Genomic DNA, 144,179 nt, shown 5'->3' with positions numbered 1-144,179 from the left:
TGGCCTACCATGGATTACTGTTTTGGTCAGCATGTCATATTCACTGACCATGTCTTGTACCACAACTAGGAATTTATCCAAGTCCAGCTAATTCTCTCCCTGGTCTGTGTTTGCTCTTGACATTCTTCTTGCTTCCCGCTCCACAAGGTTGTCGATCAGTCCGAGTAGCTCTGGTAGGACTTTGCCCTCAATCTTGTTGTTCTTTTTGTCGTGCCGCCATCTTGAAAGGTCTTATCAATGGGGCTTTGAGGCACCCGACTATGTTTTGGGATCTCCTCCTATTGGTGGGCTCCTTCGAGTTATTAAGTCTGACTATATTCCTTGTTATTGAAAACAATCCTCAACTTATGTACACTCAGTGCTGGTGGGTGCTCTATTGTGCACAGTGCAAAATCAGGCTTTCCATTCTTTTGGTGCACTCATGTGAAAGAAATCACTATGGGGGTGCACCTGCAAAATGATTATGCAATTCTAGTTATCCCCCTTTCTTGTCTATGACCTAATATGGCTCTAAGCATGGTATCTAGTCACTCTTAAGGATTTTCCGGGGTCTATGTTGTTCCCTCTATGCTATATCAAGGCTGGGTTACCACATAAAGGTCAATTTCCAGCTCTAAATCAAGTCAATCCCGTGGCTAGGCTGCTAAGACCGCTTCTAGACTATACAGTTATGGTTTCCTATGGTTTTTGGCTTCAATAAGCCAGATCGGGTTTCTAGGGGTGTTCAAGAATGTGTCCAAATTGGTCCTACCCTGATGAGGTGGTCTTATTCCTAGTTATTTTTTGTCTTCTGCCTAACTGGTCCGATTCCCAGAATTGAACTATCTGATTTTGGCTGGTCCGACTATGGGAGTTGAACGGTCCAATTGGTGCATCTGATCGGATGGTCCGATTGGACCGGGCTGGGTCTGACTCAAAGTTTAGTCTAATTTTTCATGTGGTCCAATCAAGCTATAGAGTTGGTCCGACTAGAAATTGGTGTCCAATTGGATGGGTGATCTGACCGAGGTGGGTGTCGGATTAGATGCAGGGTGTGGGTCTGCTGATTGGACCACGTGGTCTGATTGGACTAGTTGGATGGTCCGACTCTCCGATTCTGGGAGTCAGACTAGGACATAGTGGTATGATTACGAACTCAACAACGCGTCACGATGCGTTTTGGCAGATTTCTCCACTTAGTGATTGCGACTGCCTACAAGACTTTCCAGACCAAGCAAATACACAATAAGGAAAGTTTGTGTCTACCTGGGGTGGTCAGAAAACTTTGAATCAACAGGCGTGATCTCTTCTTTGACCTACAACTCTCTCTCTCTCTCTCTCTCTCTCTCTCTCTCTCTCTCTCTCTCTCTCTCTCTCTCTCTCTCTCTCTCTCTCTCTCTCTCTCTCTCTCTCTCTCTCTCTCTCTCTCTCTCTCTCTCAAGCTCTCTCTCTCTTTCACTCTCAGTGTGCAGAAATGAGTCTTTCCCCCTATCCTTGGGTGTTTTAGGGTCATGCCTTACTCAGTCCTTACCTTCCAACTCACCCTCCTTAGTTATTAGGCCTGGAAGCCCATCTTTTTCCAGCTCTTTCCTAGTTGTGCCCTATTTACAACAGCAAAACCCTACTATTTTCTCACAATCTTTTGGCCCTATCCTACCTTAATGAAAACAAAAATCACATGACATAGCTTGCTGAAGCAACCTACTCATCTACACATCACAAACCCAAAAATACTTACTTGTTTTCGATGATTAACACTCCTAAATCTCCTATCTACCTCAAGCACCGGTTTGGGGATGAAACCCTACTTCCATGCTCGATTCAAAGCACACAGCGCTCAAGGCTCAAATCCGTTGGTCCCGTCAATGGAACCAAAAGGAAGGAAGCTCTCTTGCTCAACCCCCGAGACCTACGGACCGCTTATTGGTAAATTGTTTCAAACCAAGTAGCCATGGATACCTCTCACATAACCAATGCACTCTCCCTACCCATGGGGTGTAGTGAGCTTGCCTTGATGCCCGATCGAGTACCCTCCTCTCCCGTTCACACCGGTAGCTCCATGATCCCCAATGCAAGCTTGAGCAACCTCAATCCCTCTTCCTCAAGCTCCATCCTCCATAGCCGCGCAAGACAAGAGAAGAGAAGAGGAGAGAAGAAGATGAAGAGTGAAGATGGGGAGCTTCTTCTCCTCGATCCCTCACTCTCACACACTCACTCCCTCACTCAAGCACACACAAGAAGGGAAGAAGAAGAGAGGAAGAAGAAGTAACTTTTTGCCACACAACAAGAATGAGCTTCCTTCCTACTACCCATCTACCTTTACAATTTGCATTGGAGGAATCTTAGTGCTCTTTTACAACAGTTTCAGGGGCATCTTGTATTTAAAAATGCACTTTTGCCTTTGACTTGATTTTTTAGGCCACCCTTGTGTTTTTAGTCATTCTCCTTCCTGTCTTTTTCGTTGTGTCTGATTTCCTCATGGGCCATCTCTTTTAGGTCTGGAGTTGCACTTTCCCAACTTTTCCTCTTTCTTCTTGTGCAAAGGTTAACAAGGTACTAGATATAGAATGTACAGAGACATATTAAGCAATGCTTTTATGAACTCCATATGATTTTTTCAATTTGTACCATAATGAGAAATGTCATCCAAACTCTTCACTATGGTATAGGGTAATAAACAAATATAAAGAAATTATTGAAAAAGAAAGAAAAGGGACATGTGTGATATCACAACAATAACATGGGGAGGTTAAGAAAAGTGGGGATGCAATTGAAGAAATATGTTTAAATAATAGAAAGAGAGATTATTCCTCTCCCCTTCTCACAACTAATGCATCTTTCCCTCTTGCACATCCTCTCCTTTATTTTGACAATCTAACCATTGTTTTGTGTGTGTGTGTGTGTGTGTGTGTGTGTGTGTGTGTGTGTGTGTGTGTGTGTCTCTCACTCGTCTTTCTCACGCCCAATCTTATCTCTTCTTACCACTCTCTTCTCAACCATCACGAACTCCCACAATAGATCTCCTAGTGAGTTGTGAACCTCTAATGGAGGATATTTGCTAATACCTCTTGAACTTGAGCACATGCATCATCCTAAAGGATCTCCTTCTCTCATGACCTATGGAGAATTTCTCCTTCTTTACGCGATCCCTTCCTCTCTCTCTCTCTCTCTCTCTCTCTCTCTCTCTCTCTCTCTCTCTCTCTCTCTCTCTCTCTCTCTCTCTCTCTCTCTCTCTCTCTCTCTCTCTCTCTCTCTCTCTCTCTCTCTCTCTCTCTCTCTGGGAGCTATGAAGCTCTACCCCGAGACCTACAGACCGCTTATTGATCAAGCGTTTCAAGCCGAGCAGCCATGGCTACCTCTCACATAGCCAACGTGCAATGCCTACCTTACAGGTGTAGTGAGCTTACCTTGATGCTTGATCGAGTTCCCTCCTCTCTCTTGCACTCCCGTAGCTTCACGATCCTTGTGGCAAGCTCAAGCAACCTCAAGCCCCCTCTGTCAAGCTCCATCCTCCATAGCCGCACAAGATAAGAGAAGAGAAGATGGGGAGCTTCTTCTCCACGATCCCTCACTCTCACACACTCACTCCCTCACACCCCCTCAATCCCTTACTCAAGCACAAGCAAGAAGGCAAGAAACAAGAGAAGAAGAAGAAGAAGCTTTGGCCACACACAAGAATGAGCTTCTCATTCACTTTTCAACTTTATATACAAAACCCTAAATCTCTTTTGGGCGGTCATCCCCTTATCCCCTTTTTTACATGGTCGGCCATGGCCTAGTAGGCCCTTTTTCCCATTGTCCTTCTATCTTCCTAGCTTCCTTTCCACCGCCTGTCTACATTTACAAATTGCACGGGTGGGTGAGAGCCCGGCATTCCTTAGATTAAATCATGATGTGCTTGCGCTCTTTTACAAAAGTATTGACTTGTGCTTTTCCTTGTGCGTCTTTTTCTTTTATTTAGGACTTTTCTGCATTTCTTATGCTTCCATATTTTTATTAGCGCGCCTTCGTCTTCTGTTTCACTTTTGCATTGGCCTTTTTCCTGCGGTTTAGATTTTCCAAATTTTCCACCTTGTTTGTCTGACGGTTAACATTACCCCCCTCCTAGATGAGTGCCAGTCCCATGGCACTCACCGTCATAGGTAGCAAGCTTTAGCATGCACCGAAGATGTGGGTGGCAAGGACGTCTGTGGTTGCCATGGAGGAATGTTGGTAGTGGTGGGGAGGAAGGTCGATGGGGGCACATTGGTAGCCTAGGTGGCTGGTGGTAGGGCCATTAGAGTTAGTTGTAGGGTTGTTCTTTGTGGGGATTGCACTGATGGAGTACAAGTAGCAGTTTGTTGGGGATTCTGCAAATGACGTTTCTTGGCGGGCTTGCAAGATGATAAAGGATAGGAATTCAGAGTTGAGTGTCGATGAAGAGCGAACAACACTTTCGTTGGAGTCTTCAATACCTGCAATTGAAAACCTCTCATAGGTGGTCTCTCCTTGGGGGTAATGCTAGTCTTCTCTATCGTGCACAAGACATAGTTCAATTAGTTTGGGAGACAGGTCGAACTCTAAGCAAGCTGAGAGTATTGTCCTACACTTAAGGACCCAAACTGTGTGTATATATTTTGGTGCAGATATTGTGAGAAATGTGGGATCTAGAGCATGACAAAGGCGGAAGCTATGGAGGATGGAAGGAGAAGTGTGGACTCATGATGGAAAAGACACTGTTTGTTACACAAGTGAATTAGGTTCCAAGATTGAGACTTGGACTCATAAACACAATCTTGTGTATGTAGACAATGACATTGACACTTCACTGAAAAGAAAAGAGTACTATCATTGCATTAAGAAAAGGAAGCAAGTACAATGTTTTATAGGAAAGTAGGAAACTGCAGTAGGCACCATTGTGCATATGGGATAGGTTAGCCTGCATATCCTTGACCCTAAAGCTCCATACAAAGAGGCTGTTTTAGTGAGTGTGATTGCTGATTCTCAACACCCCTCCTCAATCACAACTAAAAAGGCACAAAGTGTGTAGAGACTGTAATGAGAACCACCTGCAAAGTGTGGGCACACCGCAAACATGGTAGACACCAGAGGCTGTTGCAGAAAAGGCTAAGTGTGGGCACCAAAACATGATGGACGTCCAGAGGCTGTAACAGGGGCCTCACAAAGTGTACAGGGACTGTAATGCCAAGTTACATGAGGAGTTTACAAAGCTTATGGCAAGAAGCATTAGGGCAAGGAAGTACAAGGCTTTTAAAACAATCTATCAGAGTTATGAGAGTAGAAGGACTGATGAGTCTTGCCCTTCCGATCCTAGTGGTCTTCATCTTCATCTTCTTCTTCATCTTTTGGTCCATGGTCTTCTTCTTCTTTCACAGCTACAAGATAGGCCTTTTGGGACCTCTTACTAGCATGACAGAACTTCTCAGTGTGTCCGGTCCTTTTGCAGAAGAGCTGATCCTTCTTGCCTTTATACCTGTTGTTGCCAACATATAATGCATACTCATCTCTAGAAGTACTTGGTTCTTCCTTAGTTTTTAGCTTCTTTTCCTCTTCTAACAGTGATGCCTGGATATCAACAAGTTCAGGATTTGGCATGTTGATTAAAGTTGTTGATACATTATTATATTCAGGAGGCAAACTCTTAAGTAGAACACCGATGCAAACATCTTCATCCATTTTAATGTTGATTCCTGCAAGTTGGTTTAGGAGTCCTTCCATGTAATTGAGATGTGTGGCAAGTGATGTGCTGGACTTCATTTCAAGCCTGAAGAACTCAATCAGGAGACCATACTTTGATGATTTAGATTGTGCACTGAACAGGGTGTCAAGTCTTTTCCATGTATCCTATGAGGTCTCACAGTTATCCACATGGTGGATATAACTGTCGTCTAGCTCCAGTTTGATAATGGCCTGGGCTCTGTCATCATTCTTTTGCCAAGTAGTTGCAAGGACCGCGTCCCGAGGTTTCTTCTCTTTGCCATTTGTGATGGCCCAAAGACCCTTCTTCATCAGGATGAGCTTGATGCGGGTTTGCCAAGTGTGGAACCCGACTCCTTTGAATCAAGCATTTGGAGAGTCTTTGCCCATGTTAGACTTATGGGAACAGTAGCAAATCAACTTCAAACTTATTAGATTTGAGCAACAGAAGAATTGGTTGAGAGACACAAGTGCTAAAAAGCACTAACTGAGTGTCAATGAACACCAAATCTACAAAGTCCTTTACTCTTTTTAAATCCAAGTCTAATCTTCCCCTTCTTCATTTGATGTTGATACCTTCAAATCTGAGTGACAGTACTTTAATGAACTTCAAAAAGTATTGCTCAGTGATTAAAATCACTGTTGATAACTTCCGTGAGAGAAACAGTGAAAAATGTCAAAATTATGAAGCTTTGGCTATGGTGGAATTAGGGTTTCTGAGACAGGGGCCTGGTTTTTCTCAGATTGCAGGAGCTATACTTGATCATTTTCAAAAAAATTTACATGTCCAGGAAGCTTATGTCAAGGGCTATCAAAGCCCTATGGAAATCGTCGAGATCGTGGACAGCACGATGTAGGCAAAGGGAGCGAACAGCCACTGCGCAGTTTGGGGCAACGATGTCGAATTTGTGTAATGCCAGGGCTGTAGATCACCAATGTGGTTGTTTGTTCTGCCAGGAGGGAGCGCTCTGAGTGAAGGAAGATATTTCTAGAAGAAAGTTCCTGAAGATATGCTCTATAGAGAGAGATATGAAGGCTCCATGGAGGGTATGTCCTGCAGGTCACAGTTGAAGACTATGGCAATGACTGGGAATTTTCACAATGCTGAGCTTCAGATGGTCAAATGTCCTAGATTGATGTGATACAGGGAAGCTTTGTAAGTTGGGGAATACTTTTCCAGAAGGAAGCTCCAAGAGATTTGACCTGTGGAGTGAGATATAAGCAGCTCAATCTGACAGGGTGCTATTGGCTATGGCTGCCATGGAAGCTTCAGTGAGAGTAGAGTTGGGAGATGAAGTCATGAGCTGACATTGAGCTAGATTGAGGTTGAGAGGAATTAAGAGAGGCTGGAGAAGCAATGCCATGCCCAACTGGGCTCTGATACCATGTGAGAAATGTGGGATCTAGAGCATGACAAAGGCGGAAGCTATGGAGGATGGAAGGAGAAGTGTGGACTCATGATGGAAAAGACACTGTTTGTTACACAAGTGAATTAGGTTCCAAGATTGAGACTTGGACTCATAAACACAATCTTGTGTATATAGACAATGACATTGACACTTCACTGAAAAGAAAAGAGTACTATCATTGCATTAAGAAAAGGAAGCAAGTACAATGCTTTATAGGAAAGTAGGAAACTGCAGTAGGCACCATTGTGCATATGGGATAGGTTAGCCTGCATATCCTTGACCCTGAAGCTCCATACAAAGAGGCTGTTTTAGTGAGTGTGATTGCTGATTTTCAATAGATATTATGTGAGTGCTCGTGCATACTTAGATATTACGTGAAGACCGTGGCTGGTTTCTCGTAACAATGTGTGGATGAAGCAAAGTTGTCCATGTTGAGAAGAAGTACACGTGAAGGTGTATGAGACATCCTTTGTGTTGTGACTGCACGACGTAACATAATTGAACACAGGGACGCTACACTGTCGGTAGAGCTGGTAGCTATTGGACGTACGTGATGAGGATAGTGTAGTTTTCATGGCCATTCGTGCGGTGCTTACCACAATTGATTGCAATGGTATTAAGACAGAGTGCAAGAGGGAATCGTGCGAATGGGTCAAGGTGACAAGTCTAACCATAGGCGAGACAAGATCCCTAGGTATGTCCTGCCCTTGATGTGCCCTAAACAATCATGGGGGTGATGCTAAGGGGCTAGGGGACTAGGGATGGAGCTAGCTGACCAAGGTCACTGGACGTACCTAATTTGAGGACCCCTAGGTACTGTGCTATGATCGTGTCAATGGGTTGGGAAATGTCAAGCTTCGAAGGCTCAAGAAATGGATATTATAATGATGATTGTGTCCTAGCCTCGTTGTTAGAGTAGTTGTTGAGATGGGGAGATACACTTTAGATATTGCAAACCTCTTTGTGACACGCGATATTGGTACAATTGAGGTAACAACTACCGTGAGCCAACTATAGATCTTGACCGAGAAAGAGAGCGTAGCCAATGACTATGCTTTGGGCCATGCGATGTGGGCACTCCCACGGGTGATTTTTGCTTTCAGCAACGTGGCTTTGTCGCAGCTCTTTGTGGGATCGGTGGTCTTGGGGTGACTTGGACATTGAACACTTTTGCACAAAGACCTGCGTCATCCTGCATCCACTTGTCACTTCATGAGAGTACATGCATGGCATATGCCGCAACTATAATAAACCAGTGCAATGCAAGGAGACATCACTTATCTGAATTCCATGGTGTTGACTTAGATACTTATCACCTGCACTTAATTAGCTTTTTCATTTGCTAAAGACGTGAAACATAGTAAACGCAAATATGAAAAGTTTGTACAATTGGGAAACATGTCAGCACTTAACCATTTTAAAGACAAAAAGTCATAGTCAGGGAGCATTTGATAAGCCTTTTATACAACATGGGACTACTCTATTTGTACGAGGCGGGGCGAGTCTGGGTGGTCGAGCGACTGAGGCTGTGCTCGTGAGGGGCTTCTGTGAGGCTGGGCGGGGAAAATATCAGCTGCTGGGACCCGGATGGTGTAGTCCCTGGCTGCAACTGTTTCCAGAATGCTTTTGAACAATGTGTCAAATTCCTACTTGTCCTGAGCTGCCCTCTCCTCTTTCGAGCACCTCGTGCCCGAGCGTCTGGTGGGAGCCTGTACGGCTGGTGTTGCCACACCTCGTGTGCTCCCTTGAGCTTCTATTCCCTTGGCCTAGGGATTTTTTGGCCTACATCCGGGGCGGTGTTGTTTAGGGCCTCGTTTCTTTGCATACCTTTTAAGGGTAGGTATATAACGTTCTAGCGGAGGAGCTTGTGCTACATGCTCCCTTCGACGGTGGATAGCATCCTTGCAAGCCAGCTACACTGGGTGCTCCATGTTGACTACCGTAGGGGGACTTGCAAAATGCAAACCAAGGATTAGGCCTGGAGGCAGGGTAAAACTATTTGCATGGAAGGGATTATGCAGTGGGTTATCAAGCACATATGATGAGGAGGGGAGAGGTGAGACATGCAGTGTTTGTTGTAGAGGGATGGCCCCCATGATGATGTTCGTTTTGCCTCTAGCCATTAGCAGATCTTGGCTTATGCTAAGTTGCATGGACTGGTTGTCATGGAGTGGAGCAGGGCTCATCCTTGGAAGGATAGACTGAAAAAGGGAAAAGGTGTATAGAAAGGGGCCGTGCCCCATCTACACCATCAAAATTGTTGGTCAAGGCTTCCTATGCCAGTAATGAGGGTTGCATGCCCTCCATCTGAGGTGGGAATGGTCACACATCTTCTAAATGTGTGGTGAGAGGAGGACCTGAGGAGCTTAGCTAGTTGAACCCAACTCTTCTCCCTGCGCTTGACTATCATTGCTTGTGTAAGTTGATATTGTCTACACGAGTCACAAAATTCATTGTTTATTTATGTACATATTTTTGAATCCATGTCACTTCACGAGGACAAAAGCCAATTGTAGAACTCTAGATTGTACTGGAGTGTGGCACATGCATCTAGTACTCGTGGTAGCTTACTCAATACCAATAGATATTTTGCAACATCGAGTAGCATGGAACCTTGTCCAAGTCTACTAGTAACATGTAACTCCTCCTCAATGAGAACCTTATCAGATAGAGAGTTCTCTTGGCTAGTTTCAACTAAGTCCGTACCCCGAATGGCAGTCAGCACTTCAAAGGAAGTTGGTGCCACATAGGTTGGGTCTCTTTGAGACCACCATTTGGCCAATTGCTCCTTTGAGACTGTCATGATCTGGGCTCCTAGTTCGGCCATTACAACATGGTTTTCAAATTAATGTTGTTCGAATTGACTTTGACCCTCTGATTGTCGCTTTAGTTGCTCTATCTCTAAGAGATTTGGTTGGCAGAGCACATCATTGAATGTTACAATTAAGCATAGTTCGTCAGCTTCCTTGTCAGAGAGATGAGTCGCATACGTTCATTTCGAATTGACTTTGACCCTCTGATTGTCGCTTTAGTTGCTCTATCTCTAAGAGATTTGGTTGGCAGAGCACATCATTGAATGTTACAATTAAGCATAGTTCGTCAGCTTCCTTGTCAGAGAGATGAGTCGCATACGTTCATACAGGAGCCTGTTATAGTGCTCGTCAAGATGTTCTTGCTCTTCCCAGGACAAGGGAAATGGCAAGTATTCTTCAAGTTGCTCTTTAGGGAATGTGCCCATGTTTGCCAGGACATAGACACATGCGAACACTTTGAGCTTAGCATCCAACTCGGTTAAGCATTCTGCGACACTTCTATGTTCAACGAGGGCTTGCTCGGTTGCTATCTCATGCAAGGTTCTAGGAGTTTGCCTAGGCTTTAGCATAGTTGGGGGCTCAAGCCTAGACGAGCAAGATTGGTCAATCCTAGGATTTCTTATGCTCTTGGGGTTTCCATGTTTCTCCTAAGGCTTTGTAATTGCGTCATGGTTCTCCTTGGATGTGACTGGTATAAATTTGTCACCCTGTTGTGACAGCGTTGTATCCACTCTTGATTGGTCAATGCGAGTTCTGTTGTCAGTGGATTGAGTGTTGCAAGCAGCCGTTGATGGTAACCACTGCTTTGATTTTTCAGAGCACACGGATGTGTCTGAGGTTTCACCGCTATTAGGAGAGGCATCAATGGGGTCATTGGTGGATGGACTTGATGCTTTATTCCTCATCTCTCCAGCGCTCTTGGTGTCAATGTTCTTGGGGTCCACAACCACCCATAAACTTCTGTTGTTTCCATTGTTTTCTCCTATTTTTCTTGGTCAGTGAAGGTGCATCTCTCAACGACTTGGGACCCTAGACTAGGTCAACCGTTGATGTGCTTGGTTGGGCCTCAACATTCCCTTTCTCTAGTGTTTCCTTATGGGATATAGCCATGGCCTACTAAATAGCCTCGCTAGGTTGTGAGGGTACAACTGCCTCCCTTTTTGGAGAGTCTAGCTCTTCCCTTCTATTTAACTCCTCCGGCCTAGACTTTAGGAGCTTTGGAAGTGCTGGATTTGTCAATGAAGTTGGTTGTGACACCTCCTCCACATGTAAACTACTAAGGATACGTTCCGTAAGGGGCATTATCACAGCCAAGGGTTGTGACTGCTGTGATCCCTAATTGGAAGTAGTAGCAGCTAGTTTAGTGGACTTGCTACTATTGGTGGATTGCGGTGTCAAGTCCTTAGGTCGATTGGAAGTGGTCCTGTCTTTTGTTCCCCATAGAGCATTCACTTGCATAGATCGAGTGTCAGTTGAGCTAGCCACGGTGGATTGCACAGGCATATCCTTAGGTTGAGAGCTAAGGTAGTGTTGTGTCCTGCCTCTTGGACATTTGGAAGCTCTGATATAGGTAGAGATTGGGATTGAGTAGCCGCACTTGACAACTGTTGTGCTTCCTATGTCCGTTTAGGCGAAGAGGGTATAGGGGACTTGGGACTCCTAAGTGGCTTTGACACTAGCTGGGAGATTTGCTCATGACTGTTAGATGATTTTGCTATTTGCTTTGTTGAGCATTTAACCTTGCCATGAGCAATGTTGTGCCTATGATGCCTGCTATCCTCTTAGGGAATCAAAGGCTCCTTGGGCACTAGTGGCTTTTACGTATCTTCAACAATTACATCTGATATCTGCTTGTCAAGCACGCTAGGCTGAGAATCTACTGTTAACTCCAAGTCGACATGGCAGAAAAAGGAAGGAAAAAGCAGAAAAAACATGGAAAAAGAGCAAAAACACGTAGGCGACCTCCAAAGCTAAGCCGGGGCAAAAAGCGCAATTTTAAATGAAAGACACCTCAAAAAAACTTGGAAAACTCTTGTAAAAGAGCGCTAGGCTCCCTCCTGTGCCAATTGTAAAATATTAGATGGGTGTAGGCTAGAGGCATAAGGCTAGAAGAGGGAAATGGAAAAAGGACCTTACCACAATGGCCGGTCATGTAAAAAAGGGATGGGTGCCCATGGGGTTTTTAGGGTTTGTATATATAAAGTTCAAAAAGTGAATGGAAGCTCATTCTTTGGTATGTGGCTAACAAGAGCTCTCTTCTTCTTCTCTTCTCCTCATCTTCTTGCTTGTGTGTGCTCTTGAGAGAGGGAGTGTGAGAGTGTGAGGGAGTGAGTGTGTGAGAGTGAGGGATCAAGAGGGTGAAGCTCTTCACCATCTTCTCTTCTCTTCTTCTCTTCTCTTCTCTTTTCTCGCGTGCATGGCTATGGAGGATGGAGCTTGGAGATGGAGGAGGCTTGAGGATGCTTGAGCTCACATCTAGGATTGTGGAGCTACCGGGGTGTGTGAGAGAGGAGGCAACCCATATCGGCATCAAGGTAAGCTCACTACACTCATAGGATCTCGACGGCGCATCGGCTAGGTGAGAGATAGCCATTAGAGCTCACTTGAAACGCTTGAAGCAATAAGCGATCCGTGGGTCTTGGTGGTTGAGCGTGAGCTCCCACTACATTTTGGTTCTGTTACTAGGACCAACGGATTCAAGCTTGAGCACTTGCGCGCCTCATATTGAGCATCGAAGTAAGGGATTCATTCCCGAAACGGAGCTTGAGATAGGTAGAAAGTTTGGGTGTTTTTTATCTTCAAAACAAGTAAGTATTTTGAGATATTTTGTTTGTTTGATGATTGGAAAATATGGAGAAATTATTTCCGTTTTTTGCTTTCGATTCTTGTTGCATTTAGCGTAGGTTAGGATTAGGAAATCACACTGGAGAAGGGTAGGGTTTACTGTTGCAAAATAGGGCAAAACAAGGCAAAAATTGTGCAAAAATTGTAAAAAGCCCGCTTTTGATGCCTAAGATCGACAAGTGAGTGATTGGGGGTATCAACATCATACCTGGGAAGGGGTATAAGAGCCAAGAGGCCAAGGGAGAGCTCATTTGTGACCATTTCTGTGTGTGTGTGTGTGTGTGTGTGTGTGTGTGTGTGTGTGAGAGACTATTTCGGCCCTCAATGGCCCATGTACCTCAACCCGTCCGAGTGACCCACTCAGACCTTGCAATTCGGACCAGCTGGGCCGAGTGTAAATTTTTATCAAATTCTCAAAAATTTGACCTGAACTGGCTAGAGCTCAGCAGCGCAAACTATCAAAAGTCCTTCTGACGCTCAGAACTTGATTCTAGCACATGGAATAGACGAAATCGTAGGGAGCAGCCGCTTAGCAGCTTGAAGTAGGTAGCAGTGAGACCCAGAGACCTAAATGCAAAGCGCTGAGCAGTTAAAACCTGATTGGCCAAAAACAAACGAGGCAACAAATTAGAAAAACCCTGAACCCTGTCAAGGCGGCCAGAAAATTGACCAACAAGCCTATCACGCTCGAAACAAAGCGAGAGTGCGTAAGACACTTCGAGATTGTTTGTTGCACTCACCTTGAATTTTTGCACTCGAATGCACTTAAGGAAATTGAAAGCATGATTGAGCACAAGTGCACGAGAAGCGACACGCACACTAAGTGACCATAAATTGAGGATTGTATTTAATAACTAAAGGAACTCGCTCAGATAAACCACTCATGGAACCCACCAGTAGGAGAGGACCCAAGACGTAGACAAACCATCAACGCACGAGGTAGGACCAAGCAGGTGGCGTCAACGACGTGGATTTGACAAATCTACTCAACATGATCGACAGCTTGGTGGAGCACGACAACGCGACTATGGCAGAAGGAGGCTCAGACCATAGGTCTAATGAGGAACTCGACTTGAATGTCTTCCAGGAGGCTATTCAGCAAAACAGCTGGTCAACAGCTACGATACACATGCCCGGTACAAGAACCACGGCAAAATAGCAAACGCTATCATCGCAAACCTAGAGGAAGAGAGAAAACTAGCCCACAAGGCTTTGTAAAGCATAGTCGAATACAATAGGGACCAGCATGCTAGGAGCCAAAGGCAAAGCACGGAGTTGCGTGAGGTACAGCGAGTGCTCAACTTAGCAGGTAGAAACCGAACAGATCACGAGAGAGCCCTAGAAGGAGACTTGACGTTAAGTGAGCTTATCATGAAGCAACTGCTAGATAACACGGCAGTAGAGCAAAGTGCCGCGGCACTAGCGATATTGTTGCTCGCAGGATTAGGAGCGAACCAAGGCTCAAAGAGCCAGTCTAAAATCCCTATTGTTGCCAAGCAACTCAACAAATACCAACCCCACGACGATCCATACAGCTTTGTGGAGCAGTTCGAGCAAGTCTGCGAAGCCAATGACTTCAACAGCCTAACTCAATGCTCTCAAGCGTTCGGACTCTACTTAGGTGACAAGGGAAGGACTTGGTATACAAGCCTAGATGCCATAGAACGAGCCAACTTCAATGGCCTCAAGGATCTCTTCATTAAGAGATTTGCCAAGCCTCGATACTCCGATAATCTACTAGTATGCTTGATGAACATCAAGCAGAAAGAGAAGGAGGACATTCGCGACTACATAACCCACGTGAGGAGTCTCTTCAAGAGAATCCCTATGGGGGAGCGACCGATTGAAAGAGCAGTTTCGACTGTATTCATCAGCAGAATTTGAGATGAGGAGTTATATAAGTCTTTGGCAGGCAATTCGAGCTTGCAGCGAGGTGCACTAGCTAAAGTGTTTGAGGAAGCCATCAGAGTTGATGATCGGCTGAAAGAGCGAAGCTCCAGGAGCTCGAACCTAGAAGAGACCAACTCGCGAAGCTCAGAGAGAGCGTCAACCTCTAGTGAGCGATCAGTCCCATCATCCCAAGATAAGGGGAAGGCCACCAAGACAAACCAAGACTTGCCTGATGTAAAGATGGAGTTAGCCAAGTTGCAAGCCATGTTGAGACGACCAACGTGCCCACATGTCCAATGCATGTATTGTGGTGGAAACCACTTGTCAGCCGAGTGTTAAGACCCTAGGTCAAGACATTGTGCTAATTGCGGTAGGTTTGGTCATGACATCACGCATTGTAGATTACCAAGAAGACTTCCGTACTCGCAACCCTACGGCTAGCCTTACCTAGCAAACAGGCCACAGCCATTCTTCGGAAGGGGAGCCCCATCGGCCCTTCCTGCGCCTAACAACATTAAGCCAGTTATTCCTAGGATGGACATAAACCCTACTGGCATACCCAGACCACCTGTTCCTTACGTGACCCATCCACCAAGCGATGCTCCAATCCACTACGTGGAAGAACCAAATGAGGAAGAAACTTACATATGCCCTTACGTCTCGCATGGCGATGAGGGCAATGCTATCCTCATGGATTATCGCCCCATGCCAGTGATGGCGTTAGAAAGAGGACGAGGTAGAGGCCTAGGAGGGTAGATGCAGGATCTAATCACCTGTTGGACTTGTGGTCACCCAGATCATGTCTCATCACGCTGCCCTGAAAGGGAGCAGCAAAACAAAGACAAGGCTGACCAAAGGTGTCCTGAGTGCAGAATCACTCATCTCTTCGTCGATTGCCCAAAGCGAAAGTCGTCTTCTAGCTCAGCCAACGTACCATCTGTCCCATTGGGGCTGTTTGGTGTCAAGAACCTCGATGGGAGGCTACACCTATCCCATTGTGGGTCATGACCCGTGCCCAGACAAAGCAGGCCGGCATATCAGTGCCAGGACCTAGCAACCTTGACGTAGCTTCGATAGGGAAGAAAAGTCGCGGGCGGAAGAAGAAGAGGTCGGAAGCTAAAATCGCACTAAAAATGGAGAGTGCTACAACTCTGTTTGTTGGAAAGAAGGTCTCTAACGCAGAGGCAGAGACTTCAACCCCTAAGATGACTGAAAAGGGAAGTGCTAAGGTAGGGGAATACCCACATCCAAAGTGACAGCTAGAGGCCATAGAAAAAAAGAAGGAATGGGTGAAGGAGGTTCAAGAGCATCTAAAAGACACTGAGCCCATCATAGAGGACGAGATCGATGATCTCTCCAGCATAAGCATGCCAATCTCACCTCCTCAACCAAGGTCAGGAGAAGCAATTGCACCACAAGCAGTGCCGCTAAGGCCAAGCCTTGATGCTATAGGGCCGCAGATCAGTCACAGCCATTGGCCAAGACAATCCAAGTTAGGAGAAAGACGAGCACCCAACGATCTTCTGACCATGTTGGTGACTACCCCTGTAACACTTAGCTTGGGAGATCTACTTAGGCAGCATCCCACCCTATGGCAAGATCTTAAGCAATGGGTTGAAGGGTCACAAGAGCAAGTCACGGCAGACCTTCATGACCATGATGCAGAGACGCAAATGCCGAGTTTGACGGTGCACTCTATCCCTAAATCCTTACACGTCAATGCCTTCTGGGAAGGTTTCGAGATGCATGCGGTCTTACCGGTTCTAGCCCTAGGCAATACAACGAGAAAGGGAATCGTGGACACGAGAGCTGGGTTTAGTGTGCTTAGCCACGCGGTGCTTCAGACTTGGGAAAACCCGCCTGTCGAAACTACTAGGTTTAATGTCACATTAGCAAATGGTATGAGAATCAAGCCATTTGGAGTGCTTAAGAATTGGCCAATGAAGATCGCAGGTGTCCAATTCTCTATGGACTTTATAGTCATAAAAGGAGTGGACTACGATATCCTATTAGACCAACCCTGGATGCGCAACGCTAGAGTCATCGAAGATTGGGGTAACGGCTTCATCTTCCTTGGCAATAGAATGGATGCCGTGAGAATAGAAATGGACACTTGGAAGACCTTACAAGTTGACTTAGATTCCATCTCTGCTATGCTCAAGGGTAACACCCAGGTCAAGAAGTCCAATGGGCCCTTGACCAAGTATATCCCATGCCCAGAGGACGAGTGGGATTGGATGCACATCCTTGCTACAATCGACCTGCTGTTCTCAAATCATGAGGCGTATGAGCAAGCCATCAAAACAATTGGCAAGTCTAACGACACACCCTCTATACCAATCTGCATGATGGCAGGAACTCTTCGTGGGAAACCTGAGCCTGTCAACTTCCAAGTCCCAACCAACAAAAGGGAACACCAGGAGATACTGGAATACTTAACAGACAAGCTAGCTGGCAATCCAACTGCAAACTTCAAACCACTCCAGGATCTCTTAGATGAATCCAAGTGGCAATGGACCAGAGTGCATGACTTAAACCTCATGTATAACTGGGCCCTAGTTCCTGACCAACGACAAGAGATATACTAAGCCCTAGGAGATGATGAGCAGTCTGACGAAGAGGATTCTAATGACGAATACGAAGACTGCCAATCCTTTAGTGACAAAAGTGAGGGTGAGGTAAATACCATGGAATACGACACTAAAGGACAAGAAATAGAGCAAATACGAGCAGACTCCAAGCCGCAGAAAAAGAGTATCTTCAAGATAGAGCAAGGAGTCATGCACATGGAATATGATCATGCGTGGTTGGAACACGTAGGAGCCATAGACCTTGAGCAAGCAGGCCTAGCCTAGCCAGGAACGACATCAGTGCTTAGAACAGAGTCACAGTCCGAATTGTGCCCACCAGGGGAGACCACCTCTTCCAGCGACAAGGATGGGGAGTTCAACTCTAAGTCAGAGGTTAGTTCGGATAGTGATCCAGAAATCCCTAGGCCGCCCACGGCCAGATGTACCAAGGGGGACCTACCCATCCACTTGAGGCGCAGACGATTAAGGTAGAAAAAGGCAAAACAACACAGGGATACACGAACAGAAGAACAGTGAAAACCGAAGGACCTCCCTAAACGATTTACGAAATTCAAAAAAGGGGATAGGGTAGTAGTTGTGTTAGGTGCCAAGCGTCAAGGGCAAATGAGTGAACTGATCAAGGGACCAGCCAAGATCAAGGAGGTGAACCTAGCCTAGGAAGGGAAAACACCCCGATCAGTCTTCATTGCCGATGACTTGACTGAGGAAGAAGAAATGAGTCTTATCACTCTCTTGCAAGAGTACATAGACGTGATCGCCTGGTCCTTAGAAGGGCTTAAGGGGGTAGATCCGAGTGTCGTGACTCACAAAATACCCATGACGCCGCCAGATGTAACGCCGACCGTACCCTATGAATCCAAAACACGCTCATGTTGTCAAAGAGGAGATTGATAAGCTGATGAGAGCGGGATTCATTTATGAAATTGAACACACAGACTGGGTATCGCCCATAGTCATCGTGATGAAGAAGAATGGAAAAATCCGAGTGTGCATCAATTACACGAAGGTGAACGCTGCTACTAAGAGGAACAACTATCCATTGCCGTACACCGAGCACATGCTTGAGAGAGTGGTAGGCAAGGAAGCCTACAATTTTCTGGATGGCTTCTCAGGGTACAACCAGGTGCTAGTGCATCCTGTGAACGGCCTTTGCCACTGAGTGGGGCATCTTTGCTTACATAGTCATGCCCTTCGGGTTGACTAATGCCCCTGCCACCTTCCAATGCCTCATGTGCACCATCTTTAAAGACATGCTTCGCAAGGAGTTGGAAATCTTTGTCAACGACCTCTGTGTCCACTCGAACACTTAGACAAACTCCACGCAGTCTTTGAGCGGTGTCGCTTATATCGTCTCTCCTTGAACCCCTTAAAGTGCCAGTTTTGGGTAAAGCATGGATGCGTCTTAGGGCACGTGGTGTCGAAGAACGACATTGCCACTGACTTCTCCAAAGTCAGGGTTATTGTTGACCTTCCACCCCCAATCAACTACAAGGGAGTTCAATGCTTCCTAGGCCATACGGGTACTATCGGCGGTTTGTACTGAACTATGCATTGATCGCCAGACCTTTGTACAAGCTGTTGATCATCTTCGAATGGACCGAGGCATGCCAACGAGCATATGAAGAGCTAAAAAAGGGCTCTAACCACAGCACCAATTCTACAAGCCCCAAATTGGACCATTACTTTCCATGTGCATATCGATGCTTCTAAGTTTGCCGTGGGGGCAGTGTTGTGCCAACCTGGCGAACACAACTTAGACTATCCAGTGAGCTTTGTTAGCAGACAACTCACTGAGACGAAAATGAACTACTCGACGACAGAAAGATAAGGATTAGCCATGGTGTTTGCTGTGAAGAAATTCCGGCACTATCTATTGGCCACACCTTTTACCTTTTTTGTGGGCCATCAAGCCCTGCTCTATCTAGTAAACAAACCTTGCGCTACATGACGCGTAGCTTAGTGGCTCCTTCTGCTCTTGGGATTCGACTTCTCCGTGGTTGTATGAAAAGGAAAACAGAACTACATGGCTGACCATATGTCATCACGCATTCCCACGGGAGGAGCCGCTGGACAAGGCATTGTTGATGAATTACCCGATGCCCATCTATTTAACCTGTCCAGCGAGAAGATTTATTCAAGGCTGATCTAACGCCATATTGGGCGGATGACATAGTCCAAGTACTTGAACACGGACTGCCTGATCGACCAATAGAAAAAGCCCGACTTAGGCGATTAATCCTTAAGATCCAGCCATATCAGCTAATCACAAGCCAACTCTATAGGCTAGGGTAAGACGGATTGCTGCGCAAATGCGTATGCGAACATGAGATGCACGATGTGCTCTCAGAGGCACATAGCGACATTGCTGGAGGGCACTTTAGCAGAGATACGACAGCACGAAAGGTGTTGCAATCTCAACTGTGGTAGCCCACGCTTTTCTACGATGCAACGCGATTCGTCAAGCATTATGACGAGTGCCAACGGACAAAAGTCCCGATTCGCAAGAATCATATGGAGTTGACCCCAGTTATTGCACGACAACCCTTCGAAAAATGGGAAATTGACTTCATAGGACCTATCAGTCCTGCGGCACAGTATTCACAGGCCAAGTACATCATTGTGGCCACGAACTACCCCATGAAATGGATAGAGCCAAGTGCGACACGAAAAAATGATGCTAGGACGACTGCCAAGTTCTTATGGGAGCAAGTGATCTCGCGATTTGGCTACCCCATTGAATTGGTCAGTGACTAAGGCATGCACTTTATCAATGAAGTGATAATGCATCTCCTGTCCACCTTTCTCATCATCCATCGCAAATCCTCGCCATACTACCCTTAAGCAAACGGTCACGCAGAATCCACGAATAAAATTCTTGTCAATGTCCTGACCAAGGTGGTCTTAGCCTCACGTAGCGAGTGGGACAACAAGCTGATGGCAGCTTTGTGGGCTTACCACACAGCTTATAAAACGACTGTCAGTCAAACCCCCTTCAAGCTGACCTATGGAACTGAAGCAGTTCTACCATTAGAATTCTTCGTTCCTAGCCTGAGAATAGCACTTCAAGAACGATGGGAAGGGAAGGAGGCATGGATGCAATGCGTGGTTGAACTCGAATGCCTCTCAGAGACTCGCCTTCTAGCCACCCATGCGCTTATATGTGAGAAGGCCCAACGCAAGAGTTGGTTTGACAAGCATGTCAAGCAGCGCGACTTTGAACAGGGCGACTTAGTGCTCCTCTACTCAATTAAGGGGCATAAGTAGAAAATGAAATTTAGAGGTCTTGGACCTTTCAAAGTTCATGCGATCAGTCGCACAGGCAATGTCGAGCTCGAGACCTTAGACGGTGAGGGCATAGGCTTCTTCAATGGCAGTCGTGTCAAGAAGTACTACCCTCCCACCTATCCTTTGCTGCGCGACCTCATCACTATCCACAACGCCACTGGTACAAATATACGTAATCAAGTCCAAGGAGGGGGGTAGTGCGCGGCCGCCACCTTCCAGATTTCATGAATCACAAATATAAAATCTGGAAGTGCTCCTATCCTTATAAAATCTGGAAGTCCAAGGAGGGGGGTAGTGCTCCTATCCTTATAAAATCAAAAACTCTAAACCTAGGAGGCCAAGATGCAGTCACAGAAAGCGCCGCATGATCAAGCAAAGATGGGTCCGTAAAGCCCTCTTGCATGCGCAAGGCTACTACGTGGGCAACACGTGGCTGTGGATCCTTAAGGCCTACACGGCCAAAGGCACTACTCATACGCCCCCCTCAAGCTTGATCAACCCAAGTTCCATAAACCCTCCAAACCATAAGCCGCAGTGCTCTCCAAAACCACAGCCATCCCACTCATCCACGCCTAAACCCAAGAGAGTCACACAAGTCTATCGGCCCAAACAACAGACTTCGTCACAAGAGTCATCACCCGACCAAGTCAATCCGACTCCCCAAATCCAACCTGAATGCAGCAGTCCATCCATTGTGGCTGCTCCTAATCCACCCATAATCCAAGCAGCCCAACTACAGACTCAAGAACACTCCCAACCGCAACTCTTCATTGTCACAGGCTCTAGTTCTAGCAAACCTCGACCACCCGTTGGCCTTACGCCCTCCTATGAATGCAAATCCTTTTTAGTGCTGGCCTGCCGACCTCGCTGAGAACACCGGGGATGACGTGGTGGAATGCATTAAACGACTAGACACCACCTTCATGTCAGTAGCACTAAGCTACGACCACTTGGACTTAGGACTATTGGAAGAACCCTTTGCAACTAAAGTTAAAACGATGCCATGCTCCTGGGAGACCTTTGAATTTGCATTCGTAAAAGCTTCTCGCTCCGCTGTTGAATTGCTCAACAGCGAGATCTCCAAGGAGCAAGCCATCAAACAATGCCTCATCATGTCATACGATTAGCGAACCACTTCTGCTATCACTAATCAAGAAATCACAGCGTTATTAAAGCTCGTTGATAGTGACTCCCCGTTCTTGAGGCATTGGTACACTCTTAGGCTGCAATGGAAAGTTGAAGGGTGCCGCATAATGACCAACGCTGAGTAGCACCATGCTATCAAAATAGCGGAATACGACCCCACATATGTCGCACCAACCTCGTATAGACTATTAACCACTCTTCGGGGCCAACCCATGGAAAAACACATCATAGGACACCCCTACCTCGATCGCTTGTTGACTGAGAAAGAGTTACACATTGCTAGCTGTGTTAACTCTAGTGACTTCCTAAAAGATGTTCTCACATACATCACACAAGTGGGGATTCGACCCTTTGATCTGGACCGCGAAGCTCACTTAGAATACAACCCCCAGTTCTATAATTGGCTCCTTCACAAGTAACTCCTACACCACCATGCTGAACACCATTGCCCTTCTGACCCTAAATCCTAGGAAGGATTCTTCTCAAGCTGGAAGCGGAGGGGGTAAGGTGAATCAAATCAGGCCAATCAAATCAAAATTAGTGAAACACATAAACATATATTATGAAAAATGGATGGGGTAAGAAAAAGGGCATGGAAACTTTGAAGTAAAGGGCAAAAAGTCAAAGTCTAAAAAGAAAAATCTACATTGGTTCTTAATGAATTCATTCAAAAAGCATGGAGTTTTTCATTTTTAGCAATCAGCAAATTACTATGTGGAAAGCACTAATGAAAATTACGGTTTATGACAGGAACATAAAATATCGCAACAAGACCGTGCCCACCGACTCCCGTTCACGAAGGAGAAAAGAGCGCAGTATGGCATATCCCTAGAAAACCGCACCTACAATAGACTGAAGTTTCGGACCATCTGGAACATCGAAGAAGTAGTGTCAAAGGAGGAAGCAGCCAAGAGAGTCGTCGAACAGTGCAACCTCACCAAGTACCTGGAGTTTCTCAGGACATATGACCCCAACCAGGAGTGCGACACCATGACGGTGGAAAAGTGAGAAAATGCTAAACAGGTACATGTGCACTTAAACCCAGCCTTGGTGGAGAAGGCATTGGAATTGGAACCGAAGATAGAGAAAAAACAAAAAAGGGATATCTACACCATGCTGAAAATTAAAAGAGAGGAGGTGCTAACCAATGACGGTATCAGCATCCACAACATCCCTGATGTTGAAGCCAAGCTACAGGCAAAGCTAGTGCACGCGCTCTTCTCCAGCCACAGCGCTACAATGCCTTAATGCATCGAATTAGTGTGCCTGTGCTAGAGAATGTAGCAGCCCACACCTTAGATGAAGTCGACTGGAATGGGTATGTCTACAAAACCATTGACCAAGCGGCTAAAGCATTGGCTTTGGGAAGTACGCTAGCAGGTGGAGAGTCTCCAGCTTCCAAGGCCATAGAAAGAAAGAAGGCCTCGTCCAAGGCCACATTTATCAACTACGAAAGCATTTTGACTGTGCTCATCCAGGAGGCAGTAAAGAAGACACAGAATGCAGAAGAAGGAGAAGGAGAAACACCGAATAGATCGCCCCCTCACCAGGACAAAGATGTCAAGATTGTGGGAGAAAAGGAAGGAGTCTCACTTGTAGCTTTCTTGCTTGCACAATGGGGAAATACACACAAAGATGGAGGCTGAAAACAATTTTCCTCTTCTTAGTTGTGTAAGCCAAAAGAACTCAAGTACATAGAAATAGAAGAACCCTATATATGGGTCTCAAACCAAACTCAACTAACTAAGGTGGCATACTAACTGAGCCACGAACTAGAGTAGATAAGGATAGCTATCATCTAGCTATTATTCATGGGCGGTATACTAACCACATCTGCAAACTGACAAGTCGATGACATAAATGCACAACGATCACCCTGGCATATCACGAGTGGAGCTCAATATCTCAACACTCCCCCTCGAGCTCAATCCCAATTCCTGCACACCAAGCAGGTCTTTGAACTTGCGCAGCTTCTCTACGCCCAATGCCTTCGTAAATATGTCAGCTACCTGATCCTCTGTGCTGACATAAACTAGATCAATAAGACCTAGTAAAACTCTCTCTCGCACATAGTGATAATGCACCTCCATCTGCTTTGTTCTAGCATGATAGACTGGGTTATTTGCCAAGTGTATACTACTCACGTTGTCACAATAAATAACAACTGGCCCATCTGTAGGCTAAAGCATGTCATAAAGTAGCTTATGCAACCAAGCTACCTCACATGTAGCCATTGCTGCGCCCCTATACGCAGCCTCTATGCTCGACAAGGCAACTGTAGGCTGTTTCTTGCTGCTCCAAGTGACTGCAGCACTCCCAAAAGAGAACACATATCCACTGGTAGATTGTCTATCAGAAATACTACCAGCCCAATCAGCATCAGTATATCCATGCAACTGTATCTGAACCCCAGTCTCATAAAATAGTCCATACTGCAATGTGGACTTCACATACCTGAGTATGCGTCTAGCCGCATCCAAATGTGGTTTCCTTGGAGCCTGCATAAACTGACTTACCAATCCAACAGCATAGCTCAAATCTGGCCTGGTAATAGTCATATAAATCAAACTTTCTACTATGCGTCTGTACATAGTAGGGTCTTTGAGAAGCTCACCTGCATCTGTGCTTATTGCCTCTGCAGGAGCCGTATCCCACTTGGTGATCTAATCACCTCAATGCCTAAGAAATAACGCAGCTCTCCCAAATCCTTCATCTCAAACTTCTGCTTCAATGGCATTTTCACATGAAGGATATCTTCATCACTATCACCTGTGATAATCAAATCATCAACATAAATGACAAGCAGCATAATACATTTCTCTGTTTTTCTCACATAAAGTGAGAAATCTGCCTTGGAAATCTGAAAGCCAATAGTGACAAGATACTGTCCTATCTTGTCAGACCATGCTCTAGGTGCTTGTTTCAAGCCATACAAGGCTTTCTTCAACCTGCAAACAAACTCAGGATGAACAACATGCACATAACCTGGTGGCTGCTCCATATAGACCTCTTCTTGCAAATCACCATGCAAGAAGGCATTCTTTACATCCATCTGATGTAAAGACCTTCCCTTTGATGCAGCCATAGCAGTGGCTGCTCTTACGATTGCCATCCTTGCAACCGGACTGAATGTTTCTTCATAATCAATGCCATATGTTTGTGCATACCCCTTGACTACTAATCTTGCCTTGTATCTATTCATAGAACCATCTGCATTGTGTTTCACCTTATAAACCTACTTACAACCAATTGCATTCTTATCTTTAGGCAAAGGTACCAATTCCCATGTAGCATTTGCTTCCAAGGCATCCATTTCTTCATCCATGGCTGTCTCCCATTTTTCTTTTCCCATGGCTTACTCAAAAGAAGTGGGTTCTGGTTCCTGTATCACTTTGACCATATATGCATAGTGAATGGTTGTAAATCCATCATATTTCAGCCTATCCACAGGATACCTAGCTCTGGTAGACCTGCGGAAAGTAGGTTCACTCCCAAGTGCTCTCAAAACATCCCTAGTCTTCCTTACTTCAGGTGTAACAATAGAAGGAATACCCAACTCATCATCAATGCTATGTTCTGAGCCACTGGATTCACCATCCACATAAGAGTGACCTGCATTCACATGAAACATGGGCTGATCTACCTTCTCTTTTCCTTTTCGTGATGCCTGCATATCACTATCTGCATTGCTTTGAGAAGATTCTCCTGATCTTAATATGCCTGTCCATGGCGAGGAATGTGAACCACTGCTAGAGGACGCTCCAGGTCCACTAATATCTTGTGAGACTGCTGTTGTGAATTCTATGTAGCATTACCATTTTGTGCATCTACATTATCAATCACATTTACTAGTTTATACCAGCTACTCATCTCATCAAAAACAACATCCCTACTCACTATAAACTTGCGAGTAGAAGGGTTATAGCATATATACACACCTGGTAGACTCGCATCAAACTCATCATGATGAAGAAGGGCCTTTGGGCCATTACCACTGGAAAAGAAAAGAAGCCTCGTGATGCGGATCTTGCTGTCACTTGGCAAAGAACAATGATAAGGCTTAGGCCATTATCAAACTCGAGCTAGACGACAGCTATATCCACCATGTGGATAACTGTGAGACCTCACAGGATACATGGAAGACACTTGACACTTTGTTCAGTGCGCAATCTAAATTATCAAAGTATGGTCTCCTGATTGAGTTTCTCACGCTTGAAATGAAGTCCAGCGACCAAGAACAAAGGGTCACAACCCTGGCTCTAAGGTAAGGAGAGAGTCTAGAAGAGATAAACAAGAGAGCAGAGGAGTGGGCCATGCAGAATGAAAGAATGGTGAAGACACTGGCACTGCGCCTTGCTCTGGTGGAAAAAGAGAAGATCATTGCAGAGAACAAGTCAGAAGCCACCCAGGTGGCCTTCGGTGCCCAAAAAAAGGCCTTCCTCAACACAATCATGGACACCACACGCCCAGAGGACAGAGAATCATTGGAGATGGCACAAAAGAAGCTTAACATTGCACGCAAAGCCCTACATGCAAGACTGCAAATGCCACCCCAACCTGTGGAGGTTAGACTGAGCCTTGAAGAGCAAAGGAAATACCTACTGCTGGCCGGCCTAACCCCCCAGGAAATAGATGCCATAGGATTTGAAGAGGGAGCACAACAAGGAGACCGGCAGGGGGAGGAAGCAGAACTCGAATTCAACATGGGCAAATTTAGAGAGGATGTGATCCCACAACCCCCCTTGCCGCAGTCTCAAGAGCAACAACAGGAGGACCCATCTGCGGAGAGACAAGCCGCACTTAAAGAGAGATGTAGGAAGTTAATCGAAGAAGCCAGGAAGCAGTTAAGGGCCAAGCCGGCCGTGCAGCCATCCGCACCTCTCCCACCTTACCCTGATGACATCCCAGCTGGATTCCAGGCAGAGCTAGTGGTTTGGGAGAGACAAGAAAAAGAAAAGAATCCATTCACCTTTAGCTTTGCCCTGCCCAACAGCCTATGGAGGATCTTGCCACTTAAGGTGATGGAGAAGGTGATCGCGATTGGTGGCCAACTAGGGCAAAAGTGGCTAGAAGAGAGAGAGAAGACCCCCACCTCTTAGAGAACTAAAGAGGCTGACTACTAGCAAAACAAAGTTTTTGACGTTCCACATACAGTATAGGGCTATAAAAGCCAACCCCTATGGAGGAGGCGAGTATGCGACATTAGTATGCTCGCCTAGATGGCGTTTTGTAACACGCTGCCCTTCGAGAGGAACAACCCCATATACATGGCATACCCTCGAAGGGTAGATGTGGATTTTGATGCCACCCTCCACAGGCGTTACGACTTTCCCAGTATCTATAACTCCAATGTAGTATCCTTCGAACATGCCCTCCTCTTTAACTCAGAAAGCCTAGATGACTCTATGACGCGCTTCCTCGCAGATTTCTCTTCATGCCCCGATCTAGCTTTTGTAACTACATGTAACTACCTTAGATTACTTAAGCTATTACTTAAGTAGGACCCGACTCCACAAGAGCGCGGCCTGCCTCCCCTCTTCTTCGACCCTAACGCCATTGACAGTTGTGCCGTGGCTCGTCTAATTATGAGGGCTAGTCTCCTCCCCTCTTTTTGCCTAGCCTTCCTAGAAGACATGAATGACAGCCAGTTTACTAGATGCAATCACCCTTTCCTCTCCACCACCTCTCTCCACATCCGCATGAATCTGAAAGGATACATGCAAAGCTACCAATTTTTTAGCAAATCCATCTAACCCCCTTTCCCTCCTCATTTAGATGAAGAGAATTAGGCCCTGGCTGTCATTCCACTATTGTAACTTCAAAAAAATAAAAATAAAAATAAAAATAAAAGTGAAGAAAAGAACAACATGAAAGGAAAAGCACAAAAAACACTCTCCACTGACTGGACAACATAGCCCACTTGCAGAAACACTTACCACCACATAAAGCACAATCATTGTACCTAGGGGTTCTCAAGTTAGGCATGCCCGGTGGCTTCGGTCGGCCAGCTCCACTCCTAACCCCCTAGCCCTTTTACTCCCCCACTTTACGCTTAGGGCATATCAAGGGCAGGACATACCTAGGGAGGTAACACTCACCTATGGTTAGACCTGTCACCCTAAGCCACTTGCACCGCACCTCCCTTGGCACAAATGGGGTCCTCAAGTGTGGGACATCGCCCAAGCTTGCCTGCGGTTAGACCCACCTCCCCATTCCACTAGCATGAGCACAATGCACTAATACAATTGTTAAATATGATCAATGTCCCACCCTCATTAGGTGCCACCAACGATCCATGGTGCTCAAAGTTGTAAGGCCCCCATTATAACGAGAAGCCAAATGTGAGCGTAGACATTGGTTGAGTCCTGACTTGTATATCAGATGAGGTCTATGTGATCGGATGGCAAAAAGGTGACCGTTGTGGGTCTAATCTTTGGGTTAGATGGAGTGGTTAAGCTGGTAGCAACTTGAGGCACATTGCATCGAGTTGAGGGGTAAGGGAGTTAAAAGGGGCCCCTATTTTGGGGTCTGGGGGCAGTGCCCCCGTCCTGATGGTAAAGGAAATATTATCTGGAATATTCCCTGACCGACTAGTGGAGGCTCATATGGTAGGTCGGTCAGGCCGACCTAACGACCTTCGCGGGCTATAAAAGCTAAACCCCTTCACAGCCATCGATCATTCATCTTTCACCCAGTCAGAGTTGTTGTTCAAGCTAGCCTTAAGCTCTTCACCTATCTTCTGTCTAGATCGCCATCTAAGCTTCACACAGTGGAAGCGCACGGGTGGACAGAGCCATCTTTGTATCAGTTGTTTGGAGCTAAAGAATTTACTGATTCTACTCTTATCTGTTGTGTACTCTCTATCTCTTTCTCAGATTCTGTTCGCTACGTCGTGTAATTTTTACAACAATGAGGTAGGCACTCCCCTTAGGAACAGCACCACACCTTCTCCTTTCAGACATTACAAAAAGCAACAAACCACCAACTTCGGAGGTCCCCCGTCAACCACGCAATATCCATTTGGCTTCTCTGACAAAAATCATTTCACAGCTTCCACAAGTACTTGAGTCTCCAAGTGGCCCTCACCTTTACACCACTTGGCCAATTGCCTGCCAACCTACAACAACACAGAAGTACCATGGGACTGGCACCTAGGAGGGGGTAATGTTAACCCCAAGTCGAGATTGCGGAAAAAGGAAGGAAAAAGAAGAAAAAAACATGGAAAAAGAGCAAAGACACGTAGGTGACCTCCAAAGCTAAGCCGGGGTAAAAAGTGCAATTTTAAATGAAAGGCACCTCAAAAAACTTGGAAAACTCTTATAAAAGAGCGCCATGCTCCCTCCTGTGCCAATTGTAAAATATTAGACGGGTGTAGGCTAAAGGCTTAAGGCTAGAAGAGGGAAATGGAAAAAGGACCTTGCCACAATGGCCGGTCATGTAAAAAAGAGATGGTCGTCCATGGGTTTTTTAGGGTTTGTATATATAAAGTTCAAAAAGTGAATGGAAGCTCATTCTTCGGTGTGTGGCTAACAAGAGCTCTCTTCTTCTTCTCTTCTCCTCATCTTCTTGCTTCTGTGTGCTCTTGAGAGAGGGAGTGTGAGAGTGTGAGGGAGTGAGTGTGTGAGAGTGAGGGATCAAGAGGGTGAAGCTCTTCACCATCTCCTCTTCTCTTCCTCTCTTCTCTTCTCTTTTCTCGCGCGTGCGGCTATGGAGGATGGAGCTTGGAGATGGAGGAGGCTTGAGAATGCTTGAGCTCACATCTAGGATCGTGGAGCTACCGGGGTGTGCGAGAGAGGAGGCAACCCTTATTGGCATCAAGGTAAGCTCACTACACTCATAGGATCAACAGCACATCGGCTAGGTGAGAGATAGCCATTAGAGCTCGCTTGAAACACTTGAAGCAATAAGCAGTCCGTGGGTCTTGGCAGTTGAGCGTGAGCTCCCACTACATCTACCCTCCGACTAGTCCCATTTGGTTTCTTGATTTCGACCATGAGGGGCTCGGTCACTCCACTGTTGTTGACTCAAGACTTGGTTTTTCGTTTAGATCTCCTCCTACGCTTCCTTGCTCTTGATACGATCTGGCCTTCAGTTTGGCAAGGGAGGTTTAGCAAGGGTTTTGAGCACCCAAATCCATCGGTTACCTGCGTAATGCCCTTGAGCACGTAGCAATGCTTTGGATATCCATCATGGCGTTGTGCTGACCCTCCATTGATGCCTTCGTCTATAAGGCTTGGGCTTCTTCTGGGGTCTTCTATGATATTTGTAAGTCCAAAGCCCGTCCTTGGCATTGTCTCTTGACCTTCTTGTTTCAGGCATGGTCTCACTCACTAGTTCTCGTTGTTCGACCTGTGCTTGTATCAACTCTTCCAATAAGTCCTTGCTCTCGTTAGCAGGCTTGATTGTTATGTCAGCACCCTCCTTGCCTTTCCCTCAAGGTTCGATGAGGTCACCCTTGCTAAAGGTTGTGACTATTCTCACACCCGGTAGCGTCAGGTGTATCATCTATGCTACATAGTCAACCTCACACTTGGTCGCCCTTTTGAAGGGTCTTCCTAGGAGGGTTTCCTTCTCGTAATTAGCACTATTTGGAGAAACATGAAATAGGATAGGCAAGCTTTCAGTTTCAATTGTCGCAAGGATTTTGCACTTCCCTATGAGTGCTTGTGGGTGTCCCCCGTAAGGGCTAAGAGTTGCGTTAGTTGATGTGAGCTTTGGTTGGCCTAATAGGGTCCATGATTCATAGGTTAAGATATTAAAATCTGCTCCTTTATCAATCAGAGCATCAATAGCGTGCTCTCTTTTCGCGGTGAGTTTGACCCTAAGTTAAGCAGGTGGTACTATGACTTCATCTTCTAGGTCCTGGCTCGTAAATTTAAGCCTTCTGAAAAATGCCCTTGAGTCCCCAACTGCATGACCAGATGTGGATTCCCCACTGATGTCTTGGATCATCAGTGAAGTGTTATTCAAGGAGCGTCTATTGTCAGGACTGTCATATCTAGTCATTCCCGTTGTTGTAGCTTGATGTTGTTGCTTTCCGCTTTGACTAGATGCAGTCCGAATGCAACACGTATGTGTTTTTGCAGTGTGGCCTTTTTGCCCTTATTGGCTATATTGGCCCATTGATGTTCTAGGGTCTCTGTTTCTCTCTGTTCGGGTATGGGCTTTTGGTTGCTCTTTTGCAAGTGAGAATCCATGCTCGTGTAGAGCCATTACTACACTAGGGTCCAATTTGGAGGACCTGTCACATGACGCGCGTTTTCTCTCCAACCTACTTGGGGGAGGTGCGGAGGGGGCAGAGGGGGCAGAGCCCCCTCTGCCCCCTCTGCGGGGGTCTAAGGGGGGCCGTCCACCCCAGCCCGTAGGGCCGTTACAGTAAACACCATGTGCAATTTGGAGGACCGTTTATAGCCAAATTTTGAACTACTTGCTCTAAGTTTCAACCCAGTGTGATTGATCTATGATATGGTTTTGGTTCTATATGGTCTCTCGATCAATTTCAGGTCTATGGGTTAAAATTTGAAAAAATCCAAATTCGGCCCAACAAGCTCGAGTTGCAGGGGCCAAATCCCGTATTCAGCCCATTCGAGGGCTGAGTAGAAAGGGCCGAATATAACTGGTCCGAATGTCAAATTCGACCAGTCCAGGTCTGGTTGTCCGAGGGTCGAGTGGCCAAGTGGGCCGAGGGCTGATTCTAGGACTCGGCCAAGGTGGTCCGATCCCGGATAAGACGGGGGCTGGTCCGATAGTGAAAATCAGACAGGGTGGTTTGATTTTGGCACTGGGTCCGATTTTCCTAGTCGGACAAGGTCGTCCGACTCCTGCGATAGGACATGTGGTCCAATTTTGCCACTAGGTCCGATTCTCGCAGTCGGATGGGATGGTCTGGTTCTAGCAGTCGGACAGTCTGACTCCAAATATTGGGTGGTCTGTCAATGCCTACTCCATGGAATCATCCCATGCCTTCCAAATAGATGCAAAACAATACAAGGAACTGCTAGGCATACATGGAATCAATGTGGTGCTCGAATCGATCAGCGCTTCATCGAAGATCTCCCTGCAGCTCTCTCTCTCTCTCTCTCTCTCCCCCTGGCTCTCAAGCTCACTCTCTTCTCACAAGGCAGAATGTCAAATGTGGTCTTTCTTGGTTCCCTGGGCCTCTCATTACCCCATCCCAGCCTGCTATAACCCCAAAAATTAATCCCTCACACTCTTCCAGCTAGAAATCTGAATCTGTGCCCCTATTTCCCTGTTTCCAGCAGCAGCATAACCTTTTTGTTTTCCTTCTTTTTCCTATCCTAATCTTAACCTAATGCAACAAAAATCCAAACCAGAGATGGAGATGGATGGTCCTACTCTAATATTCAACAACAAATCAAAATACTTACTTGCTCCAAGGATTAAAACCTCCTAAATCTCCTAACTATCTCGAGCACCGGTTCGGGCTGCAAACCCTACTTCTATGCTCGATTCGATGCACGTGGCGCTCAAAGCTCGATTCTGTCTGTCCCGAAAACGGAACCAAAATGAAGGGGAGCTATGGAGCTCTACCCCGAGACCTATGGACCGCTTATTAAACAAGCGTTTCAAGTCAAGCGGCCATGACTACCTCTCACATAGCCGATGCGCAATGCCTACCTTACGGGTGTAGTGAGCTTACCTTGATGCTCGATGGAGTTTCCTCCTCTCTCTTGCACTCCGGTAGCTCCACGATCCTTGTGGCAAGCTCAAGCCCCCTCCGTCAAGCTCCATTCTCCATAGCCGCAGAAGAGAAGAGAAGAGAAGAGAAGAAGAGAAGATGAAGAGAGAAGCTAGGGAGCTTCTTCTTCACAATCTCTCACTCTCACTCCCTCACTCCCTCAATCCCTCACTCAAGCACAAGCAAGAAGGAAAGAAACAAGAGAAGAAGAAGAAGAAGCTTTGGCCACACACAAGAATGAGCTTGTCATTCACTTTTCAACTTTATATACAAAACCCTAAATCCCTTTTGGGCGGTCATCCCCTTATCCCCTTTTTTACATGGCCGGCCATGGCCTAGGCTCTTTTTCCCATTGTCCTTCTATCTTCCTAGCTTCATTTCCACTGCCCATCTACATTTACAAATTGCATAGCTGAGAGCCCGTCGCTCCTTAAATTAAATCATGATGCGCTTGCGCTCTTTTACAAAAGTATTGACTTGCGCTTTTCCTTTATTTAGGACTTTTCTGCATTTCTTGTGCTTCCATATTTTTCTTGGCGCACCTTTGTCTTCCGTTTCACTTTTGCATTGGCCTTTGTCCTCCGCTTTAGATTTTCCAAATTTTCCACCTTGTTTGTCTGACGGTTAATACACACACACACACACACACACATCTCTCTCTCTCTCTCTCTCTCTCTCTCTCTCTCTCTCTCTCTCTCTCTCTCTCTCTCTCTCTCTCTCTCTCTCTCTCTCTCTCTCTCAATGTGGTATGGTGTGTGTGGTAGGAGAGACCTATTGATTGGCATGCACTATAAAATTAACATATGCATGCCATGAGATAGTCCTCTTTTGCCACTTAGTGTGCATGTATGTGTGTATGTGTGCGTGTGCGCATGTGAATATGCGCAAATACACATATGTGCATGATACGAGGGGCTATTCGAATGGCATGCATCATGAACTTGATATATGCATGTCATGAGGCACGTGTTATGCATGTCATGTGGCAGTTCTCACACATTATTTATATGTTGGAATTTTTGTGTGTATGTGTATTGTGTTATGGGACATGTGGATTGACATGTGTCATTATCTGACATATACATGTCATGATGTGTGTGTGTGTGTGTGAAAGGTGCTTGTCAAATAGGCATTCGTGCATGAATTCGGCAAGTCATTATCTTTTGGCAAGTGCGTCATAGTTAACTTGGCATTGTGTTATAAACTTGACATAGAGGTTTCATTTTGGTTGTGACATCTTCCATTTCTCCTTGGATATGGATGGAAACTTGGCTGTGAGTTTGGCTCGATAATGTTCTGACAAGCTACACATGAATAAATAAATGATGGGTATTTGGTTGTGTATTTGACCAAACAATGTCCTAATACACTAATTGTTTTGTATTATTTGATGGGATTGGCATTTAGGTCATATATTCAACCAAAAGATGTGATGTATACTTCTATTAAAACCTGGTAATAGTTCTACATTTTTAACTTAAGGACTAATGACTTCATGCAATTTGTGTTACATTTTTTAGTGACTTTTATATCATCCTATTGCATTTTTTATTGAAAATTTTATGTATAATACCAATTTAACTTAAAATTGATGTTATGCAATTGCGTTTTTAGACCGTAAATTATGTGCAGTAGTAATTTAATCTAAAAATCATGTAATTGCAACTTTGGTTAAAGTTAGAACTCTGACTCTCTCTCTCTCTCTCTCTCTCTCTCTCTCTCTCTCTCTCTCTCTCTCTCTCTCTCTCTCTCTCTCTCTAACTTAATGACCAATGACTTGATGCAATTTATGTTATGTTTCCAATGTTTTTGATATCATCCAATTGTGTATTTCCATTGAAGATCATATAAAACACCAATATCAAAATTAGTATAATACAATTGTATTTTTAAATTGAAGATTATATGCAATACCAATACGACTTAAAAATTGATATCACACAATTGCGCTTTTAAATTGAAGATTATATGTATCTCTAATTTGACTTAAAATTAACATGCATATTTTAACTAAATATAGAATTGAAGAGCAGTCATAAAATAATTAGTAGTTTTGAATATATACATTAATTGTGAGTTTTAAGAAATTGCTTTCATAGGGTGTAATTTAAGCCTTCACCACCTTGTAAGATTATATAGTGACCTAACTTGACTTGTTAGTTTAAGCCTTAGCCACCATGCTTATATGCTTGTTTTTCCTTCTTATAAAGGGTTTGCCATTCATGAAGATGATCCTTAACTTTGCAAAAGTACTCTGCATATGCTTAATAGAAGCCATCTCATTGAGCATAGACAAGCAAATATACACATCAATAGTAATGAGATTGCCCTTGTCAAATTCTGAAATCGAGCGAAATCGAGCAAGCGCAATCATGGCACCATGCTAGAATAGTAAATATATCCATACCTACAATGAGATTGTCTCCATATTCGGCCTCTATGAACCACATGATGAACAAGTCTTAAGCACGCTTTCTTGTAAACATCCAGCCCTATAAACTATTCTTTCTTGTAAACATCTAGCCCTATAAACTATGTTTTGCCTTTGTTGCTCAAGAAAAGTCCAAAGGGTAGAGCCTTCTTATCATTGGCAATAAGGTTGTGTGCCTCATGCACTTGCTCAAATCACTCTATGAAGTTGTAGGGGTCATCTCCTACCCTATACTTTTCTATTTGCTTAATGACCAAGGGAAGCTTTGCTTGGTCCATGGAACCATGCACGATGCCAAGTCTTACTAATAGAGGGTTAGCTACATGTATTTCAATGTGAAGGGCATATGAATTATTTAATAGTGTTTGTAATGCTAAGTCAATGATTAACTAAATGAAAGATCATACAACATTTGCATTCAATAATACAACCTCCTTATATCATGTATCTCTTGTTGCATACTTTCCTTGTGGCCATTGTTAAGTCTATTAGCTTATCTAACATGCCCCTACTTTTCCCAACCAAAGTGTATATTGATCTTCTTCTAATCTTATAGGTGAGGTCAACAATGCTTCATTTTCCATTGTTGCATATCCTTGTGAGGCGATTTAAGTACGCTTCTTAGGTGTATTTGCTAAGCCTAGGATTAGTTGTTCACTTGTTATTCCTTCAAAGTTTTTGAGTTTTGCCACAAGGTTTTGGTCCTAATCTTTTTACTATTAAGCATTTCCTTAATTTTGTCTACCCTAGTTGCAAGGTTTCATTCAATCTCAATTAGTGAACTTGAGACCCTAACAATGTCTCATGCTCAAATAGTCTCTTTCTCCTTTTCCAAAACAATGTGCTTAATGTGACCCACATTATTCAACTTTGTGTTCGTGCTCAATTAGGCCTTGCTTTTTGAAAGCAATAGTGATTATTTAAGCAAGCAATTCCAAACTTACAGTTGCACAAGTTGATTATCACATAGAAAAACTCTCTCTCCAATGTCAATGGTTCCTATAATGCATGTCATGACATCAAGAATCTATGTGGGACTATTGATTGTAGTGTGCCTAACATGTAGCTATGTGTACATTCCCAACCTACATGAACAATTCCCTAAACTCAATTTCCTTAGCTGTTTGTTGCAACTTAAGGCTTTAGAAGCCTTTAACTTGCTTGCACTCCTTGACACTCGAAGATTGCGCATTGGAATTTGTCTCATCCTTACAATTATCAAACGAAACTACACTTCGATAGAAGAGATCAATGATTATCCCTACCGTGTGAAAATGTTTGAATGGTGTGCCAGGCTTCCTATCACACTAAGTGATTCTAAAGCGTGCTCTAAATATGACCATGCACCTAGTGCATACCTATATCCATGCCTAGGGTGTCTTGTGTAATGGTCCATTTATGCGTGTGTCTAGGCTACCACAATGTGCATTACAATGATGCTTGATGCAAGTGAAGTGTCATAGATCAATGGGATGCCCTAGGTGCCTGCTATAGGCAAGGGGATTACTTAGCCTGAGTTTGTCACTAGGAATGTTTGAAGGAAATGTGGGTAGGTCTAGGAGATGACTATGTGTGTTCCAAGGCTTGATTTTGATGTCCTAAGGAAAGGTGGGTGGGTCTAGGAGATGGCTACTAGGTGGTGCCTACATGTGCTCTAAGGACCGATTCTCTCGCACACCTGCACTATTATAAGTGGGTAATTTTTCTTTCGACCGTTGGATAGGTAAGATGGTCCTTGCAAGTTTGTTGAAGCTTGAAATGCTCACTCTCATTGTTCAAGGTTTGTGGCTTTGCATTATTGTGAACTTAAAAGCACAATTAAGATGTCCATGAGTGTAAAAGAGACACTCAAGACAAAGTATCCTTGCTTGATCGACTTGGTGGCTTGATAAGGTTGATGGATGGTTTTGGAAGCGTAAATTTATGAGTACTCAAGTCAAACTCAATTGGAAGCAAGATTGATGAAGAGTAGAGTTAGATGTCTTTCTCCATCATTTGAAATTGAGCCATTACCTTTATTCAAGTTCTAGATTATCATGGTTGCTTTAGCCCTAGAGATTTGGTAGCTCTCAGCTTAATTAATTTAAGAGAAAATTGATTCCCTTTAGTCAAAAGCTAAAACAATCTCTTATAAGAGACCCTTTAGTTGGAAACTTGAATAATCTCTTGTTAGAGACTTTTTGGTTAGAAACTTGAATAATCTCTTGCAATCTCTGAGCAGCTTAAAGGTACAACTTGCCATGATTTGACGCAAAGCCAAGGTAGCTCTTTCATCAATGAAAGCACCTTATGGAACCTTGAAAACAGAGTTGACACAACCTTGAGAAATGAGGGAGGGAGATTGCTAACAATTTGTTGGAAGGTTAGTTAGCAGACCTTTGCATTGAGTGACTCCACTACTTTGAACTTTCTCTTGCAAGGATGGAGGTTTAAGAATCTTTCTAATAGAATCTTTAATCAATATTAGATGTCTGATGTGGGAGTTGACAACTCTTAGTAAGCACCTACATCACCGAAGGGAAACAATTCTCACCCCACGAAAGCAAGTCTTCTATCTATTTTAATATTATAAGCAAGCTCCCCACAATGTTAGTCCTCGAAAAACCCCTTATACGCTAAAGGACTCGAGAGAATACTTCAGTCCTGTGCTAGCTTCTCTCGCGACAGCTCCGTATCGCTGTCTGCGCAATAGAGGGGCGCCATGGCCGCTCGTGGGTTGCTGGCTGCCGCCTCTTGCTCTCGATCAAAGCCCCAGTTCTCCTTGGCGTTTCCTTGCATCGTACAGCAAGGCGTGCGTTTCTTCTCTTCTGACAACTCGTACTCTGGTACGAGAGAGAGAGAGAGAGAGAGAGAGAGAGAGGTTATCGTGAGAGACACGTTATTGTCTGCAAAATGCCATAAGTATATTCGAGGCATGAGTTTGTCGTACATTTGGAGTCAACATCTCGTCATGAAGTAATGATTACATAATAGATGAGATGCATACAGGTATAAAAGTACAGAGTTTCAAACCAATGTAACCCATTGCTGCACCGACAATTTGCAGGCCAACAAATCAGGATCGAGCGCCTATGGCGAGAATTTTACATAGGCACAAACCATTCAAGGATTAGAGAGGTTGGTTCATGTCCGCGCTCATTGAGTCAGTATGGATGTGTAAACTTGCCCTTCCTTCTTTCCCTTATTTGATTATGCAGTTTGCTAGTACCATTAACTATTCTCTACTCATGTTAGGCACATAATGAGCCTCTTTGGATTGAGGACGCTGGAGCAAAGGGGAAAGAGATGGGGCCCCCAACAACTGGACCATCATCAGCTCAGGGAGAAATTACAACTGGGACTCCACAGGTAAAAAATATTATGATGCTGGAGACCGTTCAATTTGCTGAAGCAGGCTTCTTTTAATGTGCATTTCCTGACCGAAGTGCATGATGATAATTCAAATTTCTGGCCATTTTCACACAATCAAATACTCCTGTTCTTTGTTTTTTGACATTTAAAGTAGCATGTTCCATCAATTATGCAAGTATGCAGTCTCTGTTAGGCATCACGAGACAGATTTTCGTCAATATTTAGTGACTTCGAATTGCTACTGTCTTTTGCCCTCAGCTTTTGACCTGCAATACAGATATTGCTCACCTAGTTCATCTCTTGTGCAATTTTTTTGTATTTGCAATACTCTGTTGTGTTTATGTAAGCAGATTAGTCAGTTCGTGTGTGAGTCTATGCATGTTCCAATGGACTGTGCATTTCTTTTTCAGTAAGGATTAGTGGGCCGCAGTCATTTTATTGACGATTGATTGCATTTCTTGGCTGGCGGGACTGATCCTGTTCCTGGCCTAGTTTGGCCGATTTATTGTTGGGTTTCCTCCTCATCAGACCATGGTCTGTAGGCTCTGCTACCCACAGTTCTATTAGAGAGAGGAGCTGGCACTGGTGCCCACACAGCTGGTGACTCACTTTTGTTTTTGTATTGTCTCATGTCTTGGTATATGGATCCCATTTCCCAAGCATTTATTTTCTTCTGAGTTCTTTGTGCAGTGTGCTTCTTTTCTTTGCAGTGTTTCTCGTTTCTCTTCTCTCTCGTGTTACAAAGTCTATTACAGCAGTCTTGCACAAACAAAATAAGATGAGTGACAACTTGCAAAATAAGTACAAAGTTTCACCACTTCATTTCTCACATACTATTCAAGATTTAGTCGAAGCTGCCTTAGAAATACTTGTAAGTTTATGCTTGGACATTTCTTGTTCATAGTCCTATACGCTTGAAACTTAGCTGTCCATCCTTTAGACATCTCAAATAACTCTACTCAATTTGAGGATGAAAAGTTGGTGGATACCAACTTTGTAAAATCAATTATATGCTTAAACCAACACTCTCTTTGTGTGTATTTGTGAAATGTCTTAAAGGTTGTTATTGTTATATTATGATGCTAAAGAAAGTGTTTTAGATTTTTGGTGATATGAAAAAGTTGCTCTGAAGAACTAGTTGAATACAACCATTGGATTGAATAAGTTGAATACTACCATTTGATTGAATAATAGAAGGCATACTATGGAATCCATAAATCAATACAAGAGATTATAAAAACAATAGTGAGTCATTGGGTGTGTGTGAGCACAGGTAGCAACTCTCTCTCCTTGATAGGACGTGCAAGTATAGGAGTATGTACAAGTGCATGAGAAGGATGAAACAATGGCTAATAAATGGGCTAAGATAATGAACAGGTTGGTTAGTAAAATATGCACTAATTGGAAAAAGTTGGTTGGCCTAAAAATGACAAGATGATCATAAATTGGCACCAAACATATAAACAACCATATCATACGTGGAAGAAATTTGCCTAGCCCACTAGGATATGCATGAACTCACTCATGAATTGATGATATTTGCTAATGCTCTCTTAGATCATAGGTGATATAGTGCAATACATACAATATACAACGATAATGACTCATTGTAGTACATACAACAATGACACTCAAATAGAATCATGAATACCCAAGCAATGGATGTGCAAGCCACCATCAACGTGCCTTGGAGAGAACTTGATGTCAATGTCGATCATACTAACTTTTGAAAATAGAAAGGAATCATAGTAGCTCTTTTTGTGTGCTAGTAATGTCTACCTCTAGTCGCATATGCAAGCATCCTGTTAACAATGCTTGTGTACTAGCATACGTAACCATGGATTCCTTGCCTTCAGTTAAACCACTAGAGTGTTCCCTCGTGTCAGCTTAGATTAGAAGAAAATCTTGTTCTTTGTCAAGAAACAACTCAACATAAACTCAGATGTCAATCTCAACTCTAGGATCTCAAAACTTGCTAGACTTTAGTTGATGCTTAAGGGAAGCCTTTATGTGGGTCCTTTGCACTTGTATAAAAAAATAGGTTTGTTTCTAGTGTGAATTATGTTGCTGATTATGTTATGTTGACAAATTGTGGCAGACCATCATGCTTCAAGGAAGCAATGAACAGAAAAGACATCAAGAAACGGCATAGAGCTATGCTGTTAGAAATGGAATCTCTAAAGAAAAATGGTACTTGGGATTTGGTGCATTTGCCTAAGGGGTAGAAAATCTTACCATACAAATAGGTTAACAAAATAAAGGTCACCTCTAGTTCCATGCCAAAGTACAAATCATGGTTGGTTACCAAAGGGTACAAGTGGGAAGATGGGATTGACTTTGATGAGATCTTTTCTCATGTAGTCAAAATGACTACTTTACGAACCATATTGGGCTTGGTTGCATATGAGGATATGGAACTCATACAGATGGATATAAAGATTGCTTTTTTACATGGTGATCTACATGAGGATATATATATATATGCAATAGCCAGACAGTTTTGTGGCTAAAGGGCAAGAAAAGATGATATGTAAACTCAACAAAAGCTTGTATGGGCTGAAACAAGCACCAAGTGAATGATATCATAAGTTTGATACATTCATGCAATCTCAAGGTTTTCAAAGAAGTCAAGTGAATCATTGCTTGTATACCAAGAAGGGAGCAAATGGTAGTCTTATTATATTGATTTTGTATGTGGATGACATGTTGATTGGTAGTAGGGATGTTCATGTGCTGGACACATTGAAGCAGAATCTACATAGCAACTTTGATATGAAGGATCTTGGTAAAGTCAATCATATTCTTGGCATGCATATATTTAGAGATAGATCAAAAGGTCTTCTTTATCTGACATAGCAAGAGTATGTATCCAAGATTTTGAAGTGTTTCAATATGGAAGGGGGGGGGGGGGGGAAGCAATTGGTGTACCATTATCTCCATATGTAAAACTTAGTACGAAATGGGTAAGATTCCATGTCTTAGCTGTGGGTAGCTTGATGTATGCTATGGTTGCTACACATCTTGACATCGCATTTGCGGTGGGAATGGTCAGCAAATATATGGCATGTCTTGGTAAAAAGCATTGGGAAGCAGTGAAAAGATATCATGAGATATCTTAGGGGCACAATAGGTGTGTGCATTTGTTTTGAAAAGAAGAAAGCATCTATTGTTGGCTTTACGGATGCAGACTATGCTAGTTATGTTAATTGCCTGAAGTCTACTTCAGGGTATGTATTCACCTTGTGAGGGGGAATAATTACTTGGATCTCCAAGCTATAGAATTGTGTTGCATTGTCTACTACAAAGGCAGAGTATGTAGCTATCATTGAGGCATGCAAGGAGGCTTTATGGCTTTTACGTCTGGTGGGAGAGCTTGGCATTACTGAGACTCTTGTTCTTCACTGTGATAGAGTGCTATCACACTAGCACGGAATCTTGTCTTTCATGCAAAGACGAAGCACATATAGGTGAAGTGTCACTTTATCATGGATGTACTTGACAACAAAAGCATGGAGCTAATCTTGTTGATCTTCTCATGAAGGGCATTCCAGTAGAGCAGTTTGCTCATTGGCAACAAATGATGGGAGTTGGATAGTGTATGTATTTCAGCTTTGTATATACTTTGACTTAGCTGATGATTCTTTTCTTGACCTTCAGGCATGCTGCCTTTAGGTGGAAGATTGTTGGGAATAAAGGGTCACCATACCTTTTATACGTGGACACCCTTGTACTTGTACTTTAGTCCTTTACATATAACTATCAAAAACCTAAAGAGTGGTACATCTTTTTGGTACCCACACATCGTGCATCACACTATTACTGCTGCTTACTATCTCTCTCGCTCTCTACTATTGCCATTGCCTAACATTGAACCTCTTAACATTGAACCTCCACTGTGCATCAACCGCCACCACATTAGAGAATTGTGGTTTACTTCCTTGATTTTGTTCTTCAGCTTCCGGCGATTACTTCGATAGCCCACTGCTCGGAGGACTGTGTTTTGCTCCCTTCACATTGCAGATTTCCCATAGGTACTGCCGTCTGATTTAGATAAGACAACGGAGTTATCTTTTGAGCTTTGGTTCTGTTGTATCGGCGTTTCTTCTCTTAACATGATTTAGTGTATCATCATCATGTTCTTGTGTGTTTGAGTTTCTCCTCTCTTAGTGTTTGCCGTACACATTGTTACTCCTTACAAACTGTAAAAATTACAGGGCGCAGCGAACAGAATCTGAGAAAGAGATAGAGATAGAGAGTACACAACAGATAAGAGGAGAATTAGAAAATTTCTTTAGCTCCAAACATCTGATACAGAGATGGCTCTGTCCACTCGTGCGCTTCCACAGTGAAGCTTAGATGGCGATCTAGACAAAAGATAGGTGAAGAGCTTAAGGCTAGCTGGAACAACTCTGACTGGGTAAAAGATAGATGATCGATGGCTGTGAAGGAGTTTAGCTTTTATAGCCCACGAAGGCGGTTAGGTCGTTGTGATCAACCTACCACATGATCCTCCACTAGTACGGCCAGGGAATATTCCCTTTACCGTCGGGCCGGGGGCATTGCCCTCGAGCCATTGCTAGGGGGGCCCTCCTGGGACCCCCCAACCAGGGGCCGTGGAACCCCAAAATAGAGATCCCTTTTAACTCCCTTACCCCGCAACTCGATGCAATGTGTCTCGAGTTGCTACCAGCTTAACTACTCAGTCCAACCCAAAGATTAGACCCACAATGGTCACCTTTTTTCCATTCGGTCACATAGACCTCATCTGATATACAAGTCAGGACTCAATCGATGCTCGGGCTCACATTTGGCTTCTCCTCATAATGGGGGCCTTACAACTTTGAGCACCATGGATCATTCGTGGCACCTTATGAGGGTGGGGGATTGAGCATATCTAACACAAACCCTATTCTCTCTCTGCATTGTCGCTTATTTTGACATGGTATCAGAGTATACCTGTTATTTTTGACAATATTGCAGTAGTCACATGGTGGGAGATGGCAGTAGCCTGTTGCTTGGCACTAGATGTTGAAAACGCAAGTTGATCAGGTGCTATGATGACACAGTAGATGGAGACCTCCAAAGAGCATGGCGATGGTTAGAAATAGGCCACCTAGGGTTGGATAGTGATGGGCTATAGTCGGTGATGGCTTGATAGTAGATGGTAGATGGTAGATGGCTAATGGCTGAAACTTGCACAGTAGAGTGAGAAACCTGTACAAAAGAAGGGAGATTGAATTGGGGACGCTTGTGTATTCATAGATGTGGATGGACCTTGCCAAATTAGGGTTTCATAGAAACTCTATTGAACTGCGCATTTTTTTTGCATTCTTATTAAATAAGCATGTTTTGGGGCTGTATAAGAGGCTAATCAGAATGAAATGCATTTCTTAGCTCAATAGTGTCTTTGGAGTAATTGGGGTCTGTCGAGCCACAAGATAGAACAAGATAGACTAAGATAAGGTAGAGAGGGAGTTGAAGGGCGCGAGAGGAAGAACTTAGGTAGTGTGCGTGTCAATTGAGGTGTATTCAGCAGTGCAATGCAAAGAGAGTGGAGAGTCCAGAGATGGGTGTGTACTAGTGTGGTACACAAAGAATAAAGGAATGTATTTATACTTAGGGTACAATACACTTACGTCCACAAGGATATGTTCACGTGTGTAAATAAATATATTCACGGGTATAGCGTAAGGGCCTTTATACCCAACAACCTTCCACTTAAAGGTCTTAAGCGAACCTTTAACCAACTCTCACTAGCAGAATGCAATGCTCATGTTGAGCATTTGCAAGACTTTTAGTGAGAACATTTGTAGGGTTATCTTGTGTTGTGATCTTAGTCAGTGTGACTAGACCATCATCCAAAACTTGTTTGATGAAGCGATACCACACATCAATATGTTTAATACATGCATGAGACATGGCATTCTTAGCTAGGCATACAACACTTTGGCTATCACATCCAAGTACAGGTGTTTTGGTGGATAGCCCAAAATCCTTGACCAAATGACCAAGCCAAACAACTTCTTTTGAAGCTTTCGTGTGGCTGAAATATATTCAGCCTTAGTGGTAGAAAGTAGTACTATCTTTTGTAGTCTAGAGCACCAAGAAATGGCCCATCTGCCAGGTCTGCATCACAATATCCCTGCAGATCTAACGTATCCTTTACATAGCAAATACATTTTCTTGGTGTACCCTTAACGTACCAAAATATGCATTTCACTGCCTCCCATTGTGCTTTGGTAGGATTTGACATAAACTAAACCTGCTCACAACTCCCATGGCACGAGCAATGTCAGGTCTAGTGGCTACCATAGCATACATAAGTGACCGACACGTTGAAGCATAAGGAACACCCTTCATAGAGCTAGCTGCCTTATCATCTTTTAGGCAATCTGCTTTGCTAAGGTTAAGATATGGTGGTAAAGGAACACCAAGTGGCTTAGCAATTGCCATAGAAAAACGATCAAGTACTTGTTGATGTACTTTTCTTGTGAGAGAAATAAGAGCTATTGCTCCCTATCTCTTGTTACACGCATGCCCAAAATGTGCTCAGCTACACCCAAGTCCTTCATGGAAAAGACTGAATTTAGATGTTTTTTCAATGCATTAACATGGCTTTTATGCTTACCAACAATAAGCATATCATCCACATAAAGCACTAGTATTATAAGGGTTCCATTATCGGCCTTCGTTATATATAAGCAGTGATTTGCTATAACCAGCCTTTCTCCTCCGATAGGGTGGTAAATAACCTGATTAAGTACTATTTACATCAATTAACAAATTCATAGAACTGAAAAGTACACTTTGCCATATAATCTTGGACATCGGACACCTTGTTGGTCCCAAAACTGGCGCCTCTTTCGATACTTATTTAACTTAATTGAAGAAAAAGTTGATGTATAATGGGATTCTCTCAATCCCTTTCGGTATTCTAACTCCCCTTGCTGTTCAATATGACTAGCAAGTCTTTAATCTGATTTGCCCCTTCATTCGGGCAATCTATTATTGGACTTCACCCACTTTGATGTAGATAGAAAATGCCCCAAATTCAATTATTTCTTGGTCTCTCCACTTGAATAGGCTAAAAACAGCTTCATTCCTATCGAATCCAAGTCTCTTGGAGCTTCCAATTTTTGGCACACTTTCCGAGGCTACTGTTAAACCCGAATTTCTATTGCAGATTAGGGTTTACAGCAGAGAAATTTGAAAATTTTAAGCCTCTGGTGATTTCAATGCTGCAATTTGGAGCATAACTTATAGTAACTTTTGCCTTTGACATCCCGTGATTTCCTCGGGTCCCTGGCTCGTAAATTTACTCTAACCCCAGTTACACCTCACATGTGCAACATTTACTTAACCATGTGATTAAAAATTAATCCACATGTTAAGCGAGGTTTCGAAAATACATATCCTCAAGACAACCTTGCCACTTAAAATCCTTGCAATCGTCCACGATTTCTCTGCCAAATGCATCAAAAGCAAAATGGTGGATTGAAATTTTCACAAGGCATCATAGTTAGCATAATATTGTGCACTGTTGCTCAACCATTCCATATGCCCAACATATGTTGAAAATTACCAGCCAATCATATCAAACCATAAGACTTACAAAGAATCTTATAAAAAAAACATTGCTAGAATATCATGTGATATGTCTATTTCTCATGAGCTCAACTCATCTATATAAGCAAACTCAACCAAGGGCAAATATTACTTCACTGTGTCTTGTGGTCTGAAACGTAGCACCTCAAAAGATCTAACACTGTGGAATTTGCTTCCTCAGAGTGACCATCTATATGCAGATGGAAGGATGATGAGAATTTCAATGTGGTACCCATATTCTCAAACAAGCCCTTCCAAAATAAATTGGTCATCCAGGGGTCTCGATCACTAATAATCGACTCTGGCATACCATGATACTTAAAGATGTGCTGCCAAAACAATCATGCCATATGATCAACCTTTATTTTCTTCCTCACCGGGATGAAATGGGCTTGTTTACTAAACTTGCAAATGATAGTTCATATCCCATCATTCCTTGTAGGTGTCTTAGGAAGCTCAAAAATAAACTCCATTGCAATGCTTTGCCAAGGCCTATCTGGAATAGGCAAGGGTTGCAATAAACCTGGCATCTTTTGCCTATCATGCTTTACCTTTTGACATACAATGCATGTCTTAACAAACTGTTCTACATCGTGCCTCAAAGTTGGCTAATAAAAGAAATGCTCCATTGCCTTTATCGTGGCATCAATACCTTTACGTCTTGCATACGGAGGAGTATGACTTTCAGTGATAACTCTAAGCCTTAACTGCTTTGTGACACACAGTTGTCTATGCATCATTAGAAATCCATCTCTTAGCACAAAGTGTCTATGCCTTTGGCCATTGCAAAGCTGATCATAAACATAAGCAAAGTTTGAATCAACATCATATTGCTCTTTCATGGCATTCAACTCATTGTGATAAACCATGTTGATGGCTGAAATTTGTGGCTTATGTGACAGTGCATCGGCCACAACATTCTTTTTACCAACAATATGTACAATCAAAAAATGAAACATAGAGAGAAAATTTGCCCATCTCATATGCTTCTCTGACAACTTTGTTTGTGTCAAAAAGTACCTCAAAGTTTGATGGTTTGTTTGCATTGTAAAATCAGCCCCCAAGAAATAATGTTTCCACATAGACAGTGCACGAATTACAGCCAAGAGCTCTTTCTCATAGATCTGCAAATTCTTTTCTACACCGTGGAGAATTCAACTCTCATAAGCCACAACTAGGCTATCCTGCGTAAGAATAGCCCCAATGCTGTTACCGCATCACATTGAACTATGAATGACTTCCTTAGATCGGGTAACACAAGCACAGGATTTGAAGTCATCTTTTCCTTCAACCTTTCAAATATTGAAATTTCCACTATTGTCCTTCTAAATGGCAATCTTTCTTCTGCAAGGCATGCAATGGAGATGCAATTTCAGCAAACCTGCGTATATACTTCCTGTAGTAACAACATAAACCTAAGAAGCTGTGGATCTCATGCACATTCCTCAAAGGCGTCCATGATCGTTTTGCCTTAACCTTTGCAGGGTCCATGCGAATATCATCAGTTGATACAATATGCCCCAAAAAGTGGATTTCATGTAAGAATAATTCACTTTTCTTGTCATTGATAACTAGTCTATGCTCATGTAGTTCATTGAGCACGATGTCCAAGTGTTTTCTATGCTCTACCTCGTTCTTTGAATAGATAATCATGTCATCAAAGAAAGTGCCCACAAATCCTCTATGTGGCGTGAATATACGATCCATCATCCGATTAAAAGTGGCAGTAGCATTTGTAAGTCCAAAGGACATAACAAGAAACTCGTACAATCCAAAAGATGTCCTAAAAGCTATCTTAGGCACATCTTTCGGTCTAATGTATATTTGATGATACCTACTTTTCAAACCTTTACGGCTAAATATGGCTGTCCCTTGCAATCTATTCATAACATCATCGATCCGAGGAATCGAAAAGCGATTCTTTATTGTGATCTTGTTTAGAGCACAATAATCAATGTAGATACGCTATGAACCATCCTTTTCCTGCTCCAAAAGCAATAGAGAATAAAAAGGAGATGAGCTGGCCTGACCTGAATCAACCCTTTTTCTAACAGCTCTGGCCTGACCTGAATCAACCCTTTTTCTAACAGCTCATTTACCTGACTCGTAATCTTCTCCTGTTGGGTTACATTGACTTTGTAGGGTGGCTTATTAGGTGGGCTACTTCCAGGGATAAGATCTATGCCATGATCTTTTGGCCTTTCAGGCGGTAGCTGTCCTAGATATGATTGAGAGAAGCAATTGGTATACATTTTTAGAAATGACATGCAATCCTTCTCTAACTTAGACACGTTTCCAACATTCTTACAATCATCTTTATCCTCAATAAAAACCAAGTACGCGGAAAGATGATTTTTCATTACTTTAGAAATGGTAGTTGCTGCAGATACAACAGGGACAGATTCACCTTTCAACTTTACATCAAGTGTGAGTACCTTTTCCTTATGTTGTATAGTGATCTTTTTTGCACGAGAATCAATCATTGCATGCATACAGTGACACCATGGCATACCAAGCAATACATCACAACCCTCAAGTGGAGCAATGAAGAACTCTCCACTATCCACATATCCTTGTATATGTAATCGAAGCTTTCCAATGAGCGGTGTGACTGGCTCTGCATATCCTTTACATGCCATTCCAACTTTCCCCCATAAGTGTTAGTTGGTGACACTAGAGAAGTGACGCTTAATGGTACATAACACCAATCTCATGGTCAAAGATGGTGCAGAGATACTCGGGAATGAAAGTTGCCTAGCCAATTTAATTATTGGCCAATCAGATTATTTTTTTGGACTTTGAAATAATTATTAGATTGATTTTCAGAATTTAAAGACTGAGAATTAATATATAATTATGGATAATGTTAGAAAAATATTTTGGGAAGGTTGCCACTTGTCAAAAATGCTCATGCAAGATTGAAAAACGTCTTTAGAGGCTGGAGAGAGGTATTTTTGATGTTAGCAGATTAGTCAGCTCAGGTGTGAGTTTGTGCTGCAGAGGCTATGGCCTTTTTGTAGTATTTTTTTGGGCATTTTTTGGTGCCCTTTTTAGGGTTGGGGAGCATTTAATACTGGCCGACTGCATTTATTGCTCCCCCCATTCTATGCCTATATATTGCCGGGGTTCCTTCTCCTCTGGCGTACTTCAGCCATCATTTGTGGATTCTTTTGGGAAGAGAGAAGCCGGTGCCAGGGTGCACACATAGCCAATGACTCACTGTTGTATGTTGCTGTCTCGTGTTGGATATGGATTCCATTTTCCGAGCATACATCTGAGTTCTCATCTGTATTTGTGTTCATTCATTCATTCATTCTCTTGTCTTGTGTTTCAGCAGTTTATTTTACCATGTTGTTTATGCTTCCATTGCTGCACCACTTCTGATATGGTATCAGATTTCAAGATTTATGTTTGTGCTGTGTTTCCTTGCTGATTTTAAGACTGTTTTCCCTCTTGCTGATCAAGCAATTGCTGCTCCAATTAGGCGACCAGTTTTGCTTGCGTTTTTATTGACATCAGCCTCCGTACAGCCTGCGCATCCATTTCAGCCTGCGTTTTGATGTTTTTGCATCTCCTCTTGGCTGGGCGCTTACATCATCAGGCCGTTTTTACTGTTTTTGACAGTTTTTGATTGATTTCTTGACTTTTTACAGCAGCTTTTGTCTTATTTTGATCAGATTTTGGGTTACACTACATGTGAACTCTTGTTTTTTGCAGTCTGTACTCGTGGTTTGGCTGTGTTCCCTCTTCCAATCCCTTTCTTTCTCTACTTCTTTCCTAAATCCTCTCCAGATGGCTCCTCCATGCACATCCACTGATGACAAGCTCCATGGACCTGATTATTACACGTGGAGTGCGGTGATGAAGGCTTGGTTTATTCAGAAGTGGTTATGGTACGTGGTTGGCAGAGCTGTGGCACGTCCTCGACAACCTTTTCCTGTTCCATCTGATTTTGATGATGACAACCATGAGAAGGTAGTGCTTACATGGGATTCAGATGGTACCCGCGCTTATTCGGCCTTACTTCGGTGTATTTCCACAGAAGTCCTATCAGCGGTCTCCTCTTGTACGACAGCTTCAGACGTATGGTCGAAGTTACAGTTGATGTACGAGGCTCCTTCCACCATGCAGGCCGTTACTCTCTATGGCCAATTGCAGCAACTCAAGTTTGAATCCAAAGATACGATTCAATCCTTTCTACTTCGTGTTACCCAACTCTAGGACCAGCTTCGCACTATGCAGTTTGCCCCATCAAAGGCACATCTTGTTGGTATGGTACTCTACAAGCTTCCTTGGGAGTTTGATGGAGTGGCGAATGCTTCACGGGTGCAGATATCTGCGACTCTGGTTAGTTTTCTTCACATGTCCTCCATGCTACTTGAGCATGGGGCTACTTTGTGACTACAAGGGAGGCTTCTGTCACATTATGGAGGTTCAGGTGAGGCTCTTGCCACTTCAGAGAGGGGTTTCGATGAAGAAGAAGTTGAAGGCCTAGTGTTACCACTGTGGCAAGAAAGGTCATTTAAGGAAGGACTGCAAAGAGTTAGCGGCTTCTTGGAAGAAAAAGTAGCAGAAGATGAAGTGGGATGTGGACTCCTCCGACGAGTCATTATCTGCCTCAGCTTCCGATTCCGATCCTCCAGCCAAGGTAAAGTCCAAGGTGCGGAAGGGATCCTCTTCTTCGGATCATAGTAAGGGCTTAGTGGCCCCTTCCTCAGCTGCTTTCTGGTGGTGGTGATGCGGATATCCCTCAGGACTCTCTAGTGCCACAGAGGCAGTGTGAGAGGGTGGTAAGATGGGGCAGCCGTGCCTCATCTATATGTCTATACAGATGCATAGGATCTAGAGGGACATCCTTGACACATCAACCGAAGTCTAGCATATACAAATCCTGGAGCTAGGATTGACATCCAGGTTCATGATGGGCTCATTACTTGACAGAGAGCCGGAAGCTTTTGTCTGGAGTCCACATGAGGGGACACTTTGGCAGTTCTGGCCGAAGGCGAGGATTCCATGGTTACATGTTCAGAGACATGTTTGGCAGATTAGTCTTGTATGTCCTGCGTTGTTGTGTCGCTACGTGCACATCGTGTGAAAAACTCTAGAGTGCAGCTTTCTTATTCATTTAGAGAGCCAATCCCATTTTAAACATTAGTGTTAGTGTCCATGGTTCAACAATATTAGATTTTTGGACAAGTTTTAGCCAATTTTTGATATTCTAGATATTATCTCTTGTAAAAATCCATAAAACTATAGACAACTTCTAGATTAGGATGACATGTAAAAGAAAGCATGTAGCTTTTAGCCAATTTGAGAGGATTTTATATAAAAAGAGAGAGAGGCAAAATTGCGCGACGCGCGATTGCTGTTTTCAGGCAGTGAACAACTCCGAAGTGGGAGATGAATGAGTGATCTGGCAAAATTCTGGCTAGGTGTGTTGGTATTTTACTTCCCTTCCGGAGCCAATGGAGACATTAGATTGGCGATCTAAGTAGCATAGAGGAAGGTATTATTCCATACATGTTTTTGTCTATTAGAGTTTTATATTCTTATAATGGTGAAATAAACTAACAGGCTTCATCTCTGTTAGTATTCTTCTACATTTTCTAATTCTTTTTGGGAGTATTCTTCTACGTCTTTAATTTTTTCAAATCCCTTCTCTTCCGTCTACTCCTCTTTTGAATCTACCTTCACCTTGCCGTCGCTTATACCCGTAGTGGACTCTCGATACCAAACACACCGACACCGTGTTAGGGGAAGTTTATGCTATCATCAGAGGTGAATTCCGGAAGATATTTGGGTTGATTTGGGCTGAAATCTTCGGCCATATTCAGAGAATTAGCTACAACATCGTTCTTTTAATTCATTTCTTACTCTATAGAAGGCATCTTGTCAAAATATGCAAGTATTATGTGCACCTATGGCAGGGCAATGTTTGTAGATAATTCATAGATGCTTTGAGTTGAATTAAGAGGAGCTTTTTCTCTTATTTCTTGGCTGTGGTGACTTATTCTTATCAGGAACTCAATTTGAAGCTCTCTTGAAGCAAGTCTCTTTGCCCTACAAGCCTTGTAATTGACTCATAAGATTTTGTCCCTAACAGTCTACATTGAATGTAATCATGCAAAGTTGATTCATGCTATGGCATCATGTATGAATGATGGGATGTAGAGTTGTTTATGATGCATGACAACATATTATATTTGTTTTTTTTATTGCTTTTATAGTCAAGAAAACAAGCTTGTTTTGAGTTTGAACTGATGAGATAATACTCTTGTGATCTTTGCTAAGAACATGCAGTTGGAAGCTCTATCAACATCTTCAAGAACTTGGCTTGAAATCTTCAATCCTTCTCTTATCTTTACTATCTCCGGAGTCTAAGCTCTTGAAACTCCATACATTTTTTTCTTTCAAACCCCTGTGATTGACTGTGAAGTACCTCTTGAACCTTTAAACATTCACTGTAATCTACTTATCTCTTGAATACACATCTCCATTTATCTTGTCCAGTTTTCTTGCCAAACCCCTGTTGTGACCTTCAACCCTACGCGCTGTGACATTGGTGAACCTGACGTGAAGGTCGGTGTAAGAAAACTCCAAGATAGGGGATTCTTCAGGAGATACTCTACAACAGTTGGTGCGCATACTGCAGTAGACTTAGCAACAACAAATCCAAATGTTACAACAACAACAACAAAGGCAAGACGAAGAGAAGATTGATTCCACAGCTATCAAGGCCCTAGTGGAAGTTGGACGGAAATTAAAACAATTTAATGGTCAAAATGTCTTTGTTTTGATTCGCTTGTATGTTGAGAAAATGCTCTTTTTTGGTGTACCTCAACATGCATGGAGTCACTATTTCGCCAAACTAGCCAAGCATGGTCTTCAAGGAAGAATCCATGGTCTTTTTTAGCAAGATGCGGATTGGGCTATATTCAAAAAAGCCCTACGCGAAGAACTCTTCTTAGAAGACTCTGACCTAATGACAAAGAAAAGTTTCACTGATTTGGTTTAAGAAACCTAACAAAGGTTTAGCTGCAGTAGCTTTATACTGTGAGCTTGAAAGTAAATTTGGGCAACTTGATACTGAAGACCAACAAAGTATGGAATGTCAGAAGATTGAATTATTCCTTCAGGCTGCAGATCCCATTTTGCAAGAGAAGCTTGCTGATTGTCTAGAAGATACTACCTCCGAACCAGGAGTCAAGATTGCATGGACAGATGTTACTAATGCAGTTAACATGATTGCTTGAAGAGAGCGGATGCGACTAAGATTGGGCTCTACTTTAACTTCAACAACTCCATTGATGGAGCTTGTTTCACCTTCAAAATCCCCTATTCCTTTGACTAATCATCCAACTCTTTCTTCTTCTGTTCCTCCTAAAAATGATGTAATGGATGAAGTCATTAAAAGCATGTGTGACCTTCATCTGAATCTTATAGAAATTAGTTCCAAGGTGAAGAAGCTGGATGTCAAAGTTGAAGAATGAGGATGATCATAAACTCAAAGACCCATGAGAGAAGGCTTTAAGGGGCGCTGTCTTTGGTGTGAGAGCCAACAACATGACAAGAGGGACTGTTCTGTCTTCTGTGAGGCTGAAGCTCAAAAGCTCATCTTTTGGGAAGACGGAAAAATTCATGCTGCTGAAACTGGTCTTCCACTGGAGCCAAATTTTGGCAATGATGGAATGAAGAAAAGATTAGAAGATTTAGCTGTAAAGAATGGCTACACAGCAATTGATGCAGCTACCTATGGATTGCAAATTGAGCCAACTAAATCAAATTTGAAAGCATGTAAAGCTAATGTGCAATCTAAAGTATGGATGCAGACACTAGATCAAATGGAACGTGGTAAAGCAGCCAAAGAAGATTTGGCTAACACCAGTCAGTGCATTCAAGGAACAACTGGTTGGAAAGAACCGGAAGATTCTTTTTTCGCCTTTGCACATTTGGCTGACGTCAATAAAAAAGAAGTCTTTATTGAAGAAAAGAGAAAAAGAGAAGATGAACTAGGGCCTTTCTCTTTTGGCTCTTTGAAAGAGGTAACTAGAAGAATGCCTGAACAACCAAAGCTTGCTGAAAATATAACCCCTTATCAAGAGATGGAAGATGCGCCACAAACAAAGAAGAACACCGAATGAAAGAAGAAAGGCAAGTAGCCATGCTACAAATTGCAGTTTGACATAGAATTTGCAACCGATTTCAAAGGAGTCCTAGAAGAATGAATTCTGGGAAGCAAAATTAAATTCACCTTAGGTGAAATTTTTGGAATTGCCAAACGTGAATTCCATGATGTAATTATTAATGTAATAAAAATAAAAAGACAATATGTTGGTGATGAAGTTGAAGAAACAATATATGCTTTTTTGCAAGTTCTTTGAGTTTTTGTACAGGATGAAGAGAAGCTGACTTCACAAGGAATTCATCTTGAAGCAGTTAAAGAATTAATTGTAGCAATTGAAGTTGAAGATAAAGAAAGCATAATACAAACATTAAAGAAGTGAAAGCTGAAAATGTAATGGTTGGCCGGTCCAAACCAGTTGGGCAGCCCACCTCTCAAAAAGAAGGTTGTCTACAACACATGCATGAGGAGGAAGAGGTCCGGTTCATTCTAAGCAGTCACTACTTCCGTACGCATTGGGCAAGAGCAATAACGGAGACATTCGTCAAAATTGGAGAAAAAGAAACACAATGTATTGCACTCTTAGACCATGGCTCGGAGATAAATGTCATGGCAAGGAGTCTCTATGAAAGTGGCAGATGGCTCATAGATGTTGATCTAGGTTGGCGAATGAGAGTTCCAAACTTGGAAAATAAAGCTCTTGATGATAGTTCTTCCTATGCTCGAATCCGAAGCAAGGATAATGAATGAGCTGTCCAATTTCTTATTGTGTGTTAACCATCATCGAAACATAGATCAACAGTGTGATTATCTTGTGCCTCCCAATGCCCGAGAATTCAAGGGTTTTCGGGCTGCATTGCTATAAAAGGACGCTATGACAGTGCGTTATGTAAAAAGATTGAACCTCCTTATGCTATAGAAACTCTCTCTCTAGCAAATTTGTATGTATGTACAACCAATAGTATAGGCTGTTATAAGTCTCTTCCAGCCATGACTAAAGCTGAAAGAAAATATTTGTCATGTAAAAAGGGAGCTGAAAACTTATGACATGATGACTGAAAATGAGATATTTCGGGCAATTTTTTTGGACTGATTACTACTGACACATTGGCTGAAATATATGAGGTTGCTCATACAGAAAATCATGCTGAAAATCAGTCCATAGAAGTATTTACATTGGATTTTTATCAAACAATTCAAGAATTTGTTGAGCAGGAAGACATTGGTTTACTCAACAAGGTTGAAGCGCAAGTGGAGACAAAATACAAGATGGTGGAAGGGCTGGCTGCCTCTTAAAAGTGAAGGGCTGGCTGATAGGGTAGCAAATCAGCCAAGTCTTCGTGATCCTTCCAACATTGGTCACAAGTTCACATTTGAAAGTATAAAAGAGCTCAAAATAGGTGAAAATTCTTTCCTTTGGTCAACTGAAAAACACTATTTTATGCAAATGCTAATGAAACATGGAAAAGCTTTTGCATTTCAACCAAGTGAAATAGGCTATGTAGATCCAAATATTGTGGCTTCTATGGTCATTTTTATGGTCCCACACGTGCCTTGGAACCTCAAGTCCATTCCCGTTCCAAGGGTACATTTGCCCAAATTATTGGAACTTCTAAATGAGAAGATCAAAATGAAGATTTTAGAATCTTTTTCAGCTCCTTACTCAAATCGATGGTTTATCGTGCCTAAGAAAAATGGATCCTTATGATTCATTCAAGATCTACAGCATGTTAATCATGTCACTATCCGAAATGTTGGTTTGGGTCCAATTGTTAATGAGTTTGCTGAAGCTTTTGCAGGTAGAGCAATTTATTCTATGGGCGACCTATATTCAGGATATGACTAATTTCAGCTTTCATTAGAAAGCTGAGACATTAACACAATGAAGACATCTCTTGGATTGGTCCGCATGTGCACTCTACCACAAGGTGCAACAAACTCTGTAGCCCATATGATGAATGCCATGCACAAAGTCTTAAGGGACTTTATTCCACAACTTACTCTTCCATTTCTTGATGATATACCTATCAAGGAATGTGAACTTAATGAAAAGAATGGGGAGCTTGACGAAGATGGTTGTAGGACATTTGTAGTTAACCATAATCATGACTGTGACAAGATTTTGACAAGGCTAGAAGAGGTACATATTACCCTTTCTGGAGCTAAGTCGATTTTTTGGAGTAGAAGAAGTCCTAGTGGTCAGACATTTGTGTGGCAATTGAAACCTATTATGTGTGTCAGATGTATTCTATGGTCAAGCATCGAGATGGGTTACAACCAACTTATCCTTTGTCTATACATTAGAGATGGGTTATTGATCTTATAACTATGTCTACAGGAATATGGAATATGCAATAATTTAGTGCTTGCAAGAGAGGATCTAACCAATCAAGTTGAATGCAAAGCCTTAACAACCAAATCCACTCAAGTTGTTTGTCGTTTTTTGCTTAAAGAAGTGTTTTGTAGATATGGTTGTGTGGATAAAATAACTGCAGATAGAGGAGAGTTGGATGGTGATGAGATACGCAACTTCTTTGCTCAATTGGGTATTAAGTTGGCTTTAACATCAGCCTACAACCCTGAAGGCAATGGGAAAAGTAAGATAGGCCACCAACCTATTTTTAAAGCTATAGCAAAGTCTTGTAGAGGAAAGATCAAAGAATGGCCTAAAATGCTACCTTTTGCATTATGGGCTGACCGGACTGCTCACAGTACAGTGACTGGCTATATGCTAGCTGAACTTATGCATGGACAACAACCAATTATGCCAATTGAAGAATCTGTTCTCACATGGAGTTTTCTACCTTGGGAGGAAGGCATCAGTAGAGAAGAGTTGCTGACTTTGCGCATATGGTAGCTAGAAAGAAGGCTTGAAGATGTTCAAGTAGCTATTGAGAAGCTAAAGACAGCAAGACTAAAGAACAATAGAAGATTTGATAAGCGACATCGACTTCGGCCAAGAGCAATTCAAGAAAATGACTAGGTGCTTGTCTATGACAGTAGCCTAGACAATCAATATAGTGCTTCTAGGAAGATGGTAAAGCGTTGGTTTGGCCTGTATGTGGTAAAGGTCGTTCATGACAATGCCACATATTCATTGGCTGAATTGGATGGAACAAGCATGAAGATACCCATAGCTGGAAAAAGAATCAAGCTCTTCACATGAAGAGAAAGTTCAACATATGAGTTAGAAGACTTGGATATAATTCAAGAGCACAAAGACATAGAGGAAAAAGAAGAGGCAGAAGATGAAGACATTGACATGGCAGAAGATTCTTCTAACACTGCAGATTCGTAAGACTTTTGGCACATGCCAGAGGATATGCAGGTTAGGAGGGGGGTCGATGTAGTGTCGCTACGCGCACATCGTGTGAAAAACTCTAGAGTGCGGCTTTCTTATTGATTTAGAGAGCCAATGTCATTTTAGACATTAGTGTTAGTGTCCATGTTTCGAAACTATTAGATTTTTGGATAAGTTTTAGCCAATTTTTGATATTCTAGATATTATCTCTTGTAAAAATCCATAAAACTATAGACAACTTCTAGATTAGGATGACATGTAAAAGAAAGCATGTAGCTTTCAACCAATTTGAGAGAATTTTATGTAAAAAGAGAGATTGGCGAAATCACGTGACGCACGATCACTATTTTCAGGGAGTGAATAATACTTCGAAGTGGGAGATAAAGGCGTGATCTAGTAGAATTTTGGCCAGGTGTGTTGGTTTTTTAGCCCCCTTTCGGAGCCAATGGAGGCATCAGATTGACAATCTGAGCAACATAGAGGAAGGTATTATTTTATACACGTTTTTGTCTATTAGAGTTTTATCTTCTCATAATGGTGAAATAAACTAACAGGCTTCATCTCTATTAGTATTCATCTACATTTTCTAATTCTTTTTGGGAGTATTCTTCTACATCTTGAATTTCTTCAAACCCCTTTTCTTCCGTCTACTCCTCTCTTGAATGTACCTTCACCCTGTTGTCTCTTACTCGCATGGTGGACTCTCGATACCAAACGCACCGACACCGTGTTAGGGGAAGTTTATGCTATTATCAGAGGTGAATTCCGGAAGATATTTGGGCTGATTTGGGCTGAAATCTTCAGCCATATTCAAAGAATTAGCTATAGCATTGTTCTTTTAATTCATTCCTTACTCTACAGAAGACATCTTGTCAAAATATGCAAGTATTATGTGCCCTTATGGCAGGGCAATGTTTGTAGATCATTCATAGATGCTTTGAGTTGAATTAAGAGGAGTTTTTTCTCTTATTTCTTGGTTGTGGTGACTTATCCTTATCAGGAACTCAATTTGAAGCTCTCTTGAAGCAAGTCTCTTTGCCCTACAAGCCTTGTAATTGTCTCATAAGCTTTTGTCCCTAACAGTTTTCATTGAATGTAATTATGCAAAGTTGATTCATGCTATGGCATCATGTATGAATGATGGGATGTAGAGTTGTTTATGATACATGACAGCATATTATACTTGTTATTTTTAATTGCTCTTACAGTCAAGAAAACAAGCTTGTTTTGAGTTAGAACTTATGAGATAATACTCTTGTGATCTTTGCTAAGAACATGCAGTTGGAAGCTCTATCAACATCTTCAAGAACTTGGCTTGAAACCTTCAATCCTTCTCTTATCTCTACCATCTCTGGAGTCTAAGCTCTTGAAACCCCATACATTTTTTTCTTTCAAACCCCTGTGATCGACCGTGAAGTACCTCTTGAACCTTTAAACATTCATTGTAAACATTCATGCGTGACCATGTTGTTGCCACTCATTGCTTGGATATCCATGGTTCTTCTGGTGGTTCTATGTTGTATAGTTTATGATTCCCCATCATTGTATTATTGTATTGTATCAGATCACCCTTGATCTGAGAGAGAGTGTTAGCAGATTAGTCAGCTAAGGTGTGAGTTTGTGTTGCAGAGGCTATGGTCTTTTTGTAGTATTTTTTAATGGCATTTTTTGGTGCCCTTTTTAGGGTTAGGGAGCATGTAATGTTGGCCGATTTGATTTATTAATCCCCCCATTTTATGTCTATATATTGTTGGGGCTCCTCCTCCTCTGGTGTATTTCAGTCAGGATTCCATTTTCCGAGTATACATCTGAGTTCTCATCTGTATTTGTGTTCATTCATTCTTTCATTCTCTTGTGTTGTGTTTCAGCAGTTTATTTCAGCATGTTGTTTATGCTTCCATTGCTGCACCACTTTTGACATTTTAGTATTGAGCCTGCAAGAGAGAGGAAGGAGATGCTGCTGGTTTAATTTGCAGCCATTGGAGGACCTTTTGAGGCAGCCAAGAGAAGATTAATCAACAACAAGCGACAGCATCTATAGGCTGTTGAGATAGGGGAGTAATAGTAAATGATTGATTTTCTTTAGTTCTTTGCATCTACAAGCTGTTGAGAGAGGGCAGCAGTAGTAAATGATAGATTTTCTTCAGTTCGTGAAGAAAGTCTGAATTTTCTTTCTCCTTAGCATTCTCTCTCATCTCCCAACCTTTCTACAGCCTTGCTCTAAAGATTGCAGCATTGAGACCACTAGAGGCTAAGAAATTTCAGAATTCTCTGCTGTAAACCCTAATTTGTAGTAGAAATTAGGGTTTAGCAACAACCTCGGGAAGTGTACCAAAAATTGGAAGCTCCAAGTCTTGGATTCAACAGGGATGAAGCTGTTTTTAGCCTATTCAAGTAGAGGGACTGGCAAATAATTGAATTTGGTATTGGGAATAAAGGGCCACCGTGCCTTTTATATATGCATGGGTGTGAACACACCCTTAGCACATTTGTACTTTCATATATATCTATCTAAAACCTAAAGAGATACACAACAAGAACATCGTGCATCTCTCTCTCTGATTCTCACTCTCCACTCGTGCTTACGTTTTGCTCTCTACCTGGCATTTTCATTGCAGGACATTGCGTCGCCACTGCGCATCACTCACTTCAAACTGGTATCAGAGTTGTGGCTAAGGTGTTCGCGCTCGACAGAGTTAGGTGCAGGTCAGCAGGCCACGTTTTTAGACCTGTGACAGCTCGTGTAGTCAAGCGTAGGTCAACAAGCCACGTTTTTAGTCAGGTGATAGCTCGTGTAGTCAGGCGCAGGTCAAAATGTCGCTTTTCAAGTCACAAGTAGGTGACGGGCTGGTGGCTGTAAACAAGGCATATTCGTCACTTTTCTTTTGTGCAAATTTTTTAAATTTTTAAAGGTTCCGTGTAAGCAAGCCCTTTGCTCACTAGTAGGTGTTTGTGTGTGTAAGCACAGTTCAGAATTTTGGGCAGAATTGTGCAAAAAATTTGGGGATTTGTCCAGATTTGATGCGAGCAAGACACGACATGATATTTGTCTCAGAAATTGCAGGAATTTGTGACATTTTTCCTTCAACATTTGGGGCTTTTCATGTACATGCAAGAATTGGGCTGAAATTTACCCAATTTCTGGACATTGATGTACATGGACCTTGTGCAATTTGGGGCTTTTGCTGTTTGGGCAAAATTTATGTGCCATTTGGTCATTTTATGTACATGCGGGTTTAATTGCATGCAATTTGGACATCTAGCACTTGAAAAATTTAGGGGTTTTGCTGAAATTGCTCTATTTTGGCAAAATTGGCCTATTCTATGCATATCAGAGACAGTGCATATGTATGGTTGATGGTTTGAGCACAAAAATTTTGGGGCTTTTGATCGTGTGTGTCAAATTTTGTGCCCGTGGGTGCATGTACAACAGAAATTGCAGCTAAAATTTGGGACTTCTCATGTAATGCGATGTATTTGTCCTTGAAACAATTGTGATCAGTTGTGGAGTGCTGTAGCACAAGGTTTAGTGCTTCTGAAAATTTATTTGCAGATCTGAAATTTCTGCTTTTATGTGGTTATTTATTCCTGGTTGGTACTTGTTTATACCTTGGTCACTTGTGTGACAGTTTGGGCCTGCATTTGCTGAAGTTTTTGGTCACATTTGGGCTGAAACGGCTGGTAGCAGTCATCTCATGCACATTAAGAAGCTTGAAGGAGCACATAACTTTGCAGTTTGGTAAAAACAGTGCTATAATATCCTGTTGCAGAAAAAGCAGGCAAGGCCGATTAAGATCAAAGGGGCAAAGCCTGCAGATATAGAATAGGAAGACTGCGATGAGTTAAATGAGCTTGCACGCTCAACCATTGAGCTATCGATTTCTGATGCCTTGCTATCTAACATTGAAGGTTTGGATTCTGCCTATGCTATTTGGACTCGACTAGAAGAACTGTATGCCTAGAAGAGTGCCGGAAGCAAAGTTTATTGGCTGAAAAAGCTTATGGATTTGCGTATGAAAGAGGATACAACAATGTCTACTCACTTCAGTGAGTTTAACTCCATTTTTAGTCAGCTGGTTGCCTTGAAGTTCCTGATTGATGAAGAATTTAAGGCTACGTTCTTGCTTTGCACTCTGCCAGAGAGTTGGGATACATTGAGGATTGCTATGAGTAATTCTAATGTGATGCTTTTGTATGCTAATGTAGAGAGTGCTCTACTCATGGAAGAAATGAATTGGCAGAACAATGCATCCAGTAAGCCTTCCAGTGCTTTGCATACTAGGGGCAAATCACAGCAGAAAGGCAAATCTGATAGCAAGGGATGCAGTGAATCACGCGGTAAGGATATTAAATGCCATCATTGTGGCAAGAAGGGTCACTTTAAACGTGACTACTATAAATGGAAGAAAGAGAAAGAAAAGGGCAAGAAGACAGATGATAGCAACAAAGAGAAGAAAGAGAGCGAGTCTAAGAAGAGCAGTGTCAAAATTGAAGAGGTGAATGTAGTCACTCATGACAGTGACAGTGGTAATGATGTACTCTTTGTCTCTTCACACTTTAGTGCATATGCTTTACTTGCAGATACGGATGATGACATGCACGCTTGGATTCTAGATTCAGGTTTTTCCTTTCATGTCACCCCTCATCGTGAGTGGTTTTCTGACTATATAGGGGTTTGACATGGTGTTGTTCATCTTGGGGACAACTATGCATGTGACATTGCAGGTATTGGTAGTGTGCAGTTGCAGTTTCAGCATGGTTTTGTCTTTACACTTCAGCATATACGGCATGTATCTCAGATCAAGAAGAGCTTGATTAGTACAGGGCAGCTAGATGACAATGGATTTCATACCATCTTTGGTGATGGGGAATGGAAGATTTGTAAGGGATCTAGAGTAATTGTTAGTGATTGTAAAAGTGATACCTTGTATCCTCTCCATGTATCTAGTGTGCGTGACCATGTTGTTGCCATGACCGAGTAGCCAAGTGTTTCTTTGTGGCATGGCCGGTTGGGACACATGAGTTAAATTGGAATGAAATTGCTTTCTCGTTTGGGTTACTTGCATTGTCTTTGTTATGCTGATTTTGAGTTGTGTGATCATTGTGTTCATGGTAAACATGCACAGACGTCTCATAAGAAGTTTCTTTTGTTGAAATCTTCTCCTCTAGAGTTAGTACATTCCGATATATGTCAGATGCCAAGGATATCTTTAGGGGAAAAGAAATACTTTGTCACCTTTGTCGATGATGCTACACGCCCTATTCGTATCAAGGACGAAGTGCTTGATAAGTTTAAAAAAATCTTGGCATTGGTTGAAAATCAGACTGATAAGACACTTAAGTGTCTTTGCTCTGACAATGGTGGGAAATATGTGTCAAAGGCCTTTCAGGCATTTTGTGATAGCAAAGGGATAAAGAGGGAGCTCACTGCCCCTCATAATCCACCTCAAAATGGAGTTGTAGAGTAAATAAATCGGACCATACAGGATAAGGTCCGTAAGATGTTGTCTCATGCTGCATTACCTCATGGTTTTTGGGCAGAGGCTGTTATGACAGCCCTTCACTTGATTAATCGGTCACCAAACAGGTCTTTGGGGGAGAGAGTTCCCCAAGAAGCGTGGTCGGGCAAGCCACCTTCATATGCTCATTTGAAAGTGTTTGGTTGTGAGGCTTTTGTGCACATTTGTAAAGAAAAACATAGCAAACTTGAGCCAAAGTCCTGTAAATGCATTTTCCTAGGATATGGTGACGAGGGTGAAATGGGGTATAAATTGTGGGATCTCGAGAAAAGGAAAATAGTACGTAGCAATGATGTTATCTTCTGAGAAGATCGCATGCACAAACAACCCGAAAAGACTGAGGAGGTCCGTAGGGTTGTATTCCAGGAAGAAATACCTTTTGGATAGCAAAATGTACCTGTACAGCAGCAAATACTTGCTGTAAATGAACCTATAAATGCATGAAATGATGCTGGAAATGATCAGCCAGCTATTGCCCATGAAAATGAGCCATTACATGTGCAGGAACAGCCAGGACAGCAAGGTGTTAATGCTGATTTGCAAGCTGAAATGCTAGGACAGCAAGTTGAACATGGAAATTTGGAGGCTCAACAACCAGCAAACAATGATCATTGGGTTAGGAGATCGTCTAGGGCTACTAGACTACTTGACAGATTCGTTCCTGGTGCAAACAATGTGGCTGATTATGTCATGTTGACAGACTGTGGTGAACCGTCTTCCTTCAAGGAAGCAATGGACATACAGGACATCAAGAAATGGTATAAAGCCATGTTGTCAGAGATGGAATCTCTTGAGAAAAATGGCACTTGAGACTTGGTGCAGTTGCCGAAAGGGCAGAAAACCCTTCTATGCAAATGGGCTTACAAGATGAAGGTTACTTTTGGTTCCTTGCTAAATTACAAAGCAAGATTGGTTGCGAAGGGGTACAAGCAGGAACATGTAGTTGATTTTGATGAGATATTTTCTCCTTTAGTCAAGATGACTATATTGAGAACTATTTTGGGCTTGGTTGCAATTGAAGATATGGAGCTCATACAGATGGATGTAAAGACTGCATTGTTACATCGTGATTTGCATGAAGATATCTATATGCAGTAGCCCGAAGGGTTTGTGGTGAAAGGGAAAGAAAAGATGATATGTAAACTCAAAAGGAGTTTGTATGGGCTGAAACAAGCACCAAGAGAATGGTATCATAAGTTTGATATATTTATGCAGTCTCAAGGTTTGCATAGAAGTCAAGCGGATCACTACTTGTATACCAAGAAGGCAGCAGATGGCTGCTTGATTATCTTGGTTCTGTATGTTGATGACATGTTGATTGTTGGCAGGGCTTTGTGTAGAGTGGTTTCTATCACTCCGATTATGACCCTAACCTATACTACAAGTTTGAGGGTGGCTGATGTGTTTTGGTTATTTTGTATGTTGATGATCTTATCATAACAGGGAGTGATACTTAGTAGGTGGATCATACTCGGGCTATTTTGTAGCAAGAGTTTGACACGATGGATCTTGGGATTCTATACTTCTTTCTTGGATTGGAGATCTATAAGATGGCATAGGGCATTTTCATTTCCCAACATAGTCATATCTTCGAGTTTCATATGGCCGAGTGTTGGTCTATTTCTTGGCCCATGGACCTTGACTGCAAGCTTGTGGCAAATGGAGTTCCCCTTATAGATGCTACATGTTATAGGTGTCTTGTTGGCTCCCTTATCTTGCTTATCCACACATGGCCGGATATTTCTTTTGTGGTGGCTTTGTTGTCTTCTTTCACGAAGACTTCTACACAGGATCATTGGAGGGCGGTCTTGTGTGTTTTTTGGTATTTACAGAGGACTCGATCCTACGCGATCATGTATGGAGAGGGGATCACTCTTTTTGGATGGAGTGACCTCAGACTAGGTAGGTGATGTGGATTCGAGATGATCCACTACAAGATATGCCTTCTGCCTTGGATCGGGCGCTATCTCTTGGAGCAACAAGAAGCAGCCTATTGTGGCCCTTTCTTCTACAGAGGTTGAGTATTGGGCATTGTGTTCGACTGCTATGGAGGCAGTTTGGCTCAGTCGTATGTTGGCGGAGATCGGCTTTCCACAGATAGGACGTACAGAGCTACGTGTGGACACCCATAATGTCCTAGCTCTAGCCAAGAACCTGGTGTTTCATGCTCACATGAAGCACATTGAGGTTCTGTACCACTATGTTCGAGAGCGGATTGTGGATTTGGAGCTAGTGGTGGCCTACTGTCCCACGGCGGACAATGCGGCTGATCTCTTCACGAAGCTTTTACCCAAGGCTTCTTTGCTTCATCACATGCGGCTGTTTGGTCTCTAGACTCTCCTAGGATCTGAGAGGGGGTGTTAGTCTGCATATTTTAGCATGTTAGTTTGCCATCTCTTGGTTGTGAGATTTTTGTTAGAGTCTGGTAGGAGACACAGGAGCTCAATCAGTTCATTCAGCCCTTGTGTGTGTTTGCATTTCCTTTTTGGGTGGTAGGTAGCCCATTTTAGGGCATTTTCTGCAGGTTGACCAGATTTTAGGGCTAGTCGTTGAACATCCATTGTATCTTGTAGCCTTGTTTGTGCACTCATTGATTGTCATTCCATTTCATTCTTATGGGCATACATTTGTTAGTTGAGTTCATTGTACTTTTCGTGCCCTCGACCCTATTATTTTCACATATTGTGCTAGATCCTTGTAGAGGGTTGTGCCTTTGTAGAGGCATCACTTGATGAAGAGTCAAGACAACCTTTGGATGGAGTCCTTAAGGAAGTCCGTTTGACATCCCTATATTTTCTCTCTATCACATCTTGGTGGTACTAGCTGGTTTGGTAGACTAACGCTTGCTAGGCTCACTAGTTGCGCTTTGTGCCAATGCATGATTGTGAAGCTCACAAGGCTACACCTTGCTTGCCTTGTGTTTTTGGTGAGTAAAGGGCCGCATAGTTGTTTCTGGTTCATTCAGACAATATGCAAGTCCCATCTTAGGGTGATGGTGATAATGATGATCTTATTGGTCGTTGGAGCTGAGCTGGAGGAGTGAGCAGGAGTTCAAGGAGTGAGAGTGATGGAGAGGGAGAGAGAGTGATAGTACGATTAGATTTGAGTGTACCAACAATCTGTTGGTACACAAAGAATAAAATGTATTTATACTTAGGGCACGTAAGGGTGCATTCACATGTACAAGTAAATAATGTACACGTACTATACATGGAGGTGAAAAGGGCCTTTATCCCAACAACCTCCCACTTAAAGGTCTGAAGTGAACCTCTAACCAATTCCCACTAGTCGTATGCAATGCTCATGCTAAGCTTTGCTCAGCAGACTTCTAGTGAGAACATTTGCAAGGTTGTCTTGTGTGTTGATATTGTTCAGTGTGATGAGACCATCTTCCAGAATTTGTCTGATAAAGTGATATCGCACATCTACATGCTTTGTGCGTGAATGATACATGGCATTCTTAGCCATGTACACAGCACTTTGGCTATCACATCCCAATACTGCAGTACCCATAGACATGCCGAGATCCTTTGCAAGTGTGCTCAACCATATAGCTTCCTTAGAAGCTTCAATAGCTGATATGTATTCAGCTTCAATAGTACTTAGTGCTACGATGTTTTGCAAACTGGAACACCAAGAAATGGCCCCACCAGAGGTAAGGGTATCCCAAAAGGCTTAGTTTCAGTCATGTTAAATCTATCCAGTATCTTTTCAATGTACTTTTCTTGAGATAAAAACAACAATTTCTGCATTCTATCTTTGTGAATCCTCATGCCCAAAATATGCTATGATTCCCCAAATCTTTCATGGAGAAAGCTGATTTCAGCTGATCTTTGAGAGCATCCAAGCTAGTCTTTCTTTTCCCAACTAGCAACATATCATCCACATACAGAACAAGTATGATGGGGCTGCCATTTGTATCCTTTTTCATGTACAAACAATGATCTGCATGGCTGCGTGTAAATCCATGAGATAGCATAAAAGTGTCAAACTTTTTGTGCTACTGCCATGGTGCTTGCTTTAGCCCATAGAGGCTGCGTTTTAGTTGACACACCATCTGGTCTTTTCCAGGAACTACAAAGCCCTTGGGGTTTTTCATGTAGATTTCCTCATCAATGTCACCATGCAGAAAAGTTGTTTTCACATCCATTTGGTACAACTCTAAGTCCAATACTGGAGTGAGAGCAAAAAGCACAGGCAGAGTGGTCATCTTCACAATAGGTGAGAAGACCTCTTGGAAGTCAATCCCTTCCTTTTGTGCATACCCTTTAGCAACCAGTCTTGCCTTGTACTTGGGTTTCCCACCAACTGTCTTTACTTTGCAAACCCATTGGTTTGGAAGAGGCTTTCTTCCTTTGGGCAACGACAAAAGATCCCAAGTATCATTAGCATACACAGATTTAATCTCTTCCTTCATAGCTAGTTCCCACTCATTACTGAATTTGCATGACTTGGCCTCTTTATATGTAAGAGGCTCACCCTCATTTGTAAGCATCACATAGTGCAAAGAGGGGTCATACCTATGTGGCTGCCTTCTTAAGTGTGTAGGCCTGCATACCCAATGATCTACATTCTCAAGAATCAGGTCTACATCTGGAAGCATGTTATTTTTAGCATTTATTGGTTGTTGTAAGCCATTTTCAACATGCTGTTCATGCTGTACAGCATCTTCATTTTCATTTTCAACACCTGCATTTTCATAATAAGCAAGTCTATCTTTCTGTCCATGACCTACTTGTGCTTCTATTTTCTGTCCATCATCATCTGGCTCAAAAATAACCGGCTGATCATTAGTTTCAGCCTGTGGTACATCACCATGAGCCTCATCATCTGAAGTAATAGGTGGTTGCAGATTCTGAAATTTGACCTTTTTCATACCTTCATTAGAGGCTAAAGTACCTTTTAGCAATTTTGCCTCATTAAACACAACATTACGGCTGTGAATAATTTTCTTGGATTGAGGTAACCACGCTCTGTAGCCAAATTCACTCTCATCACCATAGCTCATGAAAATGCCTTTGGTGGATTTTGGGTCAACTTTGTTCCTCAGCTCATCTCGAACATGCACAAAAGCATCACAGCCAAATATGCGTAAATGGTCATATGAGGCCGATTTGCCACACCAAACCTCCTTAAGGATGCCATTACTTAAGGACTTGTTTGGAGAGCGGTTGTGAATGTGAATCGCGGTTTTGAGTGCCTCTCCTTAAAATTCATGAGGGAGATGAGCAGTGGATAGCATGCACCGCAATCTTTCACATAAAGTCCTATTATATCTTTCAGCCATCGCATTTGAAGAAGGGCTGTACGGAGTTGTAAGCTCCCTCTTAATTCCATGCAAGTCACAAAAAGACTTGAATTCAGTAGATGTAAACTCACCCCCATTATTAGTTCTGAAGCATTTCAACATTCTACCTGTCTGAGTGGTCACAAATGCACGAAAAGTTTTAAAAATAGCAAACACTTCACTTTTCTTTTTCAACAGGTAAACCCAAATCTTTTGGAACAATCATCAATGAAGGAGACAAAATATGCAACACCACCCAACGATTTTATGGGCATACTACATACATGAGAATGCACGAAGCCTAAGACATTGGACTTACGAGAGACATCAGAGTAAAATGAATTTTTCATTTGCTTTCCAAACTGACACTCATTACAAAAGTCAAGTTTAGAGCCTTTTCCATCAACCCTCTTCAAAGAGGTAAGGACATCAAGTCCTTTCTGGCTCATATGGCCTAATCTCTAATGCCACAACTCCAAATGACAGTCAATTTTAGCTACTGCAAGAAACTTGCCATTCAAAGCATTACAGTGCAAACAATACAAAGTGCTCTTTTTGGTTTCTTTTGCAATCAGCATGGAACCCTTTTTCAGTTTCCACAAACTAGCACCAAACAGTGTAGTGTAACCATGTAGGTCAAGCTAACCAACAGATAGTAAACTCTTCTTGATGCCAGACACATATCTGACACATTTCAACACAAGCTCTTGCCCATTATCCAAAGACAAGTGTAGAGTGTCTATCCCATCAATGTTGCAAGTATGGTTATTTCCAAGGTATACTTTTCCATAACTATCTACATTGAAAATAGCAAAACACTGCAAGCAAGGAGTTACATGAAAAGAGGCACTAGAGTCTACAATCCAAGTCTGAGTGACACTATCATCAACTAACAAAAGTGCATCAATCACATGATCCTTGGTAATCTGCATATCTTGCATGTGACATACAAGGGTATCATAATCAACTGCACATAATACATTAGCCTCTGTATTTGAAAGCTTCTCTATGACTATGTTGGAGGCCACATTGGCATTTTCCTTGCCTTTGGTTGCCTCAGATACATCTGTCTTATCCTCTTTCTTCTTTTTGTCTCTTGCATTCTTCTTTCTCTCTTGTTTCTTCTTATAATACTTGCAATCAGGCTTCTTATAGCCCTTTCGACTAGAGTGATAGCAAGTAATGTCACTCTTTTCATTTGCTTTGCTTTTGCTTCTGTTTCTCTGTCCAACATTTGCATTTTTCTTTTCAGCCCTGCCTCCTACATTATAAACTGAGTTACTCCCTTCTCCACTAGGCATACGTCTAATTTCTTCATTCAAGATTGAAACCCTCTCCCCATTATATGAGAGATTGGGGTTATTGCTGAGAGAAACCACCGAGGTCTCCCAAGAATCAGGTAGTGTCATGATAAAAAAGATTGCCCTCAACTTATCATCAAAATCCAAATTTGCATCCTTGAGCTGATTTAAAATGCCAGTAAATGCACTCAAGTGCTCAGCTGTAGGCTTTGACTTATCCAGTCGCATATTCACCAACTTGCGCATTAAGCGCACCTGATTAACAGGTGTGGTGATCTCATAGGTAGTTTTCAGCTTTTTCCATATTGCATAACCTATATCTAAACCCTTAATGTTTGTCAATATGTCATTAGTAACACCCATCTTAATGTAAGCCACAACCTTTTTGTTAACTTTGGCCCAATCTGCATCAGACATTTGTGCGGGTTTTTCTTCTTGCAAAGCTGGAAGAAGTTGCAGCCATTTTATCATGAACACAAGAGTAAATGCCTTGGATTGTAGAAGCACAAGTTGAACCAGCAAATACACTGTTGTTCTTCTTCAAACAGTAATAAATCTTTGCTGTTTGTACATGAACCAGCCACCACACGTGCAAAAACTGCAGAAATTTACAAATTCTGCACAAGGCCCCAAAATTTCAGGTCCAATTGTGCATAAATGTCAGCCAATCTGACCCAGTTGAGTAAAATTTTACCAATGCATGAAAAGCCCCTGTTTTCTAGGGTTCAATGCCAGGAAATTTTACTCAAAAGAGCGAAATTCTGACAAATTTGGCAAAATCCCCAATTTGATTGAGGTCAACATGCACAATGTTTGCAATTTTTGACTTGAATGTCGTTGCTAGGCATAGACAGGATTAAACCCGAGGAAAGCCCGAAATTTTTTGGGCTCTAATTTGCACAAGTTTAAGGCGTGTGCTTCTACACGCTAACTCTCGTTAGGACAGGGAAAATTCAAAAATTAGGGAAGTTTCTGATTTTTAAAAAAAGAGACTCGGGGGGGGGGGGGGGGGGGAAGTGAAGGGTCCGCTGACCCGTCACATCATGCGTGCTGCCCGCCGCCTGTTGGTCGCATTGGTCTCGCTTGGTGTCCATGTGCCTTTTGCCGTTGGTCATAGGTTCCTGCAACCGTCGCTTGTTACTGCCCCATCGCTTGCTGCCACACCTTGCTTGCTTCTGCACACTCAGTCGCTTGCACGCCACATGCTTGCTGGTCACTGTGAGCAGTCTTCTGCTTGTCTTCTGCTCAGCTGCCGGAACTTGACAACTAGTGCTAATCACAAGCAGTCTGTTGGACCTGTTAGTTTCAATGATGAGTGATTGTCAGCTTGTACCTTTAGCTTTGATACCAGTTGTTGATCGTTGGAGCTTAGTTGGAGCAGTGAGAGCGATGAAGAGGGAGAGAGAGTTGCATACATACACATGCGCATGCAGATATTGTTTCTGGGAGGTGGAGCGAGCTGCTTGTGGGTGTTACACGTAGTTTTGGGTATTTAAAAGTGCTGCTTTTGGGGAGACATACACGTGTGCACACAGTCTTGGAGATGGAGCAAGCTGCAGTTTATGGGTCTTTTGCATGGTTATTGGTAAACATACATTGGTAGGTGAATTGGGTAGTCGGCCTCTAACAACCCCCAAGACAACACCACAGGATAAAGAACGAGGATCTTCCCTTAACAAAACCCACGAAACAACACCACTAAACACATGATCCAAAATTCTTGATCACTCACTCCTCACCGAGACTTTAACTCAATACTTATATTCAAACCTTCAAGCTTAGATTTTACCACTTTTAGAGAGAATCTGACACTGAAACAACCATAGTTGAGACTTTGACAACACGAGCTTTTAGATTCACAGAACTCCTATCTTTTAGAGATGGCAATCCCATGCAACAAACGGCCCCACAAAGCGTGGTTGCCTCAATTAGTGTAAAACCAGTTGTAGATCCTTTTTGTTCTTCTTTTCTCAGAGCACACATAAACACAACCCAAATACACAGGTAACTAAAGCTTTATATGGCAAATTTTCATACCAATTCAACGGCTACAAGCATGTAACTGTTGTAGACATTCCATTACTGTATCAAAACAAAGTTTGCACAGATATAGCAATGGAAAATCATGATGACTTTCATGGGAAACCAAGTTGGTGACGTAGATGTTGTTGAATTTACCTGTTTCCTCATAGAGCATAGAAATTGCCTCAGAGCATTACATAGAACAGCTCATAACTTTCTAACCAGATCTCGGATCACCGAGCTTCAATAAGGAAAGTTGTAGCTCTCTTTCCAATCTATAACTCTTCAGAACAACTCAGATTCAAATTCCTTGATTTGCTATCCTGAAACAGCTCTGCACAGTCTGCAGTCCTAAATTTCTGCATGCTTTATATAGCAAACACGACTACTCTGTACCAAAAGCACAAACTTGCAAATGGGAAGACACATTCTTTGACTTCAGATTGTCATTTCAGCATACCAGCAGATACATCTCACAATATCTTGCATTGATGAAGAGTTGCGGGAGCTTCAAACTTTATGACTCCAATCCATTATTTTATTGGCTGCAAATCCTTTCAGATTTCCACTAACTCGAATCCATGCATTCAACATCTGCCCATAACACATATTTTCGGCCATATACCCAGTTTTAGATGTAGAGATCCTTTACTTCCATGTTGACGGGAAGCCTCACACAACAACTAACATTTATTACTCTCAACAACCCTTTGATGTTTTTCACTCATATCCATACGTCAGAACTGATATGCGAACTCTCTGCCCCACGGAGTAGTAGAAGAAAACAATATAAAAAGAAGACTCTTATTATCCTCATTTGAAAATTGAGAACTCGCATTAGCCCATTGACTTCAGCAGCCTTGCCATCTTGCTCCTTGGCTCCAATAACTTCAGCTTCACAATCGCTTTCTTTTGACAATTTGTTCTTCTTTTGAGCTTCATATTTCTCCCTTTTTCAGCGTGCAAGATTCTTCTTCTCCCTCCCTCTCTCTTTCCCTCTCTCTCACGTTGATTGTCTTGTGTCGAACCCTCTTCTCCTTTTTTCAAAAAGCTCCTCATGTTTTTTTTGACTATTTTACTAAGCTGCCCTGCTTCTCCTTAGTTGTTAGATGGCAAACATGTCCCTTGTCACGTAAAATTCTACTCGAGGACTGAAAATTAGAAGCAAGAATACATTTCCTTCTCTTCTTGCATGAGGCGTGTGTCTCAAAACTGAAATATCACAACCACGTATCGAACATGCATCGTATCACCTGGGATTTTCATTTATCAATCCGACTCCCGCTACGGGTAAGTGTTAGAAAGACCAAAAAATGATATTTGCATGTGTTTCTCCACTTGACTTCACGTAGCATCGTGTCCTTGGTCGCTCATTTTCACTCACCATGATTAGCCACCCCCATGGTTTGAAACACAAAGTGTGAACAAACCTTTATTACGAGCTTTGAAAACATTTGACAAAGACAAACATATTTTTTTGAAAATCTGCCTCATAGAGCACTGCATAGAATAGCTTATAACTTTCTAACCAGATCTCGGATCCCTGAGCTTCAAAAAGGAAAGTTATAGCTCTCTTTCCAATCTATAACTCTCCAGAACAACTCGGAGTCAAATTCCTTGATCTGTTGCCTTGAAACAACTCTGCACAGTCTGCAATCCTAAATTTCTTGCATATAGTCCAGTTCAAACATCAATCTTTCAGAGATCATTACCGTCACATTCTTGCTCGGATCAACACTAAACTTGATAGAGACCTTTAATAGGTGTCAAAGCACACTTTGAATATGCTGTCCATCATTTACAACCATCTGATCAACACCAAATTTTAGAAAATTGAATCTGCCCCAAACAATAAATTGGAAGCAACCTACTTTATGTATAGTATGTACATTACTTACATCCTCTTTATGCATATATATTTCTTTAGATAGAACTCATTGATTCTATTGTTGTAAATAGTCCCATCTAAATCTTGTAGCAAGTAAGTGCCATTTTCAAACTTTTGCTTGATGAAGAAAGGTCCTTCCCATCTAACTCATAACTTGGTTTTAAAAGTGGAGTCCAAGCTACGGCCATATCTCATAACCAACATTCCCTCTGTAGGATTCTTCTTCTTCAATTGTGTATTAAACCATTCCTTTCTCTTCACAATTTATTTTTCATAACAATTCATTGCTTGTTGCCTATCTAACTGTAGGGTATGTAAGTTCAGTCCTCTGTCAATTCCCAATTCTGTTTGATTCAATTGATGCTTTCTTACAAACTCCATCGTAGGGAAGATGACATTCATAGGTAATAAAGCATCTTGACCATATACTAACTGAAAAGAGGTGAATCCTGTACTTGTCTTTTGCATTGTTTTACAAGCCCGCAAAGCTTGATGTAGATAGTTGTCCCAATCTTTAGGATGATCTTCCACTAGCTTAAAGAGAATCTTCTGTAATGTTCTATTGAATGCTTCCACCAGTCCATTGCATTGAGGGTAATAAGGAGTAGCAAATCTGTGTTTCAAGTCTAGTTTCCCAGTTAATTCTCTCAATAGCTTATTTTTGAAACCAAGACCTTGATCTGTCACTATTTCTAGTGGTATTTTAAAGCTGCAGCATATGTCCTCCATGAGGAACTGAGTTACATTCCCTTTCTTGCAATTCCTTGTAGCCTTAGCTTCAAGCCATTTGGTCATATAATCAATTGCAGTAATGATATAAGACTTTTCTATTTTTGTACTAGACAAAGGTCTAATAAAATCCAAACTCCACTTCTCAAACGGTTCCATAGGCAACAATGGCTTCAGTAGGTTCTGAAATTAGTACCCTTTTTGCATATGATTGGCAAGCATGACAACTTTTACTCCAATGAGCAATATCAACACTTAGACTAGGCCAAGTAAGTCCTGCTAGCAGAATTTTCTTTTTGGTAAGCTCAAAACCAAAATAACCACCACATGCTTTCTCATGATAGGAAGATAAACAAACATGAATCTCACTAAGGGACTTCTCGATTTTCAGCATCCATAATGACAAAACCCAATCCTCCCTTTCTCAGCACTCTTTTGTAACTGCCATAAAAAAACAAGGTAGCATCTTTATCCTTCATCTCATGAATTTGTGGATGCAGAATCAGTTTCCGTCTTATAACGGCTGCACTTTCAACAGGTTCTTTATAAGTTAAGATATAAGCTAAGTTAGCTCTTACAGTATCCTCCTTCAAACATGTAAATTCAAATTCTTGCAAAGCCAATAGTCACTTAGTAACTCTTGGAGTATTTTCAATAGATCGCAAAACCTGTGGAAGCAACTGGGAACCAGTAAGTACTACAAATGGTTTTTGAATCAAGTATGATTTCCATCTTTTAACTGCATATACCAACCTCCATACCAACAATTCATCTTTCATCCAAGCTTTTTCAATCGCTCCAATGGATCTGCTTATATAAAATACATGCCTCATATAAGACATCCTCTTTCCCTTTTACATTAAAATGGCTCCCACTGTATTTTTCCCAACAGTGATACTAGTGAAGCATCCCCATGTGGTAATGAACGTTGTTTTCTTTTGAACTTCTTTTGCTATTTTGATTTGGAAATATTCAGAGTATCCATCGCACACACTATAAAATTCATGACCAGCCACTTGATCCAAGATCTCATCTTGAAACGGAAGAGGATAGTAGTCCCTCTTAGTAGTTGCATTAAGAGGCTTGAAATCAACACATACTCCACTTTTCATTCTTCTTTGGTCTGATTACAACATCAGACACCCACTTTGCATCATCAATAGGATAGATAAATTCAGCATCAAGCAACTTTTGAATTTCAGCTTTAAATACATTTTCCTGAATTGTACAAAGTCTCCTAAGTTTTTGAGCCATTAATTTATACCCTTCTTTCAATTTAATATGGTGCATAATGCTATTAGTACCCCTCAGTTGGTGGGTATTTTTGAAAAATGGTTGAATATTCATCTCTTTCATCATTAGTCACGTCATTTCCTAGCATATTCATAAGCTTAGATAGTCCATCATTCATTTCAGGTTGTTGATTACATGTTTCTTGCATGAAATCTGTACTTCTTGCAACAATATTTACCACGTTTTCCTCTCTTTTTGAACCTTGGATTGACAACTTGAAGAGGTCAACATCCCTAGAGAGTAGGCTAGCTTCCCATTCTCTATCTTCCTCATCAAGGCTATAATTTTCTGAATCACTACTTCCATCACCTCCAACATCACTTTTATGTCCATTTTGAATGACGGACCTTATTTTCATATCAAAGATCACTCTCTTATGAACTGGCTTTTCTAGATAGAGTTCCAATTGATCTCTATACGAGTCTTGTCTTGATCTCATACTAATCAACTACGGTCGTCCCAAAATGAGAGGTTCCAAGTTTTGCAGCCATAACATAGAAATCCAAACATGCTCTTTGGCATCCAATGTTGATCTCCAAGTTCTCAATGACTCCCAAGCATTTCACTTTTGAGCTATTTGCCATTTTAACCTTAAACAGTGACTTCCCTGTCATTTTAAGATGCATTTGCAACATTACTTTTTTAGTGATTACACAAACTTGCGCACCACCATCAATATAAACTTGATCAATTTGCCTTCCATATTTCGATGCGTCCATGACATGTATAATGTCTTTCACATCTGATAGGTATACCACTTCAACATGCCCAATTTGGGTTTTTTCTTTCCTGATGCTAACTAAACCATGCCTTTGCCTCCTCAGAGATAAGTTCATCTGCAGTAGCTGACCATATGTAACATAAGCCTTTTTACCTTTTAAATCCTCAAGCAGGTTGTAAGGAACTTGATTGACTCCCAAAGCAAAGTTTCCCATTTGAATCCTCCTTCGTAGTCTAGCTTTCTTGCTAGTTTCTGAATCATCCGCAACCTGTTTTTCTTTTTTAATCCTTGCTACCCTTTGAGTTTCAGTTTCAGTATCCCTTTCTCTAACTCTCTTATTAGCTAGAACATCTGCATTTTTCCCCATCATTAGATGTGCTGGTTTCGATCAAATTCATACCCGATGTGCCTTCATTAGGTTTTCTTACCAACTGTTGCCTAGCTGGTTCAAGTGGCCTTTGTTCCTGTTGAGATCTAGCATCTTGCCTAGCATTCCCTTGTGACATGGGATACATCTTCCCTCCTGTTCTTGGATAAGGGCAATCAGGAGTAATATGATCTCTCTCCTTGCAATTAAAGCATTCAAAGTTTTCCCATCTATTTCTTGGAGGTCCTCTAAATCTAGGTTGCATTTGAGGCTGCTTTGTCTGCAATAGGCTCATATTCAAATTCGGATTTGCCAATTGTTCTTGCAGTTTATTAATCACATCATCATCAGCTTTCCTATGGCCTTGTTGAGTCCCATTCTCCCCTCTTTCAAGTGCCCCATGAAGATTCACAGCTTGCTGTCCTGCATTTCTTGCAACATTGCCAACTTGATTAGGCGGTAAAAATGCATGCACAACAATACCTCTTGATTGATCCAACCTCAATTGTATTTTCCTTAGCTTTTCTTTGGCTATTTTGACTGCATCTTTGTATGTATCAGGGTCTTTGATCATATTCTTTTCTCTAATTTAAGATTTAAGCAATGAAACAAACTTGTTCTTTTTCAAGAACATCATTGGAGGTTGCTTCATACTCTGTGTAATTTCTATTCATTTTGCTTCAAATCTTGCAGCAAATTTAGATACTTTCTCATTTTCTCCGTGAAACATTATCTCCAAAGATTTCCATAAACTCTTAGGAGTTTGCTTATTACAAACCTTGTAAGAAACTCATTTTGACTTTATTCCAATTTGCCCTTGTCTCTTCATTCAGTAAGTTCCACCATAATCTTACAGATCCTTCAAGTAGCATGCTGATCATTCGAAGCTTATGTGCATCAGTGTCCCTTCGATCTTGGTAAGCCATTCACTCCAATCTCTTGATAAACTGATTAGCATCCTCATTTTCAGTACCAAAGAATGGTTCATATCCAAAAGTTGCCATGTTTGAGTTTGTGTATAGGTTGGCTTTCAAACCATATACTTCCCAATTGATAAAATCAACAAGAGATCTTCAACACGGGAGATCCTTAGTGGGGGATATCAATCTATGGTAGGTGAATTGGGCAGTCGACCTCTAACAATCCCCAAGACAACACCATAGGATAAAGACCGACGAGGATCTTCCCTCAACAAAACCCATGAAACAATACCATTGAACACATGATCCAAAATTCTTGATCACTCACTCCTTACTGAGACTTCAACTCAATACTTACACAGTTCAAACCTTCAAGCTCAGATTTTACCACTTTTAGAGAGAATTTGACACTGAAACAACCATAGCTGAGACTTTGACAACATGAGCTTTCAGATTCACACAACTCCTATTTTTTAGGAATGACAATCTCATGCAACAAACTGCCCTACAAAGCGTGGTTGCCTCAATCAATGTAAAACTAGTTGTAGATCCTTTCTGTTATTCTTTTCTAAGAGCACACATAAATACAATCCAAATACACAGGTAATCAAAGCTTTATACGACAAATTTTCATATCAATTCAACGGCTACAAGCTTTTCATTGTTGTAGACATTCCAATACTACATCAAAACAGAGTTTGCATTGATATAACAATGGAAAATCATGATGACTTTCATGGGAAACCAAGTTGGTGATGTAGACGTTGCTGAATTCACCTGTTTCCTCATAGAACATTACTTAGAACAGCTCATAACTTTCTAACCAGATCTTGGATCACCGAGCTTCAAAAAGGAAAGTTGTTGCTTTCTTTCCAATCTATAACTCTTTAGAACAACTCAGAGTCATACTCCTTGATCTGTTGTCCTGAAACAGCTCTGCACAGTTTGCAGTCCTAAATTTCTACATGCTCTATACAACAAATACAACTACTCTTTACCAAAGGTAGAAATTTGCAAATGAGAAGACACATTCTTTGACTTCAGATTGCCATTTTTAGCATACCAGTAGATACATCTCACAATATCTTGCATTGATGAAGAGTTGCGGGGGACTTCAAACTTTATGAACTTTGATCCATTATTTTATTGGCTGCAAATCCTTTCAGATTTCCACTAATTCGGAGAGATCCTTTAAAAACTCCTCACGTTTTTTCTTTTCCCCCTATTTTACTAAGCTGCCCTTCGTTTCTCCTTAGTTGCTAGATGGCAAACATGCCCCTTGCCACGTAAAATTCCAGTCGGGGACTCAAAATTAGAAGCGAGAACACATTTCCTTCTCTTCTTGCATGAGACGCGTGTCTCAAAACTGAAATATCACAACCACGCGTCGAACATGCATAGTACCACTTGGGATTTCCATTTATCAACCTGACCCCCGCTACGGGTAAGTGTTAGAAAGACAAAAAAATGATATTTGCATGTGTTAGCCCAGTTGACTTCACGCAGCATCATGTCCCGGGTCGCTCATTTTCACTCACCAACGTGCTACTTTTGTGTTTCTAGAATTCATGCTACTTGATTTTAGAAAGGTGCTTTATGTGTTATATGCCAGATTAGTAGCATGAGCTTGCAGTTGCAGCAGAAGTAATTAGTGCTCATATGTAGAGGTGAGAATGATTTCGGCTCCTGTGGAGGTCTTAGGCCTACAGTTTCTCCTTTGTTGTGCTGATCTGAGTGGTATCTTGACCACCTAGCAAGTTGAAACACTGAATTCAAGAGTTGGTGATACAGTAAGGTGTGAACTACTACTATTCACATGATATCAAGCTCTTGTTATATGTACTTTTTAAAGAGATCATGTAAATTACATATTCTACCTTTTTACAGAATCAATGGTGAGTTCTTTTTGCTAACTGCACATACTTGTGGCCTCAAGTGCATTCATTTGTCTTGGGTTTCTTCCATCAGATAAGAGGGATATTTCTACTAATATATGTATCCACATCTCTTTCCAGGTACGGTTCAGGAGTTTTTGAAAGCATCATGAGAAAGGCTGAGAAAGGTGGAAACCTATCTTTACTATTGTGGTCATCTAAGAAGATATTGTACATAAGATAGTTTGCCGTGAGCAGATGCTTTGGAACTGACATGCACTGTGAAGTGACTAAAGGTGGAGTGGACAAGTTACTATTTCAGGCCTGTCCATAGGAACATTGTACAAGGTGCTTCATAAATTAAGCTTCAGGCTAGGTTCCCAGTTCGGTGAATAGAAATTTAACATTTACACGCAGTCTAGTAAAGGCTGAAGCTGGTGGGTTCTTGAATGGTCTCCTTAACACGATCATTTACTGTCTCAAGGATCATTAAGTTCATGCAGTTGTACATTTGCAATTAGCTTGATTATGCAGTCTGCAGTCTGCATGCCTTTGATTTTTATGGGATTGTCTGTGTTGGAGTGTGGTTAGGTAGGATAGTGAAACAGTGTTAAACTCATTTTAATTTATTCTTTGGGCTATCGACTTGTTGATTCATAATGCACAATAATCAAAACTTGTGTTTTATTCAGCTAGCATACTTGGCATTGATTGGCTTTTCTAGTCTGAGAGGAGAGTGTGTTTGTATAACTCTAGCTAGCATACTTGGTTTTTGATTGGCTTTTCAGACTGAGAGGAGACAAGTCTTTGTGTAACTCCAGCTAGCATGCTTTGTACCATATTTGAAGTTTTTATACGGATGTGATTTTTTTTGTAACAATACGACGGTTTCATAATGTAAAACCATTTGGAACACAGTGACTTCAGGCACCATTTGGAATCCAATGACTCACAAGTATTTGATGAGGCAAAACCAGTCAGATGCCTCGTGACTAATGTTGCAGGTCCTGTTGCTCGTCTTTAATGTATCGGCTTGGATACTAAGGACCTTACTTAGTGGGCCTACAATAATCAGGACACTGACATAGTAAACAGGCTTGAGACTGTTTGGAAATTGAAGGAACAATGCAAATGTTTACTGGCTTAACTCTGAAACTCTTCAAGCTGGATAGCTGGAAGGCATGCTGGGAGTATGATTGGATGATTGTCACACTAGTTTAGTTTCATAATGTGGACATGAATGATATTCCTACTCACACCATGAATTATTTAGCAATTCTCTTTGTCAGGATACTTGTTCATGGCATATAGAATGTGAGAAAATACTCCAACGAAAAACTATATGCCTTGATCATGAGAATGCTTTAAGTTTTGTGTTGTATAGGAAGTTTGCACCTCCAAAAATTTTCACATCCTTGTATTTAGTGGTAGTGGCCTTTGTTCTCCAAAACCATAGTGGGACGCAATGGCATGTAGAAAAATTGCTATATGATAAGCATGCCTTGCATTACTTAATTGTAATATTGCTAAAATTTTCCTTTTGAGAAAGTTCCTGAGTGCTTTGTCAGATTTGATATACAGCAACTGGTTGAGAGGATGTTGCTTGTTTATCAACGATGATTGGGAACTTCCATACAGAGCTCTCTCTACCCATCCGATATCTTCAATAATTCAGAATTCACAAACCATGATATATTTACCCAACTCTCATTTGGGTACTTGAGACATGATTAGAAAAGAACAATTACGTATTTGCATGCCACAGATTTTGTTTTGGAAATATGGGTTTATATGCCTCCAAAATCTTTTTCATCCTCGCATATTGATAACGCTTTTGATCCGAAATATGGGTTTATTTGCACGTATTGATAGTGCTCTTGTTCTAGAAAACCATAATCACATGTGGTGCCATGCAGAAATTTTGCCATGTGATAAGCTCTTTGTATATTCGGAGGGTATATTGCACTACTACATAATAGTTTCACTCTTTAATTTTTCAAATTCATTGTTGAAGTCATGATGGAATAGGAATAATGAAGTAAAATCCTAAAGTGCAACCTTGATTTGCTTCTTTGAAGCACTGCCACTGACAAGAGGCATTTTTGTATATTTGTCTTGGTTCAAATACTAATCGAAAATTTGTTGTCCCTTCCAAAAAATTAAGTATTTTAGCTATAAAATTGGTATTTCATTTAGATGTTGGATGTCAAAACCAATCGCTTTGGTTACTTGCCTTAACTTTTTCCTAGACAAGAAAAAAGTTTTTCGTGAGCAATGGTTTGAAGAATCTTATTTGGAATCTCCCCAAGTGTGTTGCTAGGTTTGATGATGGCTAATTGTTGTAAGAATTGAATTTATTTGTAAACTAGTTTAGAGTGCTTTAGTCATTCTCGTTGATGAGTGATGGATAGGAGCTTCGATATAGAAGTTTACTTGTCCATTCTGCTCAACCATAATGTAGCCATTAACTACATCTATTATCAAGTTATTTTTGGATTGAATATGATTGTTATACTTGAATACCTCTCGGTGGTCTCCAAATTTGCCTCGATTTGCATGCCTTCCATAACCTCCAAGCATGTTGGACTCCTAGTATCTGTTTTGAATTACTTAGCCATCTCACAATAATAATTCATGGTTCTTCATAATAGCATGGGTGTGGAGCAATTTAGGGAAAATATCACATTCTCAAATTTTTTGAAATATTATAACCTTCTTTGAAGGTTTTATCACATTGAAAGCTTTCTTATAATTTCTACTAGCATTTAAAATAATGTAGCTAGACATACAGATAAGTCATTACTTTTTGGTTTTAGTTGTAACTTGCAAAAGTTCTAGAGAAAGAAATGCGGCAAACAAAGTTGGTGTTGGTGAAACTTTGTGACACAGTGACCAGTAGGCTTCCCCCCCCTCTTTTCTACCAAGTCTCAAGTAAGTTGTATGCAAAGATTTACTTGATATAGGTTTCATAGCATGTGTAAATCATTCAAAACTTTGTAGGACATTCTTATAACATAATAAAACAAAGATCAATGAAACATGATTGATCATAGTCTTATAAAAGAGTCAACATGATATTTGATTGGAAATAGAGAATCATAGAGTAGAAGAGAAGAGGAGAGGAAATTTGAATTATATATGATAGAGTTACAAGTAGTATTAACTAGTAGTGCATTCTAAACATGCACTCCAGTGTGGAGCTCGATCCTCTTGTCCATCTCTGAGCAATTGTCATGTACATGGAATCTCTCAATCTCAATCTCATTCTCAAATCACACTCAACCTCAATCCTAATCTTAATATTAATTTGATACTCATCATATATTCTTCATGTAGATTAGTGCAGTTGTCATGTAGATCATCTCTCTTTCCCTCTTTTTAAAATAGTTGCAAGACGACCATGAAAAATCTCCTTAACTTTGCGCTCAAAATTTCAATGTTTGCATTTGATTAGTTGAAGTAATAATTTGATTGAAATAGGGTTTGCAACATGGGCCGTTTTTGCAAAAGTGTCATGAATTGAGAATTACGATAGCTTTAAAATTAGAACCATTGGATTTTTAAAAGGACCACTACTTTCTTAAAAATAAGCTTTCAGGTTAGCTCAATCTTTATGTTAAGCCTATAGGTTAATTACCTTTTGCATCTCTCTTTTAACAAAGCACGTTTTCTCTTTAAATATTCAAGTGTAGACAGATTATTGTGATTACTTAAGTATCTAAATCTACTAAATAGAGCAAGAGAAAAGTTGAACATTATAATCAAACACAATCGAATATTGTTTCAACACATGCATAAGTAGCGAAAGTTGCTTTCGTGCCTTTGAATTGTCATCGGCTTGCATATTGTAGATTCTTGTATAGATGTGGTTTAGTTTCAAAAGCTTTGATTCAAATGCATAGTTATATACTTTGACATGGATCTAGTTGAGACCACCAGTGATGTTTCATGATTAACGTTCTGTATGCTAGGATTAGAATGATCTCTTGTCCATGGTAGTTTATTGATGAAATTGTCCAGGGAAATAATGCTTTGCTAAGGAAAATAAATTTGAAGTGATGATATGATGTACCAAACTTGGAAAGAGTTTTGTTCATTAGATGCAAGGTATCTTATTGTTGTATTCATTAGATACGAGGTGTCTTAGAGATGTATTCATTAGATGCAAGGTAGTTGGATTAAAACCTTTGCAATTTCATACAAATACTGTAGCAACACTACTTTCTTATAATGTATTGGGAAACCCAAGTTCAGATCTTATTTCGATATACGCTGCAAGCAAAATCAAAATCATTGGTTATACCATTGAAATTTACATTATTAAATCTAATGGAAATGATGTATTAGGAAGGAATCTTGACCTTGCAATCTATTTAGAACATTTTGCAATATTGAAATTACGCCCTAAATGAAACTTTGAATAAATGTAAGGATAGTTACACCTCTTACATGCCTTGAGTTTTATGCTTTTCTAGACAACAAAAGTCCATAAGGGCCTCTAGGGTGAATACTAGCATGTAGACTTATTAAAATAAATTTAGGCTTTTTTCAAGGTAAACTCTCGAAACACAACTAAGATTGATACTTGGAGTTGGCATTCAAATATTTACTAGGTTATATATGCCTTTCAAGGTTTAAGATTAAAGCCATCATATGCTTTGTTCATGTCAAGATGAAGCTAACATAGATATTTAAGAGAATTTGTCATGCATTATGTGAAATTGAATGGATATAATGTAGGTTCAATGGTGATCATGGGATGATTACCCTTCACTTACACCTCTTCAACTGGGAACAAAAAAATTGTAACAATGATATACATGAACTTGGTTTTTATCTTGAGGGGTCCACTAGGGTTTACCGTATGGTACCACCTGAGTGTAAGGGAGGGGGGTTATTTAAGGGAAGGAAGGTACATTTTATAAGGTAAGGTCCCATAAATAGGGGGTAGATAAGGGGTATTTTCATATATTTCTTGCACATAGGTGACGTCTCCTTATTACTACTAGTGAATCCCTTGTGGTTTTTATTTGCGATTCATAATATTGGGAGATCGATCAAGGCCATACATTACATAATTATTTTGTGTTACATGCTCCCTTGCACCATATTAAAAGCTAAAATGGATCAACCATGGTCCATACTGCTATTCACTATGAATAAACAGTTTCATAATCCATATGTGAGATGCCTTCTTTGAAACCCGTGGGAACCCTCTAGTAGTAAACTAGAAATAAGTCAGTGTGCAACACCATCAATCTTCCCTCAGATAATGTTAGACTTAGTTGGATATGGGGATTCTTGTTCTACTTCACAAGGGAAGTGTGGACGATTACCCCATATGAGAATTATTGTTCTACTTCACAAGGGAAGCATGGACGATTACCCCCTAACAATAGTCTAACGTCCATCTAAGATAGGTCACTTTGCAACCAATTCAAGGTGAGAGTTGTTATAGAAAATAGGCTTTACGTGTCATTTTGCGAGTTTTTTGTAGGTTATAAGGCTAAGAATGCAATAGGGATCTATATCGGCTTGAGCTAATTTTTTTTTGCCAAGGATATATCAATTTGAAGGTCTACTTTAGAGGCAAATAACTTTCTAAATATTGAGATTCAGTTCCAGATGATAACTAGAGAGTTGTAGAAAACAAAAATTTCTGTAAATCATCTCCTATTGATGACGACTTGCTAATTCGGAAGGTAAGAGTGAGAAAATAAAGCCCAAAGTTAACCAAAACATAAATTTTTGCTTAATGTTGTGAAATATGGGTTTGTGGATACCTTGGGATTGAAATATCTCATAAATTTTCAAAACTTGGAAAACATGCTTCTAATAAGAATTATAGATATTTTTATTCTCTAAAACTTTTATTTTTACATTGTCCTCAAAGTCCGATTATTAGAAAGAAAGTTATAATATCTAGGAAATAGCTCCACCTGAGGATTTGAGACTGAAGTATAGTCATGATGATGACTTTGAGATTTTGGAGTTTGGGAAACCCATATAAGCATTCCAAATTCAACAACTGTTTCCAAAAACTAGAGATAAAAAATATGAATCAATCAATGTAGTTAAGTAATAAAATTGAGGGTTTCAAAGCATGAGAAACATGAATGTAGCTTTTGCAACTATAGCTTTTATTTGTAACGGTATGTATTGTAGATCTTGATTGTGCTACATTACTTGGGTTCACATAAGATGCCAAACTATCAAAAGTTGGAGTGTAGACAAGCTCTGCTACCGCTCTTGCAAAATAGACCTCATGGTAAATCTAAAATCGTAAATATACCACTGTTGCAAAGTGAACCACACGGTAAATCTAACATCTCAAATATTAAATACAAACAACATATGAAGTATAAAAGAATCGAATAAGTTAAGAAATTCATAAAGAATAAGAGAAAACACACGATAAGGCCCAACCTACCATGTGACAAAAGTCACGATTTGCCATACTCTATTATAAAATATTGATTAATAGCTCTTCACATTCATATATTACATCTTATTTTAAATAAAATACAAATAACAATCAACCTATAGAGTTTTAGATATGAAGAGGTTTTATGTAGCTTGTTGTAGTTGATGCAAAAAATTCTATGTGACGAATCATGATGCTTTGACATCGCCATTGTGTCTGCAATGTGTCAACAAAACCCCAAAGATGACTTTGAAAGCTTTGAAGTCTGATCCCAGATGAGGGAGAAATAACAAAACTAAATATTTATCCCATTCTCTTGTTTTGCACATGATCTTGTTACTTTTGTAAAGAAAGCTATCTAAAAATAAAATGTATAAAAAAATTCCAAGTCAAGTGCAATGGCTATCTCTCACATAGCAGTATATGCTCTCACACCTACGAGTATAGTGAGCTTACCTCTATGCTTGAGCAAGTTGCCTCCTCCCTTAGCACTCCGGTAGCTCCACGATCGAAGGTGCAAGCTCAATCCTCAAGCTCCAAGCTCCATGTTCCATACTCCATTGCCGCACACAAGACAAGAGAAGAGAAGAAGAAGAGAGGAGAAGATGGAGAGCTTCTCCTCCACAATCCCTCACCCTCACACACTCACTCCCTCACACTCCCTCTCTCAAGCACAAGCCCAAGCAAGCAAGAACAAGGAGGAGAAGAAGAAGAGGAGAGCTAGTTTTGGCTACGCATAAGAATGAGCTTCTTCATTCACTTTTTACATTTTATACATGCCCTAATCCCCTTTGGATACCCATCCCTTTTTTACATGACTGACCATTTTAGCCTAGGTCCTCTTTTCCTATTTCCTTCCTATTTACATTGTGCCTTCACCCATATCCGTCTACATTTACAAATTGCACAAGAGGGAGCTTGGTGCTCTCTTACAAAAATTTAGGGTGCGCCTTTGCATTTAAAATGCAGGTTTCCTCTTTTGCAATTACCATGAACTTTTAAGGTTGTCCTTGTGCTTTTGGCCTTTTTCCCTTCTATTTCTTCAATTGGGCCACCTTTTTTACTTTGGCATGCATCTTTTTAATTTTCTTTTTGCTTTCTTTGCACTGGGCTTAACATCTATATTTGCATTGATTGCTTGTTGTTATTACTATTTTTCTATTTAAGTTATTTTGACAATGTAGAAGTACAAAATTTGGGTAATAATTACTTCAAATATCATTTTAAGTGGATTATCTATTCATCTATTTTTTTTAATTTTTCCTATGAATATCAATGCAATATTTTAAGTAAGATATTGAAGTGTAAAGTGTATGTTTAGGAACTATGTAATTGTAACTTACAGTAATGCTTTAGTTCAGTTTACCAAATTCTTAAAATTGAGTTAAAAGTCACACATAACAATCTAAGGACTTGTTATTATGGGGAGAAATGTGTATATAAACAAGATTTTAGAGCAATAAGAAGTTGTATCATACAAGTTTGGGCATGATGACCATGCACAAAGTTTGGAAAATGTAATGTCATCAATGATGCACATGTTATGTTCTTTGACTAACCTTTATGCAACATCTTTTCTTCGAAAGGTATTATTTGTAGCTTTCGAGAGACTTTTAAAATGTATTATCACTTGTAAGAAGATGGTGTGGTGCCAAATGAGTTCCATTTTTCGATTCTACTAACAGCATGTGCAAGGGTGTCAAGCTTCCATGAAGGTATGGAAGTGCATTCTTTGATGCTTAGATTAAGGAGTTATATTTTATTGTTTTTCTCAACAATATTCTAATGTGAGCACTTATCCTAAGAATGGGAGCACCAAGGAAGTAGAGATTGTGTCTGACACATATTAATTTCCAAACAGGACATTGGGTCTTGGAATGCAATACTTCCACCTTGGATCCTATCCAACTAAACTCAGGTAGTGGTGTCTGCTTCAAAAGAAACATTTTCTCTTAGAGCTCTTTGTATATATCATCAATTTTAGGGACTACTGTAATCTTTATTAATTCAAAAGAAGGGAATATAACATGTTTCAATCATGGACTTATTTACAAAATAAGGTGATTTCTTATCTATTTCTAGGGCTCTATAAATTGAAGGAAGGGGGAGGGCATCCTTTGACAACATAACCATTTCGGGCATGTCTTCCATGAACTACTACATGGTTAGGAGGTATAATTTGGATGACTTGTTTATATATCCAATAATGTAAGGTCATAATTTCTCCATTCATAGTTATTGCATCATTATTCCTCTATCCTTCAAATAGAAAGCATCAGACTAGCTTTAGTTCTTTAATGCATTGGATTCTCTTATGATCAATTTGGAGGTTCCCCATTGGATCAAGATTGATGGTGAAGAAATTGTAAGTGACTATCCCCATTAGATTTGGAAGTATTGAGGATTTGACATGTTCTCAAGAATTGTCATCATGGTTTCTTGAAATTCAATGTTTGAGAATTGATGAGTTACATGCATAATCTTGAATACCGTGAATTGATGATAAGTTTTGCCAACATTATGAAAGATCATAGTTACACTTGAAGTTATTAGAAAAGAAGGATATCTTCATTAATTCATGAAAAAATACATGAGTTTAACAATGTATCTCATAAGTTCTCTAATTACAAAAGAAGGCGAACTAATCTCCACAAATTGATAATGCTTCAAGAGATCAGGGTACTCAAGGAGTTTATAATTCTTCAACTTTAGACACCCAATTCTAGCAATCCTATCAAGAGAAACAACTTTTGTATACTAGTCATGCACCCATTTATTTTTCCTTACAAACTTCCCATCTATAAATTTCACACTGTCCCTCCAAGTGTTTTATACAAGTAGAGTCCTATTAGCTTTAGATCATCAAGCCACTTCAACAACTTGATATGGGTTTTCACACCCTTGTACAAAATTGAATCTAAGTAAAAGTACGGATGAGCTTGTCCCCAAGTTAGGCTCCAATTATAGCCTTTTTGTGAACTCAGAAAAGTCCAAAAACATGTCTTTTCTATATAAGCATCACATACTCCCGAAATTCCAATACATTGAAGTGATAAGCAATAACATACATGATTTTGAAATTCATTCCATGAAGTGTATTTCATCAATAGCCTACCAAAGTAACTCGATCATTCATATGGACTCAATACTCAACCTCTTTTAGGCAAACAAAAACGAGGTTTTTTATTCATGTAAAAGGTTCTTTTATAAAGATTGATCACTCATAAAGTATCTACCAATTTATCATCTCATAGATCCTTTCAGTATGGAAAGTTTCAACATTTATTTTTCCATATCTCAAGGGTCCCTCATATACATAAATAACATATATTGGTGGTTCCTAGGGACAACCCTGATATCCAATTCCAAAAGTAGGCCTTCCCGACGCTATTGTAACTCTTTCAAACAGTACTATCGACAACACTCGTTGATAGACCCATAATGTCTCAAGTAGAACCTCATTACCAATGACTAAGAATCAGTCATCAAAAGTAGTAGAGACAATATATATATATATATTGACTATCACTAACGGTTCAACCCATCGAATCCTCCACAGCTCATAGTGGAGGGAAGTTTCGGCCAACATAGATCCTCATATGTGACCTACCCTATGGAATAAAATTATCATATACCATGACTCAAGGTGAGGTCACAATACATTCAGAGGAATGAATTTTCTCACAAGGATGGTGCTTCTTCATCTCCCATTTCTAATGGAGTCTAATGGCCATAGTGTATAAACTAGAATCAATCCAAAATAATCAATAATAATTCATTGAAATATGTGTGACTATTTAATTAATTCCTTTTATCTATCAACTTCTTAATTTTTCAGGCTTGGCTTTAATACCACATGTGAGGTGCCTCCTCCACCAGGCCTAAAGAAATCCTCTAGTAGCTGATTAAAATTCGTGTCCATGTAGCACAACACCGCCCATTTTCCCCACAGGAAACATTGAACTTAGTTGAATATGGGAATCATGGTTCTAGTTCATAGGGGAATAAGGGATAGGTCACCCCTAACAATAGTCTAGCACCTATCTAAGAAGATCACTTTGTAATCGATCAAAGGTGAGAGTAGGATTAATACCACTTGGTTCAAAGAGAGTGAGGGATGGATGAGAGTGTAACTCAATCCCCCTACCCATAAGGTAAAATCTCAACTCCCACCCCTTAAAATAGTATTGAACATGGTAATTACTCCTATAAAATTTGGGAAGGTCACAAACTAAAAAACTCTATCTAGCATTAGAAAGTAACCCAACTTATCTGGTCCACCCAGTAGGCATCAAATTGCTAGGACCAAAGCCTCCCACTTTCCTTGGTTGTTTTTTTAAAAATAGTTTTCTAATAGAGTAGAGCATGCTACGACATATTATTTTGACACATAAAAACAACTTTCTTTTAATAATATATTAAAAAAATTAATTAAAATCAATCCTTAGCACACGAGAAACAATTTAGAAACCAATGATTTATTTCATAATAAAATCAAAACCTTTGCATAGTGGTACAAAAATCATCTCTCCGCAAAGAAGACATTGTCCAACCTAGAATAGGACCTTCTAATCCTAGAATATTAGGTTGTATGTGATCGCACATCTTCTATGAACACGAGAAACAATTTAGAAACCAATGATTTATTTCATAATAAAATCAAAACCTTTGCAGAGTGGTACAAAAATCATCTCTCCACAAAGAAGACATTGTCCAACCTAGAATAGGACCTTCTAATCCTAGAAGATTAGGTTGTATGTGATCGCACATCTTCTATGAACACAAAAAAATTACTGGCTTAGAGCCCCTTTAAGATTCCTTGTGCCTTCAAGCTATTCTACATAACAAGGACACTTATCACTCGTCCCTTTTCCCTCCCAAGTGCACGAGTGATCAAAAGAAAAGCAATCATAACCATAAAATATTGTTTCTAGAGTATGTTTAACATATGTGATGCATAAAAACTCCCCTTCTAAATCCCTTGATCTTTTCTCAAAAATAAAATAAGAGGTTCTAAGGTGTTTCAAAATTTCCCTAACTTTATTTCAAATAATTTAAAGTCATATTGAATTTTAAGAAGCACAAAACTCATCATGCATCCTTTTCCAACCATCCCAATGTTATTTTTTCAATGATCATGAAATTCATGTGAACAACTGCAAAACTAACTAAGGAAATTATAAAAGTCTTAGAAAAATTTTTAAATTTTAGAAATATCATTTAATTATTATAGCTAATTGATTATTATCATTCAATCATCTATAATTATTTGTGGGTTATGATCATAACCTTGGATTGGGGTGCCACTACCATATCTTTGGGTTCCCGAATTCTAGAGCTTCTTCGTTCTTCATTCAACCTTGTTGAGCCTCACCTTTAGTTATCCCTTTATTGTTGATGGGAGAGTGCATATCCTCTCTATGATACTTCGAAACCATAAAAATAGTCTTTCGGGTAAACCAGTCCGCATGAAGGGATCTTGAAATCCAAGTTTTTGTTACCCAAGTGTAGAGTAGGGCTACAATAACCTCCACAAATTTTATTGGCTTGATCTGACATTTTTTGGACCTTATTGGAAGCTTTTAGGACCTGATACATAGAAATAGGGCTCATAGGAAGTGAATTTGGATGTAGGATAGTGTAAATAGACTTTAAATAATATAAAATTTAATGTTTGGAAGCATGAAAAAGAGAAATATTAGCATGAGCATGACATATCCTTGAGATTTTTGGAAGATTGCAATTTACACATTACACAATCTACCAAATAGTTAGTAGATCTAGAATCCTTGTGTCGAGAAGATTAGGGTGCTCCAAGATCTTGGCATGATTCGAAGAGAAGAGAATCCACGGTTCCTTTTCCTAAAGCAGAAGGTCTATATAGAAGAGGAAAAAGGAGGAGCCCCACATGCTTTTAGCTTTCCTTGCTTTCTTTGGAATTCCTTTTTTGAAGGGTTTTAGTTAAGTGTGCTTCCTAAAACTATGCCTTCTCTTTTTGTTTGTTTTTAGCTTTCCCTATTTTTTGGAAAAGAAAATTCAAATGTCCATTTTTCGTCCAAAATTTACTTTCTCCTTCTCCTTATCTTTTATTAAGGGCTTTTATATTATGTCTTGCATGTAACCTGTAGTACACATGTAGTATCAGATTTAGGTGCTATAAAAGAGAGACTAAATATTGGGACGGATGCATCTATGCTAGTACTTTTTTCTATCTCCAAGTTTAACAATATGATCTTAAATGTTCAAGTTTTGTCGTATTTAGTTGTTACATGTTAAATTCTTCTAATTATACATGTGTTTAATAATATGCAAATGTGCGAAGTGTTTACATTCCATCAATGACAATACTTTTTTCAAAACTTTTACATATAAATTAACTAGTTTTGTTGCAGATTATTTTATTTTAAGTGGAATGCATATGCAAATGTGTAACAGGGACATTACAAAGCTTCACAGTGGAAGCACAAGGGCTGGACGAAGGCATCTTTGTATCAAAATTTTTGGAATTAATGAATAATTTTTTCTTCTCATATTTGTTGTGTATTCTCTACTCCTTGCTCACATTGTGTTCATTGCATAGTGGTACTTTATAGAACCTACCCTTGCTTAATCTCATCTTTTACTCCTTAAAATTAAAAAGCCATCTAATGTTGGCTTTGGGTCTCTTGGGAGTTAAATTTGGTTGATTCTTAACCAAAATAAAAATTAGAAGAAAAATACTATTACAAACATGCTTTTCTAGCACTCTTGAGTTTGCTTTTATATATCTATCAACGTACATGTGACCACCCACATGGTTTTAAGAGAAAATCAAGGAATTTAGAGCACACACACACACACACACACACACACACACACACACACACACACACACACACACACACACACACACACACACACACACACACACACACACACACACACACACACACACACACACACACACACACACACACACACACACACACACACACACACACACACACACACACACACACACACACACACACACACACACACACACACACACACACACACACACACACACATTCATATTTTTCTCCAACTTGATTATCCTCATTTGGCCAACCATTGTTGCGTGTGTGGAATTACTATAACCCCACATTGTTGACACATGATCTTTACCATTTTGAGTTGTGGGTCGAGGGGGGGGGGGGGGACCACTATGTATAAATCCTATATATGACATGCATTCATGGCATGTTTTGTATATCCCTATGTAACCTTTTTTATGATTTTTTTTTGACCCTTCTATAACTTCTTGCCATAATTTATAACTCCCTTACTGTAAATTTTTTTTAAAGAAAAGAATTTAGCAAATCCTTATGTAATAAATACAAAACACTATTGTTACCACATAATTGATCACAACTAGCTCTTAAGGGTTCATAAAAGAGTTTAGCTTTTTAGTGATGATGAAGCTTTGCAAAATATCTTCATGATATATAACATCCAACGGTAAAATTTAGAATTTTATGAATAAAGCTAGGGTTTTGAAAAAAATTCAAAATAGAGACACTAGATGTACAATGCACACATGCTAGTAAGCTATTTGCTCAACTATATCATAGAGCCAGCCTTGTGGTCTTTAATCACAAAAATTGAAATAGAAATGTCAGAATACACATCTTGACCATCCTAGTACTATCTTAGGGCTCTCTTAATTGCAATATTTATCTTGGTGCTGTCCTATTGTGATAGCAAGGGGCTATCGGTACATCTTTTCCATGTAATTCATCTTAAATCATTTTCTCCACCATTCCTACAAAGCATATCATGTGCATGTAATACATAAACACACAATAACAATATATGACAAATGCTTGATTAGAGAAGTGTGTATAGACAAATAAGAATGATATGAGCCCTTGGTCTTCTCATCTCAAGGATTGGGGAAATTGAGCTCTTGAAGCATCTCTGAGAATGTGTTGTACCCAAGACAGATCCTAAACACAAGAGTAGTCCATCTATGATTCAAGAATGATGCCACCCAATTGTGTGGCTATCTAGATAGAAAAAATACAGCTATGATGGTTGGTTGGTAGCATGGCAGACTTTCAATTGTTCAAGCTTTTTTTAAAAAGTGAAACTTTCAATTTTCCACCACAATTATGGTGACAATTACACAATTATAGTGACAAGACAATCTGGAAGCACTATATTCTAACAAAAGGCATTACATGACCTGCAAATTCAAGCATGAGACTTGCAATTCCATTGGCATATTGTGTTGTTGAAGAAAGGGTCTCCAGCCAATACACATGTTTGCAATTGTGAAAAAAGAAGATACTCACATATACACAACACTGCACCAGAAAAAATATGTTTGATTACCATAGTGCTTTGGTTTCCCAAACTAAGAAAATACAAGATGTTCCTCCCTTTGTTCTCTTGGATCAGAGTACAAGACTATTTAGCACTTGCCATTGTAAAACTTTCCATACTTGCTTGAAGGTGTGGCCTCTTTTGAGTTTGACTTTATATGCCAGACTTGAGCAACACTCCAGTAGTCTAATTGTTGATCCCTCGTAGTCATGCCGTGTCCATAAAAAAATTAGCCACGGATACACACGCAAAAGGACTAACATAAGTAAAAGTAGATATTCTGCTAAACATCGAATAAAATAAACTCCACATTCAAAAACAAGAATGCTCAATTTCAAAATTTCACTTAATCATATCCCATAAAATTTTCAAATTCTAAAATTAAAAAATGAAGGCTTGGCTAATGCTTGAAATTGCCTATAGGGTTTGCTTTCTCAAGCTTGTTCAAGAAGTATAACCCCTATTCTGCTGGCATTGTCCTGATCATATTAGAATCACCTCAGATAATCAATAACCAAGTAACTATCGCGAGATTGATCATGACATATTTACATGTATATATGAAATGGTAAGCTATATAAGTTTTCATCAATGATTATGTAAAAGAGTATAACTTATCAGGATCAGTGATGCTAAGACAACACACTTTGTAATACCTTCTACAACAAGCAGTGCCAAGATCTACATTGTCTGCATAACACATACAAAGTGAGCCAATGAGAATCAAAGAACCTACTCTAAAATTTTTGTTAAAATATGAAACGGTAGGTTTAAACTCACTTCTGGTATAATGATGTATGCCAGTCTTTGAAAGCATCGCACAATACTCAATTTCTGACTTTCTCAAAGGTGGGTAGTTGTTTGCAATAATGATCAATTTACATGTATATCAGAAATGTTTACCATGCAGCAAAGGAAAGTACCAATCAAACCCCGAAGTGCAACTTAATAGATATGTACCCTTGCCACCATGCAATGACTTCAATGTAGTTTTATATCCCAGAGTGTACTTGCCGCTCTTCATAACAAGTGCAAGCTTGTTGTTAATACTTTCTTACTATGCCATTGGATGTCATGCCATGGATCTCCATTCACACATTGCCTTTGTGCATACTCTCAAATAGAAAGCCAATCCAGTACCTACAGACATTTAACAAGTTACCACAAATACTAGACATGGATAATGCTCATGCATTTGATCAACCAAATAACAATTTTACAACCACCACTAGATAAGAATATTTGGAAGCCTATACAATAGACCACACCTTACCATGTCATACATTGATCCTTTAGACATAAGGACTTTCTCGCCCTCCATGTAGCCCTCTTATTGCTTCCTGCAACTAAAATTACAAATCCTCAAAGTTTTGAGCTTCAGTTCAAGTAGGCACTAGTCATATGCACTCCACTTGTATTTTACTTCCTTGTTGCTAGGATACTATTGCTTAAAAGTTCTTCCTACTACTAGTTGAGTTTCGTTTTGTGCTTGGACCTAATTTGGCTACTCTAGGTGAATAGCTTGCTCTTCATGCTAAAGCACCCGTGTTTTGCTCTACTGCTCCCTATTCATGGATATTGTTTCCAATCATCACTAACCATTGAACCCACATTGGAGGTCTAAGAGGCTATACCGGCATTCTCAATCCTCTCAAATCATGCTCTATACAATTACTTGATGCTAACTTGAAGCATTTGTTAGCAAATAAATAGAGCTACATCATTGGTAAATTACAAGCTTGATGTTGTACCTGTGTTTTCAGACCTCCAATGTGTAGTCTATAGGGCTGCTCCATGCTCATTATTATACCAAACATCATGCTCATTATTATACCAAACATAATGCAATAACTTTCGAGATATTTAGAACTACCATGAACATAAACTAAAAGAAACTTCATAATATAAGCCCATAGCTCACTTTGGATTGCAGCTCATAATAGATTGATGACACTCCTCCTGGGGAAGAAGCTCGTATATGCCACCACATTGAAGTTAATGGAGGACAATGGATGATTTTTGTAGTCCTTGTGCTGGTCAAGGTTGTTTACAGAATGCCCATAATGTCAAGTTGATCCTTTGCGTAGATGATCTTTGATTCGTTGCTTGCATCAATTTTGTGGCATCACATGGTAGTCATTCTAGACACCTAAATAGCCATCTTCTTTCATATAATAAAAAGTCATCATGAAATTGATCTTTTAGTTGTAGTAAGGGTCAAGCCTTCATGGATAGCTCCTCAGCATTGAACCAACAATAGGATTCTTCCAGAAAAGCTTTGTAAGCTTTCTCTTGTTCTTTAAATTGTTTCAATACTCCCCTCATGACCAGAGCATTTGTGCTAGTACCTCTGAGGAGATAGATAGATTCTGGCAGCCCCTCTCCAAGAAGAAATTGAGGTCTCACGGCTTCAAAGTTGAATCCTCTAGTGTTTTATGCAAGCATCCTTGGAATCTGGAAAGTTAGTTTTCCACTTTGTTCCTACCCCAACAGATCTTTGATGGATGAAATAGATAGCTTACATGCCTACCCTAAAACGATCTCCACAAAGGATATGCCAGCCCTCTTCTATACATGTGACATCCTTCTTGCTCTTCTTATACAATTGCTCCTCCTTTCAACGCTATCGTTGTCTTTTTTTTTAGCAAACCTATTCAGTAAGCATGAGATTTTCTTACTAATTCTTTGTCCTTTCTTCTTCCAAATCACTGATCTCTGAAGCTTGCTTTTAATGATAAATTGTAGCTTTTTTCTAGCTTCTTTGGAGGGTAACCTTGGTATTAACCGATGGAGTACATGCTATAGAAGACTCCCATGGTCAATAACATCAACAACACAATGGGAGGGATTCGTGTTGTAGATACAATGACTTGTAAAAATACTTCTCCCCTTCATTCCTTCATGGTCTGAGGCTCCATGCTCTTCTCCACTCATGCTAGCTCTCTCAGCATCACACAAAATCTCCCCTCTTTCTTTTTATTGCAGTCCCAATGAGTTTTCATTGTAGAAATATTTTTATTAAATTCATCTTTAGAAGAAGAAGATCAATACCATCCCTCTTCCATTTAGATGTTGTTGATTCCCTTCACCTCATGCTGCCTAACACATGAACCTATTACTGAATTTCTCCTTCAACTACCTATGAGAATGAGATCTCTTGAAGGAGTTAAAACACACTCAAATGCTTCATACATCTCACAAAAGGATTCATCCCATGAGACTAGTCAGTACCAAAGAGAGCATCATGTCTACTAATCGTTTGAATGCATTCGCAACATGAATGTGAGCAGAGAATTCCAAAAAAGCATAACCTCATTTTGACACTCCATTTGTTCTCAGTGTATTTTGACCAGCTCGACAATCTGAAACATTGCCCTCACATCATCCTTGAATGCATTCGCATCATTACTGTGAGAGTAGAGAATTCCGAAAAAGCATACCTCTGTATCCACATTGTCACAAACACCTGAAGTCTCCTCGTCTGCGTTTCTCCATTTGGCCTCTACTCAGGTAAGGTATCTTCCTCCTCTCCCTCTCCCTCATCCTCCTCCTCAGCATCATCTTCTTCATCTCAATCATCCTGAGTCCTCTACATCCTGGAAATTGCTCCAATCCTCTTCTATTTGTGATCTCGGTTTCCTCCCTCACAACACAATTTCGAACCTCTAGTTTCGACCATTTGATCTAGTGTCTTCTACCTAAATCTTGCTCAAATTTGCCTTCTCTCTTCTCTTTTTTGGATTTTTTTGAATTATCCTCACTCCTCCAGAGACCCTATTCACATACCAATAATCTATATACATGTAGGCAAGCTCATACATACCAAAAACATGCATAATATACACATATGTATGTATGTATATATGTATCAAGCACACGATGTTCACTTAGGAAAAGATGAATGCATTTGAACAAGTGCATAAAAAAAGGTGCAATTAGTGCATCTTCCCCTTGGCATGGAAGTAATTTGTGAAGTAGGGGTACACGAAGCCCCAATGAGTGTGCTCAGAAACAATGTGCAGTTAAGTGCTTGTGACCCTTTAATCCTAGTGAACTGCATGAGTTAATGGTCAAGAAAACTTTACCTTATCCTCTTATTGCTTAGCCTTGTGCATCAAGCTTCCTTCAAGCCTATACACATGACCAAATCTTGGCATACAAGATTGTATGCGTTATGGAAATTCAAAACCAAAACAAGGTTTAAGCTCCTTACCTATTGGAGATCGAGTTCTTTTTCAATGATCAAAACTCAATTGCCACTATCACACACACAAAAAAGTCCAAAATCCGAGCCAACCTATGTAAACTTAGGAAATTTTTAGGTTTAGCGGAAGCATGTAACAACACCCTCTTGGTGCAGATGGAGATTGCTTCGAGTGAGTAAGGTTGTTTGGGTATGAAAAAGTTACATATTCAATATTCTATGAATTGGCCTTATTTCACCAACCCAAAGAGAAAGAGTTTTCAAAACATGCATACATGTGTTCTAGACAAAGGAAGTTTACCATTACTCTTAGCCCCCTCAACTGTGCATGCATACAAATACAATTAGACTTCCCAATACTCCCTATGCACCCTCCAACAAGACCAATCAAGATGTGGTGTCCAATTTTGGACCTTTTCCCAAATCATTTGTGTGTGTGTGTGTGTGTGTGTGTGTGTGTGTGTGGACATACATATAATAGAGAGAGAGAGAGAGAGATTCCATACGGAGATGCAAATAGGTTCAAATATATTTTTGAGTAACTTGATTTGTGATGGATTCTATTGTGGGGATGCTCCTACAAATTAATGAGGGCTCCATATAGCATGGGTGTGGGCTAGGTTAGAAGTCAATCAATTAATTAGGGTAGCCAAGTGGTGCAAAGCATTGGCCTAAAGCTAGTGTGAAGCATTGGAAGAATCTAGGCTCAAAGTGTCTAGTGTCTTTTATGCTAGTGCTACAATAAAATTGGACATAGCAATGTTAATGAGACATGAACTTGAGTGTTCTTTTGCATGAATCATTGAGGCGAAGGGTAGGTTAATGATGATACAATGTATAACCAATGGTAATCCTACAAATTTATCAATATATAAGCTCTTGGACATTGAAAGAAAGGGCTATATTAAGTATGGAAATTTTTGTGCAATTACCCCACAACAATACCAACCCCCCCCCCCCCCCCCCCCCCCCCCCCCCCCCCCCGGGGTTCACATCTCCCATAGTCCATTTTTTATGGTAGGTTGCCACCCAATTCTTGATAATGATAGCCCATATTTGTTGTGCATCCAACCTCTTAAGCAATTGAAACACCGAGGAATATGCTCCCTCTTTTGGTTTCATTAATCCAAGTCCTCCTTTTGACCTCTTAGCTTATGACCAACTCCCATGCTACAACATGCCATCGATATTTGTTTCCTTCATGTTCGAGTTAGTCTCCATTTTCATAGTCATCCTGATAGATCTACAAATTTGAATTTTAAGTTGTCCACACTTGCATTGTCACCTCTCTATCAACCCTAAACCCTAATACCAACATTGAGGTTGTACAATGCATGAGAAGCCCAACCCGGTTTAGTCTACTACAACACTCTATTTGTCTTGCTTTCAAAGAAATTGTCCACCCTTTTGCTGATGATTTTTTGCAATCACTGGTTCTATTTGTATCATCCTCTTTTCATAGTTTGGTCACCTTCTTTAGCATGGTCTTCTTCTTGATGCAAGTCCAAGATATCATTTGCCTCCCTTGAAAGATAGTAGCAGCCCCTATTCAAGGTTCTCATGGGCCCACCATAATATGTTCCTTTTTTTCTTATCCAAGAATTGGCCCCCTTGTTTGTTTTTTTCGGTCACCTATGGCATGATGATGCATAGTATAATTATCATACAACCATTTTAGTGACTTCCATTAGACCATGGATGATGAAATTTGGATGCAATGTGTAAGAACAATAACTTCCTATACATTAACATAATTGGGATAGTAAGAGCACATCAACACATCAACATTCTATATGTTTTACACTCTTTGAGACTATCTTTACTTGTTGGAAGCTATCTTAGTATTGGCCCTCACTAGTGTAACTTATTTTTGTCATTACTAATCCTGTGATGCTATTAACCCTTTATTTAAGATATTCAGCTCTTGTTTGAACAAGGTTACCGACAAAAATAGATGGATGAGAATCATTGGCTTGTAATTAATTAGAAGGAGAATCACTTGTTGAATAGTGCGCGAGGGAGACGAGGAACGGAGGAAAAGAGAGGAGAAGAGATAGACACGAGACACCGAAAGTGGAACCCCAAAAGTGTGTAAATTGAGCACACATGATAGGAATATATAGAGGAGACCTGGGGCACTATATATAGACAGACTATATATAGCTAACACCCCCGCTCAAATAAAGGTCCCTTACTATGGATGAAAAAACCCTTGGGGGCTAACCCTTATGCTGGTGATGGTAGAGGCAGATGAGCCTCCTGGTGACGAACATAATAGGAGAGATGGAGGGGGACTAGTGACCATGGTCGACAGCAGGTACAACAAGGCAAGATACTCTCAGCTACCGACCTATGCCTGCTCTGATACCATGTTGAATAGTGCGCGAGGGAGACGAGGAATGGAGGAAAAGAGAGGAGAAGAGATAGGCACGAGACACCGAAAGTGGAACCCCAAAAGTGTGTAAATTGAGCACACATGATAGGAATATATAGAGGGGACCTGGGGCACTATATATAGACAGACTATATATAGCTAACATCACTTTCGTGTGGCTTCCTCAAAAGACTTTCCCCCTCATCTTGAGATATCTCCACTTCTTTGATAGGTTTGTTAATGTCATGCTCATTAGAAGGTTTTGAAGGTTTACAAAACCCTTGTTTCTAATCCAAGAGCTATTTGCAAATTCTTTTTCATTACATTATGTGAATTAACTTCTCTCTTTGTGTGTGTGTGTGTGTGTGTGTGTGTATGTGTGTGTGTGCACGCGCGCACGTATATGTGTGTGCACATGCACACGCATGCATGTATGTATGGATGTACATATGTGTGTAGATGTATATATATGTACATATATAAAGAATGTGCATTTATGTATATGTATATGTATGTACATGTATGAAAAAATTGCATGTTATGTTAAAGATAAAGACAAAGCATAAGGTTTTTACAATAGTTATTATTAGGAAGCTTAACTTGTGCTTTATGATAGTAGGGTAATATCACTTTTGAAGGCATGTGTTACAAAATCCTCTCGTTACTGACTTACATAGCTACTTACTAATTATGTGTCCCTTGCAACTTAAATTGGAGGGTTCTCAAAATTACTCTTTTATACCTTCTAAGAAGAGAAAAGAATGCCATCAATTGTTCATAGTCATACTCCTTTGAGCCTAGTTTCATAATCTATAGGAATAAGAAAAAGAAAACAAATCAAACCATCACGTTGCATGCATAATCTATCTATTAATAATAAAATAAGTATAAAAAATCTTGATAGTTTTCTTCAGAGAATACTTTAGTCCCGAATGTGTCTATTGCTTTTGATTAATTTTTAATAGAAGACGGAAGATTCATTCCATATTTTTCACATCTTTGTGTGTGTGAGCATGCAACTCCACAAAATAATGTAACAATCACTCTTTCTCTTCTTTTGGGTTGGCTTTACAAAAGCTAAGTCCAAGTGCTTTACCACTTTAGAGAATGTCTCTTCAATGTTAGGTCTTTTCACCCATCCTCCACCTCTTGTATGAGAGAGAGAGAGAGAGAGAGAGAGAGAGAGAGAGAGAGAGAGAGAGAGAGAGAGAGAGAGAGAGAGAGAGAGAGAGAGAGAGAGAGAGAGAGAGAGAGAGAGAGAGAGAGAGAGTGTGTGTGTGTGTGTGTGATCATAATACCCTAAAGATTAGGGGTACTATGTTTACTTGTTGAGGTTCATCATACCCTTTTGTTAAAGATCCAGGATAGTTTTATGATTTAATAATACCCTTTTGTAAAAACTTTACACGTTCGATACAAAGACCCCTTTTGTGAATATATTTATTGCTTTAAAAATATTTCCTTTTGTAAATGTACATGTGTAAGCCTTTGTATTTTTATATTCCCTTTTTTTGAACCCACGTTACACACATTTTTATACATAGTGACACCCCCCCCCCCCGCCCCCCACCCACCCCGAGGTTGTGGGGATGTTTCTCAATTGTAGGTAAAGAATGACAAGGTTGCACACGATCTCTCTACGTCGCTTTGGAGCCATACATACTAGTCTTTAGGATGTCTTTTGTGTGCATATGTAAGTGAATAACGTCCAAACATCAATCTACTATTGCACAAGGTAAAGCAATGCTACAATAATATGTTGGAATATTTGAAAATCATTACAAAGTCGTTCAGACACGTGAATCACATTAGATGTTTAGTGTGTGAGAAGTAGAAAAGGTGAGAGCGGAGTTTTGATGTTGAGAAGTGCTTAAAAATAGCTAAAAATTACGAATATCAAGGGAAAAATAGTCAACGTGGAAGGCGGCGGCTCCAGCTAGGACGATTTTAAGCGTCAAGTGCTTTAAAGGCGCCCGAGCGACACTTTTTGATTTTTGATAATTTTTCAGACTGCCGTGCGGGTTGTCAGGAGTTTCCAGCCAGTGCGGGATGTCAAGCCGGATGCCCAGGATTTTTCAGAGCTTGATTTGGATCCCGGACGGGGAAATGGCGACAAAATGGTCAAGATATGAAAAGGTGGACACTTGGGAGGCCAAAATTGGGCATGCCTTTTGACTTTTGACCCCCCCTTCAAAATTTTAAGCATACGAGGTGAAAAAACATGGAGAGAGAATGAGGGATGAAGCCGCCATCTTCACGCCAAAAAATTTGCGTCATGTGGAGATGGATGGAGATTGCAGCCTGCAAATAACCCACCTAATCGATCATATCCCCGATCTTCTCCTTCTTGGCCGATCTTATCGCCTGTCTTCGCCCGTACAATGATGGCCTGGATGAAGATCTCTGTTTCTAGTCTTTCTCTCTCCTCCCTCTCTCTCCCTTAAGGGGCTGTTCTTGTGTGGAGGAAGACAATGAAGAATGGTGGAGGAAAGCTTGCCCGGATAAGACCGGATTGCTTCCGAATGGATGAAGACATGAAGAGTGCTATTCTTGAAGATGCTGAGCATTAATTGCATGCTGGAAATCAGTCCCGTAATCAAGACCAAGAAATCGAGACCTGAAAATAAGCGGTAATGCTATTTTTATAAAGAAAAATGATCTTTTTATGCTATTTGGTTTATGAAACCTTGTTCATATGGGATGAAAGTTCATTATGATATTGTTTTCCATGAGTTTCAACTATTTGCAACCTAAAAATCAGAAAATATAAGGCTACATGGCCGGAATTAGTGTCAAAATATATGAAAAACACGTGTTTAAGAGTAAAATTGGGGGTTTTGCTATATAAATGAGAAATATGATATGCCACACCAACTAAATCTGAGTTTTTGCTGTCAATGAACCTAAGGGCCACAGCCCACAATCAAACTTTATTTTCAGTCATTATTTATTAAAGAAAAATAGGAAAAAATACCAAAAAATGGAAAAAAAGGGTTTAAAATTAGGGAAAAATAGGAAACGGGCTGAGGAAAATTAGGAAAAATTATATCTATGTTTGTGCAATGTATAATGATGGAAAAGAATGAGGTTGTCCTTGGTTTGTCACCGTTTCTATGTTTTGTGTGTATTTATTGTTCTTTTAAAAGGGAGAAATGCATACAAACCCTATCTAACCGATCATTGATGCAGAATGCTAAGAATTGGATGAAAAGGGGTTGAAATGCTGAAAGATAAAGAAAAGATTTGATTTATGCATTGCACTTGGCATATAGGAAACAGTTTAAATAAAGAGGATGGTAGCATAAGCATATGGCTCGGTGCCTCCTTTCAACGCAGTACGCGTTAGTGAAATTCATGGAAAGAATGCTTTATGCACCATACACGATGCTGATTTTTATTTTGTCTGAGCACATAGCCATACACGATTTGCATTAAGCATAGTAATTAAAAGGTATCAAAAAAACCTCCTGGATGCATGGCACCTGTCTCCCTTTAGGTTGTGACCAACGATGAGCGTGAGAGGATGTCCTAAGCTGTAGGTTAGTCGTTGGGTCCTAAGGGGAAATTGTAGTGAGGAATGGTACATCCTAGAATATAAAATATTGGTACCTTGAGAGGAGTTTGTGCTCGTATGTGTTATATGTTTAGCAGCGCATCAAAGGGCCAATCCCTGTGATGTAGGAGAGCTGCAGTGGGGCTTCGACTATTAGTCGGTGGAGTGCCTCCTATGTGTGTGTGATGAGGCGTTATGCTTATGTACTTTGGGTTCTCCCTCTGAGGAGTTTAAGGGAACGTTGGACTATAAACTATAAACGCATGAATTAAGCTTTAGGGCAGTTTGTCCTTTAGCATTAGATTGACGCTCCAGGTCCGCAAGGCCGTGAGGGTGTTTGTGTGTCATGAGCATGAGGTCCGGCTAGTGCCATAGCCAGTGCCGGCCCATTTTAGGTCCCATGAGTGGTGCGTCTGCCGGGAGCTGCCGATAAGTGGCGGTCTTTGAATCTTGGTCTCATAAGGGACCTGTTAGCTTTATTCTATTGGTCGATAGCCACCTTGAAGCGGTGGATATCAAGTTAGTTTGATAAAAACCTTGGTCATGAGTATGACGGTCAATCCAAGAAATCCCCAACACCCAAAGGATACTTTATCTTGAACAGTCTAGTGGGATCTTTGACATGTCGGGTGATTGACTATTTTACCCTTTGCCCTGAAAGTGATACCATACTTGAGTTTGGGTCACTATGGGAAAATAGCCATGGAACTACCTCTAAGATTAAGAGCCCATGGAGATTAGAGAAAAGGGAAAGTGAAAGTAGTGCTACGATGACACAGTCATCTATGATCATTCATGATGATAATGTCATAGAAAAGACTGCGACAACGATGGCTAATATGCACATAGGAGGACATGATGATTATGATCTAAAGATACATCCGATGCTAGTGCCCGACACAGTTGGGTACCGAAGTGTGATTGCCAAGATCCATAAAGTATTGGATGATGTCCATGTGTATGGGAAACCATTGTTAGTAAGGAAGACTTCATTAGGACCTATCCTAAGTTCTAGCAAAGTGGTGGCAGATGAGAATAGGCTTACTAGAACACCACTAGCAGATGATGGGATAGATTCTCTATTGCATAGTGTTGGACTCCCTAAACCACTTTGTGAGTTGGCGGAAAGGGAAGTTCATGGAATTAGTGACTCTTCCACACCAGTAAAGGTGGAAATGGAAGAGATTAAAGACCCTAACATGCTGGTATTAGGTCAAGAGGAATATGAAGATTTTGATGACCCAGTTTTGATCCCAAAAGGGAGGACTAAATGTCCTCCTCTTTATAGGGATCTCCCAGTGTTTTATGGGTTGCCAAATGAGGATCCGATGGTGCATTTGAGAGAATATGACCTAACTTGCATTGCAAGTGGGTTCGACGATATACACCGGATGCTCGTATTCTCAAGTACCCTAAAGGGAGAGGCAAGGAAATGGTACTGGAGCCTCCCAAGAGGGTTGATCAAATCATTTGAGGAGTCTTGTGATAGATTTCTAGATGAGTATGAAAAGAAGTTCCCTATGATTGGTGTGCAGATCGGTCGCTGTATGCTCATGTAGTGAATCCCGGAAGGTCCCCAAGAACAATGAACTCTACCTTTTTGCATAAATTACAATGTAAAAAGCATGAACGACAAGAGCAAGAGACCAATTGGGTTCAATCTCCCCATTGCCTTGTGTGAGCGCTTCACAAAGCATGTATTTTATGTATATTTCCTCTTCATGCTCAATAATAGCCCAATTTACAAAAATATATCAAGCTTTTAGCTTTTGAGTTTGCTTTTACAAAAATAAGAATAAAGCTAATGGACGGTGCCCAAAGAGTCTGGCACGCCCAATACAATGTCCAAATAGAAATAACATATCCGTGCGCATAGGCGCATACAAAATAATGATAAATAATCGATGCCTCAATAGACATGACAAAATATAGGCGTGGCGCCTATCAAAATATAATCCATAGATCGAATACTCGCTAAACTCCAACGCTTTCCTCCACCACTGCTGCTATCTCTACACATCAACTGAAGCATTCACAATCGTTAGTAACATAATACAATTAAACCGACAAAAGTGAATACCTAGCAGTCTTCAGCTACATAAATAAATCAACTAGTTAGAAATAAATCCTAACCTTAATTTATTACGAGTGCGCACTCTAAACTCATAAACGTTTATTAATTTAATATGTATTTTGCGGAATCACCCGCTATGGAATCACCCATGTACACACTAAATTAATAAAACGCTCGAAAAGGACAGGCGTCCCCATCAACTTCTCGCACAAAGAATCCACTTTGTGTATGAGCCCCGGTCATCAAAGTTTACGGAATCCATCGTAAAACCTCACGGAATCCACCGTGGCACGGAATCCACCGTGAAATATGCCTCCTGGCATCATACCCCCGGGGTGGGATAGCAATTGACCTCAATTGCTATTAGCTCAATGTGGAGCTAACAGAGCGGGGAAAGCATTTAAGTCTCTAGCATGTATCCATTGTGCTTCCTCTACAGGATGGTTCTTAAATTTAACTAGATATCTAGAATATCTTCGGCCAGTTCTAGTAGTCATAAAGTCAGTGTCTATGATAGCTTCTGGTTCAAGTATTCAGTCTCTTCCTCTAATAAAGGTGGGTTTTCATAAACAGGGTGGACAGGTAATTGGCCTCTAAATGGTCTCAATAAACTAATGTGAAATGTATTGTGAATTTTTCAATGAGATGGTAATTCTAACTTGAATGCATTGTCATTAACTTTATGAATGATTCTAAATGGTCCATAGAATCTAGGGGATAATTTGACAACTGGATGTCTATCTACACTTTGCAGTCTACGTTTTTCTATTCTCAGCCAAACATAATCATCAACTTTGAAATTCATGGCTTGTCTTTTCTTGTTGGCTTGTTTGGTATATGATTGCTGGGCTTTAGCAATCATATCCTTAACCTAATCAAAAATAGTGTTATGCATACTAGCAATATCATCAGCACTCTGAATTCTATTAGACAAAGATGCAACAGGTGTAGATAATCTATATCCATAAATGACTTCAAACGGTGCTTTCTTTGTAGATGTGTGCGGTGTATTGTTATATGCAAACTGTAATAAATGCAAATGAGTGTCCCATGTCTGAGGTTTAGAGATAGTATATGCACGTAAAAGATCTAGAATGGTGCTGTTTGTGGCTTCTGTTTGTCCATTAGTTTCTGGATGAAATGCAGATGAGAAATCAATCTTTGTGCCTAGGTTAGCAAACAGGGTAGTCCAAAAATTGTTACAAAATCTAGAATCACGATCTGAAATGATAACTTTTGGCAATCCATGGTTAGTAAAAACAGTTTTCAAAAACAACTGTGCTGCTTGTGATGCTGTTAAAGTTTTCTTACATGGAATGAAATATGCTTGTTTACTAAATCTATCTACAACTGTCCAAATCATATCATGGTTAGATTTAGTATTTGGTAAACCAGTAATGAAATCCATAGAAATTTGTTCCCAAGGTTTAGATGGAATAGAGAAAGGCATAAGTAATCCATACTGTTTACCATGATGTCTCTTAACTCTTTGACAAATCAAATACTTAGAAACAAAGTTAGATACATCAGCATCCATATGCGGCCAATAAAAATCTTCAGTTAACATAGTAAGGTAGATATGATACCTCTATGACCTTGATATGGGGGACAATGAATTTCATTCAAAACAAAAGATCGGAATGGAATTGTAACACACAATCTCTTTTCATAAAACATAAATCCATCATTATATGACAATGAATCAATAGGAATGAAATTATTTTGATCTAATTTATTCCAATCAGAATGAAAAGTAATATCCTGGTGATATGTATATTTCATAGCAATCAAAGAATCAAAAGATATGACAGAAATATTATGAATGGCAAGTCTTCTACTCAATGCATCAGCCACTACATTTTCTTTTCCAGGTTGGTATTGAATGATAGGATGAAAACTTTGAATAAAGGAAGCCCATTTGATATGACGGTCAGAGATTTGGGGTTGGCTAAGTAAATGTCTAATACTTTGCTGATCGGTCTTTATCATAAATTTTGAACCCATTAAGTAGTGTTTCCACTGTCTTAATGCTTGTACAACTGCTAATAGTTCTTTCTCATATGTGGAATATTTTAGCTCAGAGGGTTTCAGCTTACAACTAGAATATGCTATAGGATGATTGTCTTGCATAAGTACGGCTCCTATTCCTGATCCACTAGCATCGGTCACTATTAGCAGGCAACTGTAAAATAGGGGCATTGGTTAATGCATGTTTCAGTAAATCAAAGGATTTCTGTTGATTTTCGGTCCATTGATAAACAATTCCTTTCTTGAGAAGTTTGGTTAATGGTAAAGCAAGTAATGAAAAATTACGTACAAACTTCCTATAGAAACTAGCAAGACCAAGGAATGAGCGTAACTCATGCACGTTTTTAGGAACATGCCAATTCAATATTGCATCAATTTTCTTAGGATCAACTTTAATTCCATCAGATGATACAATATGACCTAAATACTCAATTTCTGTTTTAAAGAATTCACTCTTTTCAGGATTTGCATACAGTTGATTTTCTTTCAATAACTGAAAAACCAATGACAAATGCTCATAATGTTCTTTCTCATTTTGACTAAACACCAAAATATCATCAAAGAAAACAATTACACAATACTGATATTTCAAAAAGATACAGTTCATCATTCTACTAAAGGTAGTAGGTGCATTAGTCAATCCAAATGGCATGACTAAAAATTCGTAATGACCAAACTGTGTTCTGAATGCAGTCTTGAATATGTCAGACTTATCTAGCCTCACCTGATGATAACCAGACTTAAGGTCAATTTTACTAAATATAGAAGATCCTTGCAGTTTGTCCATAAGGTCATCAACTCTAGGAATAGGGTACGTATTCTTTACAGTGATCTTATTTAAAGCTCGGTAGTCAATACACATACGATAGGTATTATTCTTTTTCTTGACTAACAATATAGGTGCACCGAATGGAGAACTGCTAGGTCGAATTAAACCTCTATTTAGTAATTCCTCAACTTGACTCTGGATTTCTTTTTGCTCTATCTGGTTATGCCTATATGGTGCTTTGCAAGGTGGTTGTGTGCCAGGGATCAAATCTATCTTATGGACTTTTGGACGTGAAGGAGGTAAACCTGGTGGTAGGTTTTCTGCAAAACAGTCCTTAAAATATGCAAGAAATTCTTTATGCCTAGGGTGCATATGATTTTCCTTTACTTGCAGTTCATTTACCCAAATGAGATAGGATTTACTACTCTTGCGTAATGCACGTTTAGCTTGAGTATGCAAAAGCAGTGGAAAAACATGAGATGCATGCATACCATATAATATAATAGATTTTCCTTGAAAATTAATATTCATTGTGTGTGTGGAATAATCTATATCTGGATTATGCTGGTGTCGCCAAGGCATTCCTAAAATAATGTCATTTGACTGTAATGGAATAACTAAGAAATTTCTTCTTTCAGTGCATGAACCAATTTGAATCTCTAAATCTTGCACTTCTTGTGTACCATTATACCTAGTGCCTAAAAATGCAGCTTTTATGCGATAATGCGTAGGTACAGTCTGTAATTTCAATTCCTTTACCAATTTTGTTGAAATAAAATCATGAGTACTACCGTCATCATGCAAAATAGTCTTTTCCTTTCCATGCACCAAACATTTCATAGTCAATAAAGAATGTGGAGTAGGCATACCTGGTAAAGTATCGGAAGTAGTAGTAATGTCGTTCTCATCTTCAGTGAAATCAGGCATATCCTCATGTTCGTCTTCGTCCATCGCTCGAAGATAGTTGATATGAGCTGGTTGCTTCTTTGAGTGAAAATTTACTGCTAAATGTCCAGGCTGGTGGCATTTATAGCATACTATTGGCTTGGCTTTGGTTACATTGTTTGCAATGGCGGGAAGTCTAGGTACATTAGGATTTGGCTGTGGAATTTGATTGACATTGGATGGTAATGCAGGTGGTTTTGCCCAATTCTTGCGGAAAGATGATGAAGAGAAACGACCTGGATTAAATCTTCTAAAATTGGAATTGAATTGTTTGGATCCATAATTACCATTGGCTTGGAATTGCTGTGGTCGTCTGTCTCTACCGCGTAGCTTATCTTCAGTGTCGTGAGCTAGTGAAATGGCATCTTCAAGAGTAGCAGGCTTGAACATGTTAACTTCAGCATAGTAATGTTGAGATATCGAGCTCCACTCGTGATATGCCAGGGTGACCGTTGTGCATTTATGTCACCAACGTATCAGTTGTAGATGCGGTTGGTACACCGCCCATGAATAATAGCTAGACGACAGCTATCCTTATCTACTCTAGTTCGTGGCTCACTTAGTATGCCACCTTAGTTAGTTGAGTTTGGTTTGAGACCCATATATAGGGTTCTTCTATTTCTTTGTATGTGAGTTCATTTTGGCTTACACAATTAAGAAGAGGAAAACTGTTTTCAGCCTCCACCCTTATGTGTATTCCCCCATTGTGCAAGCAAGAAAGCTACAAGTGAGACTCCTTCCTTCTCGCCCACAATCTTGACATGGTATCAGAGCCTTGTTCGTGGTAAGAAGCTCAAGAAAGCAAGCCAAGCTCGCGGTGGTCTGGTTGAGATGCCCTTCGCGGTGAAGCAAGAGGGCACTATATGCTACGGGCGAAGGGTTTTAGCCCTCGGCGACCTTGTTTTTTTGATTTGAGGCCATCTCGGGGCCTGTTTTGGAGGCGGAAGTTTTCTGCACGCACTCAGGAAAAGGCCCAGTTTTATGATGTGCAACCACTGTTCTACAGGTCGGTGAAAAGTTTCTATAGAAATTGCATCGTATGCTTGTGCACAGAGACATTGGGAGTTACAGAATCATCCTTGGTTCCTGTTTATGCCAAATCGTCACTAGGAAGTGACTGTGTGGTCAAATACCACTTTCGCCAGTTTTGCAGATTTGCCCTTGTGAGGGTGAAGCTGAGTTTTTGCAGTGACAGAATTTTTCGCAGTGTTCTGTAATGGCGTCTGATTCTCTCTCACAGATTGTCACTGAAAAGCTTGACAAGAACAACTTCAAAGCATGGAAGTTTAGAATGACGAATTTCCTTATGGAAAAAGGATATTGGGAATTTGTTGCAGGAAATAAAGAAGAACCAGTTCTTCCTGATGTTCCCAATCAACAGCAAATGCAGGCATTCAAAGCATGGCATGAGAGAGCCAGGAAAGTTATGTACTGGCTGTCTATCAGCATTTCAGACTCTATGATTGTGCATATTCAGGATGCAAGTACGCCAAAGGAGGCATGGGATACTCTGTCAAAGATGTATAGCACAAATACGCAAGCCAGGAAAATGCAGCTCAAGCAAGAGTTGCACAATGTGCAAAGAGAAAATATGAGCATCAATGACTACCACATGAAGGTGAAGAAGATTGCAGATGCACTTGCTTCCATTGGGTCGCCAATGGAAGATGATGATTTAGTTTCTGTGACCTTGAATGGTCTAGGAAAGGATTATGCGCAGTTTCGGACATCCATTTCCGTCCGTGAAAGATTTCCTGATTTTGAGGAGTTGATTGCTCTTCTAATTTCTGAGGAGCAGAGAAATGGTGGTGCATCTTCTTCAGGAGGAACTTCAAAAGAAACTGTCTTCTACTCAAATGCTGGAAGAGGTAGAGGCAGATGTAGAGGAGGCCGATTTGGAGGCCGTGGTAGAAATCAGAATATGCAGCAAACTCAAGAAAACCAGTCCTATGGAGAAGGATGTGGTAACTCTAGAGGCAGGGGGAGCCAAAGAGGTCGTGGTGGATGGCAAAGAGGCCAAAATGCAAACAGTAATGTTGAATGCTACTATTGTGGTAAAATGGGTCATATGGCTAAAGACTGGTACAAAAAGCAGAATGACATCATGAATGGAAAATTGCAACAAGGAAATTATGCATCTTCTAGTAGACAGGGTGATGACAGAAATGAGCATTTGTTTATGGTGCAGCACATGAACAATTCTGTGACAAGTGCAGAAGAAAGCAACGATGTATGGTATGTTGACTCAGGTGCGTCAAACCACATGACAGGTCATGCAGAATGGATGGAGGATGCAAGGAAAATGGAAAAACCAGGATTTGTGGAGACTGGTGATGATACTGCACATCCGATTGTGCAGATTGGAAAAATTCCTTTGTCTATGCAGGATGGGAAAAAGAAATACCTGTCCGATGTATTTCATGTCCCGAATATCACCAAGAATCTGGTTTCTGTTGGTCAAATGGTTGAGTAGGGCTTGCAGGTCAGATTTAATCATCATGGATGCTTTGTTGAGGATATGAAAAATAAAGGTCGCTTGATATAGCAAAAGGAAAGAAGAAGGGTAGAATGTTTACGTTGGATGCAGACATGTCTGAATTGAGTGCAGCAATGTTTGCACATGGGACCAGTGTAGTTGCAGATATTGATATCTGGCATAAACGCATTGGTCATGTTAATGTACAGTGACTTAAATCAATGCAGGCCCAAAATATTGTTGCAAGATTGCCTAAATTCAAGGTTGCAGAAATGCATAAGATATGTGAAGCCCGTCAGTTTGGAAAACAGGCAAGGAAACCATTTCCTAGACATGTTCAAGAGAGTAAGAAGCCATTGGAATTAATCCACTCTGATGTTTGGACTACTAAAGCTGCATCTCTTGGAGGCTGTCATTATTTTATCAGTTTTATTGATGACTATAGCAGAAAAGTTTGGGTGTATTTTATGAAAAAGAAAAGTGAAGTTTTTGGGCATTTCAAAACTCTTAAAGCTATGGTTGAAAAAGAAACAGTACTGCAAATAAAATGCCTAAGGTCAGATGGAGGGGGAGAGTACCTCTCAAATGAGTTTGCAAGGTTCTTGCAGGAGTATGGCATAAAACAGCAATATTCATGCAGTCATACCCCACAACAAAATGGAATTGCAGAAAGAAAAAATAGACATATTGGAGAGGTGTCTCGTGCCATGCTCAATGAAAAAGACCTGCCAGATTTTTATTGGGCTGAAGCAGTTGCTACAGCAGTCTACATAATGAACAGGACTCCCACTGCAGCAATACATGGAATGACTCCAGAGGAGAGGTATACTGGTAGGAAACCGGATATTTCTCATTTGAAAATTTTTGGTTGCATTGCCTATGTACATGTGCCAGATGAGTTGAGATCCAAGTTGGATCCAAAAGCTGAGAAGTGCATCTTTATTGGTTACTCTCTGCAGCAAAAAGGGTATAGATGCTATAACCCTTCTACTCGTAAGTTTACAATGAGCAGAGATGTTGTTTTTGATGAGATGAGTAGCTGGTATAAACCAGTAAATGTGATTGATGATGTAGATGCACAAAATGGTAATGCTGCACAGAATTCACAGCAACAGTCACAAAATATTAGTGGACCTGGAGCGTCCTCTAGTAGTGGTTCACATTCTTCGCCATGGACAGGCAGATTGAGATCAGGAGAATCTTCTCAAAGTAATGCAGATAGTGGTATGTAGGTATCACGAAAAGGAAAAGAGAAGGTTGATCAGCCCATGTTTGATGTGAATGCAGGTCACTCTTATGTGGATGGTGAATCCAGTGGCTCTTAACAGAGCATTGATGATGAGTTGGGTATTCCTTCTATTGTTACACCTGGAGTAAGGAAGACCAGGGATGTTTTGAGAGCACCTGGGAGTGAACCCACTTTGCGCAGGTCTACCAGAGTTAGGTATCCTGTGGATATGCTGAAATATGATGGATTTACAGCCATTCACTATGCATATATGGTCAAGGTGATACAAGAACCAGAACCCACTTCTTTTGAGCAAGCCATGGGAAAAGAAAAATGGGAGAAAGCCATGGATGAAGAAATGGATGCCTTGGAAGCAAATGCTACATGGGAATTGGTACCTTTGCCTAAAAGTAAGAATGCAATTGGCTATAAGTGGGTTTATAAGGTGAAGCACAATGCAGATGGTTCTGTGAACATATACAAGGCAAGATTAGTAGTCAAGGGGTATGCACAAACATATGGCATTGACTATGAAGAAACATTCAGTCCGGTTGCAAGGATGGCAACCGTAAGAGCAGTCATTGCTATGGCTGCATCAAAGGGATGGTCTTTACATTAGATGGATGTAAAGAATGCCTTCTTGCATGGTGATTTGCAAGAAGAGGTCTATATGGAGCAGCCACCAGGTTATGTGCATGTTGTTCATCCTGAGTTTGTTTGCAGGTTGAAGAAAGCTTTGTATGGCTTGAAGCAAGCACCTAGAGCATGGTCTGACAAGATAGGACAATATCTTGTCACTATTGGCTTTCAGATTTCCAAGGCAGATTTCTCACTTTATGTGAGAAAAACAAAGAAAGGTATTATGCTACTTGTCATTTATGTTGATGATTTGATTATGACAGGTGACAGTGATGAAGATATCCTTCATGTGAAAATGCTATTGAAGTAGAAGTTTGAGATGAAGGATTTGGGAGAGCTGCGTTATTTCTTGGGCATTGAGGTGATTAGATCACCAAGTGGGATACAGCTCTTGCAGAGGCAGTATGGATTGGACATGCGGTCCAAATATGGGATGGCAGGCTGTAAGCCTATTTCAGTTCCTTTGGAGCAGAATGTGAAGCTGAGCGCAGATGCAGGTGAGCTTCTGGAAGACCCTACTATGTACAGACGCATAGTAGGAAGCTTGATTTATATGACTATTACCAGGCCAAATTTGAGCTATGCTGTTGGGTTGGTAAGTCAGTTTATGCAGGCTCCAAGGAAACCGCATTTGGATGCGGCTAGACGCATACTCAGGTATGTGAAGTCCACATTGCAGTATGGACTATTTTATGAGACTGGGGTTCAGATACAGTTGTATGGATACACTGATGCTGATTGGGCTGGTAGCATTTCTGATAGACGATCTACCAGTGGATATGTATTCTCTTTTGGGAGTGCTACAGTCACTTGGAACAGCAAGAAACAGCCTACAGTTGCCTTGTCGAGCACAGAGGCCGAGTACAGGGGTGCAGCAATGGCTGCATGTGAGGTAGCTTGGTTGCATAAGCTACTTTATGATATGCATGAGCCTACAGATGGGCCATTTGTCATTTATTGTGACAACATGAGTAGTATACACTTGGAAAATAACCTAGTCTATCATGCTAGAACAAAGCACATTGAGGTGCATTATCACTATGTGCGAGAGAGGGTTTTACTAGGTCTTATTGATCTAGTTTATGTCAGCACAGAGGATCAGGTAGCTGACATATTCACGAAGGCATTGGGCGCAGAGAAGCTGCGCAAGTTCAGAGACCTGCTTGGTGTGCAGGAATTGGGATTGAGCTCGAGGGGGAGTGTTGAGATATCGAGCTCCACTCGTGATATGCCAGGGTGACCGTTGTGCATTTATGTCACCGACGTGTCAGTTGCAGATGCGGTTGGTACACCGCCCATGAATAATAGCTAGACGATAGCTATCCTTATCTACTCTAGTTCGTGGCTCACTTAGTATGCCACCTTAGTTAGTTGAGTTTGGTTTGAGACCCATATATAGGGTTCTTCTATTTCTTTGTATGTGAGTTCATTTTGGCTTACACAACTATGAAGAGGAAAACTGTTTTCAGCCTCCACCCTTGTGTGTATTCCCCCATTGTGCAAGCAAAAAAGCTACAAGTGAGACTCCTTCCTTCTCTCCCACAATCTTGACAAGTAATGCCCAAGAAGTCCAGACATATACTTCCGCTTATGTGTCGTCTCTGGTACGTCTTCAAGCATGCGTAGCTGGAGGAGTGCATTCCAAAAATGCTATGTATACTGAGGTATAGGCTCACGATCCCGTTGCTAGAGTAGATCCCATTGCTTGATAGCTTTCTCATGAAATTGTGGTGGAAGGAAATTCTGCATGAATTTCTTCTTGAAATCTTCCCAAGTAGCAAGACATTCTATGCTCTTGCGTACTACAGTCCACCAAAGTGATGCTCTGTCTACCAAATGATTAGTAACACACTTGATGTTATCTTTTTCTGCATAGGTTTCCTCATGGAAATAGTCATCAAACTGACTAATGAATGCTAGAACAGTCTTTCCTTCTCGTATGCCATTGAAAGTACGAAATTTGAAACTTCGTTTACTTATCTTTGATTCCTTGCGAATGGTTTGAGCTTCAAGAGTGGCGTCGATGGTACGTCGAATCAAATCTTCAACTTGAGGTTCTTCTTTGTCGGTAGACGCTCTTTGTAATTTTGCCAATTGCGCTTGCAATGCTTGCCTAGCCTTTCATTCTTCTTCCAATTGCATCATGATTAAGTCCAGCTTTTGCTCCATCGTAGGCTCAGGTAGGTCGTCTTCAGCCACATAAGATCATCCATATGTGGGTCCGTCATCCTGTAAAACTCAAAAGACCTTTCTCACCCAAAATCAAGTTAGCGGGATGAGCGTAGCTCAAGTTCGGGGTTACAAGGCTTATGTGTTTTTGGGTATTTCTTTCTCAATCTTCAGAAAATCTGTGATTTTTCCTTCTTCGTATGCTGAAAATACTTTAGCAAACCTGTGTATGGGTAGAATACCTTCCAACGAACAACTTTGCAGTTCGGAGTTTCTGCGCAGGAACAGCCCTTCTAGGAGTTTTAAGCACAAGTCAGTTCTGACTCTAGTTGACTAGTCTGACTTGCAGAGTTGCAGACTTATGTGACTTGCAGAGTTGCAGACTTGCAGAACTTAGCCGACTTAGTGAACTTTTAGAACTTGATCACATATGACTTGCAGAACTTGATTTCTGAGGTGTGAGACCTGGAGTTTGATGACTTGCAGGAGATGACTTGTCTTAGTTGATTGGTTAAGCTTAATGGATTAAGCTTAAAGAAGCTTAATCCACGGATTTCGTGGGGGGGGGCCGTTTTTTTCCAGGCGGTGAAAAAATCGGACAGCCTCTGATATATCGCGATGAAAAATTGAAGCTTTGAGCTTCTTTAAAGCTTAAACTAAGCTTTTGAAGCTTTAGTGTTTGAAGATTTGAGATATTGAATTTTGGGATTTATCACTTATCTCTCTGTTTGACGACTTGATGATGGAGATGAGGGAGTGGTCCTCCGCCTGTACAGCCTGGTCATTCGCGATCTGATGACAGAAACAGGGGTTTTTGATCGCCAGAAGTCTGCCTGTATCAATGGTTCGCGACGAGATTAACCGTAGAGCCCGATCGTTCCAGGAGCTCCGCCTTCGCACGAGATGGGTAGCGATTGGAAGCTCTTGATCTCAGCTCCGCTCTGATACCATTGATGCACAGATCGGTCACTGTATGCTCACGTAATGAATCCCGGAAGGTCCCCAAGAACAATGAACTCTACCTTTTTGCACAAATTACAATGTAAAAAGCATGAACGACAAGAGCAAGAGACCAATTGGGTTCAATCTCCCCTATGCCTTGTGTGAGCGCTTCACAAAGCATGTATTTTATGTATATTTCCTCTTCATGCTCAATAATAGCCCAATTTACAAAAATATATCAAGCTTTTAGCTTTTGAGTTTGCTTTTACAAAAATAAGAATAAAGCTAATGGGACGGTGCCCAAAGAGTCTGGCACACCCAATACAATGTCCAAATAGAAATAACATATCCGTGCGCATAGGCGCATACAAAATAATGATAAATAATTGATGCCTCAATAGACATGACAAAATATAGGCGTGGCGCCTATCAAAATATAATCTATAGATTGAATACTCGCTAAACTCCAATGCTTTCCTCCGCCACTACTGCTATCTCTACACATTAACTGAAGCATTCACAATTGTTAGTAAAATAATACAATTAAACCGACAAAAGTGAATACCTAGCAGTCTTCAGCTACATAAATAAATCAACTGGTTAGAAATAAATCCTAACCTTAATTTATTACGAGTACGCACTCTAAACTCATAAACGTTTATTAATTTAATATGTATTTTGCGGAATCACCCGCTATGGAATCACCCATGTACACACTAAATTAATGAAACACTCGAAAAGGACAGGTGTCCCCATCAACTTCTCGCACAAAGAATCCACTTTGTGTATGAGCCCCGGTCATCAAAGTTTACGGAATCCACCGTAAAACCTCACGGAATCCATCGTGCCATGGAATCCACCGTGAAATATGCCTCCTCGCATTGGAATCCACCGTGGAATATGCCTCCTGGCATCAATGATTCAGGTCTTAGGGCACCTTATGCAGTTTAGACAGGAGTCTTATCTTTTTGTTAAGGAGTATGCTAGAGCCTTTGATAGTACTCTTAGGCTTTGGCCAAGATGAGCCAGTGCACTACCAGATGATGTGCTATGTGAGCTCTTTCTGAATGGCTTAGAGATTAATACGCAAATCCAAGTGGAACTGCGGAATCCTAAGTTGTTAAGGGAAGCAAAAATGCATGCCATTGATTATGAGGGTCATATTCAGAGATGTTGGAAAAACTTTTGGAGTTTTCCTTGCTCAGTACAAGTGCATCCTAGCTTCCAACCATTTCTACAAGGAGATAGCTCACTTGTTGATACCAAGGTAGCCTATGAGGGGAACCTTGGTGGCCAAAATTTCAAAGCAGAGAACGGCAAGTCTATGAGTAGTAATGATACGCCTCCCAATGAAAAGGTTCCAAGCCATGTAAGTACCCTTAGGGCGTGCAACACTTCCACGAGAGGTAGTTGTGATGGCAACATGGATGGAACCAATGGGCCTATGAGTGTTGATAAGCATTCTGTGTGTGGTTCTCAAGCTGCCTTATGCACAAAGTCAGCAACTCTTCTCTATTTTTGCCTTCATCCCAAGGCAAGATACTCCATGTGACAACAGACTCCTCAATAGGCATAATAGGTAGCTGCCCATATATCAGTTGAGCCGGCATATAACCTGTTACTGCACTATGGGTAGTTCTATCAACCCATAATGCAAATGGTAGCATTCTAGGCAATTCTCTCATCTTTCCTTTGCAAGATTTCGCCAATGCTTTGAGAATTGGTTGATGACATCTTTCGCTCTTACAATTGCCTTTAAGTTTGTAGGCTGATGTAAGAGATAGCTTGATTCCCAATTGAGCAAAGAAATGGCGAGCCTCATCAGCATCCAATACTCCTCTATGAGCAGTTACTTTGGCAACACAGCCATACCTGCAAAATACTTATTCAAGTAGAAATCTACAAATGGTTTGAGTAGACTTTGTTGTCAAGGCTTTTCCTTCCACTTGATTTGTGAGATCTTCTCTAGCAAGTACTAGATATCTCATGTTCCAAATTCCTGTAGGCATGGTTACTAAATCAATAACCCATCTATAGTGAATGGATAAAGGAAAGGTAGGCTGAAGCCCATCTCTATGCTTAACCATAGAGTACATTTGACAAACATGACAAGACTCAACAAAATGCTCAATGTCTTTATACATGTTTTGCCACCAAAATTTCTCTTTTATTTTGGCAAAAGTGCCCCATATGCCTCTATGACCAGCCAATAGGCTTTCATGAAATTCTTGAATGACCTGTCTTTGAGTCTTCTTGTCTCCTAAGACACAAACAAGTGCCCTTCCTTTCTTTTTCACATGCCTCCAAAGGCTGAAAACTGAAGGGATTCGATTGGAGGCAATCAAAGAATTGATTGCAGCCATAGAAGCCAAAAATGAAGACATCTATGAAGTAGAAATTGAAGTAGAAAATGTTATGGTGGGGTCTTCTCAATCCAAAAGTGCAGCCCATGCATAAGAAAGGAGCTCATCTTCACAACATGCAAGAAGAAGTGGTGCTCACTTTATTCCTAGTAGTCACTACTCCCGTACCCATTGGGCAAGGGCGATCACCGAAACCATTGTTAAGATTGGAGAAAAAGAGACTCCATGCATTGCACTTATAGACCATGGCTCGGAAATTAATGTCATGTCAAGAAGTCTCTACCAGAATGGCGGATAGCCCATAGATGTGGATCCAGGATGGCGCATGAAAGCAGCCAATAACTCCTCTAAATATCTCTATGCAGCATGCCCTTATGTACAAGTTACTATTGGTAATGTAAAAGATGAATTTCATTTCTTTGTTCAAGATTCCTACAGCTATGCTCGAATAAGAAGTAAGGATAATGACAAAGCTGTCCAATTTTTGATTATATGTGTAAATCATCACCGGAATAGGGATCGATTGAGAGATCATCCTATACCTCCTAATGCCCGATAATTCAAGGGTTTTCGGGTAGCACTGCTATAAGTGGAGGCTATGGCGGTGCTTCATGTTATAAAAAAATGCCTCCACATGTAAAGGGGGCAATGCCAAAAGCTGACTTGCAGGTTTTTACGACCAACAGTGTGGGCTATTATAAACAATTTTCAGCCATGAATAGGGTTGAAAGAAAGCATTTATGTCATGTGGAATGAGAGCTGAAGCAAATTGATGTTTTGCCTAAAGATGAAGAAATTTCAGGGTTATTTCATGGGCTGATTTATAATGATACATTGGTTGAAATATATGCAGCTGTTCATGCAGAAAATCAAGCTGGAAATCAGTCCATATAGGTATGCACATTGGATATGTATGACATAATTCAAGAATTTGCAGATCAAGAAGCTTTTGGACAGCCAAACAAGGATGAGGTAAGAGTAGAAACAAAGTATAAGACAGTTGACAAAAAGGTCAAGCCGGTGGCTACTCCTCTACCACCCGAAAGTGAAGGACTGGCAGAAAGGACATCCAAACAGCCAAGCCTTCGTGATCCCAAAGATATTGGTCACCAATTTATAGCTGAAAGTCTACAAGAGCTGAAAATTGGTGAAGACTCTTTTCTCTTGCCAGAGCTGAAAACAAATCTTTATGCAGATGTTAAAGAAACATGGAAAAGCTTTTTCATTTCAACCACATGAAATTGGCTGTGTGGATCCAACTGTTGTGGCACCAATGGTGATTTTCATGGTCTCACACGTTCCTTGGAATCTTAAACCAATTCCGGTGCCAAGGGATCATTTTCCTAAGTTACTGGAGCTTTTAAATGAAAAGATAAAAATGTGAATATTGGAGCCATCTTTAGCTCCATATTCCAACCAATGGTTTACCGTGCCTAAGAAGAATGGATCTTTGCGATTCATTCAAGATTTACAGCCTGTCAATAAAGTCACTATTAGAAATGTTGGTTTGGGGCCAATTGTTGATGAATTTGCTAAGGCTTTTGCAAGTAGAGTAATTTATTCCGTGGGAGATTTATATTCGGGCTATGACCAATTTTAGCTTGCTTTGGAGAGCCGAGACATTACCACAATGAAGACGCCTCTTGGTTTAGTCCGCATGTGTACTCTACCTCAAGGAGCTACAAATTCAGTAGCTCACATGATGAATGCCATGCATAAAGTATTGAGAGATTATATTCCCCAACTAACTCTTCCTTTCCTTGATGATGTACTAATCAAAGGATGTGAAGTTCATGAGAAGAAAGAAGAACTCAATGAACTTGGATGTCGCAAGTTTGTTTCCGATCATATTAATGATTGTGCTCAAATCTTGTCTAAATTGGAAGAAGTCCATCTTACTCTTTCAGGTGCTAAATCTATTTTTGGAGTCGAAGAAGTTCTTGTGGTAGGGCATATGTGTGGCCCATATGGCCAAAGCCTTCTCCAACCAAGATTGATGCTATCAGCAAAATGTGGGAAATATGCACAAATGTTTCAGAGGTGAGAAGATTTCTTGGAGCATGTGTCTTCTACCTTATTTGGATCCCACATTTCACTCATGTTGCTGAAAATCTTTATCAACTACTAAGAAAAGGCCAAAGGTTTATATGGGACAAAGAGCAAAAGCTATTCGAAAATTGAAGAAATTGCTGATTTCAGCCCCCACCTTAAAGAGGGCTAATTACTCTAATGGATAGCCTATCATACTCATAATGAACACAAGTCCTATTGGAATAGGATGGGCAGCTGGTCAAGACGACCTTGAAGGCAACAGATATGCAATTCGCTTTGCAACAAAGGTTCTTAATGAACGACAAAGAAGGTATGCTCAAATTAAAAGAGAACTTTGGGGAGTAGTAACTGCATTGAAATGTGACCGGGAGTACTTCATGGGCGCACATGTAATAGTTGAAATAGATTGTCTTTCACTCTTGGGTATGATTGCCAACTGTTCCACTCCCAACATAGCTATGCTAATATGGATAGCCTATATTAAATCCTTAAATCCTGATTTGAAACATATTGCAGGAAGAGATAATCCAGTTTGCTGACATGATTTTGCGTGCCAGATATAAGGATGAAGAAGAGATGATGGATGAGGAAGAATCAGAGTCTATATTTGCTAAAAATAATGTTGTAATTGCATGTTCAGATCTGAAAACAGCAAGTACAGCTATACCTAATGATGGTTCAGTTGTCAAAAATGTAGGTACAACATTAATTACAGCAAATACAACAGGTTCAGCTGCTAAAACAAATTTTACATTAGCAAAGAAGGAAGAAACAACCATAGAAGGACAGTGGGTAGCTGATAGACAGCATGCTCAATGTTTTGTTATGGTTTGTTCACACTTTAAAGAAGAATATTATGCAGGTGATTGGCTAAAAATTGGCCAATTTCTAAGCACTATGACAGAGAAGGAAGATTGGACTAATGAAGAGTTCAAGAGAATCAAGAGAAAAGCTTATGGCCTTTTTCTTAAAGATGGCAGAGCCTTCTTGAATGCGGACCATCTCGCGTCTTTTTGGAAAAGACCATGAATTCAGTCCTGGAGGCCATGCACGGCCAAACGGGTAAAATATCGGCTCCAGGCATGATGAGGAACTCCAAAGAAGACCATCTTGTTAGTATAGAGGTGGATAAAAGAGGACACATTTTGCCCATTAAATTTCTTGAGCTCTTGCCCAACTGCTTCCAAAGCTTTAATGGCAGCAGCATCATTTTGCTCTTCTTCTTGTCTTCGTTGTTATTGCAATTGCAACTACTGCTGAAATTGCAATTGCTGTTATTGTCTTTCTTGCATCAGACGAACCAATTGTTGCAAGGCATCTCCTCCCGAACTTGACGATTCTCCCATTGTACTTCTTCCACAGCGGACCTTCACGTCGGGTTCACCACTGTCGTCGTGTTGGGGGTTGAAGGTCTACCACCGGGGTTTAGAGCAGAAGAAGAGTGTGGGATTCAAGGTTTGGAGAAGGGGGAAAGATTGGGGTTTGACAAGATTCGGGTTTTAGAAATGACTTAGTTGAAGAAGAAGATATCAAGCTTTTTCTGTTTATTTAGTATACATGAATGGAATGAATGACTTTGTCTTAATCACATCAAATGCATTTGGGAATAATAAGCCATTACATAAGGGATAATCTTAGATTTAAACCAAATGCATATTCCAAATGCAAGCTCAAATGGTTTTTATTTCATGTACATGGACGGATAACAACTCCAAGAAACAAGTATTTTGATGGTAGATTCAAGTACATTCAAGGCATAGTTCAAAAGCTCATGAAATGCATTGATTAAGCATAAATTTAACTTCAGCCCTATTTTAAAACAGTAATTTCCAGCCCATAATCAAGCTCCAAAAGTGTACATAAACTCAAGAATAAGCTCCTCTAATCATTCATAAGTAAAGCCCTGATGTTAAGAGGTTAATTTCTTCTATTACAACCACATAGATCACTTGTTTACTCATCAAAATGGACAAGAACAGTGGGCTGCCCTATTTATGACTGGTTTTTTCAGCCCATAACAGCCCTTACACCTTCAAAATCCTCCCCTTTGCTTGCCCCAAAGTCACTCAAGTACTTGGGTACAAGACGGGCTTCATTGGACCATGAATAAGGTTAAAAAAATGAGAGAAAACGTACATAAGATTACGCTGAATCCTTTTCTCTCAAGTTTCCCCCTTTTATAGACTGTCATACCATTCATTTTCGTCATATCAAATGGACGGGTAAGAGGAGCTCTCACCTTCCTTGTTTGTATCTCCTTCTTCAGCTCTAGTTTGCCTTCAGTTTGCATGCTTTGGAGCATGCACCATAGTCCACAACTCTTCTCCATCTGCCACAGGTATGCATGCCCGCTTTTTGCACCGAAAAATGGCTACATCCTGCTCAGCTCCCACTTATCACTTTGACCACTTAGGTCACTTACAGGTCTATTTAGTCCATTATTTCAGGTCCCCCATGAACCTAGTGGTCTTTTGGCACTTTTCTTGATTTCTAACCAAATTTTCAATATGACTTATCCTGCAAACTGTCAATTACTTCCAGCAGCTGATCAAGTTGTGGGTTCCCATAGACTTAATTTTTTATCAATATACATGGTACAACTGAAAATTGTATGACAAATACAAATGAACTTATATAACTTAGTGAAGACTTATGAGTGATCATCCCTAAGTCTTCAAGAAAGTACTCTTTGTTGAGATAACAAGCTCAGCTATTGAACAAAATGACCATCCAAAATGTGGGTGTAGGATCAGTGGTGGATTAATTTGAAAAAGCATTCATAGGCAGAGCTATTTATTTTTTGGGTCATCTATACTCAAGATATGACCAGTTCAAGCTTGCATTGGAGAGAAAATCTTGATTACAATGAATACTCTACTTGGCATGGTTCATATGTGTAGATTGCAATACGGAACTACAAAATCTATGGCTCATATGATGAATGCCATGAACAACATACTCAATTATTATATTCCAAGTTTGACTATGCCATTCTTGGATGATATGCTCATTAAGGGATGTATAGAGAAAGAGAAGGATAAAGAGTTGGATGATGTTGAAATTTTTTCAAAGATCATGTATCAAATTGTGAGAAAATCTTTACTAGGTTAGAGGAAGTGAATCTGACTCTCTCAGGTTTGAATTCAATGTTTCGTATCCATGAAGTATTGATAGTGGGTCATATGTGTGGGTATTATGGAAGAAGGCCTTCTCTTGTGAAAGTGGATGCAATAGAGAGGATATAAGAGATATGTTCATCAATTTTTAAAGTTAGAAGTTTTCTTGGAGCTTGTGTGTTTTATTTAATATAGATTCCCCATTTTTCTCACATCCCAAAAGACTTTTACTAGTTGTTAAAAAAGGGACATAATTTCTTTTGGGACAAAAAACATACCGAAGCTATAAGGATATTGAAGAAGCTTTTGACGACCACACCAACATTGAGAAAAGAAGAATATATAGATGAGAAGCCTATCATTATTACAATGGATACTAGTCCAATCATAATTGGTTGGTTGTAAGTCAAGATGATAAAGAAAGGAACTAATATGTAGTAAGGTTTGGTGCAAAATCTTTAAATGAAAGATAGAGGAGATACCCATAGATCAAGAGAGAGCTATATGGTGCTCTGTCTGCATTAAATTGTAATAAAGGTACTTTATCGATGCTTCAATGATAGTAGAAACAAATTGTTTGCCTTTGCTAGGGAAGATTACCAGTTATCCATTTCAAATATAGCCATGTAAAGATGGATTGCTTATATAAAGTCAATGAGCCCAAAATTTAGATATATTGTAAGTAAAGGGAATGCGATAGTAGATATGCTATCTACAACCAACTATATTGCAAGCAAGGCTTAGGTGCAACAATTGATTCCTAATATCATTTAGAGGGGAAAAGAAAAATATTGATATTTGGGTAGATGGTTTCTTATATCTAGATGACGCTAGTACTAGGCTAAATCCACCTTTTACTTCAATTTCTCCTTACTCACTTTTATTGGGAAGGATGAATAATGTCTATTAGGATTTTGAGAATTCTTAGACATCTATATTAATATGCATCAATATTATCAATCAATGTTATATAGTACTCATAAATATTTATTACAATCTCAATGTTGTTTAAATATATTGCAAAAATAATTTTAAGATGATAAAAATAGTGTAGAAGCTTGAAGAAGAATTAAAGTAGTTCAGCGATAAGGAGAAATATATAATAGAGGACACGCAAAGAAGAGGGGGATATAGGGTAATAATCCATGTGTTCATTAGAAGAGGATTAGGAAAATTTTCCCTCATAAATAGCGGGGTATGGGATTCTACTTACATCATGGGAACAATATATACTCTATGCGAAGGATCCACGTGGGCCAGACACCTATCCACCATTGTTTGGTGATTCTTTCATGCTTGAAATACCATGAGCTATTTCAGAGGCACCCAAGTCATGTCAAATCCCTCGATGGAGTATGTGCAGGTAGCACTGGTGCTCACAAAGTTTTCCAAAACCTGAAAGGGGGGATCCAGCGATGAGAGCTTGCTTTCAAGGTTGAAGTTTTTAGAGAAAACCTGAAATATCTCGTCACCTTGACTAGCAAAGATAGTCTCGTGGATCCACTCATCAAAGTGTGTGCGACCATCCGTCGTAGCAGGTAGGAGGGATGTGGTGGATATAAAGAGATGAAGAGAGAAAGTGTGAAATGAAACAATGAAACAAAAACTAAACTAGTTCTATCTTAAAAACCTTAAGTTTTAAACCATTAAGGGCTATTCCCATACGATATTGAGTTATGGCTTTACTTACGTCTTTGTAAAGTTTACATGCATATATAAATGTGTTGATGTGAAAAGTGTATAACAAGTGTATGATTTTACATAAATACCGTAATTTTTAAATATTTCAAGTTTGCAAGCGACAATATTCTATTGGCAAAAAAAAAAACTGAAAATTTATAGGTGTTAGATATTACAACTTATGGTCTTGGGATTTTAAGGGAGACTCTACAATTTCAAGTGTATCTCTCCATCTCAACAACAACTGCTTCTCTAACAACGAGGCTAGAGCACAATCATCACTGTAATATCCATTTCTTGAGCCTAGGTGGATAGTATGGAATATCTTCACAAATATGGGGGAAGGAAGGGGAGTACTATCATTAACTCTTGAATTAATGGGAAAATACACTTATTTAATGAAATGTAATTTAATGAGTTGTAAAATGGGAGGGGTACTCTATATTAATGGTCAATAAAAGAGGTCATTTAGAATGAATTTTTGAGGTGAAGAGAGAGATGAGAGGTGATGTTGATGGGGGTGAGGTGGTGGATGAAATGAGGGGGTGGACGCAATCAGGCTGCCCCTCTGTTTTTATTTTTTCTTCTTTTTATTAGATTAAAGTTTCTAAAAACCTTATTAGTTAGCACTTATTCGTACATGCTTTACGTAATTGCTCTTGCCCTCATCCATATGCTTTCTCTATGCTTTGCATGCATCATCTCATGCATGTAGCTTTTGGTTCCCTCATTAACATTCTAAGGTTATTACACAAACACATTCTTAGGGCTGATTTTTATGCAAGTCGGAGCTCTATGCGAAAGGTTCGTGTGTGGTTTCTCTTTTTTCTCCCCTTATTTTCTTCTCCCTAAGGTTTTATTTTAAAACCTTATGTTAATAACTCCTTCTTCACGTGGGTCCATACATAAATTTATTCATGCATATGTTCTAAAAACACCCAAGTGACAAGCAGTGGGGCAAGAATGCATCTCTTCCATGATCTTCTACGTGAAGAGGGAATTGTGTGGGATGAGAATATTGCCATGGGACCAAATAAGTCCATGCTTGCTAATATTGGGATTTTTTAGCCATGACCCCATGCTATAATTTTTGGAAGATGTGGCTGAAGTGATCATCTAACAAGTAAGCCTCTTGAATCACTACAAGGATATCAGGCCATAGCGACGCCGATTAGCGACGGCAAATAGCGGGTCGCTATTTCCGTTGCTATTAGCAAATAGCGACAGTACCTAGAGCAAAAAAACGCGGGCCGAAACTCGAGTGCGTTACATTTCGTGCATTCACGAAAGAGAGTGAGAGGGAGAGTGAGAGGGAGAGCGACCATCTTGCTGAGAGGGAGAGAAAGAGAGAAAGAAGGCTTCTCATCACCACCGCCGCAACCGCCACCACTGCCGCCGTTCGCGAAGAAGAGGAGGAGGTGTATGGAGGGCGAAGAGGAGCCACCAAACCCTTCTTTGAGTCTTCACAGTGAGTGCATTCTCTTTCTCTTTTACTTGTTTTATGTATAATTTGTGTATATTGAGAGAGGGAGAGGAAATGAGAGAGAAAGAGAGAGAGAGAGGGAGAGGGAGGGAGAGGAAATGAGAGAGGGAGGGGGAGGGGGAGGAAATGAGAGAGGGAGAGGGAGGGGGAGAGAGAGAAAGAGAGGGAGAGGGAGAGGGGGAGGAAATGGGAAAGGAAGAGGGAGGGAGAGGGGGAGGGAGAGGAAATGAGAGAGGGAGAGGGAGGGAGAGGAAATGAGAGAGGGAGAGGGAGAGGGAGCGGGAGACATTAAACATAATAGGGAAATGAGAGAGGGAGAGGAAATGAGAGAGGGAGACGTAGAGGGAGGGAGACATTAAACATAATAGGAAAATAAGAGAGAGGGAGAGGGAGAGGGAGGAAATGAGAGAGGGAGAGGGAGGGAGAGAGAGAGAGAAAGAGAGGGAGAGGGAGGGGGGAGGAAATGGGAAAAGAAGAGGGAGGGAGACATTAAAAATAATAGGAAAATGAGAGGGAGGGAGAGGGAGAGGGAGGAAATGAGAGAGGGAGAGGAAGAGGAGAGAGAAAAAATGAGAGAATCAGAGGAGAGAGAAAAGATGTTAAACATAATAGGGAAAGAGAGAAAAAGAGGGAGAGTGTGAGGGTGAGGGAGGGAGAGGAAATGAGAGAGGGAGAGGAAGAGAGAAAAGGAAATGAGAGAGGGAGAGGAGAGAGAAAAAATGAGAGAGAGAGAGGAGAGAGACAAATCATTAAACCTAATAGGGAAAGAGAAAGAGAGGGTGAGGGTGAGGGAGGGAGAGGAAATGAGAGAGGGAGAGGAGAGAGAAAAAATGAGAGAGAGAGAGGAGAGAGAAAAATCATTAAACCTAATACGAAAAGAGAAAGAGAGGGTGAGGGTGAGGGAGAGGAGAGAGAAAAAAATAAGAGAGGGAGAGGAGAGAGAAAAATCATTAAACCTAATAGGGAAAGAGAGAAAGAGAGGGTGAGGGTGAGGGAGGGAGAGGAAATGAGAGAGGGAGAGAAAGAGAGAAAAGGAAATAAGACCTTACAATAAGCTCATAATAGGCTCATAGGGGTTAGGCCGATCCTCAACAAACCTAAGGGATATATAGCTAGAGAACCCTAGCATACTTGCGCCTCCTACCATAATGTTCTTCCTACAAAGAGACCTCTCATACATGGGGCTTGTTCTAGCCTCCACCACGCAAGTATACAACGAAGGCAATCAGTCTATCAGTTAGAAAAACATTCATTTATCATAATGTAAATCCAAAAATAACTTTGGATATTCCATAAAAATCAATCTCTTCTTAAAAAGACAAATACAAAAAACTAAAACAACATCATTCATATGCTTTGCAAAACTAAAACAGCATTACCACAAGATCTCTTAGGAAACTCGTCTTCAACTATCAATTTTAATTAAAAAATAAAATATAAAATCACTTGCAAGGAAGGACACTCTTTTATCATTAACCCTCTTTCTTCCTTAGAATAGTCTTAGGAACAAATTTTTGATCTAACAAGTATATATTTGAGCATAATAACTATTTTAAGGTTTATTCCATGAGTAGTAGTAGTATATATGCAACCATCAAGCTAGAGATCATGCTTTGGTATCTGTAGAGATCCCAATCTCATGCCCTCATAGAGATTGTAGTGTGCAATAGTGTGGAGAGAAGGTGGGTGAGTTGTAAATGGTAAAGGAGAATTCTATTGATGATGGATGAGGTGAATCTCCAATTCTATTCTTAGTGAGTGCAACCTACCCATAGTATGGCATCCATGACCGATTGAAATTAGTAAGACTTTGAAATCCTACCTCGAGTATTATAACTATTATTTTGTGGTGGATTTTCTTGCCGTAATTCAATGTCAATTTGTGCTTGTGTTTTCCACGGTGTGTTGACTATGGGTGTCAAATGCTCTATTCGGATCTCTCTCTCTTTCTCCTCTCTCTTCTCTCAATCCTTCTCTCTCCCTCAATCTTCCCTCTTTTTCTCTTCCTATACTCTCCCTAAATCATTCTATCTCCCCCTATCTCTTTTCTCTCTCTATCTCTCTTTCTATTTCTACCTCTCTCACTTCTCTCCTCTTCTTCTCTAACTTTACTCTCTCCCTAACTCTTGTCTCTCTCTTCATCTCTATATAAGTAGTTGTGGTCGTGGTCGTAGTCGTATTTGTCATCGTCCTCATCGTCATCTTGGTGGTCGTGGTTGTGGTCGTGGTCTTGGTCGTGGTCGTGGTCATAGTCGTGGTCGTGGTCATGGTCGTGGTCGTGGTCGTGATCATTGTCATCGTGGTCATGGTCGTGGTCGTGATCGTGGTCGTGGTCATGGTCATAATCGTGGTCGTAGGCGTAGTCGTAGTCGTGGTCGTAGGTGTAGTCGTGGTCATGGTCATGGTCATGGTCATGGTCGTGGTCGTGGTTGTGGTCGTGGTCGTGGTCATGGTCATGGTCGTGGTCGTGGTCGTGGTCGTGGTCGTGGTCATGGTCGTGGTCGTGGTCGTGCTCGTCGTGGTTGTGGTCGTGGTTGTAGTCGTGGCCGTAGTTGTAATCGTGGTCATGGTCATAGTCATAACGCAGAAAAAGAGAGAAAGATGGAGGGAGAGGAGAACAATTTAAGAAAGAAAAAAAGAATGATAGCAAAAACAAATTGTTTATCATAACCTAGACAAAATGAAAAACGATGAAGGTCTTGTTGTTCAAGATTGTGAGGCATATCTTAAACAGCATGTCCCATGTCCTTGCTCTCATTGCAAGTTGGCAATTAGACAAAAACTTTGATTGTCTATAGAACACATACGATGATTCATCAAGTTTCAATCTGAGATCATCAAGCAGCGCGACTTTGAACAGGGCGACTTAGTGCTCCTCTACTCCATTAAGGGACATAAACAAAAAATGAAATTTTGAGGCCTTGGACCCTTCAAAGTTTGTGCGATCAGCCGCACAAGCAATGTCAAACTTGAAACCTTAGACGGTGAGGAAATAGGCTTCTTCAATGGCAGTCGCGTCAAGAAGTACTACCCTCCCACCCATCCTTTGCACGAGCCCCCGATGTTAGAACCGCCTGTCAAGGTACGAGTGGCCACAATCACTGAGATTGATGATGAGGATGAGGAAGCCGTAGAGCCCGCATACCTCCATATAATGGTCACTGCAAAACAAACCTGCGCTTTCAATGCTCTGATTGACGAGGGAGCAGACTTCAATGTCCTATCTCACGATCATTGGACCAAACTTGGCAGACCACCACTTCAGCCCACGAATGCTAAATTAAGCCCCTATGGGGCCCATTCCTATGCACTCCTCGGCAAGTGCAAAGTAGTCGGTTCTATCAAGTTTGAGACTGTCGCAATGATTTTTTACGTGTTGCGAAATGCTAAAGACCGCAAGCACGGAGTCGCTGCTAGGGCGCACTTTCAAAAAGTAGACTCACTGCAATGTTGATTGTGAGTCGGAGCACATCCACCTCGCAATAGGCAAAGTTCGCATTGTCACAGCTTTCAGCAATGGCTGCGCGACTTCATCACCGTCCGCAAAGCCACCGATAGAATTATCCATGACCAAATCTACGGAGGGGGGTAGTGCGCAGCTGCAACCTCCCAGAATTCAGGAATCACAGCCCACAGTAGCAAAACATCAGGCTCAACAGCCTAGATTTCAATGGAAGCCCAAGCAGCCACAACCGCTGCCTCTAGGAGTCGACACTCCTATCCTCATAGGACCAAAAACTCTAACCCTAGGAGGCCAAGACACAGTCACAGAAAGCGCCGCATGATCAAGTAAAGATGGGTTCCTAAAGCCCTCTTACGTGCGCAAGGCTACTACGAGGGAAATACCTGGCTGTGGATCCCTAAGGCCCACACAGCCAAAGGCACCATTCATATGCCCTCAAGCTTGATCAAACCGCGTTCCATAAACCCTCAAAACCACAAGCCGCAGTGCTCTCCTGAACCACAACCATCTGTCTCATCCACGCCTAGGCCTGAGAGAGTCCCACAAGCCTATCGGCCCAAACCCCAGGCTCCGTCACAAGAGTCATCACCCCCTGAAGTTAATCTGCCTTCCCAACTCCAACCTGAATGCAGCAGCCCATCCATCGTGGCTGCTCCTAATCCATTCAACATCCAAGCGGCCCAACTACAAACTCACAAACCCTCCCAACTGCCCATCTTTATTGTCAAAAGCTCTTGTTCTGTCAAACCTCAACCACCTGTCAGCCTTACGCCCTCCTATGAACGAAAATCCTTTTTAGCGCTAGCTGCTGCTGATCTCGCTGAGGACACCGAGGATGATGTGATGGATTGTATTAAAAGACCAGATGACACTTTTGTGTCACTTGTGCTAAGCTACGACCGCTTGGACTTAGGTCTATTAGAAGAACCCTTTGCAACTGAAGTGCAAAATATGCATTGCTCTTGGGAAACCTTTGAATTCACGTTCACAAAAGCTTCTCGCTCCGCTGCTGCTGAGTTGCTTAACAGAGAAATCTCCAAGGAGCAAGCCATCAAACAACACCTTATCACGTCATACGATCCACGAACCACTTTTGCTATCACTGACCAAGAAATCGCGGAGTTATCACAACTCACTGATACTGGATCATCCTTCTTGAGGCAGTGGTACGCTCTTAGGTTGTAATGGAAAGTTGACGGATGTCGCATAATGACCAACGCTGAGCAATGCCACGCCATCAAAATAGTAGAGTATGATCCCACTTACGTCGCGCCCACCTTATATAGAGTGTTAGCCACTCTTCGGGGCTGACCCATGGAAGAACACCTCAAAGGACACCCCTACCTCGATTGCTTGTTGACTGAGGAAGAGCTACAAATTGCTAGCCGTGTCGACTCTGGTGACTTCCTCATAGATGTTCTCACATACATCACGCACGTGGAAATTTGACCCTTTGATTTGGACCATGCAGCTCAATTGGAATACAATCCAAATTTCTATACTTGGCTCCTTCACAAGTAACTCCTACCCCAACATGCCAAAAGCCCTTGACCTTTTGACCCTCCATCCTAGGAAGGATTCTTCTCAAGATGGAAGGGGAGGGGGTAAAGTGAAATGAATCAGATGAGAAATGAATCAAAGGGGGTAAATCAAAGCAAAATCAGTGAAAAACATAAACATATATTATGAAAAAATGGATGGGGTAGGAAAATGGGCATGAAAACTTTGAAGTAAAGGGCAAAAAGTCTAAGTCTAAAAAGGAAAATCTACATTGCTTCTTAATGAATTCATCCAAAAAGCATAAAGTTTTTCTTTTCCAGAATCAACAAACTAATATGTGGAAAGCACTAATGAAAGTTACGATTTATGACAGGAATATAAAATGTCGCAGCAAGACCGCGCCGCCCACTGACTCCCATTCACAGACAAGGAAAGGGAGATATACCGCATCTACCTAGAGAATTGTGCCTTCAGTCAGCTTAAATTTCAAACCATCCACAACATAGAAGTTGTGGTGGCCAAGGAGGAAGCATCTAGGAGGGTGGTTGAACAATGCAACCTCATGAAGTATCTTGAAAATTTCTCGCAGGAGCCAGACTACCTGCAGTGCATGGAGTTCCTCAGAGCGTACAACCCAGATCAAGAATGTGGCACTGTGACAGTGGGTAGAGGAGAAAATGCAAAGCAGGTACAGGTCCGCTTAGACCCAGCCTTGGTAGAGAATGCTTTGGGGTTGGAGCCAAAGATGGAGAGGAAACAGAAAAGGGATGTTTATGCCATGCTTAAAATGAAGAAGGAAGATGTACTTACAAATGATAGCATAAGCATCCAAGATATCCTCGACCCAGAAGCCAGGATGCAAGCCAAGCTGATACATGTGCTCTTCTCCAGCTAGCGCTACAATTCATTGATTCATCAAATTAGTGTACATGTGCTGGAGAATGTAGCAGCCCATACCCTAGATGAAGTGGATTGGAATGGGTATGTGCGAAAAACGATCGACCAGGCAACCAAAGCATTGGCCCTAGGAAGTGTGCTAGTAGGAGGAGAATCTCCAGCCTCTAAAGCTACAGAAAGAAAGAAAGCCTCCTCCAAAGCCTCCTTCATCGGGTATGGAGGTGTCTTGACTGCACTCATTCAGGAGACAATGAAGGAAGCACAGGATGCAAAAGAAGGAGAAGGAGAAATACCAGAAAGGTCACCTCCTCACCAGAACAAGGATAGGTCCACCGATAGAACTGAGACACAGGAAGAAGGGGAAGGATAGACAAGAAAAAAGACAACCAAGAATCCCAAGAAGAAGACAACGCAGATAAAGAAGAAGGATGACAAAGGCAGAAAGAAGGAGAGAGAAGACTTGGAAAGTGCAAAGAAAGAGTCCCTAAAAGAGGCCAAGGAGAGAGAGAGGAAGAAGAGACAGGAGGAAGAGAAGGAAAAAAAAGAATTACAGAAAGCAAAGAAAGCATTGAAACAGAAAGCAGAGGAGAAGAAAAGAAAGGAAAAAGAAGAAAAAGAGAAAAAGAAGGAAGAGTAGAGAAAAGCGGAGGAGGAAAGGAGAAGAAAGGCAGATGAGGAAGAGGAAGAACCAAGAAGGAAGGAGGAAGAGGACCTGGCTGAAGCCACACGCTGGTCCATCGAGAAACAAAGCCAAGTTGATGAATTGGGGAACTGGAGCCCACATAGAGAAGAAAGGCCAGGGTCTAGCACTCAGGTGCCAGAGATCCAGGTGAGGGCAAGGGCAAGGCCCCAATTCATCCAATTCCTACCCTCCTGGTGCCTTCCACTGAACCCATCACCATCACCCCTAACATCCCAACCAGTGCCGACGTGTCAAATTTCATCTCATAGATGCAATACTTCATCAACAGAGAGATGGCCCAGGGACAGAGCACAGGAACCACGGTCACAGGACAAAAGAGGCTAGCTACTACTGATGCGGAATCCATGCAAGATCCTAAAAGGCAAAAGGTAGAAGCCTCAACCTCACCCATCCACACAATGATGACGCCATCAGCTAACTACGACAAGTACGTCACCAAGCTACTCTCCCAATTGGAGAAAGCTAAGGAGGAATACAAGATAGCCATGGCTGAGTTGGTAGCTGAGAAGGAATCAGTAGCCACCTTCCAGCTGGATAAAATGAGGATGATAGCCATGCAGAAAAGGGAGATCGCAGATCTCAAGCAAGAAATGAAGGCTAAGGATGACAGGGAGGAGCACTGGAGACAACTGCTTGAAAACAAAACACAGGAGCTAGTGAGGATGCAAAGAGAGCATAAGCTCTTGATAGTGCAATACCAGGAGCTTGTTGTGAAATCTGCTCAGGTTGATGCGCTTGTGGCTGAGCTAAATGCCAGAGATGAGGAGAGAAAACAAGACATAGAGGAGTAGCAAGAGGAGATTGAGCGCCTGACAGATCAACTAAACTCTGAAAAAGAAAAGTAAGAGAGGCTGGTCAGGGAGTTGGAGGACCAAGAGCAGAAACTCATGATACTAACCCTAAAGCAAGGAGAGAGCATGGAAGAAATGAACAAAAGAGCGGAGGAGTGGGCTGTGCACAATGAAAAGAGGGTGAAGACACTAGCACGACGCCTTGCTCTGGTAGAGAAGGAGAAAATCATTGTAGAGAGCAAGGTAGAAGTTGCCCAAGTGGCCTTCGGTGTCCAACAAAAATCCTTCCTTGACACCATCATAGACACCACCCACTCAGAGCAAGAAGAGTCATTGGAGGTGACACAAAGAAAGCTCAGCATCGCACGCAGAGTCTTACATGCTGGATTGCAGATGCCACCCCTACCGGTGGACGTTAGGCTGAGCTTGGACGACGAGCAACGAAAATACCTATTACTGGCCGGCCTAACCCCCCAGGAGATCGACGCCCTTGGATTCGAAGAGGAAGCACCACAGGGAGAACGGCAGGGGGAGGAAGCAGAACTTGAGATCAACATGAACCGATTCAGGGAGGATGTAGTCCCACAACCCCCCTCGCCGTAGTCTCAAGAGCCACCACAAGAGGACCCATCTACGGAAAGACAAGCCGCATCTAGGGAAAGATGCAAAAAGCTAGTAGAGGAAGCCAGGAAACAGTTGAGAGCCAAACTAGCCATACTACCATTCGTACCCCTCCCACCTTGCCCTGATGATATCCCTGCCAAATTCCATGCAGAACTGGTGCTGTGGGAGATACAAGAACAAGGAAAGGATCCATTCACCTTTAGTTTTCTCCTACCCAAGAGTCTGCAGAGGGTCTTGCCGCTCAAGGTGATGGATGAGGTGATTGCAATCAATGGCCGGTTGGGGCAAAGATGGCTAGAAGAGCAAGAAAAAACCCCGATCTCTTGGGGCACAGAAGTGGTTGATACTAGTAGAACAAAGTTTTTGAAGTCCCACACACTGTACAGGGCTACAAAAGCCAACCCTTGTGGAGGAGGCGAGTATGTGACATTAGTATGCTCGCCTGCATGGCGTTTTGTAACACCCTACCATTCGAGCGGAACAACCCCATCTACATGGTATACCCTCGAAGGGTAGGTGTGGATTTTGATGCCACCCTCCATGGGCAGTACGACTTCCCTATTATTTATAGCTCTAATGTAGTATCCTTCAAGCATGTCCTTCTCTTTACCTCTGAAAGCTTAGATGATTCTATGACACGCTTTCTTTTCATGCCCTAACCCTGCCTTTGTAACAACCTGTAATTATATTAGGTTACTTAAGCTACTCCTTAAGCAGGACCCGACTCCACAAGAGCATGGCCTACCTCCCCTCTTCTTCGACCCTAACTCTATTGACAGCTGCACCATGGCTCGTCTTATGATGAGGGCTAGTCTCCTCCCCTCTTTTTGCCTAGCCCTCCTAGAAGATATGAATGACAGCCAATTCACTAGGTGCAATCACCCTTTCCTCTCCACCACTTCTCTCCACATCCACATGAATATGAAAGGATACATGCAGAGCTACCAGTTTTTTAGCAAATCCATTCGACCCCCTTCCCCTCCTCATTCAGATGAAGACAATTAGGCTTGGCTCTCATTCCACAACTGCAAAAAAAAAAAAAACAAAGAAAAGAATATTTGAATGGAAAAGCACACAAGCACTCACTTGTAGAAGCACTTAAACACCACATAGAGCACTATCACTGCACCTAGGGGTTCTCAAGTTAGGCGTGCCTGGTGGCTTCAATCGGCCAGCTCCGCTCCTAACCCCCTAGCCCTTTTTGCTTTCCCACTTCATGCTTAGGGCACATCAAGGGCAGGACATACCTAGGGAGTTAACACTCGCCTATGGTTAGACCTGTCACCCTAAGCCACTTGCACAACGCCTTCTCCTTTCAGGCATCACACAAGCGGCAAACCACCAACTTCGGAGGCCCCCATCAACCAGTCACTATCCATCTGGCTTCCCCGCTAAACATTAGTTCCCACACGCACCTGAATCTACATGTGGCCCTTCCCTTTACACCATCATTGCCCAAGTGCCTACCACCCTACAACAACATAGAAGTGCCATGGGACTAACGCCCATCTCGGAGGGGGGTAATGTTAACCCCCAGTCGAGATGGCAGAAAATGGCGGAAAATGGTAGAAAATGAAGGAAAAAGCGGAAAAGGCATGGAAGAAGAGCAAAGACACGCAGGCGACCTCTACAGCCTAAGCCGAGACCAAAGGCACAATTTTAAATGAAAGGCATCTCAACAAACTTGGAAAACTCTTGTAAAAGAGCGCCAGGCTCCCTCCTATGCCAATTGTAAAATATTAGATGGGCATAGGCTAGAGGCATAAGGCTAGAAGAGGGAAATGGAAAAAAGACCTTGCCACAATGGCCGGTCATGTAAAAAAGGGGATGGGTGCCCATGGGATTTTAGGGTTTGTATATAAAGTTCAAAAAGTGAATGGAAGCTCATTCTTTTGGTGTATGGCTAACAAGAGCTCTCTTCTTCTTCTCTTCTTCTCTTCTACTTGCTTGTGTGTGCTCTTGAGAGAAAGAGCGTGAGAGTGTGAGGGAGTGAGTGTGTGGGAGTGAGGGATCAAGAGGGTGAAGCTCTACACCATCTCCTCTTCTTCTTTTCTCTTCTCTTCTCTCACGCGTGCGGCTATGGAGGATGGAGCTTGGAGATGGAGGAGGCTTGAGGATGCTTGAGCTAGCATCAAGAATCGTGGAGCTACCGAGGTGTGCGAGGGAGGAGGCTACTCACATCGGCATCAAGGTAAGCTCAGTACACTCGTAGGATCGACGACGCGGCTAGGTGAGAGATAGCCATTAGAGCTCGCTTGAAACGCTTGAAGCAATAAGCAGTTCGTGGGTCTTGGCAGTTGAGCATGAGCTCCCACTACACCTGTCGGAGTGCTGATAAACTTGACTACTTACTTCACGATGCGCTCTTCTTTAGTGGAAAAAACCCGAGGAGCGCGAAGTAGCTGCACACGACCATCAACACTCGACTACGGCCAAAGCGCCTCCATCTTGCCTACCTCCTTCAAATCCATTCGTGCCCCTATAGTGTCTCTCTTTCCTATGATGTGGTCCCATAGCAAGCTGCCCATATTCTTGAAAATATGCATGGGATCCAACAAGTGGTTGACCCGCAAGTGGGTCCAACATGGCAACTTGTAGAAAACTGAGAACTGCCGCATTTCGTTTGGATGTGACTCCGCATGGACCATTTTGAGCTCGTACCAGCTTGTGGAATTCATATGTATTGGAGGTCATCCAAGAAAACCTTCACTGAGTTCATGACCCTCTGGCAAGAAAGTGGCGTATTCTTAATATACCATCTTCTTCATGGTTCGTGACCTTCGGGAGTCTAACTGTGGCCCGCACAATGGACATGCATGATAACCTGAGGTAACCAGACTTGTTCCAACATCACGACCCAGTGAATACAAGCTTGAACGAGATAAAATATAGATATTACCAACGAGAATGGAAGCCTATTTACTTGAGCACTCTTTGAATCTCGAAAAGTCATGCATCATCCACATGAGAATGGCTCAAATATTGGCAGACCGTCGATCATCACTTACTCATATCTTGCATGGTGACCCCTCCTCCCATAAAATCTTAAGCTCATCGACTAATGGATGAAGATACATGTCCATATTTTTGAGTTTGTAACGGTCGGGGACGAGTAAGCTAAGGATGAGATGCCCTTTCTTCATAGAAAGCCATGGAGGGATATTGTAGTTAACAAGTGTCAAGATTGTGGGAGAGAAGGAAGGAGTCTCACTTGTAGCTTTCTTGCTTGCACAATGGGGGAATACACACAAAGGTGGAGGCTGAAAACAGTTTTCCTATTCTTAGTTGTGTAAGCCAAAAGAACTCTACATACAAAGAAATAGAAGAACCCTATATATGGGTCTCAAACCAAACTCAACTAACTAAGGTGGCATACTAACCAAGCCACGAACTAGAGTAGATAAGGATAGCTATCATGTAGCTATTATTCATGGGCGGTGTACCAACCGTGTCTGCAACTGACAAGTCGGTGACATAAATACACAACGGTCACCCTGGCGTATCACGAGTGGAGCTCGATATCTCAACACTCCCCCTCGAGCTCAATCCCAATTCCTGCACACCAAGCAGGTCTCTGAACTTGCGCAGCTTCTCTGCGCCCAATGCCTTCGTGAATATGTCAGCTACGTGATCCTCTGTGCTGACATAAACTAGATCAATAAGACCTAGTAAAACCCTCTCTCGCACATAGTGATAATGCACCTCAATGTGCTTTGTTCTAGCATGATAGACTGGGTTATTTGCCAAGTGTATACTACTCATGTTGTCACAATAAATGACAACTGGCCCATCTGTAGATTGATGCATATCATAAAGTAGCTTATGCAACCAAGCTACCTCACATGCAGCCATTGCTGCACCCCTGTACTCAGCCTCTGTGCTTGACAAGGCAACTGTAGGCTGTTTCTTGCTGCTCCAAGTGACTGCAGCACTCCCAAAAGAGAACACATATCCATTGGTAGATCGTCTATCAGAAATGCTACCAGCCCAATCAGCATCAGTGTATCCATGCAGCTGTATCTGAATCCCAGTCTCATAAAATAGTCCATACTGTAATGTGGACTTCACATACCTGAGTATGCGTCTAGCCGCATCCAAATGTGGTTTCCTTGGAGCCTGCATAAACTGACTTACCAATCCAACAGCATAGCTCAAATCTGGCCTGGTAATAGTCATATAAATCAAACTTCCTACTATGCGTCTGTACATAGTAGGGTCTTCTAGAAGCTCACCTGCATCTGTGCTCAGCTTCACATTCTGCTCCAAAGGAACTGAAATAGGCTTACAGCCTATCAGCCCATATTTGGACAGCATGTCCAATCCATACTGCCTCTGCAAGAGCTATATCCCACTTGGTGATCTAATCACCTCAATGCCCAAGAAATAACGCAGCTCTCCCAAATCCTTCATCTCAAACTTCTGCTTCAATAGCATTTTCACATGAAGGATATCTTCATCACTGTCACCTGTCATAATCAAATCATCAACATAAATGACAAGTAGCATAATACCTTTCTCTGTTTTTCTCACATAAAGTGAGAAATCTGCCTTGGAAATCTGAAAGCCAATAGTGACAAGATACTGTCCTATCTTGTCAGACCATGCTCTAGGTGCTTGCTTCAAGCCATACAAGGCTTTCTTCAACCTGCAAACAAACTCAGGATGAACAGCATGCACATAACTTGGTGGCTCCTCCATATAGACCTCTTCTTGCAAATCACCATGCAAGAAGGCATTCTTTACATCCATCTGATGTAAAGACCATCCCTTTGATGCAGCCATAGCAATGACTGCTCTTACAGTTGCCATCCTTGCAACTGGACTGAATGTTTCTTCATAGTCAATGCCATATGTTTGTGCATACCCCTTGACTACTAATCTTGCCTTGAATCTGTTCACAGAACCATCTGCATTGTGCTTCACCTTATAAACCCACTTACAACCAATTACATTCTTACCTTTAGGCAAAGGTACTAACTCCCATGTAGCATTTGCTTCGAAGGCATCCATTTCTTCATCCATGGCTTTCTCCCATTTTTCTTTTCCCATGGCTTGCTCAAAAGATGTGGGTTCTGGTTCCTGTATCACTTTGACCATATATGCATAGTGAATGGCTGTAAATCCATCATATTTCAGCCTATCCACAGGATACCTAGCTCTCGTAGACCTGCGCAAAGTAGGTTCACTCCCAGGTGCTCTCAAAACATCCCTGGTCTTCCTTACTCCAGGTGTAACAATAGAAGGAATACCCAACTCATCATCAATGCTCTGTTCTGAGCCACTGGATTCACCATCCACATAAGAGTGACCTGTATTCACATCAAACATGGGCTGATCAACCTTCTCTTTTCCTTTTCGTGATACCTGCATACCACTATCTGCATTGCTTTGAGAAGATTCTCCTGATCTCAATCTACCTGTCCATGGCGAAGAATGTGAACCACTGCTAGAGGACGCTCCAGGTCCACTAATATTTTGTGACTGCTGCTCTGAATTTTGTGCAGCATTACCATTTTGTGCATCTACATCATCAATCACATTTACTGGTTTATACCAGCTACTCATCTCATCAAAAACAACATCTCTGCTCACTGTAAACTTACGAGTAGAAGGGTTATAACATCTATACCCTTTTTGCTACAGAGAGTAACCAATAAAGATGCATTTCTCAGCTTTTGGATCCAACTTGGATCTCAGCTCATCTGGCACATGTACATAGGCAATGCAACCAAAAATTTTCAAATGAGAAATATCTGGTTTCCTACCAGTATACCTCTCCTCTGGAGTCATCCCATGTATTGCTGCAGTGGGAGTCCTGTTCATTATGTAGACTGCTGTAGCAACTACTTCAGCCCAGTAAAAATCTGGCAAGTCTTTTTCGTTGAGCATGGCACGAGATACCTCTCCAATATGCCTGTTTTTTCTTTCTACAATTCCATTTTGTTGTGGGGTATGACTGCATGAATATTGCTGCTTTATGCCATGCTCCTGCAGGAACCTTGCAAACTCATTTGAGAGGTACTCTCCCCCTCCATCTGACCTTAGGCATTTTATCTGCAGACCTGTTTCTTTTTCAGCCATAGCTTTAAGAGTTTTGAAATGCCCAAAAACTTCACTTTTCTTTTTCATAAAATACACCCAAACTTTTCTGCTATAGTCATCAATAAAACTGACAAAATAATGACAGCCTCCAAGAGACGCAGCTTTAGTAGTCCACACATCAGAGTGGATTAATTCCAATGGCTTCTTACTCTCTTGAACATGTCTAGGAAATGGTTTCCTTGCTTGTTTTCCAAACTGACAGGCTTCACATACCTTATGCATTTCTGCAACCTTGAATTTAGGCAATCCTGCAACAATATTTTGGGCCTGCATTGATTTAAGTCGCTGTACATTAACATGACCAATGCGTTTATGCCAGATATCAAGATCTGCAACTACACCGGTCCCATGTGCAAACATTGCTGCACTCAATTCAGACATGTCTGCATCCAAGGTAAACATTCTGCCCTTCTTCTTTCCTTTTGCTATCAAGCGACCTTTATTTTTCATATCCTCAACAAAGCATCCATGAGGATTAAATCTGACCTACAAGCCCTGCTCAACCATTTGACCAACAGAGACCAGATTCTTGGTGATATTCGGGACATGAAATACATCGGAGAGGTATTTCTTTTTTCCATCCTGCATAGACAAAGGAATTTTTCCAATCTGCACAATCGGATGTGCAGTATCATCACCAGTCTCCACAAATCCTGGTTTTTCCATTTTCCTTGCATCCTCCATCCATTCTGCATGACCTGTCATGTGGTTTGATGCACCTGAGTCAACATACCATACATCATTGCTTTCTTCTGCACTTGTCACAGAATTGTTCATGTGTTGCATCATAAACAAATGCTCATTTCTGTCATCACCCTGTCTACTAGAAGATGCATAGTTCCCTTGTTGCAGTTTTCCATTCATGATGTCATTCTGCTTTTTATAGCAGTCTTTAGCCATATGACCCATTTTACCACAGTAATAGCATTCAACATTACTGTTTGCATTTTGGCCTCTTTGCCATCCACCACGACCTCTTTGGCTCCCCGTGCCTCTAGAGTTACCACGTCCTCCTCCATAGGACTGGTTTTCTTGAGTTTGCTGTATATTCTGATTTCTGCCACGGCCTCCAAATCGGCCTCCTCTACCTCTGCCTCTACCTCTTCCAGCATTTGAGTAGAAGACAGCTTCTTTTGAAGTTCCTCCTGAAGAAGATGCACCACCATTTCTCTGCTCCTCAGAAATTAGAAGAGCAATCAACTCCTCAAAATCAGGAAATCTTTCACGAACTGAAATGGATGTCCGAAACTGTGCATAATCCTTTCCTAGACCATTCAAGGTCACAGAAACTAAATCATCATCTTCCACTGGCGACCCAATGGAAGCAAGTGCATCTGCAATCTTCTTCACCTTCATGTGGTAGTCGTTGATGCTCATATTTTCTCTTTGCACATTATGCAACTCTTGCTTGAGCTGCATTTTCCTGGCTTGAGTATTTGTGCTGTACATTTTTGACAAAGTATCCCGTGCCTCCTTTGGCGTACTTGCATCCTGAATATGCACAATCATAGAGTCTGAAATACTGATAGACAACCAGTACATAACTTTCCTGGCTCTCTCATGCCATGCTTTGAATGCCTGCATTTGCTGTTGATTGGGAACATCAGGAAGAACTGGTTCTTCTTCATTTCCTGCAACAAATTCCCAATATCCTTTTCCCATAAGGAAATTCGTCATTCTAAACTTCCATGCTTGGAAGTTGTTCTTGTCAAGCTTTTCAGTTACAATCTGTGAAAGAGAATCAGACGCCATTATAGAATCCTGCAAAAAATTCTATCACTGCAGAGAACATAGCTTCAGCCTCACAAGGGCAAATTTGCAAAACTGACGAAAGTGGTATTTAACCACACAGTCACTTCCTAGTGACGATTTTGCATATACAGGAACCAAGGATGATTCTGTAACTCCCAATGTCTCTGCACACGAGCATACGATGCAATATCTGTGGTAACTTTTCACCGACCTGTAGAACAGTGGTCGCACAACATAAAACAGGGCTTTTTCCTGAGTGCGTGCAGAAAACTTCCGCCTCCAAAACAGGCCCCGAAATGGCCTCAAATCAAAAAAACAGGGTCGCCCAAAGCTAAAGCTCTCTCTCGCAGCATATACTGCCCTCTTGCTTCACCGCGAAGGGCGTCTCAACCTGAGAC

At 41.1% G+C, this 144,179-nt stretch overlaps 2 protein-coding genes across 2 annotated transcripts; one reads left to right on the top strand and one right to left on the bottom strand.

Annotated features, from left to right (window-relative positions):
* The first annotated feature begins 37,376 nt into the window (after window positions 1-37,376).
* Window positions 37,377-79,723, top strand: LOC148017856 (uncharacterized). The gene is made up of 4 exons (XM_087661772.1): window positions 37,377-37,609; window positions 37,831-37,901; window positions 38,019-38,132; window positions 79,226-79,723. Exons 1-4 carry the CDS (start codon window positions 37,486-37,488, stop codon window positions 79,244-79,246), a joined length of 330 nt encoding a protein of 109 aa, XP_087517898.1. The 5' UTR covers window positions 37,377-37,485; the 3' UTR covers window positions 79,247-79,723.
* Window positions 79,724-94,314: 14,591 nt separating this feature from the next.
* Window positions 94,315-95,175, bottom strand: LOC148017855 (large ribosomal subunit protein eL30-like). The gene is made up of 6 exons (XM_087661505.1): window positions 95,123-95,175; window positions 94,969-94,994; window positions 94,815-94,907; window positions 94,635-94,736; window positions 94,475-94,544; window positions 94,315-94,354 (listed from the first exon to the last, which is right to left on the bottom strand). Exons 1-6 carry the CDS (start codon window positions 95,173-95,175, stop codon window positions 94,315-94,317), a joined length of 384 nt encoding a protein of 127 aa, XP_087517631.1.
* Between the last annotated feature and the right edge of the window lie 49,004 nt (window positions 95,176-144,179).

Source organism: Lygodium microphyllum, chromosome 21 (assembly GCF_053477565.2).
Source record: "Lygodium microphyllum isolate KBCC chromosome 21, Lygodium_microphyllum_v1.1.10, whole genome shotgun sequence".
In the NCBI taxonomy this organism is placed as follows: domain Eukaryota; kingdom Viridiplantae; phylum Streptophyta; class Polypodiopsida; order Schizaeales; family Lygodiaceae; genus Lygodium; species Lygodium microphyllum.
Note: the sequence above shows the minus strand (reverse complement) of the source record. Positions and strands in the feature narration are given on the sequence as shown.

Excerpts from the sequence above, each read along its gene's own strand:
- LOC148017856 (XM_087661772.1), top strand. The coding sequence starts at position 37,486 with ATGGCCGCTCGTGGGTTGCTGGCTGCCGCCTCTTGCTCTCGATCAAAG. Across the intron at positions 37,610-37,830 it reads TTCTGACAACTCGTACTCTG|GCCAACAAATCAGGATCGAG; the intron begins GTACGAGAGAGA and ends GACAATTTGCAG. Across the intron at positions 37,902-38,018 it reads ACCATTCAAGGATTAGAGAG|GCACATAATGAGCCTCTTTG; the intron begins GTTGGTTCATGT and ends TACTCATGTTAG.
- LOC148017855 (XM_087661505.1), bottom strand. The coding sequence starts at position 95,175 with ATGGAGGGCGAGAAAGTCCTTATGTCTAAAGGATCAATGTATGACATG. Across the intron at positions 94,995-95,122 it reads TCAATGTATGACATGGTAAG|GTACTGGATTGGCTTTCTAT; the intron begins GTGTGGTCTATT and ends AAATGTCTGTAG. Across the intron at positions 94,737-94,814 it reads GTCATTGCATGGTGGCAAGG|GTAAATTGATCATTATTGCA; the intron begins GTACATATCTAT and ends TCTGATATACAT.